The following is a 144,179-nucleotide window of genomic DNA, read 5'->3' on the forward strand; positions in this document are numbered from 1 at the left end:
ATAGCGCCTAGTTTTAACACCCTCCCTATATAAGAACTATGTATTATAAACTATAGATGGTCTCTTAAGCTTGTGTTGGGGACCCCATTACCTTTCCGCTCAGTAAGAGTAAATTACATCTGGATCAGCATAGGCTCTCTGCATCCCTGGAAACGGAAATCTTCCAAGTGTCTGAAATCATGGCGAGTGTGTGATAATAAGGATGCCAGAATCTTACTTAGCTCACAGCTGCCAAAATGTTGTGTCTAGAGAGCGTTACTCTAACATGTAAAAAAACAGCTAACATGTTTTGATAACCTTGACGGCTTCAGCACTCACTGTGCAGACTAGTGGCTTGATGTAAGTCTAGAGATGTCGAAAACAAACCTTTTCCCATGTGTAGACCTTCGTGAAGGCTAACGTACAAAAACAGCTATGAAGTGTTGTGTGCAAAAGCAGCAAAAGGTAAAATGGCATATAAACTTCTAATAAGCCATGCTAACATAACATGCGTGCAAAGCAGGCCTTAGGCCATACTACAACGGTTGATTATTTCCCAGCTACACGTCAGTTATGTGTAATTGTTATTTCTGCTGGGAAGCAGAAACAAGCTTTTTTTTTTGCAACCTTCGGACTGCATCAATTCAGAAAAAGTAATTAACTGATGAGGTCTGAAGAATCGGTGCTTTATGCAACACAGCTGTTAATCTTCTGTTGGCAAGCTAATTAGATAGCGCATTGTGTGATTTTGAATAGACACAAAGGTTTGTTTGAGTGCCCCGGCTTATCTAAGACACATCTCCTCTTTCCGAAGTCTCCCGCAAATGTCAGAATAGTTCCTGTTGGAATCGACCATCTGCATAGGCGCTGGGAGGACGGACGTTGGTTGTACTGCAGCACCCCCCTAAATACCCATGTTGGAGTTGAAATGCTGAAGGAGCAATAGTACTGCCTTGAAATTGTGTCTTTACCTCGTATTTGCTGCACGTTTAAAGCCAGAGGTCTAATGTCAAGCTATGTCTACTGACGAAATATTTCTAAATCGCTTGACACGGAGATTAATGTCTACTTTTCATTCTCGGACTATGAAGTGGGATGATTTTGAAAAGTGAACTATGTGGCAATCTTGCTGGAGTACAGGGACTGTGAAAGGCAAAGTTGTAGGATGGCATTTCTTATCACAACATAATTTAAATAACTGTAAATGTACTGAACAAATATTTCAAAATACATCAGCAGTTAGGAAAGCACAAATTAAGTACTTTTTTAAATTCTGAAGTGTGATAGCAAAGAAGATTTTTAATAGGCTACAAACAAATCGAGTGCTGTGCAAATAATAAATATTTACTCAAACTTGATTTCCACACATTGTCGTTTGTATGCCATATAGTTTTATCAGGAACACTGCATGTCTGTGAAAATTTACTGGCCATTTCAGTAGAAATTGTTCTGTGTATAAATGATGTTGCACTACCACACCATGCATTAGTAATATATTTGAGGCAGTGTACTCCAAAATGCAGCACCGGCTGCATAAAACACTTTTGCCACTCTCCTGCTGAAAGATCTTAGCTCATTTGCTACACTTTCTCTTTGTTTGGCGTAATCTTTTGACCAGCGACTGCTCCTCCGCTAAAGTTGAGGAGCATGCCCAAACTGTTTTTCAGCATTGAAAAATGAAAAATAAAATAATAATAACAAAGGTTATTCACATTTTATTTTTCCTCTCTCACTTCCTGCAGCCGAGGGCGGAGCAGGCCGTCCATTCTGACAGGACACAGCTTCCGGAAGAAGAAGGAGTGATGGCACTGTTTCATGTGTGCAAGACAGTTTGGCCAGCTGTCTTAGGCCAGTCAAACTGTCATGCGCACTTCAATCTATCAATCTGAGCAGTACTGTACAGCTGAGTGGAGAGCAAGCACAGGGCCGTAGTCCCTTAGTGAGCTTCTATCTAGGGTGCTTACTCCAGTCACAGTGCTGCTCTCATGCTGGGTAATATAGGCATGAGACCGGTGTCTGGATTGGTGTAGGGGAGCCTGGGACATGCTGGGAGTCAAGGAGCAGAGGCCATAAGAGCACCAATGCTGCAGATAGCAGGTAAGCATTTTTACAATTATTTTCCCCGCAATGCCCCCACTGGCGGCCACCACTAACAAAGGGTGGTGAGGGAACCAGGGGGAGGGCATGCGGGGGGACATGTAAAAAACAATAATAAAAAAAGTACCTGGTGCCGCCATCTGCCTCCCACATCCTGTCACACCTACTCCCCTCTTCCTGGTCTCAGCAGCCCCTGGGACTGACTCCCATCCAATCCTCATGCTGCAGAAAAGCGCAGTGATTGGCCTGAGCAGGCAGGAAAGATGTTCTGCTCAGGACATTGAGTCTGTGTGGTTTCTCCAGCCGTGCTGCTGAATGCAGCCAGATTGGAGAAACCTAAGTGCACATGTGTGTTTTGGTCGGCCTTAGACGGCCGACCAAGCAAATAGGTGTACTTAGGGAGTGCACAAGCGTATCTCCTCCACTCCCTCCATGCACCAGCTGGAGCATCGTTTTATCTTTCATCTGCTGGCTCTGCGCCAGGCAGTGGGGTGATGCTGCTCTGCCAATGTGGAAGAGCCACCACTGACTGCCCACCTGTACTGCCTACCCAGCGCTGCCCCACCACTTTAATGCCCCACTAGCCGCTATTGCCTTTGACTTCAGTTATGCAACACTGATGGTAACACCCCACTCCGAAAATTATTCCAGCACCACTGCTCCTCTGTACTCTGAATCTTTGGTTCTTTAATCAGGCTGTGATTCCGCATGACCCCAATCATTTCAGTGAAACAATCTGCCTTGTGTGTTGGCACGCTGTTTATTGTCCTGACTGTATTGAATATTCCCATCCACATGATGGCTCAAATTTAGTAATATATTTCCAAGTTTCAGACATTGCTGGTTTCCTAGCAGATACTTTTTCGAACTCTTTGTCCTCAAATTTAAAGTCCTTCATACAATTGGTGACCGGCATGACTCGTGGGTGGTGGGGTGGGTGGGGGGTTGTTCACGGGGGGGAGGGTTACACAGGGGTAGAGGAGGTGAGAGAGCATATTATTAAAAAATAAACCTGCCTTGCCGCCAGGTCCTGCGTCTCTGCTCTTGCTCTCCTTGAGTAACACGAAGCGCAGCCAGGCCCTTCTGTCTAATCACAAAGCTGCAACGCATATTTGTGATTGGTCTTAGCATCCTGGTTCGATGCTCAGCCAGGGAATGTGGGGCCTGGGTATGTTCTCCATTCAGGTTGTAATGCAGCCTTTGTGGAGAACAGGGAAAGTGTGCATGGCTTTTTTGGACGGCCCGAGAGGGCCGACCAAACAGTTATTGATCACTTAGGAGTGAGCAAACAACTCCTCCCCTGACCTGCTCCGAAAGCAGAGCTGCCCCGCCCACCGCTCTCCTGCAAACCAGCACAATGCATAAAATTATATTAACTCAAAGTTATTATCATTTTATGCTTGTACTTCGCACTGCTTGACAGCAGTGGGGTAATCCTCCTCCGCCATAGCGAATTCCCAAGAAAGTTTAAGCCATCTCCTTCAACAAAAACATTCTCGTGGCCTTACATTTCAATTTCTCTCATGCCCATGCCTTTCAGATCACTAAACTTACTGTTGGAAAACGAGGCAGCATCTGTGAGGCCTGCACAAATAAAATGACTACATTTGTCCTTCACTGGGAACCAAACACCCAATTGTAGCGCCTCACTCTCAGAGGGTAGCGTTGCACAACAGTCTGAGGCTTACTCAAGGGAGGTGGTGTGGGCTAGTAATCGCCATTTGCAGGTGTGCAGAAATAACTTTCAATAATTGATTTTCCAGTCTGTACTTTGCTTTATAAAAGTAAGAGTACATTTGTTAAACACACACACTGCTCAATATTATGCACCAATTTACAAATATACACAAGCTGTTGGAATTACTTTGTGACATTGCATAACATCTCCACTCCTCCGGCAGGAAAGGTGGAAGTCTAGTACCACCAATCCCATGTATGCACATCATCTTGCCCCGATGGAGTTAGTTGAACATAACCGGGAGCGAGGGCCCTGCGCACTGGCACCATCCCAGTGGCGACCCAGCCCATTGACTCAACAAGCATTTAAAGAAGATAAACCTGCTTTGGTGACACAAAACCCTACTGACAATGAAGTATACACCTCTACTTCTTAAGAGCTAGCAGTTTGGGTTCTTCACCTAAGCGCAGCAGCAAGAATACATGTTTAGGCATCACTTTAGAATGACAGTACTCATCACATTTGTGGATCACTAGAATGCATTGCAATTACAGTCCCTAAAGGCATCACAATGAAATCACAGGATTACGCAGATACATCCAGACACCCTAGCAGGAATGTCTGACAACATAAACGCACTTTGCTTATGACATCACCTCACACAGGCACTCTACATTACACATGTAACCTTCAGTCCCTCTAAAAGAAATAACATCAGTAATGCACTACAGGTGCAATTACACCTCTTCACCTCCAGGATGCCCTTCTCCAGAAATCCCGAACTCAGCATTTCACTCCTTGATGCACTTCTCAACTCTCCTCCAGCTATAGAAAGAATGTTCCAGCCTAAGAGGAGTTTAAATGCTGTCTGAGTCCTTGAGTGATTATTCTTTTAAGTCCTCATGTGACTTGGGTGCTGGGAGAGACTGTGCTTCTCCAGCAGCTCCCACTGCACCTTGGCACCTGTGTGGTGGTGACCAAGTTCTCCTGGGGCCACTTCAAGCTGACAAAATGCTGTTTTTCCCTTGCATGCCGGTCCTGGCCTGCAAGGCATTGTGGGACTTCATGCATTTTACAGCAGCGGCTCTCCCACTGCTTCGGGGAGAGCCGAGAAGTGGGCCTCTGGCCACGTCTGGCAGCGCTGGAGGGTCCGGTCCCACCCGGACCCCCAGGTGAGTCATTCGGCTTGGGGAGCCCAACCCCGGCCCATCCACAGATTTTCTGGGGCAAGGTCCCACCCGGGCCCCTTGCACCTTATTTTGCGTGGCCCGGTCCCACTCCGGCCCCGCATGGCCATCCGTATGGTGAGCCACCTGGGGAGCCCACCCTCAAGTGCTGCTGCGGGAGCCGGCTCAGCACTTCTGGTCAGCCCGCTCTGGTGAGCAGATGTGCAGGACTTTGCCGGTCCAACCAGTCCTCAGGAGAGTGCGGCAGCACTCCCCTGGTCTCCTCCTTCTCTCTGGGGCCCAGGGATCTTCACGGGGGGAAGCTGGTGCCCCCCGACTTTGCTTTGTGGGCCAGGGATGGGGTCCCGGGCCCCTCCTCATCTTCGCGGGGAGCGTGCCGGCGCTCTCCCTCTTGTCCCTTCTTTGTTGGGGGCCAGGGATGCCTCCTGATACCCTGTGGGTATAAATCTTCACAGGGAGCGTGATGGTCCTCCCCGGCTTGTACCTTCTTCGCCGGGGGCCAGGGTGGGCTCCTGGCATGCTTTGGGTGTAAATCTTTACGAGGAGCGCCGGCTTGTCTTCGGGCCTGGGGATGGGGTCCTGGCACCTGGAGGCCTCTTCGCAGGGCACAAAGGTGCTCTCCCGCCTCCATATTTGGCGGGGGTCAGGGTTGGCTCCTGGCCCCCTTGCAGGGCATTTTCACAGGGAGCGCAATATTCCTGGCTTGTCTTTGGGCCTGGAGATGGGCTCCTGACCCCCTTGCAGGGCATTTTCACAGGGATCGCGATGGCACTCCCTAGCTTCCCTTCTGCTGGGGGCAGACCCCGGGACCTGACCCACCCCGGAGCACATAATGGACCACCGGAGCCCCACGCGCTTTGTCATCAGACACTCCAAAGGTCAAAGGTCGCCTACCTTCTGGGGGGTGTATCTCACCCCAGGAGTCCGATTTGATTATCTTGGCCTCTGCTTGCTCTTTGTGATGCTTCCCAGCCACTGGGAGCACTCTCTTTTGCCCTCCTTATCTCCAAGAGGTTGCACTCTACAGGGAGCTGTCTTCACTGGCTCCCTGCACCAGCCTTTCACCGGCTCTCCTCTTGGGCCTCACTTCTCCCTACGCAGAGGCCCCTGCTTCTGTGCACTGGCACTGGACTCTTCTCCTGGCACTGTTCATGATCCTGGGGACAGTCAGGGGTCTCCTCCTTCCAACTGCCCATTGCACCAGGCTCCAGAACCTTCTACCTCAGCAGACCACACCCCAGAGAGAGCTTCTCTTCCTGTGGAAGCACTTTGTAAAAGTTGAGTAGGGGGCTGGCAGGAAGTCTCTGTTTGTACAATAACAACAGCAACACATCCCTTCAATTCCCCTGCTCCCTCCTTCCTGCAAAGCCTCTGGGTTTGTTCAAAATGGCATCATCCAGGGTCTCTTGCCACATGGTCTCTGAAACAGGCTGTTTCCCCCCTCGCTGCCTTCCCTCCTTGGTGCAACCTGGTGCCTGGCACCCAGTGATAGCTGCTGATGGATGAGCCTGTTGCCCCACCCATCTTCTCTTCGTGGAGAGGAGGCCTTAGCTTGTGGAAGAAAGGTTAGCAATCCATTCTGCTGAGGTCAGGACTCAGCCAGGACACCCCTGGCCTCGTTTGTCCAAAACATCTGTTCAGTAATTATGAAAAGGGTAGTCATGGCCAGCATCCTTAACCATCAGCTCAAAACTGCATTGTATATAGCAGAATTTATAGTGTTTAGATTACCAGCCAACAATATTATTGGTAGAGGACAGTACAGTTCTAGCTACTTTGCAAACGTTATTACTTTTAGGATTTAATTCATATTTAGATGTCCTGGCAGGACTTTGTCTAAAGTGGTATGGTGATGAAAAATGATGGACTGAAATGCAGTTCAGAGCGATTGGCAGTCGCTGAGATTAATTCAAGCATTACATCCATCACCCTGTTGTTGTTGCTGTATTTCAATGAGCTCTTTCAGTCACACCCAGCGAGTATGCAGTAAGCAATGTGGTGCCAGCTTCCTCAGTTATGACCCTGGTGTCCCATCTCGGGACTGGGCCTGCCCTATGCCCTTCAAATTACAACTTTAACCATGGCACCCACCTTTTTAATTGATTTGTTGTAGTTCAAAATAGAATAAAACACAAATTAGTGGTGCAGGAAACTATGCTTGGATCATTTTTGCCACTGCAACTAATTACAAAAAATTGTAGATGCTTCAAAATCCTTCCTAAATACCCACCTGATGTTATAAAAAGATACTGTTTGCTACCACCCTCAATTCTAAGGGTGTCAGTAAGCCTTTATAATTTTTTCCCAACTCAAGTCCAAATGTGTCTATAGAATCTGAGATCATTTTGAGAATTGCTTTTATAACTTTGGAGGGTGAGGTAAAACATTTTTAAGTCTAAGCCACTACTCTTGCTACCTCTATGAGTTTAAGCAGTAGCCATCACTATCCACCACTGGATGTACTATTTAATAAGAAAACACATGCCATTGGTTGTATGGCTTAAGATTTAGTTTGTAGATGACGTTAATAAATCAGGAGTATTTCGGATTATGAGAATAGGAACTTACATCATTACTTGTCATGTGTTCTTCAGTGACATCAAGATGTTGGGAAAAAATGCACCCTTTTGATTGTTCACCCCATTTTTTGCTAAATGTATTGCTTATTGCTTAAATGTTTTCGGACCATACACATTAAGGAACTGCTGTCCAGTGCCCAGCACATATGAGCTTACCCCTAAAACATGTAAAAAATTGTGCAAACCTCAATTGGCACATTTAACACGTTTACCGCGGCAGACATTTTGCCGCGGTGCGGGCGTTTGATGAAGTGGGCGGAGCTGCGCCAGCCGTTGGTCATGCTCAGCGTCGGCCAATGGCCAACGCGAGCACGCAATGGGTTAACTCTCCTATAAAGACATAGTATATGGTGTAGAAACTATACGTATGGCATGAAAAGGTAAATGGCACCTGTGCACAGAAGCACTTATTCTGCCATCCACTAGTGTGACAAAGAAAACATGTCTTCGGGCCCACTATTGTAGCCTGACTGCTGCAGTTTAAACATGTAGTCCGACGTGTCAACATAACCCTTTGGTCAAGGGACAAATGTTCCTCTTAAATATCAATAAGTCACCACAATGTAGGCCTTAGAAATCACAAGGTAGGGTGCTTGGTTTTTAAAAGTGGGACACATAGAAATGTACTGTTACTATGTCCTTGCAGTTACAGGCCCTCAAAGGGTATTTTCACTGTCGGAGGCTCTGGTAGTCCTATGACACAACTAGAGTACAGATAAAAATATTAATCCTGCTATCTCTGCTTTGTGACCAGCTACAAAAATGATTCAACCACCATGTTAATGTTTATTAAACATCCAGTTTAATGGTAAAGCTAATTCTAATAAATATATAGGAAAAATACAGTTTATGAAGTTACCTTTTCCCTGCCCGAAATGCTTCAGGAGGCCGATTTGCATTAGCCTGATAGCAGCTGCCTGTCAGTGTTTTTTTATTTTGTTATTTTATTTTTGGCCCTCATTCACTTCAGGTTACACCTCTAAGATATTGTTCTATTTGCACCCTTATCTTAGATAGTCCACTGCAGCGGAGGGATAATATGCCTGTTCTTCTATATACAATGGCTATCCACCAGGTATCGAAGAGCAAAAGGAGAGAAAAGGTATAATCTTGGGACAAAGCCTTACCTGCCGCCACCTGTACGGTTTATGCCATTTCCACTGTCCTTGCACTCTAACCACCTTGCCAGCAGGAACCAGAACGTATACCTCCTTCCCTCCACATTTATTGCATCAATTTTAAAATTGTACAAAATTGAGCCTAGCCACGTAACATACGTAGATGAGAGACTACATCACCACTTTCTACATATCTCCCTTCCAGCAAGGAGGATCATATAAAAAATCAGTTTTACTCCATCTTAATTCATGTTAGCCAACTTTCCATGGGCCAAAAGATAACAAGAGATAGTCTTTCCATATGTTATGGATCCCCGGACATTCCACAAACACATGAATGTCATTAGCCTCCTCTAGCCCACATTTCGCGCAGTCTGTGGGCCAACCAATACGCTCTATGGAAGGAAAAGAGATAGTTCCTCTTTAAATAAGCAGGCTTGGCAGCGTTATATAGAAGATTTATAGAAACATGCCATAGGTCCTTTAAAAGCATATCCAGCAAGTTTTTTCCCCATAGCTCCACCATCAGTATGAAATCTCCGTCCGCCAGATCCATCATCAGCCAGTAACATCTTTAGACTTCATTGCTCTTTAGACTCCCCTGTTCTAAAGTGTCTTCCATCTCATTCGATCCTCCAATCATTATAGTCAACATCTGAGACCAGTTTTTAAATTGAAGGTATTTATATTTTGAGACTTTCCCATCCACCATTTCGCAGAGCTCGTACCATGGTATCTGCCTACCATCCTGAAACAATTGGCCCCATATTTGAAAGCCTGCCTCTTTAATGGGAAGTGCTATTTTATCCGTGGCCCACTCTGGGGAACCCAAAGAGTCCCAAATAAGTGCAAATCTGCTGAAGTAGGTAAGTTTGGTAAATTTCCTTACACAAAATCACAGCTCAATCATAGCTTGTAACGCCTTGAGCCTCACCTTCTTTTAGGTCTCAGTATCACCCAATTTGTACATGAGTATGAGTCTCCTCCCCAAATACCATTTAGCATTGCATTGAACATACTTCCTATCTCTGAGCTGTCCAGACTGTTTAACAGCATTCTTCCATTCTTTAACATTAATGCCCAGGCATAGTATTGCGGATCTGGACGAGTCAAACTCCATTTTTCTCTTTTCCATTGCATCTCTTTCCAGGCTGTGCATGCTCTCTTCGAGGCCCAGATGAAGCAATTTATCTTATCTTGTAGCCTGTCTAGCCACTCATTCTTAAACATCAAGGAACACATGTTTAAGCTGAATATACATCTTAACCAGATTTGTTCTTTCATATATGGTAATTGGTAGATTGGCCCAACTCGCCATCAGTTTAGATGACTCTTACATGACTTTTAAGAAACTTGCTTCCGGGTGTTTCCTAATAGCCTGTGTGATCTTTACCCCTAAATACTTCATTACCTCCTTAGCCAGACCAATATCCCCCGGCATCTTCCAAACCATGTTTCCATTTTGGAATTATTGACAGAGTACCCTGCTACCTGTCCAAAATCTAAGGTCAGATTCTCAATAAATGGCAGAGAAATCTGCAGGTCAGATGTATAGACCATGAGATGGTCTGCATATAAGTTGACTTTTTTTTCCCACCCGTTACACCTGAAAGGCGGGATAGATTTTTAATTTCTGATTTTGCATGCTAATTGTTCAATATATAAATTGAACAACAGAGGTGATAGTGGGTATCCCTGTCTCGTCCCCCTAGTTCTTCTGAAAGCGAGGCTCCCATGTACCAAAATTCTATCACAGGGCTTTTGATATATCAGATGCAGTGTCCTACAGACATTTGCCCCCAGGTTGTAATACTTGAGCATAGCTTCCAGGTAGATCTGATTCACTCTGTCAAATGCTTTTGTCGCATCTAGAGTTACTACTGCCAAAGGGGCTGTGTATTCAGTAGCCAAACTGAGAGAGCCAATTGGACATAGGTCAGCTCATGCAACATTCTCCACCTTAGAAAGCCTTTTTTTCCTCATGCTGGAGACTTCTAATCACTCCTTTCATCCTCTCAGCTAAAACCTTGGCAAAAATGTTATAATCACTATTTAATTGCGATTTTGGCCTATATAACTCGCAACTCCTTGGCCATTTCCCAGCATCAAGAGTAATGAGGGGCACTTAGGAAGAACCCTTACCAAGGCACGAGTCAGGGAGAGATATTGGTTGCCGTGAATGGACCATGAGATTGAGTTGAGTCTGTAGTCAAAGATTGCCATTTGTGTGCCATTAATGACAAGTCTCATACCATTAGTCATGCCTCTTTGTCTCCTGTGTTTGTGCCTGATGTTGTTTGGATAAAGTTAGGGTTTGTTCTTCTTGTTGATTATACTTCCAAATGGGTTGTTTCCAGATGTATGAACACTGTTACCTCTAGATCTGTGATTGAGTTTTTAAAAGATGTATTTGTATCTGAGGTAATACCAAAGTACCTAATCACAGACAATGGGGTGTAGTTCGTCTCTCATGAAATGAACGTTTTCCTTGAAGAATTAGGGATCGTTCATCAGAAACCAGCCTTATATTCTCCACAAACCAATGGTCTCACTAAAGAACAAATAGGGTTGTGAAGAGTTGTGTCCAGCGGGAATTGGATTCTAAGAATTCATTCAGCAGTGTTTGAGGAATACCTGGTCAGCACACCGTACTGTTCCTAATGCCATTTCTGGGAAATCACCTTTCGAAGCTTTGAGGGGAAGGATGGCCAGCTCTAAGTTTAATTCAGTGTGGCTTCCCATTCGGAAGGAGAGAGTTGTGTCAGATGATCTGAGGAAAGTCAAGTTGAGAGATTACCAGCAAAAATACAAACAACGGTATGATGATAAGATGTGGGTCAGGATAAAAAGGTGGTGTTTGGGTGACCGTGTCCTAGTAAAAAGAGCTAAACATGGTCACAAAGGCCCGTCCAGTTTCCTTGGCCCATTTACCATTATCGCAATTAAGAAAAATGTTGTTGTCTTAGACAATGGTTGTACATGGAGTATGTTAAGGCTTGTCAAAATCACTGAGACGCTCCACCACTCTGCGTATACTCCTGATCCTGTTCATGTAGAAGGAGTAATTGATCGTTCAAGCAGGCACAGGCAACCTCCAGTGAGATTTAATGATTACATCTTGAATTAGATATATTTGTTTTTGCATTGTTTCTTTTCTTCTTGTATTGTTTTATGCTGTTTAAGTTAAAAATGCAGCAACAAAGTTTTGCATTCATATATGTTTGTTTTATTCTGCAATTGATGTGCTGTATGCTAGTGGACTTGTCTTTTTTTTGTCATTTTATTCTTCTTATTTTTAGTGTTCTAAAGGGGATCTGTTGTAATTAATAGCTTGTGTTGAGCTGTAGAATGTGGAATGCTCTTGCCGCAATAGATTGTTGAGGCGCATTCTGACTTTGGATGCTGTGCACATATTTACTCTGTCGGTGGTTGCTTAGAATAAAGCCATCTTCTTGAGACTTCCTATTTTCCTGTATTTTATTAGTTTTACAAGAAGACTAAAAGTCCCAGCACTTACGAAACACTCGAGTTTGCCAAGCGCAATTTAAGTGCCAACGCTCTGCTGCAGCACAGGACGCCGGATTTTACAAGGGTTATATGAGTCCCAGAACTGACTGAGAGAGGGAGCTGTGAAAGTAGGCCCCTCCATTCTGATGGCTTCATTAAGTGTTATATAGGTGCCAATGCTCTCCCAGAGTGGGTCATGAGGAGGCCTATGCTCGGACAAAGCCTGGGACAAGGACAGCAGAGATTTTTTAAGGCATGGTCAAAGTAGGCTCTGGCCCCCACCTTCTTTGGGGGGCCCATGATAGAGCTATCTCTGTTCTGCAGTCTAACCTGATGACCATGAATAATTCTTCAAAAGATTATTGCAAATAGCATTTTCCTTTCATTTATTTTTAATTTGATTAATGCGTGAGAGTCTATTACAGACATTTTACAGACAAACGTTGTGTTTTTGTTTCATACTACATCCATAAAAAATGTTTCTTTTAGATCCAAACAGGATCTCACATATGAGAAATGGGAGGGTGTCACAGAGATTATTTACAGAAGTATTAGTGAGCTGCTGCTGTGTTATAATATTGAAAACACTCATCACTATCTCTGAATGTTAACTATAAACGCAATTAGATTTTGAAACAGTGTGTCTGTGCACTGGTTGTAATCTGGTCAAAGAGGACAGGAAAGAGCTGAAACTGGATCATAAATTTACAGCTGATCTGCACAGGGGCCACCAAAATAACTATTTTCAATAACAACAGTGTTTGAATTGGATGCAGGATTGTGTCCTTTTGTACTTTATGTTTTCTATATGAATTGGATGCAGGATTGTGTCCCACTGCAATGTTTGTTTGTCCAATTATGATGATCGACTAAAAGTTTTATAAACACAATAAATTGTGTCCGGCTGGATACCAAAGAATATAGGACTCATTGTAGACTATATTTTATCTATATGTCTTTAAATTTTCTATTAAGGACCAATGTTGTTATTGAAACTACTACCCACGGTACTTAACTACCCGTAGGGTTCCCGTGTACCCCCCTAAAACCAAAATAACTATGGCCTAGGGCCCACAAAATCCTTAAAATGTCCCTGACGGACAGAACCGTCTGTGACCGTCCGCAACAGGAAGGGGCAGGACAGGGCCACCCCCTCCCAACCTCAGGCTCTGCGTTCTGAGGTGGTCCTTCCATCTATTTTAATCTTCACATTGAACTACATACATGGGGATTTCTTAAACTGTATGGGAATCCCAAGTGCAATTGAATCTTCTTTAGGCAAGGTCAGAGTCCACTGCTAATCTATTGGGCCCACATGAATTAGTACTTAATTTATTTTTGATTTTATTGGTAGCACAGGGGTCTTAATAGTGGACCGCACTTTGGGGATTTGAATGACCACTGCTAGGCGCTATTCTTACTCTTTAGACAGGAAATTTACTATACCAGCAATCTAAGAATGCCTCAATTATGGGCACGATTGTCTGTATGATTAATGTAAAAAAACTAGGAGACCACCAAATGGAAGATACAAGTCCTTTGACAAATAAGGAGATCGATTGGAATAGATTTCATCATCAATGTTTCTCCCTCATCTTCTCAGATATAATGCTTGTGTAATGCTTAACTCACTATTGTGAATCTTAGGAGTTTGTAAAACTAGCCCTTAAAGACATGAAGCAAGTGAAGCGATTGTTGGCCCTAGACATACTCACAACCCCAATGTCAGGCTCTTGTATTCAGTTGAAATGCCACTCAAGGCTAACATTGGTTGCCACCAGCAAGTCGATCGACACAGGTTTTCATCTTCATAGCCAAAAGGAAGGGCAAAACAGAGCAGAAGAGTGCAAAACAAAGGGCAGAAAAACTAGCAAGAAAGGCAAAACAGAGGGCAGAAAAAAAAGCAAAAAAGGCAAAACAGAGCAGAAGACGGAAAAACAGAGAACACTTAGACACTCTCTCACAGACCCACTCACAGACCCACTGAGACACTGATACACCGACTCATTAACCTACTCGGAGACTAATGCACCCACTCATACATCTACTTAGACACCTACACACCTACTCACAAACCCACTCAAATACTCACATACCTACTTACAGACCTACTCTGAGTCTCACACACTCACAGGCACACTCTGAGACTCATGCACTCCCTCACAACCCCACTCAGAGACTCATGCACTCACTAACAGACCCTCTCAGTGACTCAAGCACCCACTCATAGGCCACCCAGACACTAATGCACCTAATCACAGACCCACTTAAACACTCAAGCACCTACCCACAGACCCACTCAATGACTCACACACCCACACACAGACCAACTCAGACATACACACACTCACAGAACTACTCCGAGACTCATGATCTCACTCGCAGACCCACTCACAGACTCACTCAAACACTTAGTCACCCACTTACAGACCCACTCAGACACTCATGCACTCACTCACGAAATCATAGACCCACTTAGACAATCATGCACCCACTCACTGACCCACTCAGAGACTCGCACACCCACTCAGCTACATACACACTCAGAGCTACCAGAGACTCATGTACTCACTCATATGCCCACTAACAGACTCACTCACCCACTTACAGACTGACTTAGACACTCATGCATTCACTCACAGACTAGCTCACACACTTACGAAGGTCCTTGAAACCAACTCAGACACTCTGACACCCACTCACAGATCCACTCAGTCACTCGCACACCCACTTGGGCACTCACTTAGACACTCATGCACCCACTGACAGACCCACTCGGACACTCTCAAACCCTCTCACTGACCTACTGAAACACTCATGTACTCACTCACATATTCACTGTCAAAGGTTACTGGTTACAGTAACGAAATAACATTTTAAAAACCTTAAAAATCCATTTGAAAAGTCAAAGGTTATAGCAATGTTATAGTTAGGAAATAACAATTGATAACAATAGAAATTCACCAAAAAACAAAGGCTACAAAGGCATTATAGTTAGGAATTTACTCATACAAAACCATAGACACTCAGCATATTTACCTTAGCTAATTATAGATCACGGACCCCAATGCCCTGCTTATGACCTCACATATTACATCCCTAATGACATAGTCCGTGACATCACTGATGACACCTCAAATGACATCACTGATTACATCATTCACAGAACCACTCACACACCAACTCATTCACATACCCCTCATATCCTATTCTTAGACCCAAATAACTACTCACACATGTACTCACTCATGCATAGAGCCACTCACTTACCCATTCACTCACTCATACAAATACACCCACTTATACACACATAGAGCCACTCAAACAACCACAAACTGACCCATACAGCTACTCATTTCCTCACTCATTCTCCTATACAGCCACTGATGCAGCCATTCACTCACCCATGTATTGACTTACTCACCAAATAGCCACTCACACACCCAGTCATACACCCAAAAAGCCATTCACACAGCCACCCACTCACATCATAGAGCTTCTCATACAGCTATTCACTCACTCAACAGACACTCAGACAGCCACTCACTCACCCATACAGATACTCACATACCCACTTTACTTATATAGATAGTGCCACATGTACTCACTCACCTAAATAGTCACTGAGACAAGCACTTTCTCACCCATAAATCCCCTCACATACTCACTCACACATTCAGCCATTCACCCCATACCACTCATGCACTCACTCATCTACCCATACAGCCACTCACACACCTTCTCACTCATTTTACAGTCTCTCACATACCCACTCACTCATCCATACACCACTCATATACTCATACAGCAACCAACACACTCACTCACTCACTCACTCACCTATACAGCTACTGACAGAACCACTTATTCACCCATACAGCCAGTCACACCCTCACTCACTCACAAGTACATTCACACACCCATTCATACATGGATACATACAGTTACCCAGACACTCACATAATCTATGTTTACATATGGAATCACTCAGTTGTACACACACTATGCTAATTTAACTTTTGTGTTACCTCAGTATACATGTTTAACACTCATACATGTTTAAAAAACACACTGAATCACTAGATAACCATGTCATGTCACTGACCATGTCATGAGTAATGTAATATGTGAGGTCATAAGTAGTGCATTGTGAGGGCATACACTATTGTTAACTTAGGTAACTACAACTGCTGAATTTCTATGGTTTTTTACAAGTAAAATCTGAGCCTAACTATAATGTCCCTGTAACCTTTGGCCTTTTCAGTGAATTTCTAAGTTTTAAAAAAAAATCTTTTTCCTAACTATAATGTCCCTGTTATCTTTTGTTTTTTTTCATTCCTAACTCTAATGTCCCTGTGACCTTGGGTTTATCAGCAAACTACTAAGGTGTTTTTAAATCTATTTCCTAACGAGCGGAGAAAAGGGGTGAGGCCACCCACAAGCTCTTTGTAATCCTGCTGTGTGGGATTTGCTAACGGTAACAGGAAGGGTTCTTGGCACCCAAGGACATTTGGCATCCATGGGGACTTCATCCCCCAACCAGTAGTGTGCCAGAAGGCGCATTTGCAGAGTGACGGAGAAAGGGATGGGGCCTCAGATGACCTCTCAGCAATCCCTCTGTGTTGGGCTTATAGGAGGTAACAGAATGGGTTGTTGGCCCAAAAGGATCCTCAGCAGCCAAGGGGACTTCATCCCATAATCAGTTTTTCACCAGGAGGCCCCTCTCTAGAGCAGTGGAGAATGTGGGCAGGGCCTCTGACAACTTCCGCCAGGACTGGCCTTTTAAAAAATAAAATTATAAGGGGAGGGGGGGCTGCACGATTTCCCTCACCAAGGTAATTTCAGCCCAGGGGACCACATCCTCTGGGACCCGGCCTTTTTAAATTTTATTAAATAAAGGGAAGTGGCCTTTGTGGACCCCCTCCCAAGACCGATTTGGGCACCAGGGACTCCATCCCCTGGAGCTCATCCATTTCAATTTATTTATTTATAATAGGGGAGGCGGGCCCTGAGCCCGACCTTTCCTTTTTTAGTATTTTTTATGATGGAGGAGGGGGGTGTGCGGCCCTCCTTCCTTGGCCTATTTTGGCCCCAGGGACCCCATCCCTTGGTCCCAGACCTTTAAAAATGGAGAAGGGGGACCTTAGAACTGATTGTAGCCCTGTTGAGCCCCGGGCCCAGTCATGGGTTCTTGGGTGCCCCCAGGTCACCCAGTCTGCACTGGGGCCGCGAAGGGAGCCTGAAAGCCCTCATGGTCCATACCAGCTTACTGCCTCCTGTAGGAGCCGGTATTGCTTTCAGACACAGGGAGCCACTAAACATTCAGATCCCTGTGTCTGAAAACAATTTGATTTTTTCCCTGCTTGCTGCAAGTAAGAGCATGTTCACTGATCTCGATTGCTGTAAGCGGAGTGTTTGCTGTGGCTTGGGGGAGCTCACACCAAGCCACAGCACACAGCTATGTCCTGGGAGTGGGCATCCGGGTATATATTGCAGGAGCCAGACTTGGGAAGTGGTGGTCCTCAGGGCCATCTATGGCTCCAGGAGGGGGACAACAAAGCTTCCTTACATTGCAGTATACATCCCTGGGCAAGTGGTGGTCCTGGGGAGTGCCACCTCCCTGGAACACTTCTGATAATGTATGCAAGCAGAGTCCCAGGAAGGTGGCAGTCCCCAGGGCTGTGGGGGTGATGCAGACCACCTGTATTCATTACTTTTGCCCTGGGGAGGTCGCAGTCTCCGGGGCATGGGTGGGCTGAGTAGGCCCACACTCATACATTATCAGAGTGCTCCAGGGAGGTAGCAGTCCCTGGGGCTTTGATAAGCCAAGGAGGGGGGGGGGGGGCATGCTCCTATGACCTGGCCCACCCAAGGGTTTAATCAAAAACAAGCAGTTATTTTTTTTCCCATACATTTACGAATACTGTGAATTCATGTAAAACTGTGCATTAAACAAATGCTTTTTTCACCTTGTGCGATCCCTATGGAACCCCAGGACCATTTTTATGAGGTCAGGGTATTCCTACTATGCCCCCCTTTTCTACTTTTAAAACATTTTTTGTCAGACTCAGCTGAAGCGAGTCCCAAGATGGCAGCCAATACTTCCTGGTTGGAGTGCTGGCAGCCTATCAAAGCTCTGCATTTCCCTGCACGAGCTCTTCATTATTCATGGAGTCTTCGCGGCGACAGATATCACTAACATTTTTCTCTTAAATTTCTTAACAACTACTGTACAGATGCAAATCAAATACCTGAAAGGGTGATCTGTGTAACCAAATCTACCTTTCTCCTAAATTTGTGGTAATTCAGTCTTGCTGGTCAGGCTGCAGCTTCCACTAAAGGTCCTGTGGGAATTAACATAGTAAACACACTTTTTTTACCCCCTTTTAATCTATGGGCCTCACAGTGTCACTCAGCCTTCCATACAGCTGCTCACACACTCACTCACACACCTATGCAGCCACTCATACAACCAATACATCACGCAAACAGCCATTCACACACCCACTCATGCTCCAACACAGCCACTTATACAGCCACTCACTCACCCAGCCAGCTACACACATACCCACTAACACATCCATACAACCCCTCTCACACCCACTCACAAACTGGTATAGTCAGACAGCCACTGAGATAAATTACTAGTACATAAAGAATAGTATTATAACTTATACTGTAACTTAGTATTTATCTTTAAGTATAAGAAATGTTTATGAAACACTTACAGTCACGGGATAATGTCATCATTAATGTCATCAGTGATGTCATTTGAGATGTCAACAGTGATGTCACAGAGCATGTCATGAGTTATGTAATATGTGAGAACATAAGCAGTGAATTACAGGGGAATAAGGTATTGTTAGCTCAGGTAACCATAACTGCTCAATTTCTATGGTTTTGTGCCAGTGAAATCTGAGCCTAACTATGATCAATTTTTGTCTGACTTGGCATTTACTTCCCATACATGCAGCAATGCCCAAATTAACTCCTGCATTCTTTGGTTACTTTCTATTTCAGGGTCAAGGGTTCATGTTCTAATCTTTCACAGAAGTTAAAATGTAACTTTACATGACAATGTTGAAGGAAATAACTCTATAGTTAACTAGAGAAGTTGTGTAAGTTTCTACATGATGGCCATTCTTCCCTCTTCCATTTAACATTGTAACAGAGAATGCTTACATTCGTTTGGTTTTAGTTGCAGAAGTACAAAGCATATTGTACAACCTACAATTATAGAGTGAGGCATTACCTTATGTTCAATTATAGCATGGTATATCTTTTAAGCAGTTGTTATTAGGGTCGAGCCAGCAATAGCAAGCGCTAGCTCTTGTGTATGCATGCAAGACACTGTTTTTAACAAAAAGGGCTTGAAGACCGCCCGTAGTTTACAATTTGCTGGTTTGCATGGCACTATTCTTTACATCCTCGTAATTGGTCACTGAAGGACTAGCACCTTTTCTGTTCTTTTATGTCTAGCGTGGAACAAGCTTTGATTGATTCAACTTAATCAGTCCCATCCGTTACTCACAATGTGATTGAGGTAATGTTTTGTTCTTTTTAACTTCTAGTGCTCTGCCAACAGAAGTCATGTGACTGGCAAAAACATGCCCAGCAGCACAAATAGAATTGCAAAGTTTTATTTTCTATAGTTCACTTTCTTTTATTTTGCCGATTCTTATTTTCTCACTTAGCACTCATGTTTTGTTTTGATTTAGCTCAGAGACGCAGTTCTTAAAAGATGACAATTATATTTATATTGCAAGGTGACAACATTTCTTTCTTTATGTGTAATTTTTGAAATGATATAGTGCTGTACACCCCAACCTACCCCTCCCCAGTCCTTGCCATTACATTCCATCCCACCTCACCTCACACCAATCCACTTAATACAATTCACCCCACTCAATTCAATCAACCCCAGACCAATCCAGTCCACCCCACTCACCCCAATCTACTTCAATCCACCATACTCCAATCGTTCCAACCCGCCCCACTCTAATCTGCCCCACTACAGTCCCAAACAATCTGCCCCACTCCAATCCAAAATAATCTTCACCAGTCCAATCTACCCCAGTCCAATCCACCCCAATTCAGTTCACCCCACTTAACCCAGTCCACCTCAATGCAATCTACCCCATTCCAATCAACCCCCCTCCCCCCTAGCTAACACACCCCACCCCAATCTCACCTAACCCCCCACCCAAATCCAATCCATCCCACCCCACTCTAATCCACCCCTCTCCAATCCAATCCAGTCAATCTCTCTTCAATCCTTCCAACTCTAATCTACCCCACTCTACCCCAATTCAATCGACCTCACCCAACCCCCGTTCAGTCCACCTCACCCCAGTTCAACCCACCCCACTCCAAACCATCTATCTAGCCCACCCCACCCCACCCCTTTTCAATCCAATACACCCCACTACAGTCCAATTCAATCCACACTCACTCCAGTCCAGTCTAATCTACACCATTCAATGCAACCAATTCCAAACCACCCCACTCCAATCTAGTCCACCATATTGTACCCCAATCTAATCCAATCCATCCCACCCTAGTCCTATCACTTCAACCCAATGCACCCACCTCAATCCAAACTAATCCACCCCATCAGGGACAGCAGGTGTTAAGGGGTGGGATCGGCTTTGCCCAGCCACCCTAGGGGAGGGACAAAAGGGTGAGAAGAAACATTGAGCAGCCAGAAATAAATGGTGCTTCCTGTTTGGTGTGTTTGGTGACAAAGATGTGTAAATCTATTTATTTTTTGGGGACTAAAATGGGAAGGATGGCCGTGGCCCTGCGCATGCATTGGCTGGGCGAGTTTTTTTTTTCCTGGATTCATAAATCAGGGCAGGGTGTGTGCGGAGTTTGTGTTACTGCTGATAATAAACTTTTACATTGGGTGTTATTAACATGGCCCAGGGAGGAGCCAAAAGACCTGTGTTAATATCAATGGTTGGTGGCATGGCAAGCCATCTGAGACAATGTAGGAGTGTCAATCGATCAATCAATCAGAGAATTAGTTGAAGAACCAGGTCTTGAGAGTCTTCCTGAAAATGTGCGTCAGTGGCCTCTTCAACTTCCTCTAAGACCCAGCTACTCCTGCTGATTTTGACATGGTCAGTGATGGCTACCGCCCCTCTCCCTGTATACCCACATCAACCCAGAACACATCGACACGGAACATGATTTGTCTTTGGAAGGCGGGGGATCGCAAGACCCCCCGGCCGTATTTATTAACATACAAAATAATAAAATTGTTAAACAAAATATACAATTTTTTATGCAAAAATATTCAGGAACATTTAGATACATTCATATCAACAAGTGTGATCGGCTAGCCTTAACAAGATTCTAATACAGCTTGTTTCCTAACCGAATCTAACATCCTCATCTGAAATTTTTTGCATACTAACATTTATGGCGATATGGCAAGGTCGCTAACCGGTGTCAGGTCTTACAAGCTGCGCCCTTACCGCAGGTGCGCATACGCAGCCGGGCCCGTTAATTACCCGGTCCACCCCGGCAGCCGAGCCCGTTAATTACTCGGTCCACCCATGCAGCCGAGCCCGTTAATTACTTGGTCCACCCATGCAGCTGAGCCCGTTAAATACTCGGTCCACCCCGTGAACTCCATTTAACCACTGAAGGAGGGCCCTAACTTGCGTGATCAGTTGCCCCTGAAGTTCTAGGAGGAGCCAGTGACCCCTTCTCCCCCTGGGCGGACACCTCCAAAGGATGGTGCCGCCCCCTCAGACCTTAAAATAGCTGCTCACCGGTCACGACCTTACCGCATGTCAAATACCCTAATAAATACGATGACCTGTGGAAAAAAGGAACTAAAGGACAGCTACACTATCTACAACAACATGTCATAACATACCATCATCAGGCTACTATGGGAAAAAATGCCTAAACAAAACAGCAAACATTATTTACATTTTAACACTACTCCCCAACCGGGAAGCCAATACTTAGTACACGAGAGATATACACAATTACAGTCTAACAAACATTCTAACCGACATTTATGCTTCAATTATACATCCTAAAAGGGAAACACTTGATTAATAACAGAACAGGTATACATAATGCACAACACAGCTTTATTCCAGGGATGGTGGGTGGGGAAAATTAGGAGGCCCCGAGCGCGGGGCATGACCAGTGTGGGGGAGTGTCAGGCGACAAGAAGGGCCAACTGAGCGCTCCTTCTACCTTTATTCCTGGGGACACGGGGAGAGGGCGGGCCGCCCCTCCCCCCGCCCCTCGACGCCCGCCCCTTTGACCCGGAAGACTGCACCACACCTTCTGGATCAGGGATTGGGTGCCGGCCGACCGGTGGTGTGGTGCACACCTCCCGCGTAATCATTGGACGCCGGGAGATTACGCCCCTACACCACCGGGAGGCAAGGGGAGAGGGGATCGCCACACCGCCATGCGGGCGGGATAGCCATGGGTCCCCCCTTTTCACATGGTCAGTGATGGCTACCGCCCCTCTCCCTGTATACCCACATCAACCCAGAACACATCGACACGGAACATGATTTGTCTTTGGAAGGCGGGGGATCGCAAGACCCCCCAGCCGTATTTATTAGGATACAAAATAATAAAATTGTTAAACAAAATATACAATTTTTTATGCAAAAATATTCAGGAACATTTAGATACATTCATATCGACAAGTGTGATCGGCTAGCCTTAACAAGATTGTAATACAGCTTGTTTCCTAACCGAATCTAACATCCTCATCTGAAAATGTTTGCATACTAACATTTATGGCGATATAGCAAGGTCGCTAACCGGTGTCAGGTCTTACAAGCTGTGCCCTTACCGCAGGTGCGCATGCGCAGCCGGGCCTGTTAATTACCCGGTCCACCCCTGCAGCCGAGCCTGTTAATTACTCGGTCCACCCATGCAGCCGAGCCCGTTAATTACTCGGGCCACCCATGCAGCCGAGCCCGTTAATTACTCAGTCCACCCCGTGAACTCCATTTAACCACTGAAGGAGGGCCCTAACTTGCGTGACCAGTTGCCCCTGAAGTTCTAGGAGGGGCCAGTGACCCCCTCCTCCCCCTGGGCGGACACCTCCAAAGGATGATGCCGTCCCCTCAGACCTTAAAATAGCTGCTCACCGGTCATGACCTTACCGCCACAGGCCAGCATTGTTACCCGACGATCTGGCCTCGCCCCTTCCTACTCCTAAGAAAGGTCATGTTCACCTTGCAAATCCCTCTAGCCATGCTAATATGTTGTCCGACCACAGAACATTCCCAGCCTCAGTCAAGTGCACCCCATCCCGCAGGTATAAATGCTCCCCCCAAATACACCCGTGAGGAATCGTCTGCAACCGGGGGGCTCGAAATAACTTGTCCAGCTGTGTGTTGATCCTCCTTACCGAGTGATTCAACGCCTTGACCGAGTCCCCCCCTCGCCACTGCCAACGAGGAATAAGATGCGACCAGACTACCGTGCAACCCGCGCATGTTCTAGACACCCACCCCGCTGTAGATATGATTTCGTCTATCAGGATGCGTCTCCCTAGTTTGGTCAAATCGTTCTCCCCAGGTGAAGTATCACCACTGACGGGGGAGCGGGTTGCTGAGATAATATTTCCATAAAGTAGTCCTTGAACTGTCTAATGCCTAGGTCTCCCCTCCCGAAGAAGGAAACAAAGAACCCTCTTACCTCAGCCCTTCTCCTCCTTTCACCTGAAAGAAACACATTTTTTGCGAGCCGAACGTAAGAGTGGCCCACAATCCAAGTCACCAATGTCCTTTGATCTTCTTGTTGCTTGTGTTGCGAAGCTGATGTTTATTTCCGACATTTGGCGAGTTCCTCTCCCGCGTGACAGGTTCGAGAAACTGCAATACCAAGAGATACCAAGCGTGAGCCTCTGTTCATGTCACAACAGGTCAATACGTACATAACGTTTGTAACACTCAGAAGACCATCTCCCAATCCTTTTAACCTTTTCGACTGGGAGTCCCTTTACAACTGCCTCCGTTGCTTCCCCAATTCTGAAAGAATGGGTGCCAAATTCCGTGGGATCCAGGCCTGCTTTTGCGACAGCCAGCTCCAGGACTCTCCTAAACTGATACCTGGTCAATGGTGTACCATCCATGTGACACAATAGTGCCCCCCCCAAGAGTACCCACCCGCTGCCTTCTAAAAGCCTCTACATGCGAGACTGGGCAACAAGAGTTGGTCCGAGCCCGGTGAAGCACTATGGTATCCCCCCTTCCCTCCTGGTCGGTTTTCGATCTTTGAATTGTCACCCATATTGCATCATCCTAGATCATCAAACAGGCCACTTGAAGGCCGCCTATTTTGACGCAGCTACCAACTCGCCTATCCTTAGAGCTCCATAGAACGCTAGTGTGAACGCCGCTTTGAAAAGCATCACCTCCCATGTTGAGCTACAGATGCCCTGGAGTGGTAACAACAGGGCTGTGAGCCTTACCAGTCCAATCGGCTTTCTCGAATCTGTCGAGTGTCCTTGTATGCGACGCCAGCCCCTCAACGCCTTGCGCACTACAAACGTGTTCGTAGGGTCCCTTATGCCCTTGGCTTGTGCGAAGAAAGAAACTGCCACCCTGTGCCTGCTTGCAGCTGCCACCGAGCGCCCTTTCCTGTGCATCAACTCTAGGTATGCAGCAAAATTGTCCTCCTGTGCCCAGCTAGCCTACCAATTGTGCCCTAAGAAAGTAAAGTAAGACAAGAACGCCCCTTCGTATTCTGTCTTGGTCCTGGGGGCTAAGCTAGATGCCACGAGGTATGGTAGTCTGGGGCACCAATCCGCCAGAGAGCAACCGGAAAAGGTGCTGGCGATGGGTCTGCTGCTGGAAGCTGCTCCCTGAATACCTACATTTTAAAGCGAGAAAGGGCGTCAGCTGCATTGTTGAGAATGCCTGGCACATGTTTAGCTCTGAACGTCACATTCCATTTCAAACATTGTAGCACAATCTTCTTTACCAGGCGCAGTATGAATGGAAACCATGCCGCTTGCTGGTTAATGCATTCTACCACGCACATGTTATCCAACCAGAACACCACCGATTGATTGCTAAGGTGCTCCGGCCACACCATCAGTGCTACCCATATCGGGAATAGTTTCCAGGAATCCGATATTGGTGGTCAATCCCCACGCCCCCCATTCCTCAGGCCATTTCTGGGTGACCCACTTGGTCCCCAGGATGGCACCAGAGCCCACGCTACCAGCAGCGTCTGTCCATAAACCCAACTCTGCTGATGTCGTGGGGGGGCCAGGCCACACTATCCTGCCATTGAAGTCCTCCAGGAATGCCGTCCATATCCGCATATCCTGGCGAACCTCGGCTGACAACCTAGTGCGGTGATGTTTCTCTCTCAAACCCTTCATGGCTTGGGCGATCGACCGAGAGAAGGGGCGGGCCATAGGGATGACTCGCAATGCAAAGTTCAATTGACCCCACGTCTCCTGTAGGTGCTGCAAGGTAACCTTATCCTTGAGCAGGCACTGGCGCAGGGCTACCTTGAACTTAAACACTTTGTCTTTGGGTAACCTGAAGCACCCGTCCAATGAATCAATTTCAATACCCAAAAAATCCAAACAGGTGGAAGGGCCAACCGTCTTCCCAGGCGCTAGTAGAACCCCGAAAGCACGCATGAGCACGCAACATTCCTGCAATGCCTAGGCACACTCAGAGTTCCCGCCGCTCCCAGGAAAAGGAAGTCGTCCAAATAATGAATGACCTGTTCGTGGCCCGTGGACTGTCTCATGACCCACTCTAAGAAAGAGCTAAAAGTCTCAAAGTATGCACAAGAAATCGAACAACCCATAGGCATGCATTTGTCCATGTAAAATTTGCCATCAAAAGCGAAACCAAGGAGGTGGTGGTCCAAAGGATGCACCGGTAGCAGACGAAAGGCAGATTCAATGTACGATTTAGCCATGAGAGTGCCCCGGCCCAGCCCCTGCAATAGCTCCGCTGCTTGGTCAAAAGAAGCGTACTTCACACTACAAATACCCTCGTCTATCGCATCATTCAAGGACGCCCCTCTTGGTGCCGATAAGTTGTGAATCATTCTAAACTCGCCCTTCTCGTTCGTGGGAACTACACCCAATGGTGACCACACAAAGTCGGGCACTGGGACCTCCAGGAATGGCCCAGCTATCCTGCCCATGGACAACTCCTTTTGAATCTTAGCAATCACTACTGCAGGATTATGCTATAATGATAACTGATTCCTACAATGTGCGCTGCCTGTGTATCCCCCTGCCGGGATCCGGAAACCTTGGGAGAAACCTTCCTGTAGTAGGGCAGCTGCAGCGTGGCCCGGGTATCTGTTCAACCATTGGATCATTGCCAGGACATTAATGGGGGAGGGGCCAACCGTGCATTCTACGCTATTCTGGTTTCTTTCCCCCTCTCTGACTCTGATTACCATTTCTCGATCTGCATGTTGTCTCAGGATGGGAGGTGTGACCGCAGATTGCGCAGGCATGTCTGAATCTACATGTGCCGGCCGGCCTCGTACAGGAGCACTTATTAAAGTCCCAACACACGCCCTTCCTTTCCCCGCCGCCCCCCTATTCTTCCCCGGGAACTCACTCCCTAGTGCTGCATGAAAGGGCTGCTGGGGTTTAGCGGGAAACACACTGGGTACGCTAGCAGGCTGGGCAGGGGCCGTGTTCCCCGAGAACTGCTTATGCCACGACAGCGAGTCAACCTTGTCCCATGCCAATGACAAGTCAAATTCCTTAGCTTTCCTGAAATTTACATCATATTCCTTCCATGCCTCTCCAGGGTACTGCTCGCTCCACCCTACAATCCTGCTCTGATAGCAAGCCATTGCCGCCTGTACATTAGGAGGGTGTTCAACAGTGATAGCCGTAAGGATGGAGAAGGCCCTGATCCAATTGCCCAGAGTTTCCCCCACCCTAAACTTCGCACACTGTACTCTCCATTCACTAGTGTGCATCCATTCCTTAAGCATTTTGGCATTCTCCATTTCCCTATTGTCCAATAACAGAGAGAAAATATAAATATACTTTCCTGCCCAAATCATTTATTTCACCGCCCGAGAAACATGTTGCGCTAAATCTTCGCTCCTAGACGGGATCGTGCCGTCCCCTAAGAGAGGCAGGGCCACCTCCTTACCATTACCGGACACTGGGGCCGGTCCCGCGTCGCTTCCATTCGGTCGAGCGGCATCCATACCTGCAGAAGAAGGAGAAACGGAGCCCGCAGCCCCACTCGCAACTGTTGCTGCTGTAATCTTTTCCACCATCTTGGCCGCCTCAGCGGCATGATCTAGCGTTGAGGGCATCATACCCCCCTACTGCAGCCAAGGAAGTAAAGCCGCTATCTGGGCAGTTAGCTCCGGTGGGATCGGAGCTTCAGAATCCGGTACTGCTGCCGGCACCGCCGTCGGGGGGGGGGCCCTATGGGTGCCGGTACGGGAGGCAACGGAAGTGGGCAAACAGGGGCAGGCGGAGCAGACCCGACAGGAGGGGGCCCTGATTGCAAGGCAGGAGCCGGTGCCATGGGAGCCAGGAATACCGGCTCGGGGGTAGTGGGAACAGCCACAGGTGCAGGAGTGGGTGCACTGCGCCTCGATCTCTTGGTCTTGTTCCTTTTAGGCGAGTAGTCGGAATCCCCATCAGGCAAAGGCGCAGCAATCTGCTGCTTGGGTCTACCGCGTGGGCCTGCGATATCATCAATCCTCTCTATCACGCGAGCCTCTAGGCTATCAACCTTATCCAATCTGTTATCCATGGCATTAATTTTACGCATCAGGGCCTGCAACATCATCTCCATTTAGCACCCTTAGCTCTCGGCATTTTGTCTACTGACCGACTCGCTTACTGCTCGGATTCGCAACCCGTGTCCCTGTACCTTCACCAGACGGAGGATACGCAGGGGGCTATAAGCACCAAGCAACTGCGACTGCAACACCGGCTATTCCGATTGTAAGGGGTGGCCAAACTCTAACGTAGACCCACCCAGTGGCCACACGAAGCAATGAAATGCGAGCCCCCCGCTCTCCTCTTACCGTCAACGTCCTGCGTGTTTTACGTCCCGTACTCAACACATCCACTGTACACCGGTATACCAGGTGAACGCTTCGGCACGTACGATCCACGTTCCGTCTGTCTGCTTCTAAGGTCGCACTACCACACACTCCAGCAGCAATCCTTGACCTGAAAGATAAGAACAGAATATTAGGAGGCCCCGAGCGCCGGGCACGACCATTGTGGGGGAGCGTCAGGCGACAAGAAGGGCCAACTGAGCGGTCCCCCCTCCTTTATTCCCAGGGGACGCTGGGAGAGGGCAGGCCGCCCCCTCCCGCCGCCCCTCGACGCCCGCCCCTTTGACCCGGAAGACTGCACCACGCCTTCCGGATCACGGATTGGGCGCCGGCCGACCGGTGGTGTGGTGCACACCTCCTGCGTAACAATTGGATGCCGGGAGATTACGCCCCCATACCACCGGGAGGCAAGGGGAGAGGGGATCGCCGCACCACCATGCGGGCGGGGGAGCCAAGGGCCCCCCCTTTTCATTTGATAGGTGTTCTGGGGGAGGAATCTGACAACTTCCTTCCAGGTTCTTCTACAGTGTTGGTTAATAGTTTGTGCCACTGCAGTCCAGTCACCAGGCCTGGGGAGAATAGGTATGTAGTTGAACAAATTTTGTGTGAAGTTTTGTTTTGGCCTGTTGCAATTCACCCTGCCTTCCCTTACATGAAGCCTGCTCGTTCTCATTCCTACAGTAGCTGCACACATGTCTTCTAGCACGTGTTATTGTGGAACCTGGCATGCTGGCTAGGCCTCAGGGTCCTTCACCTACTGGCTATACCAATGTCTGTTGTGTTTGAAAACAGAGAGATTAAGTTATTCACCCGTAATCACAAAATGTGGAACTGCGGCCAAGTCTACGAAGATGATATAACGCCCTTTCAGGAGAGGATGTGGTGTAAGGGTCAGAGCTGCCGACAATGGAGCTGGTAAACTGTGTTTAAGTTTTAGCATCGGCTTGATTTTTGGCAAATTGCTTAATATCACTGTGCGTACAAAAATGGAATGCATCCTTCTGTAAAGTTACTGGTGCCAATGTAAAGCACTCTAAAAACTTTGGGTGGTGTTGGCACTATATAGAACTGTACAAAAATAAGTAACAAGTACTAATGTAAAGAACTTAACTACCTTCGGATGGTGTTGGCGCTATATAAAACTGTCCCCCAAAAATAGAAAGAATCACAGTATTAGGCTGCTTTACATTAGTGAACCTGAGGAAGTTTATCTCATCTTGGTCTCCAGCTTGGTGGCCAGACAACCTGGGTTCTCCTCTCACACCCGTAGGTAAAGCCAAGAATCTTGGTGTTATTATGGATGATAACTTAACTTTGTTAAAATTCTTCCATTCATACCGAAATACACCAGAAAGACAGTTGTGACCTTGCTAGTTTTATCCAAATTAGACTATTGCAATGGTCTATATATGAACCTCCAAGCCAGACTACTTAGGAAGCTGCAGGTGGTAGAAAATGCTGCCTCTAGATTAGTCCTGTACATTCCTAAATATCAGTCTTTTAGGACAGGTATCCAGGACCTGCGTTGGCTTCCTGTCTGCCAGCGTGTTAAATTTAAGGCCCTCTGCATTGCCCACAAGGCACTGTACAGAAAAGGTCCGAATTGTCTCTGGAATATTTTCAGCTGGTACTCTACAAAAAGACCCCTGCGATCGGCTAACACCAGTTTGATGACCACTATTAGAATTAAAAAGACAAACTGCAGTGGTAGAAGTTTCAGATATTATAACATCAAGCCGTGGAACTCCCTCCCATTACATCACTGGACAATTCCCACCCTCCTTGACTTCAGAAAAGAACTTAAGACGTATCTTTTTAGGAACTAGCGTTCTTAGCATAGTATGTTGAACCTGAAAGTTTCAAGATACCCACGGGTATAAGTGCGCAATTTAAGTTGTAATAACATATCATATTGCATCAGCAACCACAATAAAAGGACTAATTTTGCTGTGGACACCGAGCAGCAGGAAGACTTTTTGACATCAAGACTCCTTCAGGAGAATTCAAGTTAAGCATCAGTGGCGCATGGGAAAACTTCACAGGTGAATGCAGAAAAATTAAGAAAGTATATAACGGGAGTAACCTCAAGAAATAGAGTCCCACCCTATGAAATGAGAAGCAACAAAGTAAGACACGAACAGTTCAATCATTTCGCATAGAAGAAACGTGGCTATGCAATTCCAGCTGAAGACACAGGTACTTTAGAAGCTCTAGCATGCTCTGCTATTATATATGCCTGATTCACTTGAGGTCTAATTTTCCAGCTATAAACACCATTGGCGAATGACCACTTAAGGTGTGAACACTCACACACACCTAACACCCACACGCATGGAAAATAAGGGAGGATATATGTGTGACATGTAATAGCAGCTTTGCACTCATACTCCAATACATACCACACTAACAGGACATTAAAAGGCAGAACACCACCACTCACCAGAATAAAATAGACTATAATAGGGGTAAAAAAGGGATGAGTCGGGGGAGTGGGTGATTTGTGAACGGGGCAAGCACTGGGAGAATTAAGGGAGCAAGCAGGGACAGGAGAGAGGAGGTGTGAGAAATGGAAAACAGCAATAAAGGGAAAATAAAGCAGGGGGGAAAAGCAGTGATGGGGATGGGGTGATCTGTGGACAGGGCATGAGGGAGGGTGGGAGGAGACCTAGTTGGTAAAAGCATGAGAACTGTGTAGGATGCTGAAAACAAAAAATAAGTAGGTTTTAAAATGGTCAAAAACACAGGGGCCTCGGATGTTTACAAGTTGTTGATCCATGCTCTGGGTAGGGCTAAACACATGATGAGGTATGACCATGCATGCCAGGGACAAAAGGTGACAAAGAATATGAGACAGGTGACGGAGCAAGAAATGGGAAGCCTGTGGGCGGGCTGCAGCCCACAGATTAATCACAACATGACTCTTCAAGCCAGCATTTGATGCCATATTTTTTAAATTTTCTTTGAGGGGAGAACACATCCCCCAAGCCCTGCTTTTGCTCTTTGGGCTCTGCCGCTTCGCTTGCTCAATCATTTTACTTGGGTAGGAAATTTCCACCCCACCATCCATGAGCCACCACTGCACCCCGCTTCAATCCAGCTTACCTCATTTCAATTCACCCCACTCCAAACCACCCCCACTCCACTCAATCCACCCCACTCTACTCCAATACAATCCACCCAACTGCCTCAACCCACTCCACTCTATTCCACATCACGCCACTCGACTCTACACCACTGCACTCTACGACACTCTCTGCCACTGAACCATTGAACTCTGCTCCCTTCTACTCAGTTCTATGACACTCTACTCCTGCTACTTCACTCGGCGACAGTTTACTCCAACAAATCCACTCTATGACACTTTACTTCTCCATACCAATTACTTACAAGCGCCGGGACACCTCCTTGTGAGGTAGCTGTTTGCGCTATATAAACTTCAGTATTATTAATATTATTATTATTATTATTACTAACGTTTCGCCATGATAAACAGCAGCCACACTAGTGTACAACATCACAAAAACACATTACCAAAGCCAATATCTCTTCTATAGAGCAGACCTATTGGCTTTGCCAATGCTTGTTTTTTTAATGGTAAAGTTGTAAATGCCAGGTAACATTATTTTTATTTGTTGCATATTTCAACAATACATGCATAAATTAAACTATCTGTTTAATTCTAGTGCAAATCTAAGCATAAAATGATATAAAAGATACATAACAATCCCCTAAGTTTCAATGATTGGCTCGTTGATCTTAACTCCTACATGTCTCCCATGGCTGACACCATCAATCACACAGACTCAACATCATCATCCTCGATGGGAAAACAGGTCAACCCAGTCTCATCAGCCTGCATTCACATCCTCCACGTGCTTCGCAAGATCTTTAGATAGCTCCCATTCAATAACAGAAGGACCATCACACAAGTCCTTGTCACCAGCAGTCTTGACCTCGGAAATGCTCTTTATGTAGGAATACCGGCATGCCTTCTGAAGAGACTGCAGACAATACAGAACGCAGCAGCAAGACTCATCCTCAACCTACCCAGAAGGACCCACGTCACACCCCACCTCAAGAAACAACACCGGCTCCTGACACAGAAGAGATGCTAGTTCAAGATGATGGCCCTTGCCTACAAAGCCCTACACAACGAAGGACCAGCATACCTCAACAAACTAATGACCTTCTACCAACCAGCAAGACACCTTTGATCCACCTCCCAATTTCTCGCAGAAACACCCTGGATCCACCGATCCAACAGCGGAGGACACTCCTTCTCGCACCTGGCAGCCATGACATGGAACTCCCTACCCCTGCACCTAAGAACCCCCCATCACTCCAGAAATTCAGAAGAGACCTCAAGACCTGGATGTTCGAATAAGATATGACCGTCAGTAGCCCCACAAGCGATTCGAAACCCTAACGGGTGAGTTGCAGCGCTCTATAAATGATAGATTGATTGACTGTTGCGTTTTCCACTTCGTCATCATAGTCAGGTGTTTTTTGACAGGAACCTGGTCGGCATTCCAATTATGACATCACTTTCCGCTGGGGGAAATACCCTGAATGGCAGCTGTGTCACACTCTGCCCCCTAGTAAACAGTGATGTGAGAGACACCAATATCAGGTTTCACTTTCTTATGCAATTATAGGTGAGAAACCGCAATGCATCTTGATCTAGCTCACAGGGTACCCTTCAAAACCAGCTATCTTGTGGTTATAATACAGGAAGCAGGATTCCTGTATTCTGCAATTGATAACATCCGGACACATTTTGTACATCATGGACACATTCTGTTAAATATATATAATTAAATTAGTGAAATGTATGTCTACGACATACCAGCAGACCATCTTCATGAAATTTAAACCTGCTTAATTCCAGCGACCCTCATGGTACAGAGTGTCCAAGTAAAGGCAAATACTAGAACATGTTGCCAGAACCTACATCCCCGGATTTCCTTCACCGTCACTCATCCGTCAACAAGATAGACAGTGGCTCTCTGGACCAGCAGCTCCTTTCAGCGATAAGGCGCGGGGCCTCCGTGCTCGCTGACACCCCAGCAGCACGTGATTGACGGCTGTCACGTTCAGCCTTCATTACACCTTTTATCACTGCTCCCAGATGCTAACGTATCAAACCCGATGGCAGCAGGCAGGCCTGCAGCTTCAGAGTGCCTCTCAATCTGCGCCGGCGGCCTCTCTTTCCGCCTCCGCTGATAGCATCGCCTCCATTATGATTTATTGTGAAATTGGTGGAGACAAGGATCTCTGGAACAATTACCTGCTTTAATGGAGATTCTGAGCAGCTTACAGTCCCGCTACAGTAGGGCTGTGATTTGGTTAAGTGCTAGAAAATCCATCCTGACTCAAATTCTATATTTGTTACTTTCCAAGCGTCTTACACCTCATCAGAGAACATCATCATTATTAAAGTATACGAGGTTTCAATGCATAGCAATCAGCTTTGTATGCCCAAAACAGAGATAATTATGCATTTTTTTTAATATAAATGCCCGTGTAACCCACAAAAAATACCTTTATTTAAGCAGTTCTGTAAACGAATGCTAAAACAAAGTGATTGCAGAATTACAGAGGACGCCTGAACCCCCACTGCATCTCTGCTGCTTTAAATACGTTTATGAGAGCTGTTCATAAAACTTCGCAAAATATTTCTTTCTGCTTTACTACACCGATAGTAGCAACGACTGCCTGAAGGAAATGCGGGGCTGTAGAAGTAAAAGAAAGAAGCATAATGTTAAACGCATAATGGTACGAGTATGCGTTATACGTTTGTATCTGCTAAATATTATTTATCTGCATTTTAGTGACATTGTTTGCCTTGTATCTTCAGTTTGAAGCCGACACGTGTGTATATTACTTCAAAAGTAACTTTGCAAATAACTACTTACTGTAGTGCGTTGCTATGCTGCCTTTTGGCTAAATGTGCGCTATAGAAATACCATATACCATACAAACCATATACATACAGATGGCAGTTAATTGCTTGCATCAATATTAAATGAATAATGTTATGTTGTGTTACATACCGTTGTGTAGCCGCTGACACTAACATGGCCTCATAACACTAGCTGGAAAGCGCATTTGACCTCAGTTCTGGTTCTGAGTTTGTCAGGCAGAGATCTACTTGGGTTTCCTTCCATTGCATTGGATAAACAAGCTGTTCATTGGGAAACGATGACATTTGTTGGTGGAATCAGTGCTGTTTGAGCCAGCGTGGCGCTGGATGACATAAACTGCTCCAACGTAGCTTATTTATCGAGATACTGTATTTAACAACATATCACATATTGAAAGGGGTATTATTTTGCCACTTTTCTTTTTTTGTGGAAATCAGTGCAGTTCGAATTTACTAACACTTTGCACCAGTCAGTCCGTCAGTCAAAAGCAATTTAGCAATGTTCATTTAGACCTGAGTATTTAAACTGCAATACCCAACAATATGAACATTAAAACAGAGATACATACATATTCAATAACACACAATAAGAAACAACGGGCCTCATTTATGAGGCCCCTTGCGCCATCGGAACTTCACTTTTCATGAAGTTCCGTGGCGCAGAAGCCTGCGTGGTATTTATCAGGCAGCAGTACGCCAGTTTTTGTGGCGTACTGCTGCCTGATAAATATCAGTCCCTTTAACGCAGTGTACTGCGTTAAAGGGGCGTGCAATGGGTGTTGCTGGGGGCGTTCCCAGCAACATCCATGGCCTTTTGACACTGCCCCAGATTTACGAGAAATCGTAACTCTGAAGCAGTGCCAAAAGCTTACGCCTCCCCAGTGGAGGCGTAAGGGAGGCGCAACAGGGAGAAATGTCTTTATTTCTCCTCGTATTTCCTTTTTCTATGTGTGCTGCATTCTACAGCACACATAGAAAGAGGAAAAGCCTCTTGTGATTATTTTTGTACAGAAAGGTTTCCCTTCCTGTACAAAAATAATCTTCCCCACAACGCAGGCACCCTTGCACCATTGTGCAAGGCTGCCTGCGCTGGCGCAGGCAGCCCATTGTGCGCCGGCGGAGGGGAAAAAGGACAGGAATGCGCCGCATCTTATAGATAAGGCGCATTTCTGCCCTTTTCTTTTGCCGTAGGGAAGCGCAGCAGGAAGGCCTGCTGCGTTTCCCTACGACAAAAAGTCATAAATGAGGCCCAACAAGTTCATCAATACATTCTTATTCCTAGATTTGCTTTTTGATGACCAAATTCAATCTGTGGCTCACCGAGCAGATACAAAAACATACTTACACTTTAAAATTCTACCCTGATGGGACCGAGAAAGTAAAATTGAATTCATATTAAGTTAAAATTTATAAATACTCCTCATAAAATCACTAAAATCCAGTATAATTCTAAAACTATTACAATCTTTTGCTAAGAGCTTTGTAAAGACTTTATATAATTTCCAATTGCAATAGCAATCTCGAGGTTAGGCATTTCTGTGAGTAAATCAATCGCCTGAGCACGAGACCTTATTTCATATTTTACAAAAACAGGTCTCAAATGCGATTTGCACTGAGGTTATAAGCGCCATACAATCTAACAAAATATGCAGCATATCACCCTTATTGCCTTGCAAGCAATTACAATTCCCATCCGGGTGGAGCCTAATGACCTTCTCCCTCTGATTTGACAGCCAGCGATTAATGCCTATCCTTACTCTTAAAATTTCACATCTAATCCACTTATTCGGAAGGGTGTCCAAGTAAGGGTACCAAGACTCGTGTTGCCAGGCTGCGGTCCTAAATTGAACTGATGATTTCCCTCTCAAATAGCCTTGATCAATTGTTCTAGACAAGTCACGGCCTTGAGTCCTGAGCTCCTGCTTGGAAAATTCAGCCTGGAGTGACTGTTTGCAGAATCGCACCTGTAAGTTCTCTGCAACCTTAAACAATTTCATTCTTATCTCCTTGGCCCATTTTAAATCACTTGATTCGATCTCCTTCCTACACCAGAGTGAGACCTTCTGCACCACTCCGGGTCCTGTCGACTCCACAGCCTTAATAGACTTATTTGGGCCTGAACGCGCCATGATGTTGTATTTAACTCTAATCTGATTGCCTGAACCATTGCTGAACTGGGAAGTGAGAGTAAGGATTTCAGGCATTTACCCTCCTCAGCGTCCCAATTAACTTTGCCGCCAAGATAGAGTACTTTTGAGCCATACAGGAATTGAGGAGGGATCATTGCATTGAACGCCTGTAGCACAGGTCTATGTGACATGTCACCATACTCACTATTACATTTTTTCAGCCTACACACTGAGATGTAAGCCTTTGCTTTCTGGGCTGTCAAATGAGCCTGCCACTTTATGGAGTTTTCAAACCAGACCCCAATGTATCTATATTCTTTTACTACCTCCAACTTGGGGCCTAGAAACCAACTAAAACCTAAATCTCGTTTCCCAACACACAGGATTTTAGTTGTATCCACATTTACAGTTAGGGACATTGACACACAGTATTCTTGGAAGACATTTAATTTCCTTTGAAGGCCCATCACTGATCAAAAATCGCCAAGTCCTCTGCATAAAGCAGACATGATAATTTTAATCTATTCATTTTTGGGCTGGCACTTCTATCAATCTCTAAGGCCTTTGGAAGATCAGCGAGGAAAATGGCAAACAAGAGAGGGGCCAGCACACAGCCTTGTCTAAGACCATTTCCAATTTGTATTTTAGGAGTTAAGGACCCTTCCTTGTCTGTAATAACCTGTGACCAGTTCTCAGTATGTAGCTCTTTTATTAAAGCAAAGAGCCCTTCTGGGATTTTATACTTTCTAAGGGTTTCCCACAGACATTTCCGGTCCACTAGGTCAAATGTCGCATGGAAGTCAACAAAGCAGCAATACAGATTCCCATTTTTCTCAATTGACTTCCGTACGACGGCCCGCAAAGCAAAACAATGATCATTTGTCGAATGGCCGTCTTTGAACCCACCTTGCTCAATAGGCACGATTGCACAGTCCTCGACCCACTCTTTTAATCTTCCTAAAATTATCTTCGTAAACACTTTTTCCCCGATATCTAAAAGATTAATCAACCCGTTATTTTTAGGGGCATCCATGTCCTTCTTCTCATGCATCGGTCGGATGACTGCCCCCCTCCAATTTCTCAGTATTTTCCCCAGCTCTAAAATCCGTACAAACATATGTGATAAGAATTCTGAATACCAGTGTGGGTGACTTTTCAATATTATTGCAGGCAGGTTATCGGGGCCAGCCGCCCTAGTCAGGTTTAAGCTTCCTATTGTTTTACTAACATTTGTTACTGAAAAATCTGCTTTTAAGTCTCCTACCAGATCTATCCAATTCATAGGCTTGTCTATAACTGCGTCACTTCTGGGACTATATAATTCCCTTAGATACTCAGCCCATACAGCCTCTCCCACAACACAGTTCATTGCCCCCATCGTATACCCAGCTGCTCCCTTTAATAATTGCCAAAACTGGTGACAATGTGGCCGGTAAAAAGAATAGCCCGGAAAAACTTCAATATTTGCACACACTAGAAGCCAACATGATTTGTCTCCAAGAGACGTGGTGTGATGTGAAATTTTTTGCGGGTAAGGATCATTACTCACTTGATGGCAGAGCCACTTCCTCTAGGAGAGGCCATGCTAAGGGTGGAGTAGCTTGTTTGTTGTCCAACAAGATACATTGGAATTTTGTTCACTATCTAGTTCCTAGCAACTTCTTTCAAGCAATTACACTGCGCAATGTCGTAAATGTCAACCCAAGCAAAGAAATTATAGTGATAAATGTTTAAATTCCCCCCGAAACATGTTATAATGTAGGCTTAAAAAAGGTTTTCTCTTACATAAAGAAAATACTTGATACTGTTTCTCTTACTCACATAATTTTGATAGGGGATTTTAATTGTAAAATTTCTAATTATAGTTTGGAGCTCTTTAGAAATGTGTTTAAGAAAGAATCCCTACAGATACCTCAAGCCATTTTTCCAGCCAATATAAAAACTAATAAGAGAGGGAAATTACTTCTAGAAGAACTGTCAGAAGTAGATGGCATTATAGTTAATGGAAGAATGTCTTCTGATACTCCAGCAAATTTTACCCACAAGACCAATAAGAGTGAATCCATCCTGGACTATGTGGTAGTAGGGAGTTCTTCCTTTTATATTTTGAAAGATTTGTCGATTTCGAATACCGTATTTAGTGATCACAAGGTACTTACTATCACAGTAAATGTGAACTTATCGTCTACGGACTCGTGGTCACTAAATAGTGAACTAGTAACTTTTGGAGACAAATCTGGTAGATGTCATTGGAATTTCAGGGCTATTAAGGATATAGCAAACATTTTAGAGGTTACCGTGGAGAATTTGATCTATTGGAAGGGTTCTGAATTCATATGTTTTGCCGATTTTATGACTAGATTAACCTCCATGGCAAAAAAATCCTATCCTATAAACAATACTAAAGTAATCCCCAGTTGTCTTCGGAATCTTAATATCGAAAAAAATAAATTAGTAAGGGAACAATATTTGATCTATTCCCTTGAAAGAAACCACAGAATTGTTCTATTAAGAAGAAGGAGGAGCAGGATGAAGGCCAAATTGAAACGTGACAGTGAAGATTCCCTATGGGTTAAATTACGGGAAGCAGTTTGTACGCGTCAAGTTAGGACATTCTGGACAATTATCGGGGAAGGTTGTGGATTAAGATCCAGACCACTACCAATCCCAATTGAAGAACAAATTTGGGTCGGGTTTATTTCGAATTTATACGCTAGTTATGGACTGGTGTATGATTATGATAGAACGCATGTGGATAGCTCCCAATATGGACCACCTTCCAAAAAGGATATTGAATTTGCTATTAAGGGCATGCGTTCTTCTGGAGCAATGGGTCCAGATGAGCTTCCCATTTCAGTTATAAAACAAAATAGTGAGATGTGGAGCAAAATTATTTTCCCGATTTTCTAATTATGTTTCACCCGTAAATTGGTTCTCCCCTCTTGGAAGGGGAGCATATTGGTCACTCTGCATAAGAAGGGAAAACGGGACATCCCAAATATTTACGAACAAATTGCCCTTTTGGATGCCATAGGTAAGGTATTTGCGAAATGTTTGCTTAAGATGATTAATGATTGGGTGGTTGAGGAGGAAATCTTGCCCTTTGAGCAAACGTGTTTTGGGCAAAGGCACGGTACTATGGACAATTTGACGGCTTTGCAGATCATAAGTGAAAAGAATATCAAGGTCCGAGGAGGGAGAGTCTATGGAGCGTTCATAGACTTCTCCACAGCTTTTGACAAAGTAGATCGGTCTTTGCTGTGGAGGAAGTTATTGGACCTTGGTATGCCATCCATTCTTCTGGATTTAGTTCAGGCTCTCCATTCTAACACCTGGTGTAGAATCTTGTTTGGTGGGGAAAGATGATTGTCCCAAGTAATCCCCACTGCCAATGGGTTAAAACAAGGTTGTTTATTGGCCCCTTTATTATTCTCTCTTAATATATCTGATCTTCCTTTTGTTTTGTCCACAAGTGAAGGAATTGCACCTATGTTGGGGGGGTTCAACAATTATTTGTCTGTTATATGCCGATGATATATTAATTCTGGATTTGACACCAAAAGGATTAAATAATCGTCTGCAGGCACTTTATGCATATGCTGAGGCACAATATTTGAAGATAAATGTATCAAAAAGTAAAGTAATGTGCATGACGGGAAGGAAAAAAACAAAATATGTGAGTTTTCCCTGGTCTGTAGGGGGACAGAGATTAGAAGTGGTAAAATCCTATGTCTTCCTCGGAAAAACTATTGTTGGTAATCTAAGCGATAAGGCTCACATAGCAAACAACACCCGGAAAGCAATTGTTCAAGGTAAAAGTCTATTCTCCCTTTACAATTCTACAGGTAAAAGACACTTTGCTATCTTGTTAGAAGTTTACCGCGCTAAAATCCCAGCATCACTACTATATGGTATTGAATTACTCGATATAAGTGATTGGGGTTTCCTAAATTCTACGGAAGGCAAAGTTCTGCGGTATCTGACTACAGTTAATACATCATGTTCCACAGCTGCCCTCAGGCTGGAATTTGGCCTGCGCAGCAGCTGGGTTCAGGGACTAACAGGGATAGTGCGATGGGTCTTTAACCTAGCTAGGGGAGAATCTGGTACTTTAAGACATCTTATCCAAAAAGAACTGTTAGGATCCTTTAAAGAGCATTCCTTAATGTGAAAAACTTTAGAACCGCAGTTGATCTTTTAAAACTTGATGAAACAGTTTTATTTTCTTTATCCGCACATCAACTGAAATCCATCTTGAAGCTGGCATCTTGGGAATTAAGCTTTAAGATGGATAGGGAAGCTAGTATTTTTAAGAAAGATGTCTCCAGGATTATAGATACCTGTCTAATAAAGAAAGCGCAACCATATGTTACCTGGAATCTTCCTCATGGTGTGCGCAGATTTCTATTATTATTAAGGCAGGATCTACTTCCATTGAATAAATTATTGTCCAGATGGTATGGCTCTTCAGCTAGATGTAATCTTTGCAATGACTCTATCCAGGATATTAACCATGTGCTTTTTGTATGTCCAGTTTTAACCCCTTTATAGGCGTAAATGGCTAAGACCAATTTGTCTTCAATTAAGTATTCTCTCAGCCTCTGCCCTGTTAGATTCTATCTATAAACCTCCCAATGAAATATTTTGCTATAAAATGTTTAACTTTTTAAAAGTTTCTTAGAAATATATTAGAGGGTTTTAACTGTTTTCTCTTTTTGCAATTTTTATCTATGATTGTGTTGTATTTTTTTATATATTATATTTATTGGTTCACAGCATAAATACACATCATGAATACAAGATCAGAATTAAATGAAATAGTACCACAAAACAAATGAAGAGAAGACAGAAAATACAAAAGAAAAAATAATTCAACTAATATATATGAATGAAGAATGGCTAAATACATCCATAACAACAAGGCCATAAACTCAGTTATACATGTGCACAGAAAAAAAATTGCAATATATATAAATACACTTCAAATTTCAGAACATAACATACTTAATCTTCATAGTAATCTGAGAAGGCCCCCCAGATTTTCACACCCATTTTTTTCTTTCTCCTAGACCCAGAAACTGAAAAAAGACCCCACTCCAATTTATATAAGCTATACATTCGTGCTCGCTATTGTTGAAATAACGGTGGCTTTTCCTGTAGCTACTCTGTAGCAATACACAATCGTGCAACAGTCATAGTAAAAAAAATAAAGTGGCGAAAACTATACAATCTGTCAGCAGGGTTATCATTAGGTATTTTCCCCAACACCAACATCGAAGGGGTGATCGCCAGGCGAAAATTAAGCACTAAGGACATACATTTTTCAATATCTTCTAAGAATCCAGCCAGTCTAGGGCAGGAAAAAAAATGTGTAAACTATCTGCATGATCAGTTTTACACCGAAAACATTTTCCATCAAAACCCTCCCCCCATTTGGACATACATTCAGGTGTATAATATAAATCAAACAAAATTTTGAAGAATTGTGCTTTTAAGTTAGCCGACATTAAAGCTTCTTTAGACAACAAAATAGGATCTTCCACAACCACTTCTGTATCCCCTAGACTGTTGACCCATTTTACCCTAAATTTCTCAAGATCATCCACCTTCTCATTTACAAGCATTTTATACAAAATACCAATTTTTACCTGTCCACCAATCCCCTCGATAACTTGGTGCTTATGTACCATTAACTTTTGTCTGTTGAAAAATTCCAGAATTTGTAAAAATTTAAAGAAATAGCTTCTGGGTAAGTCAAACTGATCATATAGTTCCAAAAAAGATTTACACTTGCCGTCCACCATGCACATGTCACCCAGCCTTTTAACCCCTTTTTTGCCATTTTAAGGCCATTCCATCCAAAAATATACTAGGCAGTAATCTTGATGCATAGAAAGGAGTATAATACGAAAGCTTCCCAATTGCAATAGTTCGAGTTAACCATCTCCACATCTTGTAAGGTCCTATTAATACCTTAAATCGTGTTCGCTTATAGTAACTGCCATCAATTTCAATAAAAAAACTCTGCTTCACATAGGACCCCAGCAAGATTTCAAAAATTGATGGGTGGTTATACATATACTCAGTTGACTCTCCTGTAATCAAAATTCTCATTTTTAATAAAAAACAAACTATATAATAAAGAAAAAAATCTGGTACCCCTAACCCTCCCCTTTCAGTTGGTAGCATCATATACTTCATAGCCCGTCTTGGTTTTTCCGGGGCTCCAGATAAATTTCCCACATAAAGATTGCAAGGCCTGTATTTTAAACTTTAAAAATTCCAAAGGTATTGACCTTAACAGATATAGCACTTTAGGTAAAACATTCATCTTTATAATATTAGTGCGTCCAATATTAGTCAAATATAATCGTTCCCATCTCTCAAGTGAAATCTTAATCTATACTACTATTATAAAGAGAGAACACAAACCTTTTGGCAAGGTAAACTCGGGAACCAAAGCACCAATCCACACACCCAATACATTGTTGTAATCCTCAGGGTGTGCAGATGGACATAAGCTATAGAAAATTTAAAAAAAACGTAAATTTAAAAATATAACTTAAAAAAAACAGTAGTGCTCTGAAAGTAGCGCCGGCCGCGACGCTGACGGCCACGACGTAGCGCTGCCCACAACGTACGTGATGACGAGGAGGAACGGCGGTGAAGTGAGGAGCTCGGGGAGGAGCGGCGGCTCAGGTAAGGCTCTGGGACACGGGACTGGAGGGAGCCGGTGCGGGAGGTTGGCCTGAAACAACTGCGGTAAGGCTCAGGGTCTGGGGGCAGCATTTCAGGCATGCGAGGAGGAGCGGCGGTGAAATGAGGAGCTCGGGGAGGAGCGGTGGCTCAGGTAAGGCTCTGGGACATGGGACGGGAGGGAGCCGGTGCCGAAGGTTGGGCCGGAACAACTGCGGTAAGGCTCAGGGTCTGGGGGGCAGCATTTCAGGCTTGCGTGCACGCCCGCCCCGCCCCCCCACCCGCCACAACATTGTCCGGGGCACAGACAATGTCGTGGCGGGCGGGGGCTGGGGCGGGAGTGCATGCAAGCCTGAAATGCTGCCCCCAGCCCCCTTCTGCCCCAGGCAACGCTGGGGCGGACTGCTAGTTTTATCATATACTGAATTCCAGTTAGAGTCAATCAGATCTGTCATATTGTTCTTAATCACAATCCCGAGGTACATAACCTCCTTCACCACCCTCTCATCTTCCCAAATTAGGGCTTCCGAACATAGAATCTGAGTTTTTGATTCATTAAGCTTATAGCCTGTTGTATTTCCAAAATCCTTTGCAAGTCTCTCGATCTCTAAAATGGCAGTATCTGGCTTGACAGTAACCACCTCAATATCATCCGCGTAAGCAAAGACAGAAAAAGCAATATCAGATATTATAAAGGGGGATATTAAAGTATTTTGATTTAATTGTTCAATAAAGGGATTAATATATAACGCAAATAATAACGGGGAACAGGGACAACCTTGGCGAGTCCCTCTGGTAATGTTTAAAGACTTAAACAAAGCCCCTAAAACAGAGATTTTAGCAGTTGGTTTAGAATATAAAGATTTAATTGCCTTAAAGTATTTCTGACCAAATCCCATTTTGGTCATTAATCTCCATAAATATTCCCAGCACACACGATCGAACGCTTTTTCTGCGTCTAACAGAAAAAGCGCTAATATCTGATTATTTACTGTGGCAAAATCAAACAACGTAATAACTTTATTTATGTGATCCACCATTCCTCTTTTCGGTATAAAACCGTGCTGTTGTCGAGAAACTAGAGATGTTACAACCTTAGATAATCGATTGGCCAAAATCTTTGAATAAATCTTATTATCAACGTTCAATAAAGATATTGGTCGATAGGATCCCACATTATCCGCAGGTTTACCCTTTTTACAAAAAACAGCAATGGTCGCGTCAGACCACGTGTTAGGTAGGTTTTCCTGCTGTGCTTCCAGCATAACATACAGCAATTCATCCTTTAAAGTATTAAAAAATTGTTTATATACTTCTGCAGGTATTCTGTCTGGGCCAGCGGCTTTACCAACAGCTAAGCTCTTTACTGCCATTTCTAGCTCTACCATGGTTATTGGTAGATCCAGTTCATCTGCATCTAGAGGGTCTAAAACTTTCAACCCTGTGTCCAATCTGGCACTCCATTGAGTTGATGCATCTGAGCTTTCATCCTTCGAATAAAGTTCAGCATAAAAATTTTGAAATATACTAAGAATGTGTTCCGGCTCTGAGTGAGATACACCTTGAGAATCCTTCATTGAGTTGATGTTCCGAGCAGACTGCTTCATTCGCAGTCTTACCGCTAGTCTTTACCAATTTTTTCCCCAAATTCGTAGCTTTGCATTTTAGAGGTTAGAAATCTCCTTGCAATTTCTGTATCCCAAAAACCAAGAATATTAGCTCTAGCCTTTGCAACCCCATTCTCAACCTCCCAAAGCTCCTTCCTACCCTGAACAACTTCCCTAGTTAAAAGGAACTCTGCATTTACCAACAATTCATATAGTTTATCAAGTTCTTTTTTAAATTTCTTTTGCTGGCAAGATGAGCAACTAATGCACTCTCCCCGGATCCTTGCTTTGAAAGTGTCCCACACTATACCAATATTAGCCGTACCCTGATTATTACTAAAGAAAGATCGAATCCAACTTTTCACATATGTATTAAATTCATCATTCAATCCCAATTTTCGAACATAAGAAAAAGTAGAGGATGTTGGTCTCTTCTCTCGCCTCTGAATTTCAATCATTATCGGAGAATGATCAGAAGTGATTCTGGGGTAAGTTCTAATTTTAGCACCTTCCAACAAATTTTCTGGGGCAAAAAAATAATCTAATCTGACTAATTTTTTAAAGGGATATGAATAAAAATTAAACCCATTATCCCCCCCACGAAGCTTTCCCCATACATCAATCAGACCTTGATCATGTAATAAATTAACAAGGGATTTATACACTCTTGGTTTTCGACCTGTATAATTACCATACCCCTCTTGTATTGCATTATTCGACAAATTTATATTCATATCCCCACATATCACTATTGGTTGTGGAAAATTAACTAGCTCCAAGTTCATTTCATCCAAAGGAGCGGGGTCATCCAAATTCGCTCCATATACAGTAACTAACGTTAGCAGCATGCCCCCACTCTTACACTCTACAATAGCCCACCGCCCATTTTTATCCACAACTTTCCGACCAATAATTATAGTGTTATCTTTATTTCATATAGCTACCCCCCTTATCATACTAGTCTGTCCAGAGGCAGCAACTAATGTAAAGCCCAGATCTTTTAACACCCCTCTTTTTGACCATGGGATATGTGTTTCCTGTATACACACTATGTCAGGTTGGATATATTTCAATTCTGCAGCTATTTTCTGTCTTTTTATCGGATTATTCAGCCCAGACACATTCATTGAACAAATTCTTAACCCTTTATTCGCCATTGTGATTGCAATTGTACTTGCAAGCCCAAAGCTACCACAATTTGTCTATCACCCTCCCATCAAAAACTGCAAGAAAAAACAATAATAAATGCTGCCCAGCCATTCTTTTCTTTTAGACATTTAACCACATATTCACCATGTATCTTGCTGTGAACTCTTTTTTTCCCCCCTTTTTTACACCCCCGTGACCCCTTACCCCACCCAACCCCCCTCTTCAGACTCACCCACCCTCTCCCACCCTGCCCTTCTCCCTTAATAGAGGCTTTAGGACTTATGGTCCTGTGATGCTAGTTTTCTCCCAAGCCCCCTGCCGTCCCCCCACAGAGTTTTATCTACTTAGTTCTCACCATACTTAGTCCCTCCTATTCTGGTGAAACCTCCTGAGCAAGCTTAAACATATAGAAAAACTAACAACTTCATTGCTCTCACTATGCAAAACTCAATTAAACTTGCCGCAATTCATATTCAATATATCAATATATCTCTGCATTTACAAAGTCATCAAAAATTCCTTAGCTGTAATGTCAGACAAAAAAAATCTTGTGCGTTCCTTGTGAATGACCTCAAGTTTAGCAGGAAACATTAAGTATGCCTGCGCTCCTTTTTCTTGAAATTTAGAAATAAGCTGTCTTAGCTGTCATCGCACTTCTACAGATTGCTTGCAGAGATCTGGTCTTACAAAAAATTCACACCCGAGAGCCTTACATTTTTTATCAGGGCGAGCTCTCAAAAATAATTCCTCACGCGCTTGGAAACTGTTAAAGGCCACGAATATAGGTCTGGGTTTCTGATCCCGTGAGTTAACTCTGAAAGGAAATCCATGGGCCCTTTCCACCTCCCGATCCCAATCCCATTTGGTAACCTCTGGCATTGCTTCTTTCAAGAGTGATACTATAAAACCTCGAGTGTCAGACCCCTCTTTCCCCTCCGCAATCTGCAAAAATCTCAAATTGTTTCTCCGGGATCGATTTTCAATGTCAACCAGTTTCCAATTAACGTCTTCCTTCGTAGCCATATGCGCTTCTATAGTTTTTTTTATGTTGAGCTACCTCATCTTCTAGCGAAGAAATCCGTGATTCTGCCTCCGTAGCCCTCGTCAAAAATTCTGAATGCGATTTCACCAACCGCCTCACAGAGTTCTGCAACGTTTTATAAGAATTCTGCACTCTCAAGCTATCCTCTCGTGTCTCCTCCCTATGCTGCATCATGGTTTGATAGATCAAACCCAGGGATATATCCTCCATTTCCAAGTCGGCTGCCACAGCATCTGTGTTTAAAGTCTCTTCTGGTTTCTCTTCATCTCTTATATCTAATCGCAGCCTCCGAACAGTTCCAGGCTCTATCCCATCTTTCTCCATTAAATCATTCAAACTGCTGTGGCCACTTTCTCCCTCCAAGCATCCATCCTCCATACTCATACGAATAGCATAGAGCTCTGCTAAGTCCTCAAAGGATGACATAGATTGTTCTGACATGGAAAAAAAATCAGCTGAATCAGTCTCGCCCCCAATAGGTATCGCTAACTCGTCTCTATTTTGAAGATCTGACCTGATATCTAATGGGGTAACCACGTCATCTCCCCTCTCCGTAGTGGTAGAGATAGTCAAAACATTAGTATCAGAGCAAGTGCGGCTACTAGAACTAGGTGAAGCCAAAATTATAGTGTCTGGGGTGAGGGTGCTGCTCAAAGTCTCTGCGCTTATCCTCTCAGCGAAAATCATTGCCTCCTTATTCACAGAGCGTCCTGAATCAGGAGCAGGAACAGGAGCGGGAGCAGGGGTTAATGTTGTAATCACTTGAGCAGGCACTGTCTTCTGTGCTTCCTCTGCTCCTGTCCCCTCAATCTGTTTTTTAGGCTTTATCTTCCCAGTATCCTTAGATTTAACTGCTGAAAACATCTCCGGTATTCTCTTTAGTAAACTAACAGCCTCCCCCTCCTCAACAGATACCACAGCATGCTCTGTGCTGTTGCTGTTACTCACGGCAAGCGCAGGAGGTATGGAGAGTGTCCCCAGAGCCAATAGAGCAGGTGGTAGAACTATCTCCGCTCCGTCCGCATTTTCCGTGGCAGCCCCCTGCCCCCGGGCTCTCCTTCCCTCGCATCTTCAAAATCTCCGAAGCCGGCGCCGTCTACTTACAATGCGGCTCGCCTCAGACCTCGCCTCCGAGCTCAAGCCTGCCTTGTTTCACCCGCAGCCGTGTAGTCCAGGTGCGCTGAATCAGTAGCTGGTTGAGCCGGTTCAGGTGCTGCCGGAGAAACGCCCAGCAATCCGTGTGCGTCCTCCAAGTGACTAACTCCGCCACCGCCCGTATCACAAACATGCAGAAAGATGATATTTAATTGCTTTCTTGAGTGCCGTTGCCGCTCGTTGAATGCCGTTAGAATTGTTCAGGTCTCTCAGGTCCGTTTTCACCGAGCGTCCATTAGCTCTGAGAGGTCCGGCAGGAGCGGCTCACTCATGCGTCCAGCGTGGACGCCATCTTGATTGTGTTGTAATTGTATTTTTGCATGTTGTTTCCTTATGTGGATCTCTTTTGAGTTCCAAAATCATAAATAAATAAACTTGAAACTTGGTGACAATCCTTTGATTCAATAGCAACATTTTTCTTTATATGCTCTTTTTGAATCCGTAATTAACCTTATATATTCCCTTTTCAGATTTACCAGGTTTTACGATCCAGGCCAATTATAGTTGACTTTTAGGTTACGTACTTCTCTTCTTATTTCCCTCTTCTTTGCTAGACATACAGCTGAAAACCATTTTGTTTGCCCAGCCAGCGGATTTTCTTGATATGTTACACCTACTTTGTCTTTTTTTTTTATTCAACTTGGAGACAGAGCCCCAACTGACCAATTTTTCTCTCAAACCAGTCCAGTTTATGCCCTCGGGGCTCTCCAAGACTAATCTCTGTTGCAATTTTAGCACCTTTTCTATGTACTCATCCGTTAAGCTGGTGGTAGCCTGTCTCGGGTACTCTACATTTTGAGCAATTACATTCTGACGCTTAGACAACACCACATCCTGAATCTCAAACTGGAGTAAATTATGGTCACTATTGTCCATTTGAGAAACCATAAAACCCTTCATTTAGGCAAAGTTCCAGGCATGCGTAAAAACATAATCAATAGGGCAGTTTTGGGCACCTATCTTAAATGATTTCTTCGCAGGGCTGTCCTTTTTTCTGACCTGCCATTTAAACAAAATAGACCCTTTATGACTAGATAGTTTAAGAGACTTCAATCTTGCTGTGAAGAGACACAATCTAGGAAGGTTGTCAAGCTTATATCATAGGCTTCCAAAATTTCTATATGCCTTGAGTCAGACTTAGAGGGGTTACATTTGTGGTTAAAGTCACCCATCATAAGAATGATATCAGAGTCGTACTTTTCGGTCAGATGAGCCAAATCTTCTTTGAAAAGCCTCAGCTCTTCCCCATATTCATCTGGAAGCCCCCATTGCATATACACATTTATAAGCACAACATTTTCAAGCTTTTTTTCTTTAACATTTAGGAGTACTCTAAATGCCAGAAGCCATTTACATTTGACGCTTAGATGTATTGCATCTTTCACCTTACTAGAAGACAACAGTATCATTAACCCTCCAGCAGGACGGCCAAAACTTTTTATCTGCGCCGGGCGGTGGAGTTGGATATAGCCATCAAAAATAGTTTTTTTTTGCATAGCCATGTTTCTTGGAGACAAATAATATCATTCATCTGAATTAAAGTACTTATACTCCCTTGTTTTGTCACGTCTACAAGACCATTTACATTCCAAGATACAATTCTAAGGCTATGCGACAACCCAACATCCTACTCCACATCACTTAGGTAATCAATTTCCCCGCTGGGTAGTCGAAAGGGGCCTGTAGGGCTACTCTCATGACTTCAATTACACCACATATCAGAGATATCGGAATTATTAACTATTATCTTAAGATTACCTTCAACCAAACCCTCTGCCAATTTTACCTGTCGCTTTTCCAACCCTGCATGGCAGTATAAGAAGCCCACCCCCAATTTACTGCACCCTGCTTGGTCTCCCTCCGGGATTAGTCTTATCCCTTCCTTTGCCATTTCACCCCCTGCATTTTCTATTTCTATTTTTACCAGTTTTAAATACACTAACACCCTGGTAATTTCCTTCCCCTCTGGGTTAACACTAAAAGCCACTTGGCGCAGATCTTTTGAGCCAATTCCTCTCAAACTCAGACATTTTCAAAATGAGAACAGAAGTTGGGACCTATTCAAGGGCACTACCTTTCTTATTCTTTTCCCCCGCTGTAATTGCTGAACGGGTTCAAAGAGTAACCACTTGTTGCCCTCTGCCTCGTTTAACACCTTTGGGGTTGAGGGGCCCACTTGCACTGTCATTTGTTGACTCCTGCCTCTAGAGATTCTAGAGCCCACTTGTTTTACCCTTGGGGACTGAAATCTTTGACCATTCCCCTGTTCTGGTTTCTATCCCGTAATGTAATATTTGCGCCACATCGGAAAAATAACTTCCCAGGTAACTCTCTTATTTCCCTTACTCCAGTTGTAGTACTATGCTGTCCTATATTTTTGGAGACCCTTCTTTTCCCCTTCTCTGCTACTAATATAGAGGGCCTCTGATCCAAAAGAGTATAGTCTATACTATTATCAGTAACCCTGGGTGTTACAGGTTTTTGCCTCCTCCTCCTTTTTCTTTATTTTTTTAGCACCAGCGGTTGATTGCGCTATAACCCAAATATTGCCCCCTTCTTTTTATCAACATTGGCCATTTAGAGATATATACATTTGTTTGTTCCGTAGGTGTCATAACATCTGCAGAGTCCGTCGGGAGATCCTCGCTGATGGATCTTGTCATTGTAGGCATTTGTCCCCTAATGCTCTGCAATTCCCCCACTACCTTCTGCAGTTGTTCTCTTTGAGATTTTAAAATATCATTATTTAGCATAGTTACTTCCAATAGACCTTGCAGGGTTTTCTGAAGGAGCACCAATATATCCAACATTGAAGACGCCGGAGTTGCAGAGATATTAGAGTCTAATGTAAGGTTTTGGACAAGTCCCTCTAGTTTTTCAGTTGAATGAGATCCTGAATGTTCTTGACTCTTTACTTGGCTCTTATCTTGGTTGTTATCCATTTTTGTGCTTTGATCTATATCCGCTGCCTCATCCCAGGACACACTTGCCTCCTCACTGTTGGTATTGTGCTCTTGTTGTTCTGAGAATAATCGTGGCAACGAGGAGAGACAAGGGTTAAGGCTTAGCTCACTTTGATCTAAGTTTTGTAAGATCAGATAGGGTATGGCACACCTCAGGTCCATCCAAAGGGACCGGTAGCTCGTCCCTACAGTCCAAAGATCCATCCTTAGACTGATGACCGGAGTCTACAGCCTTTCCTGGAGAGCCTATTTTTCTAAAATGTCTATCAAGAAAATCCTTCAGAGATTTAGAGGCGGCTGCACCTTTTTTAGCTTACGTAACTTGCGCGTCCTCCCCAGTGGGTTTCTTTATTGTGGTTCTCGCCAGTGTTTTTTTGGCCCTTACTTTCCGGCTTTTAATAATCCCCCTTGTTACTCTGTGCTCTGCAGAAGACTGCTCCAGCACCAAGGGTTCCTTAAAGGCTTTAATCTTTTTTGGCGCTATCCCTTTCCCTTGATGGCTTCTGTTAGACATGTCGATTTCCGGTTGGCTGAGGCTTGCACCAAAGCCATGTAGAAACCACCATTCTACGTCAGGGCAAGGAAGTCACCCGCCAAGATAACTCATGCTCACCCTCTTGGTAGCTTGGCACGAGCAGTCAGGCTTATCTCAGAGGCAATGTGTAAAGCGTTTGAGCGCACACCCAGCAACAACACCCAAGGCCCACCACAAAGGAAACTCCACACAAGGTTATATATAAAAAATAGCCTTTGTATTATACCAAACACATTAGATAATAAACACACATTTTACAAGGTGCCATAGGCACGGGCAGATTTTACAGGGGATGATATACATGGGACAGGGCCACCTGGACCACTGTCCGGAATAAGCACCTGGTAGAACTAGCACTTACCTCATAGAACATATCATAACTGTAGCACCAAATAGCAAATGTCGCACACAACCAGGAATCACTGGTAAAAGGTAAGTACCACCTAAGCAACCCTAAACACCTTAGGCAAATATCGCGCAGGGAATCATAAATACACTAGCATAACCTATACTAGGAAAAACAACCTCCTAAGCATGAAAATACATTCAGAGGTATAGGCACAGAGACATTACACATGATGCAGAAATCACATTAGGCAGGTACCACATTTGCACCAAAACATCCTTAGGTAGAACCATGTGAACTGTCCCCTGGCCAACCTGGCCTCACAGGGGCTGGAACGCCCTGTGACCACAATGTCATGGTAGGCTGCACCGGCAGCCAAAGGAGATGCACAAGAGGCCTAAACATAGCAGCTGCACACTAAGTGCTGGGCAGCTGGAGATCTCCTCTGGGCTCTGAAGAAATACTGGGGCCTCAGGAGCCTCGTGGGCTCTGTACACTGTAGCCTCGCTGGGGGGAGTGGCCCACTGCCAGCCAGGGCCACTCTACCACCCAATAATGCCCCCAAGAGCCTCTCGGGCTCGAATTAAAAATCCCTGCCTCTCGGGACTCGAGAACCAAGGAAATGCCTAGAAGCCTCTCGGGCTCTAAATAACACTGTGCCCCATTGTTGGAGCCTCGTGGGCTCGAGATTCAGATGTGTGCCCGGGAGCCTCGGGGGCTCTGATGACAATTGCCCCAAATCATGCTGGAGCCTCCTGGGCTCTAATTTGGCCAAAATACTGTCACCTCTGTGGGAGCGGCCCGCTGCCAGCCGGGGCCACTCTACAATGGGATCGGAGCTTCCCCCTACCCTGAGGTGCCCGCACTCACGGTTGCGGCTGGGCATGTCGGGGACTCTTCTCTTGGCTGTCGGGCTGCCCTCAGGGCTCTCGCTCAGCCCGGGAGCCCCGTGCTTCACCTGTTCCGGCGGAGAGCTCCAGCGCCTCGGGGCTCTCCTCCCAAACTCCTCAGACACACTCCGGGGCTCTCGCTCGCTCTTGGGAGCCCCGGGGAAAAGATGCCAACGTCCTCTGTCCGGGTCGGGTGGAGGCGGGGTGGGCTCCCATCCTCATCCGGTTCTCTTAATTTTACTTCTGGGTCGCCGCATGCAGACCAGCAGCCCGCAGTGTTGGTTTCTCGGTCGGCTGCAATCCGGGGTGGGCACCCAGTCTATTACAATACCCATGGTGGGGTGGGCACCCGCTAGGGCGCAAAAGTGGGAACAAGGCCTCTAGTGGGATGGGCACCCATCAGGGGTTAAGAAAACGTATAAATATGCGGGGTTAAGCACACACTAGGTTCACCATGCAGGGTGGGCACCTGCCAACGAATTTAAGAAAGAAAGGGGGGATCCCCATGCCGGAGAACCCCTCGATGAGGCATCACAGCTCCAGCGGCGCCAATGCACTGTTTTCAGAAGGGGGAGGCCACGGCTCCCCAGGGCTGGCAGGCAGAAATCCCCAAAGTCCAGGAAAGTCTTTAGGCCGGCAGGGGGGCAAAGGCTGGGCACAGGGGCCAGCTCACAGGGCCCTCCAGGCAGGGAGGCAGTCCCCAGTGGTGGTCCTCCTGACGCCCAGCAGCAGCAGGCCCCCCTCAAATTAGGATCAGGAGATGAACATCTTGTAAGGGGTCACAGCCCCTTTTTATACACCTAACTTCTTTGTCTGTGTCTGCAGGACGGGGGAAAACCGGTTGCAGCTGGTTTTGGAGCACTCTGGTGTGCTCAGCCCCTCTCACTATTCACTAGTCAGGCTAGGGTCATCAGTTGCACCACAGGGGGCGGAGCCAGCATTGTGTGGGGAAAGCCCAGCCTTATTCAGGTCCCAGGTGCACTCCTCTCTCACATCAATCATGCAGATCTCTCCATCAGCCACGGCCCGTGGAGGGAGTTTCCGTGGGGTGGAGAGGCGGGTGGGGAGGGGCAGAGTGGGGGGTGCTAAAAACTGGAGTATGGATAATTGAAGGTAAGTAAACAATTTAATAAATAAAACGAATTTCCTAGCGCACCCTGCATTGCATTTTGCGTTTAATCACACGAGTCCGCACATACCAAACTCACTTCTGCACTCCCCACGCATCAGGAACTACCAGGGACACATACATCCCCCATGCATTCCTATTGGAGGGCAGGCCAACCTCACCACACGCACTCAGAGTGTGCACACACTTTATACTGGGACACAGTGAAAGCACGCTGAAGCCAAAAACAACCAAGTCACATGCCAAAGCAAAAAGTTTAGGGGTAAACCTGCCAGAAGGGCCAAGTCCAAAAAACCCCTTCCTGCCAAAACGCAGGATAGACCAATCACCACTGTCATGGGCTTCCCTGCTTGTGGCTATAGAACACAGACGCGGGCCGGCAACTGCAGGAACACCCTCCTGTTCTATGCCATGGTGAACCCATGGGGTTCCTTTTAAAAACACTGTCTGGAACAACTGGGCTACCCCACTGGTACCCCCAAGCTGTCCGTGGCCAGGACCAGGCCCTAGGCCACCCAGGTGCCACTGGTCCTTGCCTATGTACAGAGTGGGGGTAGTAACCCCTGGTACATAGTGCCCATTCTCCACTCTTCCTGTCTGTAGGACAGGGCTAGACTGCCACTGGTTCTCCAGCCTAGGGTCTACACCCTCATGCGGACCAGGGGTCACCGGGGAGGCTCTCCTCCCCCTACCCCTCCTTCTAGGGTTCCTCCTCCTTTGAGAGGCACCCTTAGGACACCATTGTCCCAACCTAGGGTTTAACCCCTTAGGATGCACTGGGGTCAGAGGCAGGCTCTCCCACCCTCTGCACCCCCTTCCAGAGTTCTGCACCCTCCCAACTGGAGTGGTACCCCTGGAAGATGAACCGGTCAGGATACTGTTTAACGACGTCCTACCCTTCAGGTCAGGCTGATTTTGAACCTGGCCTCCCAACCTCTGGTGGAACAATTTCCTGGCACTCCAGGACTTTTGGGGACTTACACACCATCCCCCTGAGGCTAACACATGACTCATATGTTGTGTGACTGTCTGTGTGGTGCAGATCTCCCATCCCCTGTCCATCTGACAGTGCGTGAAGACCCCCAGAACGGAAGTGGTGTCACCCGGGTCCCCCAAGGGAATCTAGCCCAACTGGCTAGTCCCTGGTCCACTGGTTCTTCCACTAGGGAACTCCTCCCCCAATCACTCCTCACTTCGGACTCCTGTGCCCTCCCAACTGGAGTAGCACTGCCAGACACTAGAACCACTGGAGCTCTATTTACAGACGCTCCAGGTCCTGTACACACTAGGAGATCCTCCTCAAATGGACTAACAGGACAGCTTAGGTCCCCAACCTGGTGTTCCCTAATGAAACCACCCAGGTTCTGAGACAGGGCTTTGGGCATCGGGGGACTCTCGGTAATCCACTTACTCCCGCTCCACTGAGACAGGTCCTAAGCCCCTATACACTGGGACCTAGCTGGGCTACTCTGAACCTCTTCCGCCACTCTGGGCTGGAAGATACATAAACCACTACTTTTGGAATCACTCACCAATGACTCTTCAGAACCTCTGGCCCTTTCCCAGAGGTCTGCTTCCTTTGCAAGCTCCCAAGGATCACAGATCTCCAACCTCAACAGGTGTTGCCACAACTCTGGCCAACAACAAATACTGAGCATTTGCTCTTTGAGAACCATATTGAGCAGTTCACCAAAATCATGTTCCGGGTCAAGCTTTACCCAATTGACCAGTGCATCATCACATTCATTCACAAACTCCTCCCAAGACTGGTGAGACAGTTTCCTACTACCCCTAAATTTCAACCTAAACTCCTCTTCTTGGGAAACAGGTACCATACTCTGGGAACTGTGAATGGGACTTCCTGCACTGAAGTCTATATCACTGCCACCACTGGACTCGACCCTCCCTGGGGAATCCAGAAAACTAAAACTGCGCGCAGGGGATAGTCTACCTTCCAGACCTAATTTCTCTCTAGCGAAGACCCTCTCAGCCTCCTCTATCCTCTCCTGCACTAGGACCCTCTCGGTCTCTAGCTGTTGCTTCTTAACACCCAGCTGCGCCATCGCCTGGGCATGCTCTAACCTGAGCTGTTCCAAAGCTAGCTGGTGCTCCCTCTCTTCTCTCCTATCTACCCACTCCTCTGAGGACAGGAAAAGGGATGGGGCGCTGCTCCCTACACTGCACCCAGCAAGGGACTCCCTATTTATGGGGTCTTCACTATCTACTGGCGCCCAGGCAGTGTCATTTTCTTCCTCCTCTTCAGACTCTTCAGGGCTCCCCACAGACCCACCACCCTCATGGTGTGCGGCCCGGGCCCTATCTTCCTCACTGCGCTCACGTTCCCATTCATCCTTCTGCCACAGGATCAGGTTGTCCCTCAGTTTGGATGGGGTGTCTGACCCATTCACTGCTATCTCTCTTTCTTCACAGAACTCTATAAACTCTAACAGACTGTATCTAAATAGACCACAGGAATTTAAAGCAGGCTCCATTTTGGCGGACGTTCTTGAGAAAAGTTTAATACAAGGAACCTAGGTGTGTGAGCTAAAACAGGATTACACAATTCACACCGGACACCTTTAGGAGAAGAAATAATGAAACTTAAAAAAAACAATAATCCCCAAAACGTGATTATCTAAAATGCAGAGTTTTGGGGTGCAGCCAGATGCCGCTGCGGTACAGCGCAAACGTGAGTCCAGTTTCCCACCGCTGACGATCAATGTTAGAAATGGTGATTTCCGGTTGGCTGAGGCTTGTGCCAAAGCCATGCAAAAACCACCATTCTACGTCAGGGCAAGGAAGTCACCCGCCAAGATAACCCCTGCTCACTCCCTTGGTAGCTTGGCACAAGCAGTCAGGCTTATCTCAGGGGCAATGTGTAAAGCGTTTGCGCGCGCACCCAGCAACAACACCCAAGGCCCACCACAAAGGAAACTCCACACAAGGTTATATATAAAAAAATAGCCTTTGTATTATACCAAACACATTAGATAATAAACACACACTTTACAAGGTGCCATAGGCACGGGCAAAATTTACAGGGGATTATATACATGGGACAGGGCCACCTGGACCACTGTCAGGAATAAGCTCTTGGTAGAACTAGCACTTAGCACATAGAACATATCATAACTGTAGCACCAAATAGCAAATGTCGCACACAACCAGTCATCACTGGTAAAAGGTAAGTATCACCTAAACAACCCTAAACACCTTAGGCAAATATCACGCAGGGAATCATAAACTCACTAGCATAACCTATACTAGGAAATACAACCTCCTAAGCATGAAAACACATTCAGAGGTATAGGCACAAAGACATTATACATGATGCAGAAATCACATTAGCCAGGTATCACATTTGCGCCAAAACATCCTTAGGTAGAAACATGTGAACTGTCCCCAGGCAAACCTGGCCTCTTAGGGGCTGGAATGCCCTGTGTCCACAATGTCAAGGCAGGCTGCGGAGGCAGCCAAAGGAGATGCACAAGAGGCCTAAAGGTAGCAGCTGCCCACTAAGTGCTGGGCATCTCCTCTGGGCTCTGAGGAAATACTGGGGCCTCAGGAGCCTTATGGGCTCCGTACACAGTAGCCTCACTTGGGGGAGCTGCCTGTTGCCAGCCGGGGCCACTCTACCACACAAAAATGCGCCCAAGAGCCTCTCGGGCTCGATTTAAAAATGCCTGCGATGTTGGAGTCCCCCCTCTGGGGACTCGGGAACCAAGGAAATGCCCAGAAGCCTCTCGGGCTCTAAATACCACTGTGCCCCATCGTTGGAGCCTCGTGGCTCGAGATTCAGCTGTGTGCCCGGGAGCCTCGGGGGCTCTAATGACAACTGCCCCAAATGACGTTAGAGCCTCCTGGGGTCTAATTTGGGAAAAAATACTGTCACCTCTATGGGAGCAGCCTGCTGCCAGTTGAGGCCGCTCTACAGTGGGATCGGAGCTTCCCCTTAGCCTGAGGCGCCCGCACTCACCAGTTGCGGCTGGGCTCATCGGGGACTCTTCTCTTGGCTGTCAGGCTGCACTCGGGGCTCTCGCTCAGCCCGGGCACCCCGTGCTTCATCTGTTCTGGTGGAGAGCTCCCGCTCCTCGGGAGTCTCCTCCCGCACTCCTCGGCCGCACTCCGGGGCTCTCTCTCGCTCTTGGAAGCCCCGGGGAAAATACGCCGACGTCCTTTGGCCAGGTGAGGTGGAGGCAGGGTGGGCTTCCATCCTCTTCCGGTTCTCTCAATTTTACTTTCGGATCACCGCAGGTAGAGCGGCGGCCCGCAGTGTTGGTTTCTCGGTTGGCTGAAATCCGGGGTGGGCACCAGGTCTATTACAATATCCCTGGTGGGGTGGGCACCCACTAGGGTGCAAAAGCGGGCACAAGGTCTCTGGCGAGGTGGTCACCTGTCAGGGGTTAGGAAAATGTATAAATATGCGGGGTTAAGCACACACTAGGCTCACCATGAAGGATGGGCACCTGCCAACGAATTTAAGCAAGAAAGGGGGGAATCCCCATGCCGGGGACACCCTAGAGGTAGAGATCACCGCTCCAGCAGAGCCAATGCGCTGTTTTCAGAAGGGGGAGGCCAGCGCTCCCCAGGGCTGGCAGGCAGGAATCCCCAAAGTCCAGGAAAGTCTTTAGCAAGGCAGGTGGGGGCAAAGGCTGGGCCCAGGGGCCAGCTCACATAGCCCTCCAGGTAGGGAGGCAGTCACCAGTGGCTGTCTTCCTGGCGCCCAGCAGCATGTGGCCCCCCTCAAATTAGGATCAGGAGAAGAACATCTTGTAAGGGGTCACAGCCCCTTTTTATACACCTAACTCCTTTGTCTATGTCAGCAGGGCGGGGGGAAAGCAGTCTCAGCTGGTTTTGGAGCACTCTGGTGTGCTTAGCCCCTCTCACCATTCACTAGTCAGGCAAGGGTCATCAGTGGCACCACAGGGGGCAGAGCCAGCATTGTGTGGGGAAAGCTCAGCCCTATTCATGTCCCGGGTGCACTCCTCCCTCACATCAATCATGCAGATCTCTCTACTCACCACCAGGGCAGACCCATCCTGACTCCTGGAGGCAGGCTCACCAGCCAGCTTCAGCCAATCACAAGCCAGACAGCAAATTCTCATAATTTACACAGACATTCCAACTTCTAGAAGTGGCACTTCCACACTAGACACAATAACGGCGCACACATCATTGCGCAGCATTTAAACACAACAGTCCGCACATACCAAACTCGCACCTGCACTCCCCACGCATCAGGAACTACCAGGGACACATACAGTCCCCATGCATTCCTATGGGTGGGTAGGTCAACTTCACCACACGCACTCAGAGTGCGCATGCACTTTACACTGGGACACAGTGAAAGTGCGCAGAAGCCAAAAACAACCAAGTCATATACCAAAGCAAAAAGTTTAGAGGTGAACCTGCCAGAAGGGCCAAGTCCAACAGCTTCTAATAGATCCGAAATCAAATATGAGCGTCACTTTTCTTATCAGCAGCAAATCCACTCTTTGTTCAGCCCAATAGGCTATTTTCAGCGCCTCGTGCCCCTGTTATCAAACTCTTAGAATCTAACATACCATAAAACCATTACATTTATAAAATGTAAATTAAAATGAATCCACTTACCTCTGTTGAACCACCTGCCTGACTGCCGAGCTGCACTTCTTCCAACACAGTTCACTTTAGGACATTATAACTTTAATGCCCAAATCTTGCTGTTATGGCCTCTTTTGCCTTAAATGCCCCTAGAATGAGTCCTTCATAGACTACAATGTCCATTCAAAAGCTACAATATCCACAAACGGAAATATCTGGGGACCTCTTTCCAGGGACGCTCCTCCCTTAGGGCTGGGTGCCTCCAAACTTTAACCTAAGGCCCCTTGTGTCTCCCGTCAGTCTCTCCCCCAAACTCCTCCAACAAGAACCCTGCATTTCAGCAACACGGGTCACTGAGTAGAGGAAGGAGACTTTGGGGCCCCCTGTGGTCGGCCCTGCAGCTCGCAGCCCTGCAGGAAAACCACGCCGCAGGTTCCTGATCTTCTTCCCCTGGTCCTGACTCCCAGGTCGGGCATTTCACGGCTCCGATCACCTTGGCGAGCGCGTATGCGCGAGAACGTGGTGCAATGCGATGAGTCGGCGTGGTTACGGCAGCAGCAGGGGTTCAGCGGAGGCAGGTAGTGTCCACTTTGCACCACATTTGCATCAGAAACGTGACTGCAAAAGGAGCAAAGTGCAGAACTCAGATTTACTTGCCAGTGTAACGTAACACCATGTAGCTCTATTCCACTTTGTGTCAAGTGCATAAGATGGGTGGTACATGGGCATTTCCATGCAACATGAATGGTGTTTGACACAAAACCCTATGTACTAACATTTGTAGGCATGGCTGTATACCCAAAAATAATGTCTCTTTGAGGCCGGCATTTACTTGTTTGACATGACAATGTTTTAAATGTTTTAACCTATGTCTTAGCATAGTTATTTGTACTGGGAGGCCAGGCTACTTGGACAACATTTATACTGTAGTGTAGTTCCTATATCCTGATAGGCTCTGCGCATTGGAATAATATACACTATAGTTTTGACATAGGACTGAGGTCAATATGTCTCTATCAAGTATATTAAACTTAACTACTTGTGTGTGCCAGCTAACTCAGAGGTCACTAGAAACTTCTCGAATGAACAAGAAGGGATTCGTTTCTGACAACCGCATAAACATGACAACTTTGTTTCCCTTGGAAGCGGAACAATCTCAGAATCATGGAAACAATAGGTAACCATTTCACTCAGTCAATCGCGCATGCTTTGTTTCTACAAAGTTACACAGAAATAGATAGGCAGGCGTTTCAATAAAAAGGGTTTATTGAACAGTCGTATTTCTTGTGCAAGAGATATGAACTGCTACAATCGTAAGACAGAATGCGAAGTATAATACGTACTGTGTCGTAATGTAATAGCATGGCTTGTAGCTTTGACAAATATTCATAAAAATACATACATACATAACACAGGATAAAATACTCATCTTGTGCTTCTAAAATAATCCTACCCCAGTGTACCTAACCTAAGTGTAGTATGAGGGAAGAAGTAGGTGCTGTTTAGCTATAGTCTAGTTTAGCTCTAGTTGTCAAGATTTGCCAAAATTCCCTCTTGGTTCTAGTCCGCTCCATTCCTTAGAATGAGTGAGGTTGGAATCTCTTTCTGGGTCTCGATCTCTAACACCCTTCATGGGGAGTCAGAAACAATCTAGCTGGATTCTCTGTGAGGTGGATGGCAGCGTCTGGTGAGTGTGTCAGTTTGGGACTTGAATTCCTTCGGAAATTGCCGCAGAGAGCTGCGTCGTGCAAGTAGTCAGCCGAACCAGGGACCGTGATTCACCATGGCAAGTGAAGGTATATTTATACCTTGAAGGTATTTAGGAATGCCAGTATTGACGTAAAAGTCAGGCATAAGAACGTCATGGATGAACCCCTAAGGAATAGATGTTCATGCATAATAAATGAGTTCTTGGAGAAATCAATATCCAAGCAAGTGGATGTCCGTAAGGCTTAAGAGTCTGGTTTTCGAAGAACTCGTTGTGACATAGATGAATGGATGTAGGTGGCCATGCCTGTATTTGGTTAGCTTAGCATGGAGAATGCCTAAATAAGGGCTGTATTTCTATGCCTAAATAAGGGTAATGTGAATTGTTCCTATAAGGGCATAAATCGGGAAATCTATATACGGAATATGAACCGACACATTACCCACTCCACTTTTGTAAATCCTAAACATGTTAAACATATCTAAAAATTGAGTGGCGCACGATTTGCTAGAAAACATGTCCAAAAACATATTTCTACAAAAATGTATTTAAAAGTGTTGCTGTATGCAATAAAGCAATGCTTCATTCTAAGCATATGTAGCCATTTGAATGCTACATAAATGAATCATAAACTTATATACATGATGAAATAGCTCATAAATACAGAAGAAAAAAGGCTAAAACCTTTTCATGTCAAGTTACCTAAAACATTTGTTAGTTACAAGGTGACATATTGTCCCTGAAAGTGTTTCAAAGAATTCTGTTCTCTATGGGTAGTTCTACTATAAGCAGATTACTTTTCCAAAAAAGAAAAATACAAATTTGGAAGAAAAAAATTAATAATAGGAAAAAGTTCTAAGTTTAGTGTTTGTTTTAAAAATGAAGGCCAAATTCAGAGCCTCTCCAGAACACTGTGTGCCTGAATCAAAAGTCAGTGTTTGGGGATGGAGAAAACTTTAAATCTTCTAATCCTATAGACAAAAAGTTGTCCACCGTTGAAGGTGAAAGTTGGATTACTTCGTTTAGAAGACTAACCACACATAGATGAGAAGAATAGCTGTCAGCATTGGTGGCATCAGCAATGTTCGTATCGGATGTTAGCTGTGCACCTGTTGTTTCCTCTCGTACCTCAGCACTAGCAATTTGCGTCTGTGAGATCTCAATAAATGCAATCATCAGGATTGGTAGCCACTGGGGACAACACAGAGCATGGGCTGTTACCGGGTCCAGCAGAGTATCAATATCTGTAGGCATGACTGATGCGAGTGTTAGACAGATGTCTAGAATACATTCTTCACCACAAAGCAGGCAGCATAGAACTGGTAAGATGCAATCTTGCCAGATTGGTCTGAATGACAGAAACCATGTGGTATTTAATTCTTGTAGACAAGGTAAACCTAAAATTTGTACGATGCGCTCACAATACTTCATCTCCAATAGAGCTCTCTCTCTGGTGCTTGGAGTGACGCTGGTGATTTGGCTTGCCATATCGGAACAATAGGGGCAAAAATTGGATCCCTGCAACGAGTCCAAAAAGTAGTGGAAGTCCACCAAACACAGAGTGTATGAAGTTGGGAAATATTTTGAGGGCTGCATGAAAAGTTGCTAACAGTCCTGAGCACACGGTCTTAAATACATGAACAATACTGCTCGTATCAGACATGTTTAAGATACGTTCCAACATTTCTGAGAAATGTATAGGGCAGTTTGTATTTAAAAGGGCATGTATCTCGGCAGAAGTCCTTGCGACATGCAGATCATAGGTTTCTTTGGCCGAGGTCAGTGGCACAGTTTGTTGTAAAAAAATGGCTTTCATTCTGCTTACAGTATCAATTGGCATAGAAGAGATTTTCAGTGAAGACCATAAAGGCGAATCCCTGGCTGTCTTGGTTTGTGGAAACAATACTTGCATACAGCAAGTGACCCTGGATGAAACAGTCGCTAGATATGCGATACCTGGCAACATGCCACAGCAGCTGTGATCATTCAACATGAGGCAACTTCCATTAAAAAGTAGCCCAAAAATTGGATTAATCACTGCAGCTGGTGAGCCTTGCAGGTGACAGGATAAGTTTCTAGTGGAACCATCTCAGGACTGTGTAAGTTAATACCCTGACAAAGAAGAGAACCGCTTAGTGCGTTTTCACAGTTAGAACCGCTAAGAAACACTTCACGCCCCCCAATCTAACATCTGTGTATGTATAGTAAATCCCAGGATGTCTTGATGTATTCTTTATCCAACAGTTCATATTTGCCTACTGGTATATATTTTTTTAGGCAATACTGAAAATGGAAAATTGTAAAAGGCAGAGCAATTTTACAATGTATGATCCACTCAGTAGCTGTTTTTTTCTGCCATTGTGAATGGTAATTTTTCTAGTTTTTTCAATTCTCAGCACAGTATAGTCTGCTCCCTTTTATGCCAGTTTGTTATGTTTGTCAGTGAGATTGAATTCTGAAAACAGTGACGTAGTGTTGATTAAATACCAAGGCACATAGCCTGAATGCAAGTTTTGTAGTGGCCAGCCTAATAGCATGATAGAACGTAATTGAGACCGACCATGTTGCAATATGACCAAGTCTTCTTCCATGATGTCTATGGCAAAAGACACAATGCGGTCCAATGAATATATTGAGGATGACAGAGTCGTTAACCCATTGTCTACTACAGAGTGAGATTTCTCTAAATTAATATGATCAATTTCTCGTATTCGTTCTGCAGTTTCTGCTTGAGTAATCTTCCATATTTCATTATAAGCAGCGTAGATACCAACATATATGAAACGTTTTTTAACACAGTTTTCTTGGTCGTAGTAATAATTCCCTAAAGTCTGCGCCATCTTTAAGTAAAGATAAGTGTTGTTTTACATCGTCTAGTGTAGATTTTTGTAGCCAATCAAGGCATAGTTTCCCTACATTATATGTTGTTACTACCCCAGGATGCTGTCTTTGAACATATCTTGGGTCTGGCCTATTGATAGTGAAACCCTGTATTTTGTTCAGGAATCAATTTTGACAGTTGTTTGTGTCTGTGGGCCAGAGCAACCATTTTTTCCATTCTGGATCTGATCTGTTGTGATGTAAAATTGTATGTACGTCGACCTCTCCCCGTGTAGTGCTATTACTTATAGGTATAGGTATGGTCGGTGTGCTCATTTCTTTGATCTTGGCTAACCCAAGGCAAGCCGTTTGTTGGATAGTGTCATTCAAAAACATAATTTGCTCAGGGATGACACTGGCTCTAAACAAAGTTTCTACCCCCTGCACTTGCCAATCTTTTGTACCCCAGACAGTTTTTGTCTTAATGTCGTCTTTCCAAAAGTCGGCTGCAGAATAAATCTGTTTTGTATTTGTTAGCATATTTTTCGTTCCTGTCTTGTGCATACTCTTAAAATAAAATGATTCAGCATTGGATACATTGAACCCTGAAAAGTATGGAAATTTCATCGCAAAAGTTTTTGAGCTACCCTTTGGAGGTGTAGGACAATGTTCCTATTGGTTATGGATATATATATTTCTAGGCATTGCAGATTTGTGCAAAAACCTATGACCATGATTGTTATAACAACACATTTGTTCATAGTCTGATGAACCCTCTAAATATTCATGATGTGTGAATACTGCAGACATTTCTAGATCAGACATCATATTATTAACAGTCTCGAAGTCCTAATCATCAGAAGAGGTACTAGAGGTAATAAAGTCACTTAATGAAATGTTGAATACGTGTGGAATCTTCAAAAGCTCAGACGGGCCAAAAATGTCATAATCAGTTCTGTCCAAAACTATACTATCTGGTATAGGAATGGTTGTGATGTTCACTGCTGACAAGTCTCTTTGTTCACAATGGGATGATTGATTTGTGTGCCTGGAGAAGTAATTTGACTCTTTTGCTTGCTGTGTCCATTTGAATACATCTTCCATTTATCAGCATACCCAGAGTTATCACCAGAGCTAACCAAAGAAGAAAGAAGAATATCCCCAAAACAATCCGTAGTTCGATCCATGGTGAAACCAGATAAGTCTTTTTCACAAGATGAAAAAAGGCTGTTGCTTTTTCATGAAAGTTCTTTGTGCTGGCATCGTTTCAGGTTTGTTGGGATCCTCAGAAAACGTATCAAAGTTAATAAAATAGCCAGAGGCAGTTCTGTCAATGGTTGGCATTGCATCCGTATTTGTTGAATTCGCTGGAACTACTTGATCTCTTGTTATTTCATAGTAGACACGTGTATCAGGACAAACTGTTATTTGGGTTTCAAGAGGATTGGGTTCCATAGCTTTGTTGCTTAGTCCTTCTTTTCTCACTGTAGAATCTTCAAAGGTGATGAGTCTCTCAGTTTGACCTCTTGGGTTGTAGCTAGAGGAGTGCGTCTGCTACATTGTTGGAGTCCACTTGGCCTACTGCTTAGTAGTGGCCACATATTGTGGTTTGCTCAGGTCAATAAACACAAATCTTTTCTGCTTTTTACCAGCAAGGGGCGGCAGTTTACTGTTCTTGATCCATGGATTGGTAGGACAGGTACTGGTTGTCTGTAAGAAGGCCCAATTTCCTTCTTGTCCACAATCTTTTCTCTAACTAGATCACCAAGCTTTGGGATCCAGACAGACCTTGCTGGGACGGTTGGTTTTTTCCCAGTAGTGGTAGGCTTCAGGAGCACATTGCTTTGTTTCGATCTTAGTTCATTTAAGTCCTGTAAAACAGCCAAACTATCTTGATATCAAATTTCTAATTTTCCACCACTGTTCCATGACATTCAAGGTCTGGATTCAACATTCTCGTCCCAAATAGGACCTCATATGGAGTCACACCTCCTAGAGAACTTCTTGGCAAATTGCTTAATGCACGTTGGACCTCATAAAGATGTTTGACCCACCCTTCACCTGAACCTAATACCATAGCTTTTATAGACCGCTTTATGTCCAGGTTTTTTCTTTCCACAGCAGAATTTCCCTCAGGATGGAATGGAGAATGATACCGCAATGCTACGCCGCCCAAACTAGCCATGGCTTCTTCATAAGCTCGAGAGCTAAACGCAGGGCCCTGGTCAGAGTGTAGTGTGCCAATTGCATATGTGACGATAAAGACTCGCAAATCTTTTATAACAGTTCGACTGTCAGCCGAGCGCTGAGGCCATATCCATAGGAACCTTGATTTAGTGTTTGTGGGACTGCATTTGTTCATAAGGACGCCTGTATGTAGATAGTCTAATGCTGTCTAACAATGGTATCTATACTGGGCTGGCTATGTCGTAGACAGGTGCCTGGTTGCATTCCGTACTGTGATCTCCATTGCAGTCTATGCAGTTATTGATGAAAATGTGAATCAGTGTATTTATCCTGGCCTCCAGTACATCCCTTTTAATGCTAATATTGTTTTAGAGATCCCCTGATGTGTCAGACCCTCTCCCATTTGTGCTTTGTAAATCAAAGCTGTTCTTCGTTTCATGTTTGGTTTTACCCTATCCCCCACTCCAGGGATTCAAGCAAATGGAACGCTGTTCACATCAATTATATATGAGTGGAAACTTTTTAGGTAACGCTGCACCGCTGCCTTTGCTTGAAGCATTGACAGCCAGTATTATTTCACTGTCTATTTTAGTTTTTGAACGAGTGATTGCAGCTACAGAAGCCATTTGCACAGTCCCCTTGTAGTTCGTTTTGTAACTGAACTACTTGTTCTCAAAGCATTTTGTGCTTGAATGTGCCACCTTTTGCATCTTTGAAACAATTTTGAAGCCAATTCTGTAAATATTCATTGTATGATTGAATACAGTAAAAAGAATCGCATACTATGAGTGTGGGTAATTTGCGATCCGTATTTTCAAGTGCCATTATGAATGCTTGTAGTTCAGTTTGCTGAGCTGTACAATCACCTAGAGATTGCGTTTTTGTGACCATAGGTCTAAATTTGCCATCGAGCATATGACCTTCAAATGATCGCGCCTGCTGCACTATAAGCTTGCTTAACCTCTGTAGTGGATTGTGCGGATCCGTCAGTATGAATTATAAATTAGTACTGGTCTAGAGGTGGAATTTCAGTAGACCGAGAACATCCGTGTTTGTATTGCAGGAATGGTTGTGTTTTCAAATAAGGATCAAAAACATATTCAACATCAGTTGCTGCAAGAGAATTAACCCATTGTATCCATCTTTGATGTAATGCTTTTGCATTCGGAATGCTAGCTTTTGTAACTGCCTCTAAGGCTGGGACAGGGGTTACGACCATAATGCGTTTCCCCTGTGCTAGGGCTCTTTCTTTGGCTACAGGGGTTTGAACTGCTGTCAGAATTTTTTCTGTTGATGTAAATTTCATTTCTGCTTGCTCATATAAATGTGATTTGTATGCAATTGATACTTTTTCCCCTTTGTTAAAAGTTAAGTAGGTGAATCTGCATTGACCGGGAATTAATCGGATCACTAAGTTGCGTATGTTTATACGTGTTTGTAAATGTTTTGTTGCTAACATGTCTTTTTGAAGTGAATGCAACATTTCTGTGTATTCATTTGTCCAATGTGTGATTTTAAAATCAGGTTTGATTAAATCGTAGAGAGGTTTAACCCTTCCTGCGTAGTTTAGAATGTAAGTTCTTCCAAAATTCAGGAAACTTAGAATCGACTGTAAGTTTTTCAGCGTTTTGGAGGTTGGATCAGTGCACACTTTTCTAAAAAGTTGTCTGCCAGGCTTTTGCCTGCACTTCATAGCTCATATCCTAGTAAAAGGACGTTGAGATGGGCAATTCTTGATTTTTTTTAATTGAATTTATAACCCTCAGAAGTCCAGAATAATGGTGTTCACCCTGTTCAAGTGCCTGCTCAGGTCATCGTCTGTCAGATAGATATCATCAACATATGACAATGCCTCATCATCATAAGTTTGTAGTAATTCTGTTACCCTTGCTGAGAATAACCCCGGACCATTCTTTAATCCTTTAAGGAGGAGACAGAATTGACGCTGGGTCCAGATTATTTATTTAAAAGTTTTCTATAGCGCTAGCTAGACCCGAGGGTATCAGAGCGCTTTACAGCATTAACACACGTAGGACAAATTTACACAGTGATATGTACAGTTGGTCTGGACGAATTGCAGAGTATCTTTGGGGGAGAGCCCATTGCGGTCAAATATCTACTTTCAGGTGCAATGTTTTGACAAAAGAAACCATTTCAAATATCTAATGTGGTTTTATATTTTTTACGCACAATGTTATTCATTAATGCTGTACTGTGTGCATTTTTCACTGCAAATGTTTTACAACAAGAGTTTAGGTGTCTGTAATCCAAAACTAGACAACATGTATTGTCTGGTTTGGAAACAGGAAAGAAAGGATTGTTCATTTATGAGGTGCACGTTTCAATCACCCCTTGGTTTCAAGTTGATCTAAGATCTCCCTGACCTGTTTTTAGCTTCTTGCTTAATTGGATACTGCCTTTGTGCAGTTGGTTGATTTGGATTGTATGGTGAGGTGAGTCCTCATCCCATCCTACATGATTTTTGTATAATGCTGCAGCCTGGACGACAAGTATATTTAAAATGTACTGGAACATGGTTGGAGAAGGCTGGCATACATGATGTCTTCGTCATGTGGGCACTCCCTGACAAATTCTGGTGGCTGGTCCCGTTCTGCTAGAAATATATCATAACCTTTTGAAAGTTGCTCCCAAAAGAGTACTTTCACTTTTCTTGGTATGTCTCCCTCCATACGGAGCGTTATTTCAAACAACCTTTTGCGGAGAACTAACCCTGGTGTCTGCAGTCTCAACTTGATCAGGTTCTGGCGAGCTTTTAATACTTCTGCTGCACTGTCCAACATTGTCTAAGCCCATTCTCCTTTCTTGAGCTGTGTTCTCAGAATCCTCGGCATGTCTGATCTTTAGACCTGCTACTTTCTTCTTGGACAAATGAGGTTTTGGTATATTTTTCTGAACGTGCTGATCGTGTTTGGACTTCATGCGTTCTTCTTTTTGATCTAACTGTCCTTCTTTCGGATGTCTGTGATGATATCTGAAAGGTACGAGAGGAATGTGTATCAGTATTGTGATACCTGTCAGGTTTTCTCAAATTATCCCTATTCTACATTCCTATTGCCACAGGAATGCTAGGTGTCAGTGCAGGATTGTAGAACAACAGGATTGCAGGACTGCAAGGAGAAAGGAGCAGGCGAGGAGTGGGAGATCAGACGGGCTGCTGCTACTGCTACCTGAGGACTCTTGGGCACCCCTGTGGCTCTCCAGCACTTGCGGTAAGGCGCTAGCAGGCTGCATTGGAGCCTGGTGGGGTAAGGGAATGGTTTATCAATAACATTTTTTTAAAAAGCTAAGGCTAGCCCATCCTGCCTTGCTCGCACTACGCTGACTACAGCTGAGAAAGTCTTTAAGGAAGCGAAGAAGAAAAGATGGCCGCCTCATTCCACAAATAATTAGCCCAACTTTAAAGAAACTTTAAAGATCCTTGAAATCAGTCCTTCACAAAAAGGGAAATAGTCTGTGCAACACTATAGTTGGAATTTACTCAGTGAATCTTTTCCGCATTGTGTATACTTGTGTATATTTACAGGTGGATAGTATTTTTTTTTCATACTATTGTGTACATCGTGGCATACTGGAAAATCCAGGCTCTTTACTGATCTGAGCAAGGTAGCCAATAGAAATGCTGTCAGGAAAAGAAGGAACTGTAGGGACTCCCAATAAATGTGTTCGAAATAATCAAGCACCTAAAGTGCCAAAAAAGACTAGAGCTAAAGCCCGAACTAAGGGGGTAAATCAGACTCTAATCTCTCCAATAGCTAGGATGCTTGAAAGATCTACAAAAATCCCCCAGAAATTTGATTTTACGTAAGATCCTACAACAGTACTCATGGCAATGCAACTTGAACCAGAATTGAAAACTCTTCTGACCCTAATGAAGCCAACAAACAAGTCGAAAAAGAATTTAGTTTTACTCGATAAAGTTGAGGAAGATTGGGTATTCGACCAAACTAAAGACAAGGAAGGGAAAGATCGAGAAGGACAAAGTAATGTACACATAGAGGAAAGTGATTTACAACAGCTAGTAAATTCTCTGAATCATATAATTTCACAAGAAATGACATGTAAAGAGTTGGATAAGACAAGGATGGTCGCATTAACAAAGGACTGTGATCAAATTGAGAAGAACAAGAATACTTACTACGGAGGAGTTCCGCTTCCAATAGAAGTGAAATTTGATATTTGGAAAAAAAAGGATGAAGTAGTCAATGAACAAACAATGGATTCTCAAGTATTTATTCGAAAGGCCAATGAGGAGGACAAAATTGGTCTTATATTAGGAAATCGTCCAGAAGGCCCTACCGGACCAATTAAATTGGAGTACGGCACAACAGGGGAAACAAATGAGGGGGTGAAAACACCACAGTACAAAGATGTGAAACCTGAGAGCCATTAGAACAGGCCGCTAGTAATCAATCAAAGAAACTAGTTAGAACAAATAGCCTTTTAGTATGCAGCGAATATCCTTTACCCGCAAATGAATTTGCCACAAATAAGTCCAGTGGTTTACTGACAAAACACTTATCTGAAGCCATACACAAAGAAAGTAGTCAAGATGATAACAATAGCCTCTTAAACTGTAAGGAACAATACATGGACAGAAAAACAAAAAAAACAGAAAATCCGGATCCAGGAAATATTTGGGATATATTTTATCAAACATCAGTACTGACCCTTGAAGCGCTAACAGCGCAATCAAACAAAATGGATATTCAAATAGATATACTGGGAGTTATGGCCAATGCAGTTGGCGGGATTGAGAATAAATTGGCTGGGTTGAACAATCTTATAATAAAAGCACAAAGGGAAGTTGCGCCAAGTTACATTGAGTGCACATGTGCTCCAATAATTAACAAACTAGTAACCATTCCAGAGGTTGTGAATACAATCCTTGAGGACGTTAACGATATTGTTTGCACAGGAATAAAGGATTACCACAAGGAGGACGGATATCACTCTAATACAAGGGAACCTATATTAGTAGATAAAGTAGAGCAACTGAAAAAATTGAATACCAAGCATGCTATTACATCAAGTATGGCAATACAACCGAATCTAAAGCAAGACAAAAATAACACAAATGGTAAAAAAGTATTGCTGCATTCTCCACAAGTATTCAATAGAGAAGGCTCAAAAGACGCAGACTCAGTAGTTTTTGAAATAACAAAAAGACAGAGAAAAAAGTTACGTAAAGCAAGTAATAGGTCAAAAAAGGAAAGTTCGTAAAAAATTGCTACTAAATTGGTTACACCAAATAAAGAAATAGGAAGAACACTAGAAACCAAAACGGATTTAAAACCAAACTTAATTGAAGCAGGAGGAAACCTAAGGAGAACAACAATTGATAGCAAAACTACTGGGATGAAATCCTCAGACGCCAAACTAAATAGTGATGTGAAAGAAAAATATTATGATATTTTTTCTAAACCAATGAACTCCCGAAGCAATCAAAAATTGGCCAGATTAAATATAAGCACAGTAGCCGAAAACTTCAACCAAAAACTGTCTGCTCTCGGAATAGAATCACAAAGGGTACGTGAAGAAGAAGCAAAACGCAAAACCAACGGAAAAGGAAACGGTTGTGTAATAAAAGATCTTACTTCCTGTGACATCCAAAGTGAACAAACTAAAAGTATGACAACATAAATGAGGCCATGGAATACACCGGAATTCAGAAAAACAGTGCATAATCATAATGCCATGCAAAATCATAAAGGCCTAACAACCAACTACCTAACAGAGCAAGATCAAAAAACATCACCTAATCTTGCTATGAATACAAACTAAAAAGAAGATATTCCTGTGGGAAATGAACAAACTAAAAGTATGACAAAGGAAATGACTCCATGGAATATACCGGAATTCCGAATAACAGGGCATGATCAGAATGCCCTGCAAAATCATAAAGGACCAACAGCTCACTTCCTAACAGAGCAAGATCAAAAAACCTCACTCAATCTTGCTTCGAATATATACCAAAAAGAAGATATTCCTGTGGGAAATGAACTGGGGGCTAATGGAACAACAAATAATTTTCGGAATATTAAAGAAATAACAGACAAAGCGATAAATACGAAAAAATCAAAATACCCTAGTAATTGAAAGAAGTGGTCAGAATAGGCGGATCACATACAATGAAAACGGAATATCGGAGGGTTCAAAAAGTCACACTAGGCTTTTAAAAAATAAGCCTGCCCAAATTATCCTCAAACCTCTCTATGAATCAAGAGGAACACATGACATCCTAAATAGAGGAAATATCATGTGGCTAATGAAAACTATACCATCACTTGAGAAGATAACATCTGAGGATATTGAATGTGTAGGTTTTCAGCCAAACCCCAAAGGAAGACTTCCATTAACATTGGTTACAGTAGCTTTCTACCATGACAAGGGCACTTAGTTTAAGGTAATAGTTGCGCTCCACTGGATATTTGGTTTGGTTATTTGGACTTGTTCGGTTGATTTGGTGCTACTCGGAAAGGGATGACCCTAACAACCCCTTGACAATGTATTACTAGGCATACATTTACAAATTCAGATACAAAACCTGTGCACACACAATCTAAATATTGACAATTAATATCTTATTAGTGTTCTTGGAAGCAATGAAGAAGGACAGTCGGAATATGTTGCACTTGTATTTATTCCTCCAGCCGACATGTGTTTCATTGGAGTGGAGTACACTCCAAATCTTCAGGGCTAAATCCTAATGGATATGGTGGGTAATCCCTGTGACGTTAATCCAAACGAAATGGTCTTGAGCCGGTAATAATTTTGTCCAACATATATATATACCACCAAAACTGACCTCCAAGAAAGAGATGTTTGCTGTTCTTAATATTTTCCTATTGGATCAAATCTTGGAAGAGCCCTTAGCGGATTATATTGTAACAGGGGACTTTAATACAAATTTGTTAATATCCTTCACGCGGGACGACTTTGTTCAGTCACAAAATCAACAATGGGAAATTCCGAAACTAATGATGCAACCAAGAACAGGTAATAAACAAACTAGTATGGGGAAAAACCTTGTGATGGACATGGAAGCACTGGGACTTAGAATTTTGAATGGTAGATTCTCAACGGACAGTCCACCCGCTTGTTCATTCCATTCATGGCCAGAAGCAGAATATTAGCGCTACAATAACAAATCAATGGATGAAGTGAGCTGACTGAAAGCCCCTTTCAGCAAGTATAGTTTACACACAATTTTAGTAAAATTAAAAGGTGTTAGCTAACACCAGACCTACAAATAGCCTGTTGCTGCTCACTACCACTTACCTGGCGCACAACCTTTGCGCCATGGTGTGGAGCTGTGAGTGTGCTGTCTATCATAGGATTTGTACTGGAAGCATATTGTTCAGTACAAACTCCTATGCTTAAACAAATTCTTATGCAGAAAAAAAAGAGTGACCCCTGAGTCTCACCAAAGAGTATGGGGTACTCTTAACAAGCATAACATAAAGGAGGTGGTGTCGACAAACCTCTAGGTGAGGACAGCTATATAAAAATGGCTTAGTCTTGAACTAAAACTCGTGTTTCTCCATCGGCAAACAGGATCTGTTCTATGTACCAATATTTTGATACATCATCGCGAGAATTAAAGAGCGTCTTGATAAAGATGGTTTAAACTGATGAATTCCTTTGAAACGCGTCGATGCAAAGTTTTTACACAATTCAGTGAGTGACTGGCTCCACAGATACTTTCAAAAGAAGAGTGTATCGGGTTCCAGTCAATATTTTTTCCCTTTCACGAATGTGTTAGTTTATGACAACTGTCTGTTGTTTTTCATTCGGGGGCTTGATTTAGTTTTGTTAATAACATAACATGAGAAAGAGTGGTGTGAAATTGTGTATCTAGAAGACCAAGGAGAAATCTATTTTTCACTAAACAAATTCTTAAACATTACGCACATTGTATTTGTGCATAATGCACATGCAATGTGTGGAATGTTTGCATAATGCTCTCTTTATTGCAATGTGCTGCAATGCAGTTCAAAATGGGACGCACAAAGAAAAAAGGGCACCTCCTTCCAGAGTAAAATAATATTCGCTCTGAAATATAAGTCAGAGTTTGCATCACTTTGCGTGACTTTCACCTAGTGCAAACACTAAGGGACAATATTATTATGGCTGAATTTTTTTTACTTTTCTACTCACTTTTCAGGGAGTGCTTAGAAGCTGGGGGTCCCTGGGCAATGGGCCACTTTGCCATGCCTTGCAATGTCTCTGCTCATTGCCACCATAGATGACTACTGCATGAGCCATGACAGCAGAGACACGACAGCCCTCATTTACTTGACCTTTCTGCATGGTCTCACACCTCATCCTTATGAGGTGCCTGCATACGATTGGCATCCAAGGACCCTTTCTCTGCTACATTTGCTCCTTCTTAACGTATAGAGCACACGTTGTCTGCCTGGCACCTTACTCTCGAAAGCCCACAAACTCATCTGCAGAGTGCATCCAGGATCATTGATCAGGTCCACCCTCTTCAATGCATTCAGGATCCCTCTGACCAAGATCACCCGCTCACACAACAGCAGCATCCTCTCCTATGCAGAAGACATGCAACTCGTACTTCCCTCTCATGCAAGACCCCCAACAAAAGAAACAAGTTCACCACCTGCATGATTGAAGTTGCTAACTGGATGAAAGTCAACTGTCTCAATCTCAACACTGACAAGACAGAAGTAGTGATCTTCAACTCACTATGAGACTCCAATTGGTGGCCAGCTAAACTAGGACCCACACCCGTACCCAGAACCCACGCCAGCAATATCAGAATAATAATTTAAAGCAAACTCAACATGACCGCATGAGTCAATGCTGTTACTGCATCCTGCTTCCACACTGTGAAGATTCTGAGGAAGATCTTCAATGGCTTCCAAGCAACACTAGAAAAACTGTCACTCAAGCCTTAGTCACCAGCAAATAGGACCATGGTAAAACCCTCTACACCGGGATCATGAAACTACCTAGAAGACTACAAACCATCCAGAACTCAGCAGCCAGACTCTTCCTCACTCTCCCACACAGAAATCACCTCACACCCCACCTCGGGGGACTACACTGACTACTGATACACAAGTGCTCTCAGTTCAAACTTCTCACACACACATTCAAGGAACTGAACAACGCAGGACACACCTACCTGAACAATCTCATCTACTTCCACCAACCATCCAGACACCTCTGCTTCGCCAGACTCCTACTAGCACACAACTCATGTATACAGAGAACCGGATCAGGTGGATAACACTCTCTTACATAGGTCCTAAAGTGTGGAGCAATCTCCCACTACAGATCAAACCCTTCTCCTCTATTCTTGAATTTCGCAAGAGGCTGAAGACCTGGGGCCTCATTTATGACTTTTTGCCGTAGGGCAGCGCAGCAGGCCTTCCTGCTGCGCTTCTCTACGGCAAAAGAAAAGGGCAGAAATGCGCCGTATCTATAAGATACGGCGTATTCCTGTCCTTTTCCCCTGCCCCAGCGGACAATGGGCTGCCTGCGCCAGCGCAGGCACCCTTGCACAATGGTGCAAGGGTACCTGCGTTGCGGGGAAGATTATTTTTGTACAGGAAGGGAAACCTTTCTGTACAAAAATAATCACACGAGGCTTTTCCTCTTTCTATGTGTGCTGCAGAATGCAGCACACATAGAAAAAGGAAATACGAGGAGAAATAAAGACATTTCTCCCTGTTGCGCCTCCCTTACGCCTCCCCTGGGGAGGCGTAAGCTTTTGGCACTGCTTCAGAGTTACGATTTCTCGTAAATCTGGGGCAGTGTCAAAAGGCCATGGATGTTGCTAGGAACGCCCCCAGCAACAACCATTGCACGCCCCTTTAACGCAGTACACTGCGTTAAAGGGACTGATATTTATCAGGCAGCAGTACGCCACAAAAACTGGCGTACTGCTGCCTGATAAATACCACGCAGGCTTCTGCGCCACGGAACTTCATGAAAAGTGAAGTTCCGATGGCGCAAGGGGCCTCATAAATGAGGCCCCTAGTGTGGTGGTCTGCATATTGCATTTCTATGTTTCCTCCTATTGTACGTTTTATGGTATAGACTGTTAGGTTTTTGCTGTGCTTCTATCTAGTGTAATGGTGTATTAGAATGTAGGGGAACAGTGGGTTCAAACACCTTCTTCAGTGGTGCTGATCCTCTGGGCCCGTTAGACCTTTGTATCTTTCTACAATAAAAATCCAGAGACAGTCATGTTGGAAGAAAGGTTCAGTAATTTTTGACTGAGAACTTTTGAGAATGTTACAGTGAAACTAAGAGAAGGTAGGCCTCCTTGAGAATTTGAACAGGACAGGGCAGGCATAATTTTCTAATCACTTATACAGGAGAAGAATGACACCTCACCACTAAGTGTGGATGGTAAAAACCACTTCGCTGCAGAGTTCACAGAGTTTTTATCACTCCACTTGGAGGGCAGAGTTTGGCAAAAACCCAGCCTATGCTACATAGCGGAGTTTACCAGCACCCGCCACTAGACATGATGGTGTGAAGCCAGGCATTTCACTGTTTTCAACTATTGGGTCGACTTTAATTGTTATCCTCTGATAGGCTGAGTGTGCAGCAGCAATAATTCCACTGCAGGTTTCCTGTTTGCCTCACTGGCTGGTTGTATATGCTAGCCCTGCGCGTTTCTGGGGGGAACAGAGCAGCAGCTAGAGCCTACTGAAATCTGCTGCTGCTGAAAACTTGTCTTTATGTTTTGGTGCTTCCCTCCTTTAAAGCACAGCACATACTTATGGATAGGCATTCAAGGCAGGGGCTTTCCTGATCCCTTTGCAGCTTAAATGTACTGCACATTCCTTACAAGCAGTGTGAATGTAAATAAGCTGGATCAACTAAATGCTTGATTTGACTTAGGTGACAGAGCACCCAATCAGCTACTTACATTGACCACTTCCTACCTTCTAGCCGTCGTTGCTTCTCTAAGGGCTGAGATCTCTCATAATATTAACACTTTCAGATCACCCAATCCAGGACTGAACATAGTCTTTGAAATTTGTACTAGATTTGAAACAGTGGAGGCTCGTTAGCCAATCATGGTGAGCTACCTAAAATTCCGAAATGCTCATTAGCTGTGGTGGATTCCCCATCTACGCGTGCCATTGGCTGAGACGTCCTCCCTGCCGTTGGCGGTTGTTGTAGTGGGCTGGATTTAGTTGGAGTTGTAGAGATGTCATGGACCCCAGGAGGACATGAGAGCAGCTTCAGCAGGTAGGATCAAAATTGAAAATCAATTAACACGAAGAAAATGTACTCATGGGATATTCTTCAGTGCACACTGATGCGCCATGCTCCACTGCCCTTAGACCCGCTGCGCATAGCCTGTAAAAGTGGGCCTTATCGCACTTCCTCACCCTCAGGGAGGGACAGGGGTTATTGACTCTGCTCTCATTAATCCATGAGGCTACTCAATGTGCTTTGCGTATCCGCCCAGCCAACTTGTAAAATGAGTCGGATTCGATTTGCAAAATATAGACCTGTGGTTATATTTGTATACCCTGTCATGCTTCACTATGTATGCAAACACTACCTACTTTGTAAAATGCTAATTAGGGGTGGGCGACGGACGAGTGTAGCAACTCTGCCCGCTCACGGAACTTCACAGAATTCCACTGAGTTTTTATTCAACTCCGCTGAATTCCACCAGTGTAACCTCACAAGCTTCTACCACCCTTACTCACCACAACCTCGTCTATATATTCCTGGACTTGAGAAGAACACTCCTGAAGAAGAAAAAGGCCATGATGGAAAAAGGCGAATGCTGGGTTCCTGACATCTGCCAGGCTACCAGGCAACCAGGGACTGTATCTGCTCTCCAGACATCAAATGCCGTACCACATCTTTGCATGCTCTATGGAAACAAAAAGCGGAAGGACTCCTGATTCTAACAAGGCCTAGCTGACCACCGATGAGTGGACCCTACAAGAGATCTGACTAAATAAAGTCCTGGGGCCAAAAAGCCTGCCTTGCAGACTAGGCGGATCTAGGAGGGACCAGAAAGAACTATCCAAGTAATTGAAAAAAAGTGGCATTCAGAAATGTTTGACTTTGCAAGGGCACCTCCCCCAGGAAACCATGATTGAGGCACCGATAACACTAAGCCCTCAATGTGCTAACAAACTAGGCTTAGATTTTGCAACAAACGAAAGACAGATAAAGTGCAAAACCAATGACCCACAAAACCTCCTACTGCTAGCGAAACGAGCTTCAGAAGAAGCACAATATGAATCCTCAAACTTAATCATACGGGAGGGGTTTACAAAAAATCTGAGAGACAAAGCCGAAAGAAACAAAAATATAAGGCCAGATCGAAAGGGCAACACCGTGAAATATAAGACCCACCATAACTTCAGAAACGATATCCGGCTAAAAAGGTTGAAGATGCAGATTAACAACACTCTGCGAAGAGTAAGAACAGACCCTACCGCCTGTCAAGCTCTGAGACAGTTAAAAGATAACCGTAGGAAACTAATATGGCAATTTAAAAAAAGATGCAGACGAGGCCTTTTCGGGAAAACTCCTACACAATGCCAATACAAATGACAGTGCGCAGTTTTGGCAAAATAATAATAGCTTGATCAGCGAGCGAAACCAGGGGAATCGGAAGAGGCATGGATAACTTTCCTTAGCACACATTTTAATGAAGCCCAAGAACTGCGGAAAGTATCATGTAATTCAAAAATCAGCTGCAAAGAACAGAAGTCCCTACACAAAGAAACTTCTGTAAGTCACGAGGTACTTATAACTATGAATTTACAAATATGCAACAGAATCTCGAAAGGGAGAAGAGAGGGAGGCCCAGGCCCAAACGGCATACCTTCAATCGTATTCAAACAAGAGCCAGAATACTGGGCCGTCGTTTTCAAACCAATGTACAAAAAAATATGGCAGACTTCAACAATCCCACGACCATGGAGTGGAGCAATTATCTCCCCAATATTTAAAAAAGGAGACAGGAACGACCCAAGAAGCTATCGTCTCATAGCCTTACTTGACAACGAGGCAAAATACTATGCTGGCCTCTTACTCCAGGAGCTAATATTGTGGGCGGAAGAAACATCAGCAATCCCATTTAATCAAACCGGCTTCAGAAAAAATATGGGGACAACCACTAATATACTAGCCTCATCATTTCTGATTGACTCAGCTCTAGAGGCAAAACAACCTCTATACTTGTGCTATATTGATTATAGCTCCGCCTTCGACCACGTAAATAGAAACTTGGGGCAAAAACTAAAGAGAATGAAAATCCCACCAACACTGCTGAACCAACTAGTCCTCTTGCACAGCGATACCTGGGTCCAGGTTAAACTAGGAGCAGGGGACTTCTTATCTAAGAAGATCCCAACAAGCACAGGAGTAAAGCAAGGATGCCTGCTTGCGCCAACCTATTTAATCTTTTCATGGCCGAATTATCAATCGTGCTAAATGAAAACAACTCCCACACACCTAAACTAGGGGTATCCAGCTGTCCAGTCTATTCAATGCGGATGACCTGGTGCTAATCAGCCGGACCCCGATAGGCCTTCAGCGGCTGCTTGACATCACCGCGTAATACTAAAAAACAAATAAACTCAGCATTAATCACGACAAAACAAAAGTTATGTGTCTTAATCATTGCAAAAAGAAATCAACACCCAGCTGGTTTTGGACACAAGGAAACCGGATGTCACAAATAAATACAGATATCTGGGATTAACCATAGACCACAGGGGCAGCTTTATACCACAACGCGAGGAAATAAAAAAGAAAGAGAGGTCTAATGACAGCTGTATCTCTAAGAAATTTAAAAAACAAGATCGCCGGGCCAAACCTCGCCTCACTAATAAAGCTGATCCAAGTCAAACTGACTTCATCTATTACCTATGGACGCGAAGCAATGAGAGGTAGGGACACCGAAACAGTAGACAGAGCAATAAAAAGTGCGATTCGCATGATCTTTGGTCTTCCGAGGTACACTTCACCGGCACAAATTTGACTTGAATTTGGGTTGGCAAAAGAAGAGCTGGCACGCAAAGGAGTATACCTTAAAGTTGGTATATATATCAGCAGGGGAGAGGCAAACACCCTTAATGCTCTTCTTTGGAAAGATCAACAAAGTAAAGACAACAGCCCAGCAAAGCTCTTTTTGGAGGATGCAATAAAACAACTGGGGGTGCGACAACTGTGGGATCTACAAGGGAATCTGGCAGGCTTCAAAAAAGCAGTAAACAACATTTTCAGGAAAGAATCTCTCTTACAGGACAAAGCTTCACTGGCAGAGTGAGCACACGGTTGGCTAACTGTACAAACTTACACCACAAACATATCTTCTGACCAGCTTTACCAAAAAAACAAAAGAGGCATTTCTAAAATATCGACTAGGAGTATTGCCCTCAGCAGACCATATGGCCCCCTGGCTGCGTCCTCCAAAACCAGCAAAATGCCACCTGTGCGAGAATGATGAGGAAAACATCTTACACCTCATCACCATCTGCAAGGAGCTGCAGCAGGACCGCGGGAACCTTCTGAGACCACTGTTTAACAAAAAAAGGATCAGGTCCTGCAGGCAAGCGGCCCTGGCATGCTTCTCAGGTGACAAAGTCCAAATGGCTTGTCGACTGGTAAAATATATCGAAGCTGCAGAAGCCCGAATCAATAAAAAGAAAGAACAAACAGTTAAAGACAGCGCATTGTCCATATCCCCAGAGCAAAAATACTCTGATTATTTAGAGGCACAGTGGGCTCGTAGGAGCAGACGAGGACAGGTTATTATAAAGCACGAGCATATGGGGAAAAGAACGTTTTGCCTCTTATATGGAATATAGACTGCAACGCACTTAGGATGGGAAAGTAGGTCAGGCCAACCTTAAGATACCTCCCATGAGGAACATAGAAGTGCCTTAGTGGTGGACAAACATTCCTTCCTAACTACTTTTTAACTCTAATTCTTGGCATTGTCTAATTGAAGTTTTTTAATAACTTACCACAAGTATTATTTTTCATGCTGTTATAGATATTTATAATTGTTTTTATTGTTGCTGGTTATGGTTTTTATTAACTGTATAATAACGTATTACCTTACCTGCAAGGGCTATTGAGGTGCCCACAGAGATCACACTATAATCAGGTATCTCGCAGCTGGAACTTTTTTGAGGTGCTGAAAATGGGTTCAGTGGAACAGGTGTGCAGACTAGTGGAGCCTGGCTACTGGTTTCAGCCTTGCCCTGCTGGTGGATTTTGAGATCCACAAAAGTGAGCAAGGGGCCGATTACGAGACTGGCAGTCCACGGACCGCCAGACTCGTTGGGGAGCAGCGGTGGTGGTCAACTGACCACTCTATCACAATAAGGACAGTCAGACTCCCATTGCCACCTCACCGCTAAAGCCGTGACCTGGTTGGTTTTTTTCGGTGTTGCTTTGGCGGTGCCTCTAAAAATGGGCACTGCAATGGGATCGCAAGGAACAGTTCCTGCACAGCATCGACTGTAAAATCCATGCAGTGCAGGAACTGCTGTACATGCAAATGTGCCCCCCTCTGTGCATCCACAGGGTGTGAGCCACCAGGGGCCTCCATAGCACCCCCTTTGTTTCCTCTCTACCACCGTTTTCATGTTGGTTTAACAGCCATGAAAACTATAGCGGAGAGGAACCTTGTAACATTCTTGTCGGGACAGCGCCGGTCCTGCCAAGTATATTATTGCCTCCTGAGCACCCCAACACTGCCAGAGAACTGCGGTTTCCAGGTATCTGCCGCAGTGCAATGGCGTTTCAACCACCCTTATTGTTATACGGTGGTTGGGAGACAGCAACACTCCCACGAGTATGGTGGTCCATGGACCGCCAAACTTGTAATCGGCCCTTAAGTCTGGAGGAGGCAAATTCATTTCAGTGGCAAAGCAACTTTACTTTACCAAGTAAGAAATTCAGCTTTGTTCTACTCGGAGCTTTTGTTGACAAGACCAATAGTTTCATTAGGTGGTAGATGACGATGTATCTTACTTCGAAGGACTCTCACTGTCCTCATCTTTGGACCATGCCACGCTGAAGGATATTTACTGCCAGCTGAGATTTTAAGTCTTAATGTAAAATCATTGACCTTAGTGTATCCTTCATGCACTCCATTTCAGGCAGCCTGAAATTGTTCTTACGTCCCAGATAACTGTGGACTGTTACTACTGACTAGGCTTTCCTTTTCCTAAGTGCATTTTCCCTTAAACATTTAAAAATGTATATCTCTGTTACCCCTTCTCTGATTTTAATACTTAAGGCACCCTTTTACTAATTAAATGTTTCCATATTTTTTGCAACATGTTTTGGGAATTGTATTATTTTGTTATATTGCCTTTAAAATTGTTAATACGGATTGAAATTAACATTTGTCTCTGCTGCTTGTGCTATAGCTATCAGAGGTCGCACAAAGTGTCCCTGCGTCTTCTGGCAAGATCTAGTCACGGTGTGCTCATTGAGTGGGTAATGAGCTATCTGGTTGGCTGTCCTGGTTTAGTCCTGGTAGCACAACCCTAATGGAGAAGTCCAAGGGTTCTAAATTTGGAAATCAGTATTTCTCTTAGCAGGAACTTGTGCTTAACATCGCTCCAGGGTAGGCTCAAGGTAACATTGCACACCTGGGAAGTGTTGAATCCTATTCCAGTCAGTTTCCGGGCCCTTCCTACTATCTAATTCATTTTTTCTTCAGTCTCAAATGAAGATGCAGGCATGAGGTGAACACCTAATGAGATCTGTGGAATGTAAAAACAGCATTCCTCAGTGCAAGGCATTTCTTCCGGTAAGTTAATTGGGAAACTAAAAACTAAAGACTTTAGATTGTGTAAGCTATAGAGATGGCTTCCGAGCTGTGAAATGCACTCATGAACTTAAATTAGAAAGTTTTCTCTCATTATGCTCCAAGCAAGAACGCTTTTTTAATGATTGCTATTTCATTTGTTCGGTGATGTAGCGTTAATGTTTTTCTCTCGCCTGGACATTGCATTCCTGTTGCATGTTTTTGACTCATTAAAAGGACAATTAATTGCACAAAAGGAATCACTTGGTCTTGAGCACTGTGTCAGTTATAAATTATCCAAAGAAACTTTTCCTTGTGCATCTGGCTTGTTGTTGTCCTTTAAATACTCCTTTAGAGACACACAACGAATGTGTTTGTTTTTTGTTTAACAATAACAAAGATATTCAACGACCTATCTCTGAAGGGCACGATACAAGTGGCTGCCTTCAACAGATCTATATTTTAGAAGCGCAATAACAAGAGCCGGATTAAGACATTTAGATGCCCGTGGCACTTAAAAGATTTTGGTGCCCCCTATATATCTAATTAAAAATATAAAGAATAGTAAACCGTAAAATAAAATGTTATATTTTTTAATGAAACAAAACTTACAGTAAGATGGAAAATAATGTTTATGTTTTCATTCTTCCAGTCTATTTATAGGTTCAGCTGCACCATTTGCAGTTTTGCACCATATGGTCCATGGTAAATCTGGCAATGCTAAATTTCTGTGATGCCCCTCTTCCCTTGATGCCCTAAGCAGGGGCGTAACGCAGGCTCCTGCAATCCCCGGGGTGCGGTGGGGCCCCAAGATCCAGAGGGGCCCCCTCAGTACGGCACTCTGGCTTCAGAGCTCTGAATTGACCCCGGAGGGCCCCTCTGCATGTGCCTTGCAGGGAGCCCCCCTCGAGTTTCGTTACACCAGTGGCCCTAAGCACATGCTTATTTTGCTTAATGCTTAATCCAGCCCTGAGTCTAATGGCAGCCTACACAAAGCTATTCGTCTGATAGAGACCAATCGCTATTCGCTATTTAAGGTTGTACCTTTAAAAATTCCTTGACTATTGAAGAATATTTAAGATTTCAGTTCCTGTGAACGTCCTTCCAGCTATCACAGCTAGGGAACGTGCAGAGGCCATCACTCCAGTCAGGGCTGAGTAGTGCCAGGCCCATCAGAAGAGGAGAACAGAGATGGCACTATTCCTCAGGCTCCACACTTTTTCAGGTTCCACATTGCTGCAGCAAAAATAATGTATTTAGCTATGGAGAGCAACATCTTGTTTTTCTGGACATTTTCTTAAGGATTTCAGAAGGATAGCTATGCATACTTCTAGTTTAAATAAGGAAGAATTGTGCATTAGTGGCCCCAAGAGTTGTTTAAATGTATCTACTCTCAGCCCATCAGGCTCAATGCTCTGATTACTGTGACTTTCTATGGCATCACGCAGTCAGGACCGAATGGTACACTATACATTTACAAAACTGAGCATGGGCACTGCTTGGCCCTTCAGTGCAAGAACAATCAGGTCTTCACAGTGCCCCATGTAGGAAAGTGCCTTTTTTGACATTGTTAGCTCCTACTTTTTGCTTGATGCCTAATGTGAACTGTAAGTGCACTGGGTCCCTTCTAATCGGGTCCCAGTGCCAGATCTCTTTCCCAAAACTGTACCATGACTGGTACAACTTCAGCGACCCTTGTTAGACCCTAGTACATGGCGCCCCTGGTACCAAGGGCATTGGTACTGAAGAGGGCCCACTGGGGCTGCAGCTGTGTAACCCCAGGAGCCCCTTAGGAAGACCATGCAAACTGCCATTTCAGGCTGCAAGTCTTGGTGTGAATAAAACTCGAAAGTCGACATAGCACACAGCCCTCTGTGCCAAGTCCCCATACACTGCATACATGAGATATAGGTAAGTCATCACTACTGCAGGCCTTACAGCCCTAAGGCACGGTGCACTATACCCCATTCATGGTCATATCTGCATGAGGCTATATGACCCTGCAATATCAGAGCCATTTTGGATTTTGTTAGGGCAAAGGCAAGCCATAAAGAGCACATGGGTTTGGTACTTGTCATTACAAGCTTCCCAGCTCCATGATGTCTTCACTGTACCCTAAGATGTTTGGTACCAGAGTGGGATTGTTGGACTTGGCCCTTTTTGCAGAGTAATCCCAGACCTTTTTGCCTTCCTCCTGCATTTTTTTTCCCTGTTGTTGGTGATTTTATGACTCTAGGCACATTACCACTGCTGATCAGTGCTAAAGTGCATGCACTCTTGCTTGTAATCTTTTTATAATTGGTCTACACCTGCTTGGCACATTTAATTTACCTGTAAGTCCCTTGTACAGTGGAATCCCATAAACCCAGGGCCGGTAAATAAATTAAATGCTACTAGTGGGCTTGCAGTGCTGCTTGTGCCACCCACTGAAGTAGCCTTTCAAACCAGTCTAATGCCTCTGCCACTGCAGGGCCTGCGTGCGCAGTTTACTGCCGCAGTGAGGTGGTATGTAAAGTGGTTGCCATGTCTGCAACTCCCTTTTTACTACATATAAGTCATTCCTAAGGTAGGCCATAGCGAGCCCTTTGGGCAGGGTGCAGTGTAGGCAAAAGGTAGGACATGTGCCTTAACTGAGTGGCATGTCCTATTAGTGACAAACAGCCTATTTGGTTTATCACTGCTGTAAGGCTGCCCTCTCATAGGCGTAGTGTGACAATGTTTGGTATGTTTAAAATAGTAGTGATAAATCCTACATATTGGTGAAAGCAGATTTATTATCACTATTTTAGAAATGCCTCTTTTAGAAGTGCACCAAGTAACAAAAGAAATGCCAGTGCTGATGACATTTATTCAATTATCACTCTTCGCATCCACACTAAGAAAGCTAATTCAAAATGGGGTATTTACTTATTACTTGCAATTTTTATTTGAAAATTAACAATTTTTTTACACAAATTTTTTATTTTATAAAAAGAGAAGCATATAAGAAATGAGGACACATCAACAAACCACATTCGATAGAAACTTCATGCATTCTAAGCCTTCAATCATATCACAATCGCCGCAACATTCGTCACAATCATACCTCAATCAATGATACCACATACTACCACTATAGTAAAACAGAAGATCTACTGGATCTGCACACATTTTTCAAACATTTAGTGCTGTTTTAAGAAGTCACATTCCTATCTGTTAGTGAATTTAGAATCATACATTAGAACTTTATACAGTCCAAGGTAATGTGCATAGGATGGTGAGAGATCAGGGAGAAAAATGCCCCCTAGATACTCAAGGAGACCAGTAGAACAAGGGCCTACGCGTTTCAAATCCCTTATTGGTCGTCAGGGATTCTCATCCGGGCCTCAGACACTAGAATCAGAGAGAGGAAAGAAACATAACAGAGAGTATTTTTAGAAAAATGGCGAAGAAAAACTATTATAGAATTGCACATCAGCAATCTAACATTATAGGCATGCACCTCTACGGAACAAACAATGTCAATGAGCTATTCAAACGCATGGAGGATGGGAACATGAAAAGCGGGGGGCCAACTATTGTTGCAGGAAAGGGTTCAAACCAGGTGGGAAAAAAAAACTTTACTAACCCAATGACTGAGTTTATGGTCTAATGAAGGCATAGACTGGAGGCTTCTCTGGGAAGAAAGGACCTGAAAAATCAGACAACGGCTAAGTAAGAACCCAGCATACATACATTTGAACAAGAAGCAAAGAACTGTAGAAACTTGCAGGAAGTTCAGGGATTAGCTATGCATAAGAGGTATATTCATAAGATACTAGTTCTTGGGGATGTCGTCTAGCATCAGTTGAGTGCTAACAAGACTCTTTACCGGGTACTACACTGGTAGGCACTGTTAATAATATTAAAGCGGATACCTTTATAAATGGAGGGCACTCGCCAGAAATAAAAGGGCTGTGGCTTGGATGGCGCTTCGTGTTACAATTTAGTCTTTTCTAATTCACTGGTCGGTGTTCTAAAAAGGAACATTTATCTGCCATAGAATTAAAGAAGGATTATATGTGGAAGTCTTGTTAAACTTATCCAAATCATAAGTGCATCAACTGCGTTGTACAATAGCCTCACCTTTAAAGACTGTTGTCAGTTTTTGTAGCGTGTTTTACAGGGGCAGCGTCAGCACATACCAGTCCGGTCGGCGTGTGCTGAAAGAATTTAAAGGAATACGCCGACATCAGTAATGTATTTTGCCGTGTGCTCACGGACACACAGACTTGACAACAGCTAGAAATGTCAGGAGACAGAAAAGGTTTATCACAACAATTGATATCTGGGGGTCAGAAAGAGAAAGGAAAGTTTTGACAGTAGGATCCACTATACCAGACAGTAACAGTGAGAAATGATAAAAGAGTGGTCGAGTCAAGACTCAAGGGTACCAGGAGGGAAATATTGTTCCCATCAGAAGCCACACTGTACCGCCCTTATTATCATCATATGGGATCTCCTTACCCAGGAGGCAAGACGGCCGGTAAATATTACCGTGACCGAGATGTAATATGAGGTATGAGAGCAGAACAGAGAAGTGTGGTGGTGGCTGCTGAAAAAAGCAGTGTATAGTGATGAAAAAAGTGAAGGGTACTAAAATTAGGTGAATGGGTGGTAAAAAGAATTTTAATAATAACCCCCAAACCCTAAGATTAAAAGGCAGGTGTAGGTGCAGGCTTTAAATAATAACCGCACTTAGTGACCACTAAGTGCGGTTATTATTTAAAGCCTGCACCTACACCTGCCTTTTAATCTTAGGGTTTGGGGGTTATTATTAAAATTCTTTTTACCACCCATTCACCTAATTTTAGTACCCTTCACTTTTTTCATCACTATACACTGCTTTTTTCAGCAGCCACCACCACACTTCTCTGTTCTGCTCTCATACCTCATATTACATCTCGGTCACGGTAATATTTACCGGCCGTCTTGCCTCCTGGGTAAGGAGATCCCATATGATGATAATAAGGGCGGTACAGTGTGGCTTCTGATGGGAACAATATTTCCCTCCTGGTACCCTTGAGTCTTGACTCGACCACTCTTTTATCATTTCTCACTGTTACTGTCTGGTATAGTGGATCCTACTGTCAAAACTTTCCTTTCTCTTTCTGACCCCCAGATATCAATTGTTGTGATAGATTGTGTTAGGGGCGTATATCTGGTTGGTCGGTAAACTTGCCCTTAGACCCTCCTCACTTGTTGTTGTTGTGACAGAAAAGGTTTACCTTGAGGTTTTAATCCTGTCGAATCACTCTGTAGTTGAGTGGCCGGGCGTTACATATTCACACCGAGGCGTTAGTGGTGAGAAAGGGGCAGCGTCAGCACATCCCCGTGTAATCGGAGATTGCTGCAAAAAATTAATGGGAAAACTATCAGAAGATTTAAAAATGGTAGGGCAACCCGTACCCCGAGAGACTACGATTGAACAACGAACGTCCAGACTACGGCACAAATGCGGGAGCAGTTACCTTAGAGAGTCAATCCGAACGGCTTCTCCACAGTCTGGCGGCGTGTACCGGGGCGCTATTCTCTCGCGCAGGCGCGTTAGGGAAAGCAACGCTGGTCACTTTTTATAAAGGGGTTGTACCTGTGTAGCAAATCAAAGGCTGTGACATGTTGCCTGGGGGCGGGGATTGGATGTGATGAACTCCAGCGCAAATGGATAGTGCTGTAAAATGAAGAACGGGCAGATTTGTGATATGTGATGGGCGGGGTGACCCTACATGTGTATCCCAGTGGTGATAGGGACACACCACGAGGAGATTTTTGTTTGGCCACACGTTCCATTGTTTTCAGACGATATTTTCCTAAAGGACCAGCAGGAGGAGGGCGTTTGGATATACATTGATCAAAGTTTAAAAATTTCCGATAGCTCATTTAAACCTGACACTGCGGTGTCAAATTTGACAATCAGCATTGCCTCCCATTTGGACAATTTGAGGCTCAGATCCCCACCGCGGGGGTCTCTTTCAATCCTTGAAATAACTGTCCATTTAAATTCATTGAGACCATGTTGCATCCTGGTCCTGTGGTTTACTAAAGGAGCGTTCTCAACGCTTCTTTTTAATCTGGACTTGTGCTGTGAAATGCGTTGTCGCACTTCCTGCTCGGTTTTCCCTATGTACAGGCGGTCACACGGGCATATAATGCCGTACACTACAAATTTCGATTTGCAGTAACTGAATACCTCATGTTTCCATGAGATACCCCTGTGCTGAAAGACCGTACCCTGTAACGTGGAGTCACAGCACAGGCACGTACCACATTTGTGGTGGCCGAGTACAGGTGTTAGTCCCAACATTTGGCGAAGGGAAGGTTGAGTTTTCGATGGCATTGCTGCTCTGACCACATGGTTTGCGACGCTATTTTCTCTTTAAAACGCAAAAAGCGGAGGCTCTTTAAGGCTCTCATCTAAATTCTTCACTAAATGCCAATTCTGACCGATAATTCGTTTTAACTGATTGGCATTAGGGCAGAAGGTGGTTACGCAAACTTGGAGCTTTTGCTCTGTTTTCTGTTTTCGTTCTAGTAGTGTCTCACGGGGTGTCCATCTAGCTCTTTTCATGCAATCTTTGACTAGTTTTTTGGGGTACCCTCTATCGCAGAGTTTCGAGACTAATTTTTCTGCATGGTGTGTATAATCACTCTCATACGTACAGTTTCTGCGTACTCGCAAAAACTGCCCGTACGGCAGATTCTCCTTTAGGCTTCTGGGATGGTTACTCTGGAATAAAAGAGCCTTGTTCCGGTCTGTAGGTTTTACGAATAACGATGTCGCCAATTTGCCAGATTTTGAAAAGACCTCCACGTCTAAGAATGGAATCTTTGTTTCAGACTGGGTAAGGCTAAATTGTATGTCTGGTGTTCTAGCGTTTAGCCATTGGTGGAAATTAGTCAGATTGTCAAGGCCTCCTGTCCATATCATAAACACATCGTCGATAAAACGATACCATTTCCCAATAAACTGTCCAAAAGGGTTGTTGTTATGTATGTACGAATCCTCGTACATTGACATAAAAAGTACCGCCAATTCGGGGGCAAAAGGACATCCCATTGCCACCCCCTTTGTTTGAAAATAGAATTCGTTGTTAAAGCAGAAGTAGTTCTTTTTAAGCGCAAATGATGCTAGGTCTACCAAAAACTGTGTAGGGACACGCATAGGTCTTGGACGTGTGTCTAGAAAGAAGGAGAGCACTGCTAGTGCCTCACCCTGAGGGATTTGCGTGTATAGTGATGTCACATCAAGTGTGACTAGCAAATCTGTCCCTTCACAGAAGGTTATGTTTTCCAACTTATTTATAAAGTCGGATGTGTCCTGTAGATATCAGACCACTTGGTTCATAAATGGTTTTAAAAAACAGTCCACGTATTTTGCAATTGGTTCCAGGAGAGAACCACATCCTGCCACGATGGGTCTCCCTGGTGGTCTGTTCTGATCTTTATGCACCTTTGGCAGTGCATAAAACATGGGAATCTTCGGATGCTTGATCTGTAGATATTCACATTCTTTTTTGCCAACGAATCCTTGCTCAAAATCATCCTGGATGATAGCAAAGAGTTGGTTTTGTAGTTCCTTTGTCGGGTCTTTATCGATTTTCCGGTAACATGCGGGGTCTTCTAGTTGTCTTCGTATTTCATTCATATAGTCTTGGGTGTCCCATAGTACTATAGATCCGCCTTTATCGGCTTGTTTTATTACGACAGTCGAGTCATTTTTTAAGGTGGTTAAAGCAGACATCTCCTCTCTCGTGGTGTTAAATGTAATGAATCTTTTTTCTTTTTCCATTTGTGAAATAGCTGACAAGACGCTTTTTTCAAATATTATCAATTCCTTGGGGATCTTATTTCCCGGTGGGCAGAAAGTAGACTTATTACGTAAGCCTGTTACCTCTGTTGTTTGTGATATAGGATTTTCCAGGAAGAACATGGTTAATCTTAGTTTTCTGCAGAATTCTATAAATTCTGTCTTCATACGGACAAAGTCCGTTCTTTTTGAAGGTACGAAGGATAATCCCTTAGACAGTATACTCTCTTCAGCTTTAGTTAGTACTCGTTGAGAGAGATTGAAAATAGGAGACCTATCTAGTTCTTGTAATGCTGTCGACGGGTCTTTATTTCCCATGGAATTGTGTATCTGACTCGGCCTCTCGGTCTCGTTTGGCCTCTTCCTAAAAAAGAATTTTGGGTCTGTCCACGCTGTTGTTGATTCGAATTCCAGTTTCTACTTCTATTGGGCTGGTTGGTATTACCACTTGTATCACTATCGTTACCTGAGGATGATGAAGTTTCAACCAAAGGAAATGAACTGTTTTCTGGACCTACCTTGATTATCTGGTAGGTATCGTCTGGATTCCAATTTAGTATAAAAGTCTGGTTGTAAATAAGGGTATGTGTTCTCCAATGAGAAATTCTTTTTGTCCTTCTCAAACTGATTAGTTTTTTGAGTTACGGTGTAGTCCTTGAACTCCTGGATTTCCTTTTCCACTTTTTCTAATAAGGATTTGGCGTCTGATATTGTTGGATTAGTGCTGATCTCAGCTTCTAGTTTCGCTATTTCTTCAAGTTCAATCTTGGAAAGTCTAACTGCTGTCTCAACTGTCAGGGCCATGAGGTCCCTACTGCATTTTGTTTCGATAAAGGAGAAACCTTTTTTGAAGATAGGATCTTCGGTGAAAATCACCGGAATATTTTTGATCTGAAGACCAGCTGGAATGGTCCCTTCCCTAAGATGTTGTAGTAGGAAGTGACCATGCAGATCAGTTCTGATTTGCTTCTTTTTCAAACGTAAAAGTTTCTCTGATTCATTCTGGGATGTCGCTGACACACTGAAGGAGACTGAGGCAAATATTGGTGGATCCCTAAGTAGACTACTGATGTGCTCTTCACTATAGGCAAACGTGTCCTTGTCTGCCATTACTTAAAAACTTGGAAAGAAAAAATGAGTATGTGCGATAATGAAGGAAAATGGAGGAGTATTAAGGAAAAGAAATAGAAATAAGAAAAGATCTAGAGGCTGTCAATCGATCCACACTAGATCAATGGGAATATGGATGAGCTATTGAATATACTCAAAATCCGAAGTTAATTGAAAAACACGAATACCTCGCGGGCAGGCACCAGCTATAATAATGTGAGAACAAAATGGGGGTTGGCTCTGATCAGCAAGGCTGAGCCTATACAACAAGTAACAAAAGAAATGCCAGTGCTGATGACATTTATTCAATTATCACTCTTCGCATCCACACTAAGAAAGCTCATTCAAAATGGGGTATTTGCTTATTACTTGCAATATTTATTTGAAAATTAACAATTTTTTTACACAAATTTTTTATTTTATAAAAAGAGAAGCATATAAGAAATGAGGACACATCAACAAACCACATTCGATAGAAACTACATGCATTCTAGGCCTTCAATCATATCACAATCGCCGCAACATTCGTCACAATCATACCTCAATCAATCATACCACATACTACCACTATAGTAAAACAGAAGATCTACTGGATCTGCACAAATTTTTCAAACATTTAGTGCTGTTTTAAGAAGTCACATTCCTATCTGTTAGTGAATTTAGAATCATACATTAGAACTTTATACAGTCCAAGGTAATGTGCATAGGATGGTGAGAGATCAGGGAGAAAAATGCCCCCTAGATACTCAAGGAGACCAGTAGAACAAGGGCCTACGCGTTTCAAATCCCTTATTGGTCGTCAGGGATTCTCATCCGGGCCTCAGACACTAGAATCAGAGAGAGGAAAGAAACATAACAGAGAGTATTTTTAGAAAAATGGCGAAGAAAAACTATTATAGAATTGCACATCAGCAGTCTAACATTATAGGCATGCACCTCTACGGAACAAACAATGTCAATGAGCTATTCAAACGCATGGAGGATGGGAACGTGAAAAGCGGGGGGCCAACTATTGTGGCAGGAAAGGGTTCGAACCAGGTGGGAAAAAAAACTTTACTAACCCAATGACTGAGTTTATGGTCTAATGAAGGCATAGACTGGAGGCTTCTCTGGGAAGAAAGGACCTGAAAAATCAGACAACGGCTAAGTAAGAACCCAGCATACATACATTTGAACAAGAAGCAAAGAACTGTAGAAACTTGCAGGAAGTTCAGGGATTAGCTATGCATAAGAGGTATATTCATAAGATACTAGTTCTTGGGGATGTCGTCTAGCAATTGCAAAATACGTGGACTGTTTTTTAAAACCATTTATGAACCAAGTGGTCTCATATCTACAGGACACATCCGACTTTATAAATAAGTTGGAAAACATAACCTTCTGTGAAGGGACAGATTTGCTAGTCACACTTGATGTGACATCACTATACACGCAAATCCCTCAGGGTGAGGCACTAGCAGTGCTCTCCTTCTTTCTAGACACACGTCCAAGACCTATGCGTGTCCCTACACAGTTTTTGGTAGACCTAGCATCATTTGCGCTTAAAAAGAACTACTTCTGCTTTAACAACGAATTCTATTTTCAAACAAAGGGGGTGGCAATGGGATGTCCTTTTGCCCCCGAATTGGTGGTACTTTTTATGTCAATGTACGAGGATTCGTACATACATAACAACAACCCTTTTGGACAGTTTATTGGGAAATGGTATCGTTTTATCGACGATGTGTTTATGATATGGACTGGAGGCCTTGAAAATCTGACTAATTTCCACCAATGGCTAAACGCTAGAACACCAGACATACAATTTAGCCTTACCCAGTCTGAAACAAAGATTCCATTCTTAGACGTGGAGGTCTTTTCAAAATCTGGCAAATTGGCGACATCGTTATTCGTAAAACCTACAGACCGGAACCAGGCTCTTTTATTCCAGAGTAACCATCCCAGAAGCCTAAAGCAGAATCTGCCGTACGGGCAGTTTTTGCGAGTACGCAGAAACTGTACGTATGAGAGTGATTATACACACCATGCAGAAAAATTTGTCTCGAAACTCTGCGATAGAGGGTACCCCAAAAAACTAGTCAAAGATTGCATGAAAAGAGCTAGATGGACACCCCGTGAGACACTACTAGAACAAAAACAGAAAACAGAGCAAAAGCGCCAAGTTTGCGTAACCACCTTCTGCCCTAATGCCAATCAGTTAAAATGAATTATCGGTCAGAATTGGCATTTAGTGAAGAATTTAGATGAGAGCCTTAAAGAGCCTCCGCTTTTTGTGTTTAAAAGAGAAAATAGCGTCGCAAACCATGTGGTCAGAGCAGCAATGCCATCGCAAACTCAACCTTCCCTTCGCCAAATGTTGGGACTAACACCTGTACTCGGCCACCACAAATGTGGTACGTGCCTGTGCTGTGACTCCACGTTACAGGGTACGGTCTTTCAGCACAGGGGTATCTCATGGAAACATGAGGTATTCAGTAACTGCAAATCGAAATTTGTAGTTTACAGCATTATATGCCCGTGTGACCGCCTGTACATAGGGAAAACCGAGCAGGAAGTGCGACAACGCATTTCACAGCACAAGTCCAGATTAAAAAGAAGCGTTGAGAACGCTCCTTTAGTAAACCACTGGACCAGGATGCAACATGGTCTCAATGAATTTAAATGGACAGTTATTTCAAGGATTGAAAGAGACCCCCGCGGTGGGGATCTGAGCCTCAAATTGTCCAAAAGGGAGGCAATGCTGATTGTCAAATTTGACACCGCAGTGTCAGGTTTAAATGAGCTATCGGAAATGTTTAAACTTTGATCAATGTATATCCAAACGCCCTCCTCCTGCTGGTCCTTTAGGAAAATATCGTCTGAAAACAATGGAACGTGTGGCCAAACAAAAATCTCCTCGTGGTGTGTCCCTGTCACCACTGGGATACACATGTAGGGTCACCCCGCCCATCACATATCACAAATCTACCCGTTCTTCATTTTACAGCACTATCCATTTGCGCTGGAGTTCATCACATCCAATCCCCGCCCCCAGGCAACATGTCACAGCCTTTGATTTGCTACACAGGTACAACCCCTTTATAAAAAGTGACCAGCGTTGCTTTCCCTAACGCGCCTGCGCGGGAGAATAGCGCCCCGGTACACGCCGCCAGACTGTGGAGAAGCCGTTCGGATTGACTCTCTAAGGTAACTGCTCCCGCATTTGTGCCGTAGTCTGGACTTTCGTTGTTCAATTGTAGTCTCTCGGGGTACGGGTTGCCCTACCATTTTTAAATCTTCTGATAGTTTTCCCATTCATTTTTTGCAGCAATCTCCGATTACACGGGGATGTGCTGACGCTGCCCCTTGCTCACCACTAACGCCTCGGTGTGAATATGTAACGCCCGGCCACTCAACTACAGAGTGATTCGACAGGATTAAAACCTCAAGGTAAACCTTTTCTGTCTCCTGACATTTCTAGCTGTTGTCAAGTCTGTGTGTCCGTGAGCACACGGCAAAATACATTACTGATGTTGGCGTATTCCTTTAAATTCTTTCAGCACACGCCGACCGGACTGGTATGTGCTGACGCTGCCCCTGTAAAACACGCTACAAAAACTGACAACAGTCTTTAAAGGTGAGGCTATTGTACAACGCAGTTGATGCACTTATGATTTGGATAAGTTTAACAAGACTTCCACATATAATCCTTCTTTAATTCTTTGGCAGATAAATGTTCCTTTTTAGAACACCGACCAGCGAATTAGAAAAGACTAAATTGTAACACGAAGCGCCATCTAAGCCACAGCCCTTTTATTTCTGGCGAGTGCCCTCCATTTATAAAGGTATCCGCTTTAATATTATTAACAGTGCCTACCAGTGTAGTACCCGGTAAAGAGTCTTGTTAGCACTCAACTGATGCTAGACGACATCCCCAAGAACTAGTATCTTATGAATATACCTCTTATGCATAGCTAATCCCTGAACTTCCTGCAAGTTTCTACAGTTCTTTGCTTCTTGTTCAAATGTATGTATGCTGGGTTCTTACTTAGCCGTTGTCTGATTTTTCAGGTCCTTTCTTCCCAGAGAAGCCTCCAGTCTATGCCTTCATTAGACCATAAACTCAGTCATTGGGTTAGTAAAGTTTTTTTTTCCCACCTGGTTTGAACCCTTTCCTGCAACAATAGTTGGCCCCCCCGCTTTTCACGTTCCTATCCTCCATGCGTTTGAATAGCTCATTGACATTGTTTGTTCCGTAGAGGTGCATGCCTATAATGTTAGACTGCTGATGTGCAATTCTATAATAGTTTTTCTTCGCCATTTTTCTAAAAATACTCTCTGTTATGTTTCTTTCCTCTCTCTGATTCTATTGTCTGAGGCCCTGATGAGAATCCCTGACGACCAATAAGGGATTTGAAACGCGTAGGCCCTTGTTCTACTGGTCTCCTTGAGTATCTAGGGGGCATTTTTCTCCCTGATCTCTCACCATCCTATGCACATTACCTTGGACTGTATAAAGTTCTAATGTATGATTCTAAATTCACTAACAGATAGGAATGTGACTTCTTAAAACAGCACTAAATGTTTGAAAAATGTGTGCAGATCCAGTAGATCTTCTGTTTTACTATAGTGGTAGTATGTGGTATGATTGATTGAGGTATGATTGTGACGAATGTTGCGGCGATTGTGATATGATTGAAGGCTTAGAATGCATGAAGTTTCTATCGAATGTGGTTTGTTGATGTGTCCTCATTTCTTATATGCTTCTCTTTTTATAAAATAAAAAATTTGTGTAAAAAAATTGTTAATTTTCAAATAAAAATTGCAAGTAATAAGCAAATACCCCATTTTGAATTAGCTTTCTTAGTGTGGATGCGAAGAGTGATAATTGAATAAATGTCATCAGCACTGGCATTTCTTTTGTTACTTGTTGTATAGGCTCAGCCTTGCTGATCAGAGCCAACCCCCATTTTGTTCTCACATTCTTTTAGAAGTGGGCTTTTCTGTTTCCTTATGTGTCTTTGTTCCCTACCTGGATGTGTATTGACCATTTTGGTTTTGACTACTGACAGGAGAGAGGGGATGTGCATTCACTTTAGACAATCCCAAGGGGCTGATGAGGTGGGTCCTGCCTTTCTCGGGTGACTCATTGCTAGGCAAAATAGACCTCGGCTGAATTTAGACTAGCAGAAAGAGTTTCCCTTGCATTTTGAGTTGTGGGAGGAGTTGCATCTGAATAGTGCTGTGCCTGCCTTCTGCAATGCTGTCTCCGCAGCCCTGTGGTGTGTCTGGGGCCAGGGCTTACAATGTAATGCACTTCTAATATGTGTTTGAAGTGCCCCAAGATCAAAGACTTTTGCACCATAAATACAGGGGCTGAGACCCCATGAAAATGGGAAGACACTGCGTGGGGCTGGTAACTAGAGGACTGCTGTGTGTTAGGTGGAACAACCATTTGTGGAGAAGCGTAGCTCAATGGTTAGAGTGGCAGACCCTGATGCAGAGGTCTGGCCCGGGATCAGGGGTTCAATTCCCACCTTGGTGGCTCTTGGACTCAATCTCCCCGTACCTGATAATTCTCGCCTCGGTGCCTTGTCTAATCATGGGTCCCACTCTGTGACTCTTGGCAATAGCTTGCTTAATCTCCACAATGGCCCCAGCAGCGCTTGGATGCCTGGCTTCACCTTGGGGGTGCCCAGGAGTGGACATCTCACAGAAAAGCCAGGAAGGGTTCCACAGCGGTATAAATACAGCTCTACGAGACCTCTGGGTAGAAGCCACCCAGCAGGCAGCAGGTTAGTCCCTCTGGGGACTAACCTGCTGCCTACTGGGTGGCTGAAGGGACTGCCATTCTGCTAAGTGACCCTGTGTGCTGACCTGCCAGTGCACTGGTCTCTGCCCCAATGTCTTCAGGGACGAGGTAGTGCTACATTCCATTTTTGCTATTGGCGCACAGTGAAATACTTTACCTTAGGTACCTGAATACGTCTCTGTGCTTCATTTGCAGCCAAGAGCATAAGGAGCGCCTCTTTTTGGCACCAAGGGTTGTTGCTTTGCCATATGCAGCTCTTAGCCGCCGCAGACCTGCACCCGCTGGCCACAGGCTGAACATGTCTCTACAGATGGGAGACGCGATGATCAGCATGCAGAGGAATCCGTGCAAATCACCCCTGTCCAGATAGTGACTCAACCGCTGTACTAAAAATAAGCAACAGCCCTGAGAGCAGTGAGGGCTCTCTCTTACAACCACAGGCCTTCCCCGAGTGGCAGCAGAGGACAGAGCCAAGATGAGACCCGCTGAGATCAGCACTGTTCGTACCGCCCCTCCCCGACTCCGGCAGAAGTAAGGAGGGGTATGCAAGGGCCAGCTGAGAACAGTCCTCAGTCTCTGCGCCCCTCAACAACCTAGCACCTCTGTGTAGTGGAGATAATACTTCCCTGAAGGCCTGTACACCATTCCACGCTGTTGGGCCGAGGTTTGGATTCTATATGCAGGGGACCCAGACAAGTCGCCCATCTAGAGAGGTAGTCAGTTCCTCCCTTCGCCCCTAGATGCTGTACCTACCTTTTGGGGTGGGGGCACTGGAATTCCTATTGGCCGTTCAGGGTAAACTCATCACTCTCCAAGAGGCCAGACGCATCTGCAGATGCCTGGAGAAGAACTGGAGAAACACCAAGACAACCGAAAACCACACCACCTACAAGGACACCATGACAGCCTAGCACAACCAGATCAGAGCCCCCCATAGGAACTTGATCCACAACAAAATCCTGGCCAACTCCACCAACTCCAAGAAACTTTTCAGTGTCATTCAATAATTCACCAACCCACACAGCAAAGCCACAGACATCACCTCATCCCAAGACCTGTGGAACAAGCTTGGAACCTTTTTCCACATCAAGACCAAAAAACCTCTATGACAACTTCATCGACCATCCACCAGGTGCAACAGATGGCCCCCTGCCCCACAGAAACACCAGCCGGCCCACCACCTCCAACTGGACACCGATCATGGCTGAAGACACCACTTAAAACAAGAAAAGCATCCACTCGGGGGCCCACACCGACCCCTGCCCTCTCACATCTACCACAGAGCCACGGCCACCATCGCACCCGAACTACAAAGAGCCATCGACACCACCTTGAAAACAGGCACCTACTCAGACGACTGGAAGCATGCAGAAGTCAGACCTCTGCTCAAGAAGCCGACAGCTGACCCTACCAACCTCAAGAGCTATCCACCCATTTTGCTCCTCCCCTTCACAGTCAAAGTTGCAGAGAAAACAGTCAACAGGAAACTGACACGACTCATTGAAGAGAACTCCATCCTCAACCCTTCCCAATCCAGATTCCGAAGCAATCACAGCACAGAGACCGGCCAACTCGCCGCCACAGGCAACATCAGCACCCTCCTGGACCAAGACCACTCCGCAGCCCTCATCATACTTGACACACTAGTTGCCAGACTAAACGACGCAGGCATACAAGGAACAGCCTAGGACTGGATCCAATCATTCCTCACCCAAAGAAGCCAAAGGATCAGACTCCCACCCTTCCTCTCCGACCCCACGAAAATCACCAGCAGAGTCCCACAGGGTTCTTCCCTGAGCCACACCCTCTTCAACATCTACATGTCCCCCCCTTGCAGCCATAGTCCAACAGCATGGCCTCAACATCGCATCCAGCGCTGACGACACCCAGCTCATCCTCTCCCTCATCAAAGACACCACCACCGCTAAACTCAACTTCCAAAAAGGAATTCAAGATGTCGGAGTCTGGATGACCAACAGCTGCCCTAAGCTCAACGTCGAAATGACAGAAGTCCTCGTCCTCGGTACCACCTCTTCTGCATGGGACAGCACCTGGTGGCCGACCGCCCTCAGAAGCCCACCTACCCCCTCAGACCATGCCCATAACCTCGGCATCGTACTCGACTCATCACTCACCATGAACCTTCAGGTCAATGCTGTCACTTCCAGCTGCTTCAACACTCACTCCATCCTCCGCAAGACCTTTAAATGGATCCCCCGTGAATCAAGGAAGACAGTCACCCACACACTCATCACCAGCAGTCTGAACTATGGAAACACACTCTACACCGACATCAACAAGTCCCTACTCCGCAAACTCCAGACAATACAGTACACTGCCGCCAGACTCGTCCTCGGCATCCCTAGACACAAACATATCAGTCAACACCCACAAAGTCTCTATCGGTCCCCGTGGAGAAAAGAGTTACTTCCGAAATCTTCACTCATGCCTACAATTGTCTACACAACAACCGACCCAAATACCTCAACAACAGAATCAACTTCCACGTACCCAAAAGAAACCTCCGATCTTCCAACCTCGCACTGGCTGAAACCCTGCTCATCGACAGAGCCAGAGGAGGTGGAAGATCCTGCTCTCACATTGCAGCCAAGACCTGGAACGAGCTATCGGCAGATGTTTGATGAGCCCCCTCCCTGAACACCTTCAGGAATACCCTCAAGACCTGACTTGTTGGCTTAACAGACATGGGGACCTTGTCCCTCAGAGCCTTGAGACCCTCACGGGTGAGTAGCGTGCCTACAATTCCCTGATTGATTGATTGATTGACTATAGAGGGCATGATCCAGTTTAGGCCCATACACTACCCAATTTACTGTTGTAGGTAGACAGGAGGCCTTGACACCTAAGGAGTGAAATTACAGTATTCCCTGTAATAGAGACACATAGTTTTCTATGCTGCACGCTGTGGATGAAGGTTGCCATATAACGAGAAGCTGCACCCTATGGCTTTATGGTGATGTTTTGTATTTGCTGGCTGCATTTCATGCCCTAATATGATCAGGTGTCCCTTTCTCAGAACCTACTGTGAATCCTTCTGCTCATGGGATGGTTCATGGGTCTTTCATGATTTATGTGTGGCCTAACCTGCATGCTATGTACCTGGGCATAAATAATCACATTTATATGACCTGAAAATATTATGAGCAGGGGCGGCACGATAATTCACAGTGATGGTGGATTCATGATGTGTGCACTCGACAACTGGGTAGTATAGTGCACCGCTGATTATGTTATGACAATTGCCCGCTTCGCAAAGTGATTTGTGTAATCTATGTGACGTCATGACAAGTTCCTAGTGGCACAAGTGATTTATGTGGTTATGGTCTAATGTGGTTTTATATAAAATACAAGTGATATTTTTCTATACCACTGTGTGGACTCTCTTTTTGTTGTATGCCTAGTGTGTCACTGGTATCTGTCTGTGTATTGCGCAAACGCTTTACACATTGCCTCTGGGATAAGCCTGACTGCTCTGTCAAGCTACCAAGGGGTTGAGCAGGGGTTATCTTCAGTGTGTAACTCCCTTGCCATGACTTGAGTAGGCGGTTCTGCCTAGCTTAGGAGCATACAGAACTGAACCAGAAACCCAATTTCTAACAGTAATGTATTAATAAATGCACACAAGAGACCCTTGAGAGTGTCCCCTGAAAACCTCTATCAAACACTAGTGTGGTCTCTGCCTGGTAATTGTCAGCTTGCTACCACCAGACATGTTCCTGACCTCATGGGGTAAGAACCTGGAATCTCACAGGACAGAAACAAAGCTTCTCTGGACGGAGGTGCTTCACACTTCCTCCCGGCTGGAATGGCCTTCCTGAGCTGGTAGCTTCAAAGGCGCTCCGATCTTTAAAGTTCAGGCCAGGCTTCACCTGATAGTGGGAGATGCCAACCCACCTTTCCTACTCCACATTCAGGAAGGACAAATGGGAACATTATTTAAATGAGGACGAATGTCTACATTCAGCCAGCACCCCTCTAGCCTCTTGCTATAGTTAGGACAAAGTATTGCATGTTAGAATGTTTTTAAAAGCAAGTTCCCAACTTTACTAAAATAATGACTGATACCAATAACTAGGCTCAAGGGCTCGATCTGACCCCCTACAAGGACCTGTCCTATGCCTTCTGTAAGGGTTCTGGTATCAATACTGGCTAACTTGCTACAAAAGACAATTGCAGAAGTCTTTTAGGATAGTTTGAAAGAGATCATCTGGCGCTCAATCTGATGAAGATGAGACTATAGGGATGACTCTGAAGATCAAGTTGAGGAGGTGGCGGAGACAATCAACTCAGGGTCAGATGAGAATCCCTTGTTATGCTAGAAAGAATGACTAGGAAATTAAACTTAGACGCTCAACTCACGAAAGAGGCCAAAAACACCACCAAGGGAAAGATTGTGACGAAAAGGATAACATTTAAAAAATAATATGAGTCTTTTTTGAAGCTCCCAAAAGCCTGCTCAGGAGGGTGGGCCCAGAAACTCCTCACAGTCCAAGAGTGGGTACCAGAAGTCTGGGCAGCCAGCTTCCATACATATATCAGATCAAGTCCCCTTTCCTTAGGGAGAAGAATTGTCAGCCCCAGAGGAAACTGAGCCCCAAGATCTCCCATAGGAACCATTGGGAGGAGGGTCTCCTATACACAGAGGCCAGAGACCCCAAAGCTGGTTCCACTAGGAGAGCGGTAGTGCTTCAGCAGTTTAGAGAATATCTCCTAACATTGGCCCTTGACATTCCCATAGCTGTCCAGCTTGGCCAGACAAAAAAACCTGGAGTAGACTAGTGAACCACTTCTACTGACCAGGAATGACAGAGAAGTTGAAGGAGTTTTGGAACTTCTGTGTCATCTGTCAAGCCAGTGGCAAGGAAGTCAACCATCTAAAGGCCCCCTTGATTATACTTCCACTGTTTGGGGTACCCTTTTAAAGGGTTGGGAATGACATTGTTGGCTCCCTTGACCCTCAAACAGTCTCAGGAATTCGATTTATAATAGTTGTGGTGTATCATGCCACTAGTTATCCTGAACAATTCACCTAAGCAGAGCCACTGCTCTTGCAGTGGCCAAATCTCTCCTTGGTATGTTTACTAGAATTGGGTTTCCTACGGAGGTAGTGTCAGACAGAGATACAAACTTCATATCTGCATACTTGAAACATATGTGGACTGAGTGTGCAGAGGCCTATAGGTTCACTACACCATACCATCCACAGACCAATGAGCTTGTTGAAAAAATCAAGAAGACCCTAAAAGGTATGATTGGTGGACTCCCTGAAAAAGTCTGAAGGCTATGGGATGTCTTACTACCATGACTGCTATTTGCCTACCGAGAGGTGGCACAAAAGAGAGTAGGGATATCCCGATTTGAACTTTTGATTGGGCACCCTGTAAGGGGGCCATTTTTTCTTTTAAAGGAAGGGTGGGAGATGCTTCTCAGAGAACCTAAACAGGATATTGTGGACTATGTGATTGGCCTTCATTCCAGAATGGCTGAGTACATGAAAAAATCCAACACAAATCTTAAGGCCAGCCAAGAGCTACAGAAACTCAGGTATGAACAAATGACTGCCAATGCGAAGTTCCAACCAGGGCAAAAGGTAAATGTTTTAAAGTCTGTGGCACCAGGACAAATAGACTGGGCCCTACCCTATCCTTAAAGGAAAAGGGGATGTCACCTATCTGGTGGACCTTGGCACATGTAGAAACTCCCAAAGGGCCATGCATGTAAATCATCTAAAATCCTACAATGACAGGGCTGACATGACCATGCTCATGGCTACTGATGAGGAACAGGAAATAGAGAGTGAACCTCTCTCTGACCTACTCTCTCACAACATAAAAGAAGGCTCAGTGGAAGGAGTGGTCTTTTCAGACACACTAATTGACCAACAGCTGACTGATTGCATGGAAGTCCTAAATCAGTTTGCCGAGCTCTTTTCTTTGACCCCTGATCAATCTAGCTGGTGTACTAATGACGTAGACACTGGTGACAGCCTACTTGTCAAAAATCTACAGGCAGTCTGATAATGTCAAAGAAAGCTTCAAAGCTGAAGTAAGCAAGATGCAGGAATTAGGCATCATTGAAATCTCGGAGAGCCACTGGGCCAGTCCAGTTCTTTTCATCCCCAAGCCTCATTTACAGGGTGGAAAGAAAGTAATTAGGTTTTGTGTGGACTATAGGGGCCTCAATGCAGTCACAAAAACTGTTGCACATCCAAATTCTAGGCAAGATGAACTGATTGACAGGTTGGAGGAAGCCAAATATGTAAGTACGTATGATCTCAACCCAGGGTATTGGCAGATAGGTCTGACCCCTGGAGCCAAAGAAAAATCAGCATTTTCTACCTTAGCTGGGTACTTATAATTTACTGTGATGCCCTTTGCACTGAAAAATGTCTTGCTGCCTTTCGAAGGTTGGTGAATAAAGTCCTTACTGGATTGCAATCCTTCAGTGCAGCGTATCCAGATGATATTGCTGTATTTTGCTCCACCAGGCAGGCTCACCTGAGCTACTTCCAAAAGGTTCAGAAGCCTCTGCAAAATACAGACCTCTCTATCAAGGCAAGTAAGTACAAGATAGGGCAGGGCAATGTAGTATACTTGTGGGTTGAGGCCAAGCTCAAACACAACAGCCCAGAATCCAGCCTATTCTGGTTTGGGAAGCTCCAACCACCCAGACCAAAGCCATGGCATTCCTTGGCTTGACTGGGTACTACAGGAGGTTTGTGCAGAGCTATTGGCCCATTGTGGTTCCCCTCACAGAAATGACCTCCAAGAAAATGGCCCAAATGTTCAACTTGAAAGTGAGCTGTCCAAAGGTTTTGGACAGCCTCAAGGAAGCAATGAGCTCAGTATCCAACTCTAGATTATATCAAGCAGTTCTTAGTGCAGACAGATGCCTCTGAACATTAGATATCAGCCATCCTGTCCCAGGCAAATGATGATGGCCATGACCAACCTGTTGCTTTCATAAGCAGGAAGCTTTACCCCAGAGAGGAGTGTTTGAGTGCCATAGAGAAGAAAGCCTTCGCTGTGGTTTGATCACTGAAGAAGTAGAGACCATACCAGTTTGGTTTTCACTTTCTTGTACAAACTGCCCATAGACCTCTCAGATTGCTTATACAGATGAAAGGAGAAAACCCCAAATGGTTAAGGTGGTCCATATCCCTACAGGGAATGAGCTTCACAGTAGAACACAGGAATGGGACTGACCATGCCAATGCAGATGGCCTTCCTAAGTTTTTCCACTTAGACAATGAAGACTCACTAGGAAAAGGTTAGTTTCATCCTCTTTCATTTGGTGGGGGGGAATAAGTAGGAAAGTGCCTCTGTTGACTTGGTGTCATGAAGCGTACTAGCAACACTCCCTTGCCTTGTGTACTTATTTGAGGTTCTAGAGAGACCCTTTATATGTGGAGTGTCTCAAGACTTTCTTTGCCCAGAAAAAACCCACCCATGTCACGTGCAACCAGCACTCCAGTTAGGCATGTAATGATATGTGTTATGTTTAGACTTATGCTTATACTTGTAAATTTGCCCCATTTGATGTGAACCACATTTAACATGTATTTCACGATGCAGAAAAAGTAATGTTGCTCAAAAGGAACGACCTTTGGTCATTTTGAGCATTGCAGGACAAAAGCGGCAAAATCGGAGCATAGACAAAAAGTGACACTTTTAAAATTTCATGCGCGTCTATCAGGGAAAGCCCTCAAGCTGTGTGAAGTTAACACAGCGTAAGGGCAACGGTGACGCATACGTCTTCTTGAAACATCCTGGGGTGTGGCAGGGCTATAAAAGCCACACCCAGGAATCCAGAAGGTGCTTAGTCTTCAGCATCCAGCCTCGGGAGACCATCGCGTCTGAAGTCTTCCGTTTGAGCAAGATTCCAGGCCTGCATCTCCGGTCTTCGGTAACTCATCTGCAAACCTGCCCAGCTTGTCAACTAAAAAAGCTAAGTACTGATTAATGATTTCCAAGGAAAAGACAGGCGCCCAACGCTAGCGAAGATTACTTCTTGGATTATATTTACAGAAGGAAAAAATGAACTTGGATATTTTTGGGACTTGTTTCTGTAGGCAAAAAGCGGACATTGTTTAAGTGCTAAAAAAAAAGGTCATAATGTTTTAATGTGTTTTCATGAGGAAATCTTAGACATGTTGTTTTAGGAATTGTATTTAAGAAATCTTTTAAAGAGAGAAGTCGAGTGAACAACTACAGGGGAATTAGATGTGAGTATAATTTAAGTGTGAGTTGATTTCTGTGTGAAACCATACATAAGGAGAGTGCAAATTATTTCTTCTGTTGATTGCAGACATATTTACAAGCAAGGTATAAGTTCAAGGGCGGACAGTTCAACTACCTTTGGACATCTCTACAAAAGACATCACCCCAAGACGACTTCCAGGACGCGATGCCAAGTTTAGTAGTTCGCAGGTAGGAATTTATAATTTCATGCCAAAACTAAATAAAGGACAAGGTTAAGAAAGGTTAAAAGGAATAAGGTCTAAGGATTCTCTTGTTGTTTCGCAGGTCGACTACAAGAACCAAATAGCGTCAGATTCCGGCCTCTCTCCATAATTTCTACCCATCACCCTAGTGTACAGAAAGAGACCACAGGTTGTAAGGTAGGGTTCTGGGAGTTTGGTCCATAGCGTCTCTGCAAAATCTATCAAAGCACCTTACAGGTAAGAGATCAAGATATCACAGGTAAGAGTGCTTTGATCAATCTGACACTTGGTTAGCCCTACTTTGTGCACTGGGTCCCTGCTAACCAGGTTCCACCAGCCAATTCTCTTTCCCAAAACTGTGCCATGATTGGTACAACTTCATCTACCCATTTAAATCCTAGTAAATGGTACCCCGGGTACCTAAGGCATGGGTACTGAAGAGGGCCCACTGGGCCTGCAGCATGCATTGTACCATTCAAGAGACCCCTCAACAAGACCATGCACACTGCCACTATAGGATGAATGACTTGGCACAGAGAAAACCAAAGAGTTGACATGGCACACATCCCTGTTTTCCATGCCCTCATACACTGCATGAGATATAGGTACGTCACCCCCACTGCAGGCCTTTCAGGCCTTCCAGCCCTAAGGCAAGGTGCACTTTACCCCATGCGTTGCCATATCTGCAATGGCTCATATGACCCCGAAATATCTGAGCCATTCTTGGATATTGTAAGTGCAGAGGGAAGGCATAAAGAATATTGGGCTGGATACTTGTCATTACAAATGTCCCAGCTCCATGATGGCATCACTGTAGCCTACAATGTTTGGTACCAAACATCTCATCTTAATAGATCCTTACTGATGCCAGTGTTGGATTGATTAATAAATGCACACAGGAGGACCTTTAGAGTGTCACCTGTAAACCTACCAAGCACGTGTGTGGTCACTGACTAGTCCACTACCAGACATGTTTCTGACCTCATGGGGTGAGAGTCTATACTCTCAAAGTACAGAAACAGAGCCTGCTCTGGGCTCCTCCAGAACAGAAAGACCTACCAGAGCGGTAAGCTTCAAAAGTGTTGTCATCTTTGATGAGCGGCCCAGGCTTCCTAAGATAGTTGGAGAAGCCAATCTCCCTTTCCTTCTACACATTTGGCTTGAGGACAGGAGGGAAAACTAGTTAGATGAGGAGAGGTTTCCACATTCAGACAAGACCACGCCTAGGATGGGGTTCACATCACCCCAGGTGATGTGAACCCCTTTTCTGAAAACCCACCATCTTGGGATAGTGGAAAAACAACTTATCAGGGTAGGGTGGTGCCCTTTCCACAGTAAAAGGTCACTTAAAGTGAGTAGGCACCCTGGAGGTAGGTAGCCCATCGGCTACTACCTGTTGCCCCCTGTAATGTCCCTAAATTCAGTATTTAGGTGGCATCCCTAGACCTGGAGATCAGTTTGAGTGGACAAGAAGAAAATAAGAAAACTTGTGACAAACCCTGCCTGCTGCCACTAGGACTAGGTGAAAAGACAATCATGGTGTGCCGGTCATCCTGAACCTGTGTTGACTACAAACAACCCCAGAGCTCCTCCAGCCTTCACAAAATCACCACAACCTCACTTGGAGTGAAGGTACTGATACCACTGAGTCAGGTTTGTCTACGTGCTGCCCCCTGATGACTTTGACGCAGCACCTGCACCAAAAGAGATGCACCAGCTCTCGAGGGATAGATATGTCTCCTTGTCAAGCTTCAAGACCCCAGAACCTACGAGAGTCGCAACGTTCCAATACTTTGGGTACCGGACCTCCAACAGCAAACAGCAAGACAGAGAGTCTGTACCAGACTTCACCTGTGCCAGAAGCAAACACCCATCAAATGACATTGAGACCCCTGAGACCCACATGCTGAGTAGCCAGATGTCCTGAAATTGCCTCTCCAAGTTGCCTCTTCCTGACATCAAGGACTTTCCAATGCACAGCCCCTGGCTGATCTATCTACTCTGCACCCTGCCCCACCCACCCTGGTAACGACAAGACATCAATGGTCACATGGCTCTGCACCTCTGTGCCCTCTTACCTCCAGTGGGACTCATAGACTTACCTCTAACTCCTCCTGTGCATTATCTTTCCAGGTAGCCCTCCATCATAGGCACCAGCTACTAGTACCTTCTGCATTCTGCTCCCGGCCAAATCCAGGACACTCCCAAACTTCTGCTGCAAGAAAATTGGACCTGGCCCTGCTGCTTACCTAAAATGAGAAGGTGACCTTCGTGAAAGTATTGCTTGATTTTATTTGCATTTTTCTGCTTTTTCCCATTGACTTCAATGGTGCTTAATTGTGACCAAGAGTTATTTATTTTCTGAGCTCCTAAAAAGCATAAGTCCCAGAGTGCTTACTGTAGATCAAAGTTCTTGGTCTTTAAAAATACATTCAAATCTATACTGTTTTTATAAATTGGTCTCATATTTATTCTTGAGTGTATGTCTCATTTATTGCCTCTTCAAGTACAACAAATGCACTAATTTCTGATTTGCATAACTGCTCCCCTACACTACCACATTAGGAGCATTAGTATATTCTACTTTGACCTCTGTGATCAGTAAGTGATCCACTTGACTCTCTGCACTTTGTACTTCATTTTCAGAAACTAAATAGAGAGCTAGCTTCCTACACCCCGCTGGTGCTTTAGTAGACTTTCCTGCTTGGAGTCCAACTCCTGCAGCTGAAGGAATTTGGTAGAGCTAAGAGTAAGCTCTCAATACTATAAGTACTCCCGTGAATAGCAGGCAAGGGTATAGTATGTATGTGGTGTTGCATTTAGGTGAAAACGATCACAAATATATTTTGAAAGTGTGGTGTCGGATCAACTGTCATTTATGACAGCATATTATGAAATCACTAAAATTGCACAGACATACAATTTTACAGATAAAACAATACAGCGCACAAACGATAATGAATGGACCTTAGGTTTTAGCAAATATTTGGCATTTGCACATCACAAAGTAAGGTGTTCTGATTTGTTTTGACCCTATTAAAATCTTTGTTTCAAGCACAACATTTGTTTTAAAGTGCTTCATTTGTGCTTTCCTGTTTAAAAAAAAATATTTGTACAGCTCATTAATAGGTATTTAAATGTCGTTTTTAATATTAGAAGAACAGAAAATCATATAGCCTTTTTATCTCACAAGCAAGATTTTCACATTGTTCTCACTACAAAATACATACACTTTACAGTAAGTGAAAGAAAACGAAACACTCTCTATGTTAACCCTTTCCACGCGTGGGATGGCTCCTGGCCGTCCTAACACCTACCCACAGGGGAAGCCCTTGCTCTCCCCCCGTGGGCCACTCTTTATGCGGCCACCACCGGGGAGGGCAGCAGAAGCCCTTCCGTTGCCCCCGACCTCCCTCCACGTCATTAGATGACACCAAATTCGCTGGAAGACATTTGCTTCAAGCGTGTCCAAGGAGGAGAGGTGAGTTTCTCCTTGGGGAGGGTGGGGGATTTAAAAAAGAGGCATCAGAGGAAAGGGTTTTCCTTTCCTCTGATGTCTCTTTTCAGCATTCCTGCTGCACTATTGCGCATGGGGCACGATCGTGCAGCAGGAACGCCCACTAGAACTCAGGTTTTTTTAATGAATTGTGTTTATTTTGTCAGTGTCTGCCCCCGGGGGGGGGGGGCAGTTTGGCCCAAAATTTTTCATATTTTGTTTGTGCCCACTAGACCTCAAGGGTTTTCTTTTAAATATGTTTGTGGGTAGTGGGCCCCTAGGTAAGGATCGCTCACCTTTGGGGAGCATTTATTTTGGCTGTTTCTGCTCCCCTTGGGGACAGATTGGCCTTAAGTTTTTAGGCCCATCCTTCCCCAAGGGGTGCAGAAGCAATTAGATGCAAGAGATTGTATTTGTGTTATTGGGGAGCGGCCCTGGTTGCTCCCCTTTATGTGGTGATTATTGTGGCCATTTTTGACCTCTTTGAGGGTAGATCCGCCATATGTTTCTAGCTCCATCTGTCCCCAGGGGTAGAAGCCAGTAGACACCAGGGATTTTTAAATGTTGGTTTTGGGGAGTGGCCTTGTGGGCAAGGGTTGCTCCCTTTTTATGGATGTGAAAACATTGGCTGTTTCTGCCCCCATATGTGATTTTATTATTTAATGCAAAATGAATTGTGAATATATTTTTTGTCTATACAGTTTTTTCAGTTGATTATGGATGATGTATTTTTGGCTGTGTTTGATAAGCAGACTACTTTGTATGCTGAACAGTATTTGAGGGACAACAGTGCTAGACTTGGGCCCCACGGTGGACTCACAAAAATCTGGATGAGATGAATAAGTTTTTGGGTTTGACTGTTTTGATTGGCTTGATAAGGAAGGTGTCTCTGGCTTCATATTGGTCTACCAGTCCATTGATGGCAACGGCCATGTTTGCTGCAATTATGAGTTGTGATCGGTATTTACTTTTGTTTCGGATGCTGCATTTTGTTTATAAAGCTTCGGCGTTGCAGCAAGATCACCCTGGCTGTGGCCGTCTTTTTAAGATTCGGCCTGTTCTTCATCAACTTGTGGATCGATTTGAAGTGATCTATACTCCAGGAAAAAAAATAGCTCTTGATGAGTCTTTGGTCCTGTTCAAGGGTAATTTGGTTTTTAGGCAGTACATTTCTAGCAAGAGGATATGTTAAGGAATTGAAATGTATATATTGTCTGAGAGTAGGACAGGATATGTGCATAATTTATGGGTGTACACTGGTAGGGATTCCACTATTGACCCCACCCGTTGTCCGTCCTCTTTAGTAGTTTCAGAGAAAATTCGGTGGAAACTTGCTAGAGGTCTTTTTAACATAGGTCACTGTTAAACTTGGCCCCATTTGTACCTAGATAACCTCTACACTGCTGTGCAATTGTTTGAGGAATTGTTCAAAGTGGACACTCTTGCTTGTGGGACAATCTCCTCTAACTGCACAGGTTACCCAAAAGAGCTTGTTTTCAAAAATCTTCAGAGGGGACAGTGCAATAACTTGCAAAGTGATGAACTGCTAACTGTGAAATTTGTGGACTGGAGGGCTGTGTACATGCGGACTACCATCCACGATAGCAGTACTTCACCTGTGACTGTTTGGGGTCAGGTTGTTGAAGTGCGCAAACCTGTGTGCATTGTAGACATCAATAGGCACATGGGTGGTGTTGATAGAGTAGATCAGAGGTTGGAACTGTACACTGCTGTTCATAAGGCTTACATATGTTATAAGAAGTTGCCCATCCATCCTTTTAATTTAGCAACTTTAATGCTTTTGTGTTGTGTTCAAGGAGTGTTCTGCAGCATCAAATCTTACCTTTGTTCAGTTTCAGGATTCTCTGATAGGCAGCCTTGTTATAGTGGAACAGGCAAGTGTTCATAGAGAGTGGTGGAGGGTGTGCCTAGATTTAAAGATCACCACTGTCCAGATTTAATTTCTCCCATGCCCAAAAAAAACAATCCCTGTAAGAGTAGATATAAATGATACCTCACTTGTGTGGGTGGGGCAATGGCCTGTGACTGGGAAGAGCCAAAACTGTAGGGATTAAGGGTATGGCTCAGCAAATTCTAAGTGCTACATTAAAAAAAAATGTTTTTAGCCAATTCTGCATTGGACACCCACACAATTGAAATATCATTTTACTCTGGAGACTGAGGGGAATGCTGTGTGGTGAGACATTTGTGCCGGCACGGTGATCCCACACAGAAATAGGTGGAACATGTGATTTTCTTTCAGCTAAATTTGAGGTTTGCCAGGAATTCTCAGTAGGAAAATATTGGGTGATCTATGCAAGTCATACCTTCCAGGACTCCCCCGGGTGTCTAGTTTTCACAAATGTCTGGGGTTGGCAGGTTTCCCTAGATAGTCATCGATCCCAGGGGCAAAATAATCCAGGTGACCCCCTTGCAAAAACAATTCTTTTTGTGATAGGTAATTTTGATGTCTCCACAATATGTTTTGGGCCCTTACCTGCCACGGGCACTAGGCACACCCTCACAAGTGAGGTGCCATTTTTATGTGTGTGGGTGGAAGTTTGTGAATCCACACAGATTCCAGAACTTTACATCTCAATAATGAGAGGGGAATGTGTTTTTTGACAATGTTTGAGATTTGCAAGGGTTTCTGGGTAACAGAACCTGGTGATAGCCACACAAGTCACCCCATCCTGGATTCCCCTTGGTGTCTAATTTTCAATGAGGTATGGGTTTGCTAGGTTTCCCTAGGTCCCACCAGAAGCAGGGTTCAAAATCCACAGGTCAGTTTACACTGCACACATGTGGTGTTTTCACTTTACGTTTTGGCCTGTTTCCTGTTGCGGGCACTAAGGCTACCCACACAAGTAAGGTACCATTTGTATGCGTGGTGATTTGATTTTTGTGGGTCCATGCAAATTCCGTAACTTTCCATCACAAAAATGTGTTTATTTGTACACAGTTTGAGGTTTGCAAGGGATTTCTGGGTAAGAGAACTTGGTGAGAGCCACACAAGACACCCCGTCCTGGCTGTGTAGTTTACAAAAATGCATAGGTTTGCTAGGTTTCCCTAGGTACTGGCAGAGCTATTCTTCAAAATCCACGGCTGTGCACAAAGGGTCAGTTTTCACTGTAGAAATGTGGTGTGTCCACGTTGCATTTTGGCCCGTTTCCTATCACGGGCACTTGGCCTGCCCACACAAGTAAGGTATAATATTTATTGGGAGAGTTTGGGAAATGCAGAGTGGGTGGAATTTTATGGCTACAAGCAGACTCCAGAACTTTCCATCATAGGAATGTGAAGACAATGTGTATTTTTGTTACACAGTTTTAGGTTTGCAAGGGGTTCTCTGTAACAGAACCTGGTGTGAGCTACACAAGTCACCCCATCCTGGATTTCCCTTTGTGTCTTGTTTTCAAAAATGTATAGGTATGCCAGGTTTGCCTGGGGGCCGGCAGAGCTAGGGTTCAAAATCCATAGCTAGGCACTTTGAAAAGAAAAGGTCATTTTTCAATGTAAAAATGTGGTGTGTCAATGTTGTGTTTTGGTATGCTTTCTGTCGTGGGCACTTGGCTTACCCATACAAGTAAGGTACCATCTGTATTGGGAGACTTTGGAAAATGCAGGGTAGGTGGATGTTTGTGGGTCCATGCAGATTCCAGAACTTTCCATCACAGAAATGTGTTTATTTTTACACAGTTTGAGGTTTGCAAGGGATTCTGGGTAATAGAACCTGGTGAGAGCTACACAAGTCACCCCGTCTTTGATTTCCCTGGCTGTGTAGTTTACAAAAATGCAAAGCTTTGCCAGGATTCCCTAGGTGCCGGCAGAGCTATGGTTCAAAATCCACAGGTATGCACTTTGCCAAAAAAGGGTACATTTTTACTGTACAAATGTGGTGTATCCACGTTGCATTTTGGCCTGTTTCCTGTCACAGGCACTAGGCTTGCCACACAACAAAGATACCATATTTATTGGGAGACTTTGGGAAATGCGGGTGGGTGGAATGTTGTGGATACAAGCAGATTCTAGAACTTTTCATCATAGAATTTTGAGGAAAATGTGTATTTTTTACACAGTTTTAGTTTTGCAAGGAGTTCTGTGTAACAGAACCTGGTGAGAGCCACACAAATCACCCTATTATCGATTCCATTTTGTGTCTAGTTTTTAAAAATGTAAAGGTTTGCTAGGTTTCCCTAGCTGTCGTCAGAGCTAGGATTCAAAATCCACAGCTAGGCACTTTGCAAATAAATTTTAATTTTTCACTGTAAAATATGGTGTGTCCATGTTGCGTTTTGGCCCATTTCCCGTCCCGGGCATTAGGCCTACCCATACAAGTAAGGTACAGTTTGTATTGGGAGACTTTGGAAAATGCGGGGTGGGTTGCTTTTTGTGGATCCACACAGATTCTAGAACTTTCCATCACAGAAATCTGTTAATTTTTACACAGTTTGATGTTTGCAAGAGATTCTGGGTAACAGAACCTGGTGAGAGCCACACACGTCTCCCCATCTTGGTTTTCCATTGCTGTCTAGTTTTAAAAAATGTTCTGCTGTGCTAGGCACATTGCAAAAAAAAGTGTCTGTTTTCACTGCAGGAATTTACTGTGTCCACTTTGCGTTTTGGGCTGTTTCCTATCTCGGACACTGGACCTACCCGCACAAGTAAGGTAGCGTTTTTATCAGGAAATACACAGAATAGTAGAACAAGTGTTATTACCAATGGACTTTCTTTGCATTTCTACATTTCAAATGTAAGACAATTTGTGAAAAATGACCTCTAATTCACATGCTTGTACGGGAACCCACAGTTTTGGACATGTGCAAAAAACCACTGCTTCTAAACTCTAAATGTGTTCCCATTTCAGAAATATATTGGTATCCTTGGTACCGATTTTTACTCTTTATATTTTACCAAATGAATTGAGATATACCCGGTACACAACAAAAACCTATTTCATGACGCAGCTTAGTTATTGGGTCTGGTTCCCTCGGGTTGTTGGTGAACCTACAAGTCCTATATATCTCCACAACCTGAAGGGTCCAGAAAATTTAAAAATATATTGCTTTAAAAAATCTGTCATACTCAAATCAAATCAAATCAAAACAAGCTTTATTTGATTTTAAGCATTTAATTGATAAAAGGAGACAATTTAAAACGTCTTTTCACGCTACTAAAAATACATAGATAGACATAAATCATAAATCAATACATGTTACTTTAACTGTTTCTTATACATAAAAGTAAAAATATTTGGCATCCATGCTAAAAATAATCTATCTCAAATTTAACACCTACCATATATCTTCCTCAGAGGTCTAAGCATTTAATATTTTCCTTGCTCTCAATATGATTTTTAGGAAACCCACCATAGTTTTTATACAATAAAAAAGAAGGGCGGCATTGCCTCCCTCCCTCCTGTTTTAATAAAGGTACAATCCATATACATCGTTCGTTTACATAAAATTTACAGAATAAAATTGCATGGATAGTTGTTTGAAAGGAGATATTATCACAGGGACTCCAGCATAATTCTTTTGACCAACCGCCAGACCTCATCATCTCTCATGAGCTTGACTTGCTTGTGCTAACTGAGACGTGGCTAACTGTATCCTCCTCACCCCTCTTGGACATTCTGGTACCTCCAAACTACGACATCATTAGACTTGATAGAAGTGAAAAAACTGGGGGAGGAATAGCATGCATACACAGGAGCACCATCTCAGTAAATAGATCCTTATCCCCCACATTCTCCTCTTGTGAATACATGTGCATTGACATCACCAGTAATGGTACGCCAGTATGCTCCCTAATTATCATTTATCATCCACCTCGTTATAACCTAAGCTTCACTGAACACTTCATGGACATGGTCCCACTGACCACCGGACGTCAAAACACTCAAATTTTCCTAGGCGACTCCAATCTCCATAGGAGCGACATCAATGATTCATTGGTCAACAGTCTCGAAAACTTAATCGGCGCGCTTGACCTCACCCAAATCTGCAACAGCCCCACACACAACAAAGGTGCAATCTTGGACTTAATAATTTCCAAAAGCAACTCCATTCAGCTTGACTCAATCCTACCCTGTAATTGGTCAGACCACCACATCATTACTTTCTTCATCAAGGAAACTGTGAAACTCAACGCAGCCCAATCCACTAAACTAAAGATTTGAAAAAGAGACTTGAAAAAACTCAAGCCCAACACTTTGCCCATCCACTCTCAAAAATTACTCCAGCCTCCGGAGGGTCTCTCCTCGGTACAGGACCTCACCAACCACTACCTTAACTCTAAACCCTGGTTCAACGACCTTCTGAACAATGACAGACGTGCGCTTAGAACTTTGGAATGCATTTGGAGGTCAGTCCCATCTTCCAAGCACCTTAAAATTCTAAGGAATAAGAGAAAGGACTATTACAGAAAGATCAAATGCACCAAAGCCGAATTTTTCTCCCACCAATTAGATCAAGAGAGAAATCGCCCCCAAAAACTTTTTGACTTAATCAAATCCAATCTAAGGATGAACCAAAACAACTACAAGATACCTCGCGCACTCAACCCACGAGCGACAAATTCTCTGATTTCTTTCATCTAAAAACCGAAAAGATCAAGAGAGATCTTCTCAATGACCTTACAGGCTTACAGTCTTGCCCACACACCAAAATCCCTCCCTCTCTTCCAACTCCACCACAACAAGCATGCCCAAAAATTGAACTAAAATATGAGGCAGCCTGGTCCTCCTTCTATACCTACGCTGAAAAAGCATTAGGCCAGATTCTTAGCACCTTCTAGCCGGCTAATCATACCACCGATCCTCTCCCCGCTAACGCAGTTGAAGATCTAACTCCTCTGATCCTACCGCTCTGGACTGGGATCATAAATAGTTCTCTGCATCAAGGCTGAATCTCTGACATCCTCAAAATTGGTCAAGTGTCACCCATCCTAAAAAAAAAACACAACTGACCCGATGGACCTTAACAACTATCTCCCTATTTTTAACAGCCCTACCCTAGCCAAACTCTTGGAAAAATGTGTACTCCAACAACTGACTAAACACATTGACCACTTCGACCTCCTTGACAATCACCAATCTGGCTTTAGAGCAGGGCATAGCACCGAATCAGCCATGACTCACATTATCGACGACGCCTTACAAATAGTTGATCGGAATGGATCATGCCTACTCATCTTATTAGACCTCTGCTCAGCCTTCTATACGGTCAAACGCGAAAACCTGATTGACCTCCTGAATCTCAGAATGGGCCTCTCAGGCTCAGTACTCAATTGGTTTACCTCCTTTTTTAAAAACCTGACCCAAAAATTCAAGGTCAATAACTCCTTATCCAAACCCATACCAGTAACTCTGGGAGTCCCACAAGGGTCCGCACTATCCCCTTTTCAATCTATTTATGGAACCTCTTACTGTCTTGTTGCGAGCATCCAACGTCCAATTTCACATGTACGCAGATGATACACAACTTTACCTAATGATTCATACTCCAGAAGACATCAAACTACTTAACAAAACGCTGCAGAACACCCATTCATGGCTAGCTGAGAACCATCTCAAGCTTAACGCACTCAAAACAGAATTCCTACTTATTGCTCCACCCTCTAAAATACCCCTCCTCCAGGATTGGTTCAAACACCTCACGGCATTCAACGTTCAACTAACAATCAATGATTCAGCAAAATCACTGGGTATAGCCCTTGATTGCAAACTCAACATGCATAAACATATTGGCAACGCAACAAAGGGAGCACATTTTCAGATTAGTATTCTAAGGAAGCTTAAACCCTTCCTACCAAAAAAAGCTTTAGTTATTCCTAGGATCGAGTACGGTAGTGTCTCTCTTGCGGACTCCCCAAAGCTACAACAGCACCACTAAGAGCCACCATCGACATTGCAGCTAAACTCATCATGGGCTCAAAAAGAAGGTCCCACATCTCCCCGGACTAAAATGCTTTGAATTGGCTACCATGGTAAGCCAGAATTCACCTAAAAATAGCCTGCATGACTCACAAAGCCATTCACCACAAGACACCCAGTTATCTATCTCAGAAATTGACTATCTCTGGGGATAAGAGATCCACAAGGAGTGCAGAAAACCTATTACTGAAGAAGTCAAAAACTTATAAACGCTCCTTCTCAGGAATGGCTCCTAGGATCTGAAACGCACTACCCCCTGAAACAAGACCGATCACATCTACTTCATTGTTCAAAAAGGAAGTAAAGGTGATTCTCATGAAAAAATCCACATGATCATAACCTATAGATACCATGACTTTTATGGGTGCAAACAGACAACCCTCTTGCACAGATGCTCTCTCGGCCTGCACCCCTCTCTCTGTTTTATTTTGCACAATGTGTTATTCATATTTGCACAGTATTTACACTTATATTGGTTTCGACTCGTTTTGTATTTTGATATATAATTTTTCTTCATTGCCTGTAAAGCGCTCTGATACCTGCAAGGGTCTGGTTCGCGCTCTATAAACTTTCAAAATAAAATAAGATAAATAAATGTACCTATGATATCCCCTATACAGCACAATTGGTATGGTTGGATATTATACTTTATAATAACCATTTGATGTTGGACCACCATAGGTTTATTCATTTCCAGGACGAGCCTGTTCTTTCCCCAAAAAGTCATACAAACTTTTTGAATTCCTTCCAATGTATGGAAAAATTTACTTCAAGCAAGGAAAAATAATATGGATGCCCAAAATCATGCAAAAGGTTTTTTACATATTTTAACCAAGTGGTCTTACTGGCATGATTTAGTTTCATTGCATCAGTTAGGATTTCCTTATTTAGACCTGTGCTGGTAGAGGTCCAAATTCTGTGCCAAAGCAGCACTGGTTGTACCATAATTAAGTCTGAAATGTATGGTACTCCTTGCTCGCTGTGACAGTTAAAAACTGAGGTACTGGCAGGAATTCCCAAGACAAATCTTAAAAACACGTTTTCAACATATTGAATTGGTGCACAGTCATGAAATCCCCAGATACAGCCCCAAAGGTTGCTATGCTCATGCATATGGCCTGATACATTTTCAGAAAAATTTCAGGGGGAATTTTACCTAATTTTTTAGTAAAATTGCTTAAGGCCCAGGTACACTTCATGAACAAGAGGCTCCTAGTCTTGATCGCCTGGGTTCAAGACCCAGTACGGTTAAATAAGACACCCAGATATGTGAAAGAATTGATAGGTTCCACCCTGCTTCCCCCAGCTTGAAAGCTTCCACACTTTTGTTGGCCTCTCCCGCAGGTCATTATAAAGCTTTTCTTTGCATTCATTTTTAAACCCAAGGTTGTCCAATAAACAAGTATAAAAAGTGACAGCCCTTTGCAAACCGTTCTGAGTACATGCCATAAGTACTGCATCGTCCGCGTAGAGAAGGGAGACTATAACTGTAATTTACATATGGCGGGTCTCTAGCGTTTGACACCAACTCCTGTTCCAATGCGTAGGTATAGAGAGTAAACAGGAGTGGTGCCAAAACGCATCCTTGCCTCACTCCCCTCTCCACTTTTAACGATGCGGTACACTCTCCCTTAAGTCCATAACAGACTTTGGCTGTTGCACCAGAGTATAGCTGTCTTAAAAACTGAATTAAAATTGGGTCGACCTGAAGATCGCAAAGGATATCCCACAATTTGCTGTGTATAACACAGTCAAATCCGGCTGTAAGGTCGACGAATGCCAAATAAATTTTCCCTGATTTAGCCTGCATATATATTCCAATTAAAATACTAAGATTAAGACCCTGCTCGTTGATACCTAAATCAGATCTAAAACCGTAATGTACATCACTTAAAATGTTATTTTCTTCTGCCCATGTTTGCAGTCAATCTAGAACAATCCTTCCTGCTACCTTCATATGGAATCTAATAAAGATATCGGGCGGTAGCAGACATGATTTTCACGTTCCCCCTGCTTAAAAATTGGGACATTTATCGATTCGGACCATGTATCTATAAATTCTTTTGTACAACATGCTTGTAAAACCTGTGTTAATATTGGGGACCACAACTGTGGGGTTGACTTAAATAAATAAATTGACACCACATCCGGGCCTGGGGCCTTACCACTCTTACTTGCATTTAGCCATAGTTACATCTTCTAGAGTGATATAAAAGTCAATAGGCAAAAAATATCCTGGTGGTTCTCCTCGGACTCTCACCTGCAATCTATTTCCCTCTCTGTAGCACTCTGTAGGGTTCAGACACTTGAAAAGAAATCCACCTACATTTTTTCCTCTACTGCTACCTCTATGTAAGGCGCATCGGGGTCAGTAATAAAAAAAAGGCGCATTCACGGCCTGCCAGAATAGGGAGCTATCTTTGCTCACTGAAGCTTCTTTAAGATTCTCCCAGGCCTTCTCTTTTATTTAGTTTTTCCTAGTTTTTCTAGCTTCGTTATACAGCTTCCTACATTTCCTAATTTCCTCCTTATCTCTTACTGTCTTATGTAGAGCTTCTTTTAAATTAGTGAAGGTTTTTCTACAATTGTTGTCAAACCATCCCTTTCTGCAATTATGAATACCTTTGCTTTCTGCTTGCAGCAGGTTTTTAACAACTTTTGTAATATGGGTAAAAGCTATCATAATGTTATTGTACGATATGCTATTGTTTAGGCACGTTAAGATTGAATCATGCGCCTTAGTTACAATTTGTTTACTCAACTCCAACGGGTCTAGATTAGAACAGCGTAAAGGGTATCCATTTGGTCTTCCTATTGCTAAATTTTGTACCCAAGCTACTTCATTGCAATGTTTCCTTACTGCGATGGTTGGGATGGTTATGTTTACACTTAGGGGCAGGTGATCACTCATTACATTTTGATGGGTATTAAAGCCAGTAACATATCTTGCATATCAGTTTGGCACAATTATGAAATCAATTGTGGATTCAGCACCTCTTCCTATGAAGGTATCTCCGAAATCCACTCTATGCGAGCATAAACAGTTTGCGAAACCAAAATCATGAAGGAATAACATCTCATTAAACATCTCGCCCCTATCTTAGTGAGAAAAGGTAATCACTGGGTCATCCTCCTTAATTATTAGACCACATTTTCCTAACCCGGCTAGTGGACATAACCCAACATTAAAATCCCCATCCCAGATAGGAATTATTTCAATCTCTTGTTTTTATTTTAATTTGCTAATATCCTGGCTAAGTCTCTTCATTGTATTGCCCAGTTGCCCTTTATCAACTAATATAAAAATGTATTATAGCCAGTGTACATTTAACATCCATATGAATCAGTATGATCTGATAGTAAATTTCTGAACAAATCATTTCGATCTTTGAAGCCTCAACCAGATTGAAAACATACACACAGATTCCACCCTTAGGTCTTCCGCACAGTGAGCGAATTGCTGGTGTATGCAATGTCCTGAAGCCGTTTATGTGTACTTTCGTGATAGCCCATATCTCTTGTACACACAAGATGTTGAAATTATTTATAAAGTCTTTCCCGTCTATATCATTCATCTATATCATTCGCTTTGTTTTTGAGGCCTGCTACGTTCCAAAAAAGAACTCTAAAATGTTTTGTTTTGGGGATGAGTTAGTTCAAAGACAAGATCAAACTGATTTATTGATTAAAACCCAGTTTGAGAAACTTAGTTAGAGGACCGAAACTGCCAATTTTAGTATAATCCCTATTAGAATGGTCTAACATGGGTATTTCTTCGCCTTTAAGGTTACTGTCCCCCTCTTCGATTAATTCAACCCTAATTGAAGTATTCAAGAATGCTACACATGAGGTTTCGGTACAGGAGTTATTGTCATACCCTGTTAAGTCTGGTCTAGTGGGTAGTCAATCATTCTCATCTGGGGTCAGTAAAGGCTTGAATCTATTTGATTTCTCAAAGTTAAATAAAGAGCTGTCTATAAACTGCCTAGGTGGACAGTAACTGTTTTGTCTTGTTGGACGTATGGGCTGATAAAAGAAACCCAAGGACAGAACATTAACATTTATGTGGCTGAGATCAGGATCCTGTGTTCTTAATAGAACAACCCTTGGCAGTGATGGAGATCCTAGTGAGAGAACAACACAGTCACCTTGGAAATGTTTATTACTATTTTCCACCCAGTCAAACCAGTTCTCCTCACCTCACCATCTTGAATTCTCTAAAAAGGGCACTAGTCATACCTGTTCTGCCTCAAAGCCAATGAATATTTCTATTTCTTAAAGCAGTCCAAGTTTCCTTTTCGGCTGGTGAAAAAGGGGGAACATTGGCTAAATTTACAGTATATGGGGTTGCAGCCAGCGGCAGGTTTAGAGTCTGTGGGCTAGATACGTCCTCTGAGGTGTTACTATATGTTAGATTCATTCTTGTGTTTTTCTCAACCACCCGTCTCCCACCCTCGAGGTTACCCATCCTTCTTGTTTCATTTATTCTGCATACGTCTCTCTCATTTAGGGTAGTGTTTTTCGTGTTTACAGTTATGTTGGGATAAATTCCAGGCCCCTCACCCTTTTATATTTCCCCTGGTTGTCCCTTTACTAGTAGAAGAGTTACTTTCGAGTTTGCACTCTCAGACTGTGTGGCAGTACTAAATGCCTTCTTGAGTTGCATACGCCCATCTTGAATAACCATATTCTGAGCTACAAGAACTTTCTCTATTCCTGCTATTATTTTGTCGAGCGTACAAGTAAGGGTATTAACAGACTGTGTAATAAACACAGTTAATTCTTTTATGGCCATGGACAAATTTACAGTCTAAACTATGGGTACATTACATTTATCTTTTTACATGTGGGGGTCTTAGTCTGGGGGTGAGTTGAGATGTATGTATTCCAAATGGTGAAGAATCAAGTATTTCTAAGCTTGGTGAGTTGCAGGATTCTTTTTAGAAGGGGGTAAATGGTCAATATCAAAATCACCAGTGGAAATATCATCAGAAATGGTCTGCATACATCAATTTTTTATCTGCTCACTAGATGTTTTACCCACAATGTCTATTTCATCAACCCCTATATCCACTGATGTAATAGATCCTATCTAGGTGTAGACTTTAACCGGAGGACAAAAGAAAAATATTTTTGTCTCAGAATGGGCATTTTACCAACATTGCAGTACCTTACCCCTTGGAAAGACCATCGGGCCAGACAACATGCCGTTTATGCAAGGAAGCTAAAGAAAGCATAATACACATTTTGTGCATCTGCAGAGAATTACAAGCAGAACAACAATATTTTCTGAAGCCACACTTCATAAGCGAGGGGATAAGAATGTGTAGGCAAGCAGTAATAGTAAGCCTCAGAGGAGGAAACGTCCAGCTGGCGTGTCGCTTCTTACAATTCATGGAAGCAGCTGGGGTGAAACTCGGCCGATAAACCACTAGCATCACCCACCACTGCATCATTCTTTAGTTTAGCTTTCTCAACAAACAAGATACACCCAGATTGCCCCTCTTCCGGGCAACGGATGCTCCAGCATGACTGTTAATTGCAAATTACTTCTACCACAGGCAGCAAGCAATTGGTTTATCGTATAACCACTCCTCTAATCGAACTGTGGATGTGTTTTATTATAACTTTTAATCTTTTAGTCTTATTTCTCTCATAAAAATGCTTAGGATCTGAAAATCCGCCAAGAAACAGAATGATTAAATCTATTATCAATGTACTATAATTGACACAACTGCGGACATCTGTACTAAAGATGTAAATACAGTGCAAAGATATTTTATGAAATTACATTATTGAGAAGTTTTAAATCATGAAGAGAAATTGCAAAAAAGTTTTAATTGACCGGACAATAAACTATTACTTACTTACTTATATCCACTGACGTAATGGATTTGTCCTTTGGTCTAGAACCCAGTGAGTCCATGTTTAATGTTTCTTCTATGGAGGTTATCTGTCTTTCAATATCATCAACTGCCCCAGTTAAACAGTTAAGCAAAGTCATGTTAACTTTTCTATGTTTGCTTGGTGTTTTATGTAAATGGCTTGCTGTTTTCTTCCTTTTCCTCATATTCAATGTTCGAAAAAATTAATTTGTAGCCTCAAAGGCTGAGAATCCTCAAGGGGTTAGGTACGCTGACTTCCCCACTCAAAGTATGAAATGCAATATGCTTTCAATTATGATGACAAGCCCCAGGACGCAAAGTGAAGCGTGCTATATCCAAAGTTTACCATTGTTCAACAGGTAGAAAGTACAATATAATTTTCAAGTACTTCCCCACATACAAATCAAAGTGCAGTGTGCAGTATTTACAGTGACATGGACCATAAGGTGCTAGGTATTAACACTGACAAATACCTTGCCTCGACAGAAAGAGGTGCAACATGCTTTATGGTTCTCGGAGCACCTCAGATCACTCAAACAAGCCACCAGAAAACTGGAGAAGATATGGAGGGCTTCCTGTCAAGACAGAGACAAACAAATGTACAGGAACTCCTTGACAGCTTACCATAAATCTATTCGCGCTGCGCAAAAAAATCACAATGCATCGCAACTATCGGCGGCGGGCAACAACCCAAAAGCACTATATCACATCCTACAGACCTTTACAAAACCTACAGCTTGCGAAAGCCCGGAAGTGGCTTCACAGCAATTATGTGACAACACCTCTCAGTTCTTCTCTCAAAAAATTGATGCAATTTATGACAAAATCATACATTCAAATCACACCAGTAGGAATGATAACGACCCAATTTTTAATATGGAAATACAACCTCCTGTCATGCACTCCCTCTCTGCATTTCCCCCTATCTCGATTGAGGAAGTATTAGTACTCATCTTCCAGATAAAGAGTGGTTGCCCAATGGATACTATCCCTGCGCGTGTTATGCCCACACTGGCAATGGAACTGGGACCTGCTATCCAGAGGCTGATAAACCTCTCGCTAAGCACAGGACAGGTCCCGCTAAGATGGAAAAAGGCACTGGTTAAGCCGCTCAGGAAAAACACTGCGATTCCCTGGAACGAGCTAGCCAACCTCAGGCCCATATCCCTGCTCCCTTTTCTAGGCAAAATTATTGAAGAATTTGTTAACAGAAATTTGTCCAAATATATTGAATCCGCAGGAGTATTGGACCACTCACAATCGTGCTTCAGGCCTAAACACAGTACCGAGACTGCCCTGATGTCAGTCGCAGACGATCTACACATGTAACAGGATAGGGGCTACTCCATTATCCTGGTGCTGTTGGATCTGTCTGCGGCATTTGACACCGTGTCACATTCCATCCTGACTGCCAGGCTAGCTAACATCGGCCTGAAGCACGAAGCTCTGGCTTGGTTGAGGAGTTTCCTAACAAACCGCACCCAGCAAGTAACAATGGGTGAGTATCGGTCAGAGGAAGTGAAATCTCCAAGGTGGTGCCACAGGGCTCATGCCTGAGCCCCACGCTCTTTAACATATATGTGGCACCCCTGGCTAACATCATGGGAACGTACGGATTCATCCCGATATCTTACGCGGATGACACCCAACTCCTCTTTCCCTTTAAGATCTTTTCCCCGAGGCTAGAAACTCCTTCTCTCAGGGCATGAAAGCAGTGGCACACTGGATGTCTTCCAACTACTTGCAATGCAACGTTGGAAACACAGAAGTCATGTTGTTTGGTGAGGCAAAACTACTCTGGACTCCGGACTGGTGGCCACAAGATCTGGGATTAGCACCCAAGCCCAAACAAATAGTCAAGAACCTGGGAGTCCAGTTAGATCAAGAACTCACTCTCAAACAACATGGCAACCAGGTGGTGGGAGCCTGCTTCCATGTGATTGGCATGATGCGTAAAATCTTTCCCCTACTACCAGATGAAACCAGGAGGACGCTGGTACAAGCTCTAGTCCTGAGTCGAAGAGACTATTGCAATGGCCTGCTCCTGTCCGCTAACGAGGGAGTCACAACAAGACTCCAGGTGGTCCAGAACACGGCTGCTCGCTTGGTTCTGAACGCCCCTCCTCGTACGCCTTCAAAACCACTGTTGACAAAACTACACTGGTTATCTGTCAAACAAAGGGCCAAGTTCAAAGTATGCTGTACTATACACAAAAGCCTTAACGGGCTGGGTCCTGCATACCTGACCACCAAATTTGTTCCCTACATACCCTCCCGGACACTTAGGTCGAGCGAACAAGGCCTTCTTTGTGTCCCTAGAGCAAGAAAAGCCAGACATGGAACTAAAGCGCTATCTGTAGCAGGACCCTCCCTCTGGAATTGCCTCCCAAAATCTCTCAGGCTATGTGCAGAACACTTCCCTTTTAGAAAAATGCTGAAAAGCTTCCTATTCCAATACTAGAATGGCTGCTAAACCAGTCCTTCCCTAAAATTATGTTGTAGAGGCCAAAGGCGCGGAGATACTCCTCCGGGAGTCGATGCCAGCGCGGTACAAACCTGTAAATAAATAAATAAATAAATGCTTTTAGGAGCAAAAGGCGTTTAAACAGAATACTGACAATAAAGTGCATTGTGCAATGATCTGATTAGTATATAGCAGGTCCTAAGAAGTCTGATCAATCCAAGCCGAATAAGAATTTTTAATTATGACCAATCAGCTTGGCCACAGGACGCACAAGTTTTACGAATCAATTTGAAGTGCAAGTACCAGCTGCAAATAATAGGGCAGTCAGAGATGGAATTCACAATACCTCTAAGTCAGCTCCTGATGCCGGGCACAATCCTGGGCCCTGGAGGTAAGAGGGGTGGCCCTGCCCTGCCTCATCCTGGCGATGACAGGCAAGGACGGGCCCGCCCTTGGCCCAGGATTCACTCAGGTGCCGCCCGCGCCGTGGGATCCCAACAAGATTCTTATTGCGCCTCCGGGCACGTTGGGTGACATCTTCAGCAGGCGTCAGCCCACGGCTGCTAGGGGATGTAGTGCCTGTATGCCATTCCCCTCACAACGGGATGTTGGCACAAGAAAGTCGTTACCCTCACGGCTGCTGCGGAAAGTAGAAAGGAGACCGTTCCCCTCGCTGTAATGTCCGCTGCCAAGTAAGCGCTTCCTACTCAAATAAAGTTACAGGTGAAAAAGTTGCCACAAATAGCAGATTTTTTCAAATCAATGTCAATACTTTTTATTTTCCACTGTTACTTTCTATAGAAATACCTTGCGGAATCTTCACAAATGATCCCTTGCTAAATTAAGAATTATGTTGAGTTTTTCGGAATGTGTAGCTTTTGGGATCCATTATTATTTTTACACCCATTTCCACCACTAACTGGAAGGAGATTAAAAGCACAAAATAGGCAAAATAGGATATGTCCCAGTAAAATGACAAAACTGTATAATAAATTGTGGTTTTCTGACAAAAGTCTGCCTGTCCCTGAAAGGTGAGAAGACAGTGATTTCAGCACCACAAATCCTTTGTTGATGGCATTTGCAGGAAACAAATCAGATGTTTTCTTCTGCAGCAATGTTTTCCCATTTAATAAATATAAATAATTAGCTGTATTTTTGCTACTTTCTGGGTATCCTCCAGGGGAAATCCACAAAATCTGGGTCCCTTTAGAATCCACAGGGTGTTGGAAAAAAAGGGCGCACATTTGACGTTGAAACCTTATGTGGACAAAATGTTACAAGGGCCTAAGCACAAACATTCCCAAATAGCCAAAAAAAAAGGCTTAGCACGGGAAAAGACTTAGCAGCAAAGAGGTTAAAAGAATAAGCAGCAATTTGTCAGAAGGCTTGACTGGCATTTGACCTCAGTCTCTAACAGCACAGCAAATGTGCCAAGATAAAAAAAATCAGGAATCTTTGATTTATTCTCTTCTTTAGAACTCTTGCATAGTTATTTATGTGCCCTCAAATGGCTTAAGGGGCTGGGTTAGTTGGGCACCCTCCAATCTCTGGCCCCCAGCACATTGCACCTGCTTCACCACTGGAAACTATGATCCTGAAGAGAAAGGGTGAACAATCGTGATGGATGGCAAAAGCGTAGATGAAAAAGAACCCATAGAAGTGAGAAAAAGGGCCAGAGGTGTGTGGTGATGGATTAAAGAGGCATGAACTGGTAACACGTCTATACACTCTTGATATTCTGTACCCTGACATAGCACCTGTTGTGGGCTTCTGGGTTAAAGTTTGGGCCCCTCGGGCCCCTGCACCTATTCTTTAACAAATTATGGACGGCTGCTGTCCAAACTGTATCTGTGTATATTTGTGAAATGCGCTTCTGTAGCTGCTGATAGTAATATACCTGCTATTTTTGAATGAAGGTTTGCAACAACAGCTAATTCATCCCATTTAAAGTCCTCTTTTGAAGAGCAAACTCCTCTGACAAATGAGAAAGAACTAAAAATTCTCATAAAGAAATTAAAGTCCGAGGGAGTGGCTGGGCCAAACGGCATTCCAAGTGCAATCTTTAGGACTAACCCAGAGCTATGGTATGAAATCCTAACACGAGTCTTCAACCAGATCTATGAAAATTCTAATATCCCGGCTTCCTGGAGGGGGACTGTCATTCACCCCATATATAAAAAGGGAGATCACGGTAAGCCAGGGAATTACAGATTAATCTCCTTGATTGACGTGGAAGCCAAACTATACGCCTTGTGCCTATTGAACCATCTGCAATGTTGGATGGAGGAACAAAACATCATCTCCAACTTCCAAACTGGATTCAGGTAAGGCATGAGCACTCAATCGAACCTTGCAACCCTAGCTCTCTTGACGGAACAGGCGCAAAGAAGGAAAGTCCGCCTCTTAGCCTGTTTCGTGAACATCAAATCAGCATTTGACAGAGTGAGCAGGAATTATTTATGGAGCAAACTTAAAAGATGGGGCATATCAAATGCATTACTCACCGCCATTGTAACCTTGCACACCGACACCTGGACAAGAGTCAAGCTGGGAAACAGGTCGAGCACCACCAGAAGTATCCCAACACAAAGTGGTCTGAAGCAAGACTGTGTAAACGTATTTAAGACGATTTTTTCGGGACTGTTAACACCATTCAAAGCAATCCTGGGCATTATTCCCAATTTTGTCCATTCAGTCTTTGGTGGCATACCCCTAATTTTGGGACTTGTAGCAGGCATTTTATGTTTGACCCTCCTGCTCCGATATGGCAAGCCAAAACACAGACATGACTCCAGCAAGGATGGAAGAAACGATCCTAGCAGTATGCTACCGGGACCGCATAACTAGAGTCCTTGAAATGGCCCGGCTGAGAGATCTGAACATGACCTGGTTTCTTTCATTCAGACCTATAGGGCAGACCTGCATCGGATCACTGAAATAATATCGAGGGACAAAATATCGACTTGCAAAAATATCGTGGACAAAATATCGACAGTCAAAATATCGAGTTTGTATCTACAAACAGGTAAGTACAAAAATATTGAGTACAAAATATCGTTTACAATAATATAGTTGTAAAAAATATCGACTTTATTAAAAACAGTGTTAAATTAAATTAATATTCAATTTTAATTAATAAAATATACTTAAAAATACTTAAATTAACTTATAATAATTAAATAATAAATGAAAATAATAAAAATAATTTTTTACAATCCTATTTGTTAAAACATATATATATATAGTAACATACTATAATTAAATAAGATACTATTATATTACCGTACGATACCAGAAGTGTAAAAAATACTATTCCCACTCCAAAGAGTGCAAGCGTAGGGAAAGCATTGGATAGCGTAGGGGTTAAAATTACTATTCCCTCTCCAGTGGGTGCAACAGTAGGAAAAACTGACCCTGAACCCAAAAAATACCCCTTTACCCAAGAACTGAAAACTAACCCTGAACCCAAAAAATACCCCTTTACCCAAAAACTGAAAACTGACCCTGAACCCTAAAAATACCCCTTTACCCAAAAACTTAAAACTGACCCTGAACCCTAAAAATACCCCTTTAACCAAAAACTTAAAACTGACCCTGAACCCTAAAAATACCCCTTTACCCAAAAACTGAAAACTTACCCTGAACCCTAAAAATACCCCTTTACCCAAAAACTGAAAACTGACCCTGAACCCTAAAAATACCCCTTCACCCAAAAACTGAAAACTGACCCTGAGCCCTAAAAATACCCCTTTACCCAAAAACTGAAAATTGACCCTGAATCCTAAAAATACCCCTTTACCCAAAAACTGAAAACTGACCCTGAACCCTAAAAATACTCCTTTACCCAAAATGTATTAATATTATTTAATTACCAATTAATTATTAATTAACAATAACAATAAAGTAAATATATTAGCACATTAGCTGTAATTAATGTAATTTAATAATTAATATTATTTGTTCCCAATTAATTAATTAACAATAACTAAAAATTATATATATAAATAAATTACTCTAATTAATGTAATTAACTAACTAATATTATTTAATTACAAATTAATTACTAATTAAAAATATGTACAAAATTATATTAATTACTTAACTAATTATTATTAATTAATTACCAATTAATTATTAATTAAAAATATTTACAAACATATATTAATTAATGAATTATTATTAAATTACTCCCCACCCTTATCCCCTATTAACCCAACATCCCGCTCCTAAACATTAACTACAATTTATATTACTAATAATACAATTTTTTTTTTTTAACCTTTTTTCTACATATTATCGATATATTTTACTTTGACTATTTATCGATATTTTGTCTTGTCAATTTTTTTGAGTCGATATTTTTGTACTCGATATTTTTTTATCATTATTTTATTTGATATTTTGACCAACGATATTTTTGTTATTGATATTTTATTATTGTCGATATTTTTAACTCGATATTTTGTCCATTCGATATTTTGGAGTCGATATTTTGTCTGTGCACCACCTGCATCTTACCTGTGCTTCGATGTATACTATGCGGAGAAGAATGCGTGTTAGACACATGTCTTGCACTACCATCAGCAGTACCAATGGATATCGATACTTTGCCAAGTCCTGTAACGGCTCATGCATCGTGTTGTCCCCAGCGGCTACCAATCCTGATGACGGCATTTGTTGAGACTCCTGCGCTACGACTAGGTGGCGGCAGTGAAGCGGTAAATGAAAGCAACATCACCTAGGCATGGCCTTCTGAGAGCATTGCTGATCCAAACATCGATGATAGCAATCATTCTCACAACTGCCAGGTTACTGCACTATCGAACCTGGTCGAACTGTCACCTGAATATGTAGACCTATTCTTTAAGAGCCTGTCTGATATGATGTTCTCCCCTGAACAACAACAATGAGTTTTTGGAAAAAACATTCCGGCGCACAGCGTTCCCATGAACTCTGAATTTGGCCTTCAGTTTTGATCAACAAAAACTACTGAAAAGCGTTTGGAACTCTATTCCCCTGTTCACCACGTGATAATTTTTTTTTGGGATTGAACATTTTTCAAAATATTTACCTTTTTCTGGCACAAATACTTTTGCTTAAAGTAGAACTATTCATAAAGAACAGAACTTCTATTTTTAGTAGATCTAGAGACAATATATTACAAGGCCTCTAGCACAATTCACAGCAATTGTATTAATATGTGATGAAATAGTCTTGCCTTTCTTTTCTGTATTAAGAGACATTTCATGTGTAATTTTTCGCAAAATCGTTCAACTGATTACATATGCAATAATTTTTGAATGATTACTATGCTTAAAAACGTACAGTACCTATGTTTTCATGTATTTCAAATATGCCATTTCAAATGCAATATGTATTTTGGGGTGGGTAGGAATACACGTGCATCTTATTACTTTAGTTTTAGTAATTTGATGGACATAAATTCGTGGAGTGGGTGTCGGGTTATATCTAGGACCCGATCAATATTGTGACCTTGTGCCCCTATACGGCTATAATCAATTGATATCCCTATAATGGCATAAACGATCAGAGCCATGTTTCAGTAACTCGTCTCTGCAGCTCATTAAAGTATATGACACAGCAGAAGCCACTTCCTTAGATTCCTAGATAACACTCCGAGTTCTTTCAACAGATAAAACCACCAGCAACCTGGGAAAGCCCCGCTTGCTTTGTTTTGATTAGTAATAGAACTCTAACGAGCACTGTAAGAACGACCAGTTCTTAGTGACATCTTTATTGACTTCTTATGTCCAAAAACTTACGTCAAACAAGGCACCTTTCAGGTATAAATAATACCAACGTTGCCTTAAGCAAATGCGATGGTGGTGGTGAATACAGGAGCAGAACCCAGCAGATGCGAGAAGCCCACGGACGCTGCCCCTTCTCCTCCTTGACGCGCTGAGAGAGACGTTGTCTTTTCTCCTGCCGAGAAAATCCAGCCTGGCGTTTCCAGCCTACCCTTGCGGGTGACTGGAATATCAAGTCCTGGAAGGAGATACTAGACCTCCAACATTCTATTCCAGAGGTACGGTGCTGACTAAACCCTTAGAGAGAATTCTTGAAGAAACCCTTGGCAAAACCAACTTAACTTAAACTGCTACTTACTTACTCCCTTCCATGTATTAGGCTTAGGTCAGGTACACTGGGGTAGGCAAGATCACAGCAGACCAGCTCGCCACCTCCCTGAGCCAGCACCCTCCTGCCAGCTCAGCGTACCCCAGCCAGGCCGCCGACAACCTCACGAAGTGGATCAGCATCTGCGCGGACGAGCTCGCCCCGCTGAGGACCCCGCCCAGCAGACCCGGCAGCAAGAAAGCCCCGTGGTTCACCGACGAACTCAAGAGCTCCAAGAAGAACTGCCGAGCCCTCGAGAAAGTCTGGAGAAGGGAACCTACACCGGACAACAGGACCACCCTCAAGCTGGCCACTCGGAAGCACCACCAGCTGATCCGCGCCGCCAAGAAAACTGCATTCAAGGACCGGCTGGACAACAACGCACACAACAGCAAGGAACTCTTCAACATCGTGAAAGAGCTATCCAACCCCAGCGCAGGAAACAACGACATCACCCCATCGCAAGACCTCTGCAACTCCCTCGCTTCATACTTCCACAACAAGATCGCGGACATACACAACAGCTTCAACAACCAACCAACGCACACCATGACCACAACCACCCCCCGCCACCACCCTCCACGCCTGGACCCCGATCAGCACCGAAGACACCATACGCACGATGAACTCCATCCACTCCGGATCACCGACCGACCCCTGCCCTCACCACGTCTTCAACAAGGCCGACACTGTCATCGCACCCCACCTGCGAGACATCATCAACACATCCTTCGACACCGCCACCTTCCCTGAGAGCTGGAAGCACGCCGAACTCAGCGCTCTACTCAAGAAACCAACAGCGGACCCCACCGAACTCAAGAACTACCGCCCCATCTCGCTCCTCCCGTTTCCAGCCAAAGTCATCGAGAAGACCGTCAACAAGCAGATGGCCGCCTTCCTCGAGACAAATGGATCCCTCGACCCCTCACAGTCCGGCTTCCGAGCCAATCACAGCACCGAGACCGCCCTCATTGCCGCCACCGATGACATCCGAGCCCTGATAGACAACGGAGAAACAGCGGCCCTCATCCTCCTAGACCTCTCCGCGGCATTCGACACTGTCTGCCACCGCACCCTAGTACAGCGCCTCAGCAACGTCGGAATCCAGGACAAGGCGCTGGAATGGATCATCTCCTTCCTCGACGGAAGAACACAGAGAGTCCGCCTACCACCGAACAAGTCAGAGGCCTCCGAAGTCATCTGCGGCGTCCCTCAAGGATCCTCTCTGAGCCCCACCCTCTTCAACGTCTACATGAGCCCCCTCGCGGCCATCGCACGCCAACACAACCTCAGCATAATCTCCTACGCCGACGACACCCAGCTGATCCTCTCCCTGACCAACGACCCCGCCACCGCCAGAGCCAACCTGCACGAAGGGATGAAAGAGGTAGCCGAGTGGATGACGACCAGCCGCCTGAAACTGAACTCTGACAAGACGGAGGTCCTCATCCTGGGCTCTTCACCCTCCGCCTGGGACGACTCCTGGTGGCCTCCCGCCCTGGGCACCGCACCCAAACCGACAGACCATGCACGCAACCTGGGCTTCATCCTGGACTCCTCCCTCTCCATGACCAGGCAAGTCAACAACATCTCCTCGGCGTGCTTCAACATCCTACGCATGCTACGGAAGATCTTCTGGTGGATCCCCACCGAGACCAGGAAGACCGTCACCCAGGCCCTTGTCACTAGCCGACTGGACTACGGCAACGCCCTCTACGCCAGTACCACCGCCAAGCTCCAGAAAAGACTCCAGCGGATCCAGAACGCCTCAGCCAGACTCATCCTCGACATCCCACGTACCAGCCACATCTCCGGACATCTGAGAGACCTTCACTGGCTCCCAGTCAACAAAAGAATCACCTTCCGCCTCCTCACCCACGCACACAAAGCCCTACACGACCAAGGCCCGAGCTACCTCAACAGCCGGATCAACTTCTACGCTCCCAAACACCACCTCCGATCAGCCAACCACGCCCTCGCCGCCGTCCCCCGCATCCGAAGAGCGACTACAGGAGGAAGGTCCTTCTCCTACCTGGCCGCCAAGACCTGGAACTCCCTCCCGACCGACCTGCGCCTGACCCAAGACCACCTCTCCTTCAGGAAGAAGCTGAAGACCTGGCTGTTCGAGCAGTAGCGGCACACCCCCTCCCCCAGCGCCTTGAGACCCTACGGGTATGTAGCGCGCTCTATAAGTGTCATTGATTGATTGATTGGTTGATTGATAGGCGTAGTTAGAAGCACTGGACGTTAGCCAAATGTATATATGAATGTATATATTTTATTCATTTTAACCTACTTATGGCTAAGAAACCATATCCATGCTTTTAAAGTATTATTTCGTGATACTCCTTTTACTGTACGCAGTTTTTATAATAACAAGTCTTGCAATTGTGGCAATTCATTTCTCTTGCATGAGAAGAAAGACTGTTCAATAAATAATACCTTTCATTGAAAACGCCTGTCTCTCTATTCTCTGCATACTGGTGAAAGTAATCTGCACAACTGACTGAGTGAAATAGCTGTCTATTGTTTCACACGACTCTAGAGATTGACTCTTATTCTGAGGAGCAAATTTGTCCTGTTTATGTGGTTGTCGGAAAACTGAATCCCTTCTTGTCTGAGCCAGGGAAGCTGATCACTTCCTATTCAGTCAAGAAAGTTTCCAGTGACCTCTGAGCTAGCTGGTACAAACCCAATTAAGTCTAACATAGTCAGTAGACACCTAGAAGACTGCACTTCTACATCTACACTGCTGTTTATGTTATTCCAATGCGCAGGGCCTATAGGGAAAATTGGAACTACACTACACTGTGCCCCGATAAGGGTCCTTTGCCTGCGTCTCCTACTCATCCAGACATGTGCCTGAGGTGTATTTGTGGGGCTCACACTTGGACGGCATGTCTCAGGAGCAGTTTCATGTTCCTGATCTGTCTCCATTGGCTGCAGTGTTGTGACTGTGGCCCTGCGTTTTGGGGGTGCCTTGGGTTGGGTTGGTGGTGTCACAGGTTTCGACACAGCAGCCTTTTCAATGACCTGTGTGCTGTCTCCACATTCACTGTCATCAGTGTCTACTTCTGCTGCATCTGTGATGTGAAACAGTGCAAAATTATTTTGTGTTTGTGCTAAAGTTGCACAACATTAAATTACTTTACATTTCAGCTCTCACTGTCTCTCATCACTGACTTTGCTGCATTATTGTAGCATTTGGGCTTACAATGTTGTATTGTGACTGGCAATTTAGTTCTGCAGCCTACAGGTCCCATAATGCATTTGGGTCCCTATGTGAAATGTGGACTGGATTTATTTTTCATGCATCTTACCTTGTGTGCTATTGCCGCCCCAGATGTATCCAGCTGCGTTACTCCCACCACTGCTTCAGGCTAGATAGTACCCTCAACCAGGTCCTCCAGGGCTGTGTTGTCCGGTCACCTTAGCCTCCTTCAGCCTTTGCGCAATCCGCTCCTTGGCACGGCTTCGCAGGTCGTAGCATCTTTTCTTTAAATCATCTATGCGGCGGCATGTCACTCACACAGCATTTACTTTGTTCTTGATCCTGTTCCAAATCCTTCTTTTTTCAGCTTCAGGTACTTTCAGTGAGAGCTTCCCAAAAAGCTTATCATGGCTGTTTGTCACCTCCTCAATGAGGTTCTCCAGTTCTCTCTCACTGAACTTTAATTTTCTCTTCCTGGCCACTGCACCCTCTTCTGTTGGTGTTTGGGACATTTTGGCTGTCTTAACCTGTCAGCAATCAACAATTTCGATTTTCTGCTCTCTCCCCCAGCACTCTGCTTCTGCCTCTCAGTTCCTCTGTGCACAGGAAGCAGCATGGGCTGATTGACTTCCTGGTTGTGAGGTCATCAGCCTGCTCCCAATGCGACTCTGTAGTTTTTCCGATCTCGCAATTTGCGATCTCGTTATTTGCGATTCCTTAACAATCGCAAATAAGGTTTCTCTGTTTCTTTGCTTGATGCATCTGGCTGTTTGAGTACATTTTTCTTGGCTTGAGGATTTCATAACTTTGTTTTTCACATCTCTTGCTCACCATTTCCCAGAATAATTTACCATTGCAACTTTTTGTTTTAATATTTGGTATCCTTTGATATGTCATTGATTTAGTAGTCTATATTCAGTCTTTCTAAAGCTACAATATAAATGTTTATTTAACCTACTATCTCTCCGTTTTTCTTTCAATTTAGTTGCCAGTGTTGCTTTTGATTAATTGTACAGTTGGAGGTCACTTCAGTGGGAGATCGACCTAGCTGTAATGCCTTCCCTGTTAGTGCACTACCACTACAATAAAGAAGGCACTTTGGGAAACCAATCCAGTAAGGTGTTGGAAGATTGACAGAGGGAGCTTCTGCCAGTCATCACTTCATCTATTCAGGTGAGAGAACTATGAGGATAAGTGAACTAATTTACTTAGCACATAACTAACTTGTACTGCAGATGAGTACTTGTTTATTCATGTTACTGTAAGGAAAATAGGGAATGGTAGCATATAATCCTAACTGGTATACACTTGGACTAAAAAGGCAGGCTGTGTGAAAAGGCATCAGTGGAAAATTAAAGTAAAACAGTAAATAAACTTCAGACATAAAGATGTAAAAGATTTCCCCTTTACTAACAAAGATATGACATATAAAGCCCACCCTCTCTACCTGCAACATGCTCACCCCTCTCACACATCTTTACCCATCCACAACCAATATCCAAAATAAATATAGATCATGTCTATGTAAAATTGTTCAAAAATGTCCTGCCTAAATTCCCACCCTCTGAACTCACAACTCCCTGCCACCAGAACAAAAAAGTTAAAAACGGTCTAGTAGAGGGAACTCTCTAAGAGGGTCTGCAGATATTGAATGCGGACCTCAAGGCATGCCTTCCTACGGCCCAGTCTGCCAGCTTGCGCAGCACTTGGCAATGGTGGAGACGGTGTTAAAGGGGGAGACATGGGGATGGGCAAGGGCATCTCCAAGCAGCTGGTGACACTGGTGTGGCCTAGAGTCTGGAGGTGCAGATGGTTGGCTGGTGGAACTGGGCCCAGGATTAGGGGCATGTGCAGAGCCCTCCTCGTGCACCCACCAATGATAGTGTACCCTGGGTGCCTCCAGCCTCTGCTGCCGGAGCCGGGCCCTGATCTCCTGCTTGGTCACTGGTGGTGGTGGACCAGTAGGAGTAGCTAAATCAAGAAAGAAAAAAAGAAAAAATTACAAATTGTAAAGAATGCTACGTTTAAACACTTGTTTTTTAAAATGATAAAGTGGCACAGTATAAGTGCATTGGTGGTCTCCTAGGGCCTTAGGAATTTTTGATGTGTTGAGGAAAGTCAGTCACAGGGACATGATTTTATCAAAACATGCCTCACATACAAGCACTGAGTGGCTGAAAAAAGGCAGCATAATATTTTTAAAAAAGTGTTTTTTTCTTGTAATCAATATCCTTAAAAAAATAAAACCATACCGGAACTTTATGTGGAAAAAGAAAAAATAACTGTTTAATGAGTAAGACATCATCCACTATGAAATACACTTTTCTATTCTTGTGTTAAATGACGGGAAGTGTGAGAGCTAGCACATTGGGTACACATTTGCTACTCTCTCCTTTCTCTGCAGCTGAGGCAGCTGCAATGGACAAAACATTATCTTTCATTCCAATGAACCTGCTCTTCTCCAAATGCCTTTCAATTCTAGCCACTCCAAGAGGCAGATGATTAATAGTCACACACACCATGTATTACATGCGGATAATAGATATTCTGTCTACTGTAAGTAGACAAAGGGAAAAACAGTGCACTGCAGTAAAGGGAAAGGAACGCACTATATCGATTTTATTGGGCTCATTCATCACAGAGTATATCCGCAAAATATGAAATCACGGACACTTAAGCCTACTTTACTTCCTGGCCTCACCCTCAAACACACATTATTTAAATCAAATACATTTGCTTGGCAGTAATGGAAGGAAACTTGACTTAGGGACTGATTTATACTGGTGTTTGGTGGAGGAGTGACAGATATCCCATCGGCCATATTATCACTACTACAGATGGGATATCAATTATGTTTGTTACAGTGTAATTCCCCCACTGCCAAACTCAAAAAATGAGGCCCTTAGTCTGCTGCATTAGGGTAAGGTACAGGAGAAGGCCGGGTAGGTAGTTAGAGGTTTTGCAATAGAATAGAGGGGTGGTTCACTGAGATGCAGCCAGTTACTATAGTCGAAACTGAAAGTTGATACATTTTAAATTTGAACAGGCATACATTCATTATGGAAGCCATATGAACAACGTCTCCTGTAACATGTGGCACAACGCCCACACATTTGTTTTCATTGTTTTTAGTAGGCTGGGACAGAATTTAGGAACAAATAAAGGAGTGCAGTCCTAGGAGGGGACTGAGTGTGCACTGGGAGGGAAGAGAAAGACACATTGTTTTTGTTTCGATTTGCAATCCATTGAAAGCTTTTTAAATGCTACATTACCAGAAACAGACGAACATTGCACAGCCAACACAGGAGTGCTGGATTGAAGCATGTTGCAGTTCGTAGGGATGGATGGGATCTGTCTCACTTAACAAATATAATGGGTATACTAGTAATTGTCAATAACCAAGCAATGTGACCTACCATTGCCTTCCCCTGCCGCTGCAGACTTCCCCTCCCGGTGCTACTGACCCCACCACTGGTGGTCTGTGTAGCTATTAAAAATATTACATGCTTTAGATGCCAGATACGCCTCCCTCTTTTCATTTTTTCTAAACAAAATACAACATAAAATATAACTACAGTTCCGTTCGCAGTATCTCCTCTCCCATCTAAAATATAACTTTGAGCATTTTGCTGGTAGACAATGTTAGAAAAGCCAGTAGTCAAGCCAACCATAATGGAGGGGCAGATATATGATGATGACTATGAGTATTTTGAAGCTCAATAAAGGGGTAGAATAAATTGGTCAATTAAGGACATATGGACATATGCTTTTGGTTGGCAAATGCAATGGGACCGTCCTCATATTATTTTCCTGCCATCGAAACTGCTGGGATACTGATACAACCCAGCATTAGGGGGTCACCATAACCATGGCCACTAGCTTGTCAATTGAACATGAGTAAGAAATAGAAAGCCTTCTCAACAAACAAGCGTAGAAGGGCTTTCAATCTTCACAGTAGACTACCTAATCTAGTGTCTTAAGTGTTACAGTACCAGTCCACTGGGTATAATGTTAGGGGAGAAGGACAGCATAACCAAGCAGAACAAAGTTTAAGTGACAGATTAGTACAGATACAGGAGGAAGTTGGCTACAGAAACAAGAAATATAGAATAAATGATAATGCAGGGAGGGATTACAAGAATAAACATTAAATATAAAAAAGAGCATTGGAAAAAAAAATTGCAGTATAAGAGAAAGGAGGAAAAATGTATCTAATGGGGAGAGGTAAACATTAGAGAAATAAATAATATTAATAAGCGCTAACTGGGGCCAGCAGAGCCGTCTGCTGCAGCCTCAGCGCAGGTGGTGGCACCCTTCCCGGCCCAAATCTATGTACCCTCTTCATGCCCTTGGGTGCTAATGTAAGAAAAAAAGAAGATAACAAAAATAGATTAGTAATACAGTTAATTTCACCTAAAAAATATTTTGACAGGCAACTGCAGTCCTATATTTACATTATAATGTTCTAAATGATATTGCATATATAATCCAGTTGACCTATTCCTAATTTCTGAAACCTTACCTATGCCCTATTATGAATTTTCTAAACTACATTTTGAAATAATAATGCATTGCAACAAATGATTTTGTACCATGTGTGAGGGTTTGCGCGGAATTAGGCAGAGTCTGTAGAGCATTATAATTAATAGTTGGACATTTACTTTTAAGTTTTACATGTCCTGGTAGTAAAAACTCACACATTTGATTTTTACTACTGTGAGGCCTGCATGTCCCATAGGATGATACTGAGTTGCCTTATCACATTCAATAAATGTTACCCTTTTATTGGAGGCAGATAAGCATTTCATGTTGGTATCAATTAAATAGTAATTACAAATCCTCTTTTTTTTTAAAATATATTTTTATTGCAGATTCATAATCAAACATTGAAATAGTTCGACCTTCCCGTCCCTGATCACCATAAGGCACAGTTCAATAATAAAATTGCACACAGCCATTCAGCCCACATCCCGGAGGTCGGGTGGCGTACATGTCCAATCCGTTAATGATGTCAAGGAAGCCACCTCACAGAGGTATCCGGTCAACAACATAATTTAGTATCTGCTTTTCTATAACTCCTAACCCACTCCCCCATTCACTCACCCGAATACAGCGTTTCACGAATGGTGAATGATGTCAATGTCAGCGCAACCCGCTCCATTCAGTCGCACTTCGGAACTCCCCTGTACTAGTTTTCCTAATCTACCATAGTGAACCAATCTATGCATTAGCCGGAGCTCCGTTCCACAGGGTTCCTTCCTTCGCCTATAACAAAATCTAGCTACAGCTGGCATCCCTCCTCTATCTGTATCGGATCCCCATTAACCTTCCCTTTATCCCTCCCCACAACTGCTGCTGATGTGGGCAATAATCATAAATTCTCAATCAAGACTTCGCTACCTGAGGGATTCATACATACACACCTTCATGTCCCATTGAACCCCCTTCCCAGACCATCCCTTAGTCTTCATCCTCTGTCAAATAGTCCTTCAGAGCCTGCACTATTGCCTCCCAGGCCCTCGCCATCTCCAAGCCCTTCACATTTTCTGTACGAGCGGCTTGTCGCAGCCTAACCACTCCCTCACACCTTGCCGATTTCTGCAATTCATTCATCCATCTCCTAACCGATGGGCCTTCCTTTGATTTCCAGTGCCAGCTGATCTCCCTCTGGGCCAATATAAGTCCTAGGTCAATGAATTTACTTGTGATTTTTGTCTTGGCTGTGTGAGGGAACCAGAGCAGCAGACACGTCGCCATGTCATACTCCACTTGTCGATCAGTTACTGCATTAAGAAGCTCCCCTACCTCCATCCAGTACGTCCCTAGTTTCGGGCATCCCCATAGTAAATGGTCCAACTCTACCTCAGCCACCAAGCATCTCGGGCACGCTGCATTCTCTACCCGGAAATACCTCCTTATCTCCCCCGGGGTCAAATGGGCCCTGTGTATTACAAAGAAATGCACTTGCTGAAAGCGGGCATTTCTGCATCCCTTCCACGTTCTCTTTAAAATATGTCCCCAGATTGTGTCCGGTATGGGTTTCCCTATGCTCTCTTCCCATTTTTCTTTCAGAGCTGTGAGCGGCTCCAGCCCCTCGTCCAACATTCTAGAGTGGAGGCAGGTAACCGCCTTAATCGTACCTGCAGCCATTACTACATATTGAGAGGACATGGTTGTGCTGGGTTGTGCTGCTAACCTCCCTCTCCAGTGTTTCTGCATTGCTGCTATTACCGCGGCTAGCAATAGGAAACTCCCATCCGGGAGGCCAAACTGATCTTGAAGAGCTCTAAAGGGCACCAACACCCCATCAATATACAGGTCTCCCACCACCTGAAGGCCCAAGTCCTCCCATTCCAGTAAAGGAGACCAGTCTCCTCCATGTGGTAACGCTGTCAGCATCCCCAGAGGAATCTCCAGTGCATACGGGCGCGCTGCCTTCGCTCTCTTTAAGCTCCTATGCCAACACAACCGCAGAGTCCTCTCCTCCATGGTCAGGCCCCTCAATTGTAACTTCTGTTGCATGATTATATATGTTAGGATATGTCTCTGAATGCCTTTCCCTCTATCTTGGTCCGGACCTCTAAACTCCTTAGCAATATTTTGGGTTAGTATCTGTAGCTGTGCCGCCAGGTAATATAACTCAAAATCGGGGACAGCCATCCCTCCTCAAGCTTGGGCCTCATCAATTTATTCAGTGCCACCCTACGCCTCCCTTGGCCCCAAAGGAAATCAGTAAGCATCGTTCTCAATTCTCTAAAAACCCGCAGGGGGACCCACACCGGCAATGTGCGAAAGTAGTAGAGCAACCTAGGCAAAGCCACCATCTTTAGCAGTGCCACCCGGCCCTGCACCGAAAGAGGGAGGGACACCCTAAAGGTCATGCACCGCTTCAGAGCCCTAATACAGCGTCCTATATTTCCTTCTAACATATCTATAGCCTCGTGATATATGTGGACCCCTAAATAAGACAAGCAAGTTCCTTCCCAGACGACATCTACTGTTAGAGGTGGATGGGGCGTATTCGTCCGCAGCAGAAAAACACATGTCTTATTCCAATTTACTTTAAGGCCCGATAGTCTTTCAAAACTTCAGAGCATTGCAACTGCACCCTCCAACTCCCTTCCTGTATCCTCCAGGTACAGCAACATATCGTCCGCAAACAATGAAATATGATGAAAGTCCCCACTATTTCCGATCCCATTGTACATCGCCCCTAAACGCGCCTGGGCCACTAGTGGTTCCATCGCTAACGCAAATAACAGAGGGGATAGCGAGCATCCCTGCCTCGTACCTCTACGCACCGGGTAGTCGGAGGATATCACAGGCCCCAGTCTTAACCTAGCCATCGGGAAAGAGTAGAGAACCTTTGTCCAGCGCCCAAATCTTTCACCTAAGCCAAACTTCTCCAGTACTTTATCAAGGTACACCCATTCTAGGCTAGCAAAAGCTTTCTCGATATCAATAGACAACACTGCTGGCTTTTGGTCTGGCTCCAGGTGGCTCTCCAATATTCGGATTTGGTGACGGATATTTATCAAGGTGTTCCTAGTGGGAATGAACCCGGCTTGGTCTGTGTGAATTAGTGTGGTCATGTGCGGCAACAGTCTAGTGGCCAAAATGCGACTTAAAATTTTGTAGTCCACCGTCAGCATGGACAGCGGCCTATACAATGTGACGTCGGTAGCCTCCCTACCAGGCTTCAGCAACGGGACCACCAGCGCCTCCCTCATTGATTGCTGCAGCCGCACCAGCTCCAAGGCTTCAGAGTATACCCCTAGCAGCCTGGGTGCCAAAACATCAATATATTTTGCATAGAATTCGATCGGTAGGCCATCAATCCCCAGTGTCTTGTTCCTACCCATCTGCTTGATGACCACCCTAATCTCCGACACCGTGATTTCACCGCCCAATTCCTTCGCGGTGTCCTCATCTAGCACCGGGAGTTGAACGCCCGCCAGATAGTTCTCAATGTTATAGGCTTCGGCTTCCAATTGACTTTCATATAAAGTCGAGTAATAATTCAGGAAGCACAATAAGACTGCGGTCTGCGAATAGACCACCTCTCCCTTCTCCACCCGTATGCTCATGATTGGGCTCCCTCTAGGTTCTGGATTTGCAAGTTTCGCCAGCAGCGTTCCCACCTTGTCCCCTTCTGCATGCACCTTGGTGGTATACAACTTATAATCATAACACCGCAATCGTTCCGTTTCTGTCGCAACCAATTCCCTTGCTTCCTGCAGCTGGGTCTGTAATTCCGGTCGCTCAGGCCTTTGTTGTTCTAGGTCCCTCAATGCACTTTCTGCTTTCCCCAGATCAGCCAGGATTGTCATTCTTTCATTCGAAAACCTACCAATGCAGAGGCCCCTCACTACCACCTTCATGGCATCCCATTCCACTGATCTAGTAGTGGCCGTACCTTCATTTTTGCCAAAATAATGCTCAATTCCCTGACGGACCTTATCGCTGAACACCTGGTCCTCCAAAGTATCAGGCCACAACCTCCATGTGGGAACGGCTGATCTCACTCGCTGCCACTGAACAGATATCAACAAGGGATTATGGTCTGAAATGGTTCTAGCTAAATATTCTGTGTGTGTTATCATGGCAGCTAATGGTCCACTACATAGTACAGAATCTATTCGCACATGTAAAGCATGTATTGCTGAGAAAAAGGAATAGACCCTGAAATCAGGATGTTGCTCTCGCCATACGTCAATAAGGCCCCACCTCTCTTGCCAGTCCTTCCTATGTGTAGCTAGTCTGCGCACTGGGGAGTCGGCCAGTGGTGGGTGTGATCTATCCAGCAACACATCTGTAATGGAAAAGAAATCTCCTCCCATTATTATAGGACCTGCTAAAAAGTGTGCCAACGAACCAGTTAGTCCATCAAAAAAGCGAGCCTGATCCGTATTGGGAGCATACACACTACATAAAACCACGTCACAGCCGTACAACCTCCCCTCCATCGCT

This window comes from Lissotriton vulgaris, chromosome 7 (genome assembly GCF_964263255.1).
Source record: "Lissotriton vulgaris chromosome 7, aLisVul1.2, whole genome shotgun sequence".
NCBI classification, from domain to species: Eukaryota; Metazoa; Chordata; class Amphibia; order Caudata; family Salamandridae; genus Lissotriton; species Lissotriton vulgaris.